We start from the raw sequence: 144,179 nt of genomic DNA on the forward strand, positions 1-144,179 counted from the left end.
TGGATTGACAATATATGAACTTGGTTCTGTCTCACTCGAACTTGAACTCTGCATTCCTACATTGATTACCTATTTTGTTTGTGGTCCGATCAAGGGACGGTGTAGTGGAGACGGGGTTCTATGTGCACACATTGCTATGTTAGCGTAAGCGCTTTAGATGTAAGACGCAATCTTGCCACATTGCTGCTTTTGCACACGACACTGCAGGTAGCTGTTGTTACAAGTAAAACTGCTTGCTCGCTTTTTCTTCACATGGGAACGGTCTGTTGTTCACATCCCTAGGTGTGCACAGCGGATTTAGTCTGAACACTGTGTGCAGAAGCCGTCAAGGTCAAATAACAATGTAGGCTGTTGAATTCAGGCAGATTGGCCCACACTCTAGACACAACACACACACAGCTGTAAATATCTGAAACTCGGGTGCCTTTAATATTGCAATTGCATGCATGATTCAGAGACTTGGAGAAAACCTTTCCAGACACAAAGAGCAGAGCTGATTCTGTGATGTGATTCACCTAAGCTGATCTTTGAGGTATGGGGTTCCCTATTCAAGCCTAGAGACTTTCTATTAGTTTATAAAACTAGTTTACTAGCGAAGGGAGGGTGGTTCACAAAGTATTATAGGACTTGTTTTCCACTATCATTTGCAATACGATTTCTCCCTTCATTTTTTATGGTATTGTAACAATGCTGATGGTTTTATTTTTAATCATTTGCCTGCTTGTATTAGCTAAAGCACTGCACCTTAGAGCACGTAGTTACAAATAAACATTTTAAACTTTACCATGTCTCTGATTACTCTTGTTGTGGACTGATATGAGAATAATAACGAAAAGGTGTTTCTGATTCCCACCATTCCTGAGAGTACGCTAAGTCTCCTGTTCTGTGTTGTCTAATCATTGGTAGCTTTGAGATGATATGGAGAACGAATGAGACACTGATGCTAGTCGGATAGGGGTTCTGGGTACTGAGGTGAGTTTTTTGGTACACCACAATTCACTGAGGTCCTGGTTTCCTGTGCATAGTTTTGTGCATGAGCAGAATCCCTGCAACAACTTGAGATGTCGCAACACAACTATAACAAGAAATTTAGAGACAGTTTTTTTAAACTTGGATTACAGGCCTCATATATCAATTTAGAGTGTTCATAAAGTTAGTGTGCGTTTTATAAATTAGTTCAAATGTGCATCTTTATTTGGTTATTTGACAGCTACTGAATCTATGGACACATGTCAAACACCAACTTCCAGAACCAAGTTTCAGCAGCTAACAGCTAAGGGTGTGTCCACAAAGCAAGCATCTGTTGCAAGTACAAGTAAGACATAATATTATGTTAAAGTTTTTGGATCATCAAATAAGCAATATCTTAACAAACTTAACTTGAAAATGTATTCATTCCTTGTGTAAGAGTGTTCTTTTTTGATTGCTAATGTGGCATACCATGGGAATTCTATTAATATACACAATTTCTAATGTGAAAGTTAATGTGTAAAATGCCCCTTTCCTTTTAATTATATCGGTGCCTGATGATGATGATTTACCATGCACAAGTGGAGAATGGCATGCAATCCCAGGAAAAAACCCTATCCTCTTCAAAGCTGCTATGCCTGATGTCTCCACAGCTGTAGAAAGAGGAGGAGCAAAATGAGGAAATTCTTTGTCCAGCCGACTAAAACATCTTAATGAAGATCTCCAGCCTGGCCAGTAGTCTCCCTCCTAGACAGATTCTAGGGATTGCAAGTTCCCAAGAAACAGCAACTAAAACCTTGATGATTGGACTGGCTACACAGGGCTCCTTTTTCGCATCGCAGCATAAATGTACCCCAGTTTACTCCTCTGCTCCTCCCTTCAGTCTAGGTGAAATTCTGGCATTCTCTTTATCAAGTAGGGAAAATAACGTGCTGGTGAGGAGCATCACGCCCCCATTCATCAATCTTGATACTGCATTCTCCCACGTTCCAACTCTCAAATTAATGGAGATCCAGCTGGTGTTATTAGGGGGCCACAGATGTGAAGATAATGGGCTAATCATCCTCTAGAAGGTCAGTTTTTCCAGCATCAATTCTCTGTGGGAAGGCATATTCAACAAATGGTGGAGATACCCTCACAACATCGAAGATCCCGAGGAAGATGTACCAAATATTGTTGCACTAAAGCCCTAAACATTTTACACAACCCAATATTGACCAATTCGAGCAGTGCCTCTACATGTGTTCCCACCTAAATACAATTGTTATATGAGACAAATGTTGGTATATTGTACTACATACTCTGTATTATTTTACATTTCCCATATTGCAAAATCATCCATCATCAAGCATGCCCATACATTTGGGACAAAGTAGCAACACATCCAAGTTAGATGATAAAATATGCATATAGGTATTTTTGAAATGAAATACCATCTTAAAAACTGTCAACCCTTGGAAATATCAGAAAGGAAAAAAATGTATTCGTTCATGAATCAAAAGTCAACTTAAGGAAGGTGGGCGATGGAAATAACACACACAGAATGTCAAAGGAATCATCTATTAAAGTTCAGAGGGGGCCATAGAATATGCATTTAAATGTCCAACATTAACTATCCAACTAATAGTCAAAACTTCACAAAATAAAGACAGGTTTGATAAGTGAAAGTGAAGTCTGAAGCCCAACAGAAATCTACACTAAATCCCTCTACCTCCATGATGTGTCAGAAAAGATGCGAAATTCCCTTCTAAATGAGGCCCAAATTCTTTTGGACTGATAGCGCCTGATTTCAAAGATGAGTACACTTTCCTTGCTCATGATAGGTTTATACGCCTCCTAGTACCCACTTAGCGGACAAGGGCCATCTTGTTCTTTGTTCCAGACACTTTTTGTTTCTTGGCTATGCCAATACTGCCTGCTAAAATGGAATGTGACAAAGGATAGAATTTATGGCCGCACATGTACAATACTTAATGTAAATTAGAGTATGTTTTAGCAACATTCAACCAAAAATGTGGGAAAGGATAACATTGTCCAGCACAACCTGTCCTTTGGCATGACAGGTTGCTCTTCACAAATTGCACTTTTAAAATTGATTCTCTATGAGAAGGCACTATGCAGCTGAAGCACAAGTTACTTCCCCACAAACATTATCCTTTGTTCATGATTAAAACTAGAAAGCTACACCTTAGCATCAGCCGAGGCCGCTGCAGGTAAGTGGAGCGGTGCTGGATGGGGGGATATTGAGACATGACCACGAAATCCCCCTCATCCGGCCCCACCGCGCTTAGCTGGAGCGGCCGCGGCTGCTAAGCATATGTATATGCATATGGGATCCCTAAAATTCCTAGAACAAAATTCATACATATTTAAATGCATGTCTGATGACAAAGAGGAAATTAGATAAGTTACGGTCAAAGTGTGATTTTTTCTGGACATGTAATGATAGACAAATATAAATGGTCATTGTTTGTGCATCATTTTTTAAGTATAATTGTGTGTGTGCAAATACGTCCTCATGATGAAGATTTGTGTTGTATGTTATCTCAGATCTATATCCAACATTATATAAGCAGAATGTATATATAAGATAAGGACAAATCAAAATATGATGTCACTCATTTTTACTATGGTATCATGTAACAATGGTGATGGTAACTGTTATCAAAATTATTTAACATTTTTAAAAATATATCTTTTAGTACAACTGTTAAACCACATTTCTCAAATTGTTATTCACCTAGAGCTGCCTAAGTAATACTGGTCAATACACATGCAGTGCAATGTAAAATATCAATAAATGTTAACTTAATGTAATCTGTATCAACTTTTTATTTAAATTACTTTAAATAAAATGTTAATTTCCCTCTTACAATATTATGTGTGTTGCATTGTCACAAGTTTGGGTGCAAGCTATTTATCACTTTATTTTAGATTTCAAATATTACTGTGCCTAATAAACAAATTACCATTTAAATGTTTCACTTTACGACTTTGTTTGCAAAAATTAACATTGTTTTAAAAAAGGTTTAACATAAATTGTCATATAGGGAATTCATTATATTTGTTTCCCTATGTTTCAGATTTCTCGCCTGTCTCTACTGATTTCTATGGGAGTCTACTGCAGAACAAGTGGTTGGTCATGTGCAGTGTTTTACTTACTCCAAGGCCGTAGTAGATGTAAACCTGTGTAGGCAATACTACCATAGAAGTATGCTAGGTGTTTATTATGTGAATGGAAACAAGTTTTTGGTGTGTTTTTTGACATGTCCTTCCCTAATCCCCTCCTTTAATATCCCTAATTCCCACCATTTTGTAGCAGTTAATTCCCTTTTTCCAACCACTGCACCTTGCCCTTCCCATATTTACGAAGAACCTATACGTACCTGTGCAGGGATCTCCGACACTAGGGAGAAGAGTTCTGTACATAAAAGATAGGAGAAGTGAAATCAGAGATCAGCAGTCGGAGTTTGTAATTTGCATTTTGAAGTATGAAAAGTGTTATTATTCTATGTATTGTTATGCATTTCAAAATGGCTTTTGTGAAATGTGCCCTCAGATTTCAAAGTGGCTGTCACCAATTACAAGACTTCTGAGAGTTGTTTGGCTCCAAGGGACATGTATTCTTCTTTGACTTAGCGCCTTAATCTGAGATGTGAATCCTCTTTCCATGAGGTGCCCACATTAATAGAATATGGCCAACCCATTCTGCTTCTCAAAGTACAAACATCCAAGCAGTTGAGAATGTTGCACCTTCATACAACCACAGCACAAGAAGGTAAGTGTGGGCCACAGATCTTTGCATAAACTTTCAGGTTTGCTGTCCCAATGTCCTCTGCCAGCATGTCAGTACAAACAAAAAAACAAAGTCACAAGTGTACTTAACAATGCCTTCCATAAATTTCAATCAGTATCATCTGACAACAGAATACATCTGTGAGGCTCTTTTCAAAGTCTCTGACTCACATAGAAAAACCTGGACAGCTTTGCCTCCATGCATGTGATTATGACAACTTCCACCAATGAATTTCATTTGTTGATGCCTTACCATTTACTGTTGAAACAGTATAATCTTATGTAGTCAATCAAATATTCATATGCTTTCATATGCGTCAACTAACATTCCTCTCACTGCACTACCAGATCACTATAACCAAGATCTTCACTATTCATCAGTGCAAGATATATGCCTTCACTGCTGTAGCACAGAGGAGTAATTAGCTCCTGTGATGAGTAAACACACTCAAAAAAGATCAAGGGGTTAATGTCTTCATTTTTGGTGTTTCATTGGGGCTGATCTCCACCATTATGATGAAAAGGAGCAATAAAAGGCAGGGTGAATAAAGTTGCATTTAAAGAGGTCAAAGCTAATGCCTATCACATCCATATGGGGAGTAATGCAGCAGCTTCAGGGTGACACTATTATATTGCATTTCATTACAAATAAACACCTATAAATGGCCCTTTCTTTGAGATGAAAGTATGTGCACCCAATGGCAAAAATATATTTTTCATGGGCAGGTGAAAATCCATGCATAGCTAAAGTGAGGAGGAAACATATTGGATTATTTGGGTGAGACCCGTTTTATTAAACATTCCAGTTATGCTTTGGAAAAGAAAAATGTGTAAAGAAGATACCTGAAATGAATTATTTTGTTAACCATTGAAAGCACGTCTTGAATTTACCTGGTGTGCCTGGGATACTGTAAACATCCTGTTACTTTTGCTGCCATAAGAAATTTGTAATAGTGCCCAGAGCTACTTTTTTGTGTGAGTTTAAGTTTATTAAAACATTTAACAGCAGTTACATAATAATAAAACAAAAAGATAATACCAAAATTGAAAAAAAACACTTAAGAATAAGACAATATGGAAATACATCAAGTAAAACTATTTAAAATATTGATGATATTGAAAATAATATACATTGACTGCTGTGGTGCAAATATAATGAAATATTGCAGCAAGGGATAATATGAAGTAAGGAAAAGGGTGGGGAGAGAGGAAATTGATGGAAATATATTTCCATATAAATTTGTACAGGGAATAACATTCAGCTGTAAACATATTTTTAAAGGTGAAGATTCATTCAATAATTCAATGGTAAACTCTACATATACAGACAGAGAAATATCATACATACTAATTTAAGGTGGTGTCTGTGCCTCAGCAGGAAGTAAGATATTTTTACTAGCAAACGAACAAGATTTGGGCAAAATAATTGTAATTGGAAGTATTAGTAGGTCTCATTTTAGAGCTAAGGAAATTGGATCAACATAATTATTATCAAGTCTATGGTTGAAACATGTAGCGTACCATCAGGATTGGAAAGGAACATTAGGGGATTTTTCCAATTAGATGTTATTAAATGAAAAGCGACAGCTTATAGTAAATCTACCACTATATTCCCTTGAGCTAGTATAGACCATTCTGGGGTGATACTACATAAGAAAATGTTAGAAAATGAAAAAGGTATATTGACTTGTTATTTTGGTGCCATACCTGCATCCAAAATCGGTAGATAGTGGGGCATTCAAATAATATATGCTTTAAATCAGCATTTGAGCAATTGCAAGGCCAACAAGATGAGCCTAAATCCTTAGAGAACTTTTTCAAGCTTATGGGAGTTTAATAAATAATGATAATAAACAAAATAGAGAGTTTGTACAGTATTCACATCTCTAGTAGATTTATGAATTGTATACCAAATTTTGTTCCATAAAATATTAGGCCCATGTTCTGATAAATCTGTTTCCCACACCAGCTCAGATTTAGATTGTTAGTTAGAGTTGTGTAATGATTTTAAAATGGAAGAGGCCTTAGGATTAGTTAATAATAGTGGAAATAACACAGCAGATTTGGTTGTAGAAGTAGTAGGGTGGGGTATGCTTGAAAATAAGGTAGTGAGAGAATTGCAGAGGATCATGTATTGTTTCTGAGATGAGGAGGGTAAGAAAAATCTGTCTTGAAGGTCAGAAAAGGATACACTCTGCCATTATCAAAATTTCTAGCATATAGAGTAGTAATTGATTTGGACATTACAACTATGCCAAATAGATCGCTGTTGAAAATATGTAATAGAAATAGGAGTATGTGGAGTTTTTTAAAAGTGAAAATATAGTGGTAATTCCTGAAAGATTGGAAATTAAGGCTTTGCTCAGATTTGCTTCTTTTTAAGGTTGACAAAGCTATTCAGGAAGGTTTTCCTTTCCAGAGAAATGTAAATAGTATGTAATCTGTTCTTTTAGAATAGAGATCTAGTATGCGAGTTGGGATCATAGAGATGATAAATAATATTATAGGTGACAACATCTTAATTGAGTCAATTCTACCCCACCAAGAAAGGAATGGGGGTTTCATCTTAAAATATGTCATTCAAGGACTTGGTAATGTGATAAAAATGTAATTTGATGGTGTCTTTAATAGTCTTCGTGAACCATAAACCGAGATATTTGATTTTTTCAGGCTGCCAATTCAAGTCTGCACATTGGAAAAGTTGTTTATTACAGTGAATATTCAAAGATAGTATTTCCGATATGTAGGTATTTAACCGATAACCCACAAATTGAGAGAAAATAGAAACATAATTTTTAAGAAAGTTCAAATAGATTTGGTTGGATGAGAGCAGAATAAAAGGATGTAATCAGCATAGCCTGACATTTTAATATGCTGACCTCCAATTTCAAGTCCTGAGAGGCGTGGGTCTTGCCAGATTTTAGTTAAACAGTGTTCTAGTGCAACGATAACTAAAAGAGGGAATACAGGACAACCTTGATCTACTCATGTAGATAAGGAAAAATAATCTGATAGAATACCATTAACAGATATGTCCGCTCTAGGACCAAAATCTGAAATTAAATTACATATTTTAGGAGGTAAACCAATCTATTTTAGTGATGCAAACATAAAGTCCCTTTCAATTCCGTCAAAAACTTTTTCAGCGTCCAAATCAATAGCAGCTAAAGGATAATCTAATGAGGATGAATTACGTAGGAAGTCAAAAAAGAGATGCGCACTGTTGGATCAAGTGACCTTTGACAAAACCAGATTGTTTTTGAGCCAATAAGGGCAGGTAAGATGGGATCGAAACAGAGGGCTAGCAAGTTAACAAAAATCATTTAATCAGTATTTACTAAAAATATGCGACAATTCTCACAGTATCTATGATCCCTACTGCTCTCTTTTGGATTGAAAATATCATCACTTCCTGAGAAGTGCCTTGAGATGCTTCATTTTTGTTGAAAAAGTTAAATAAAAACAAAAGATTAAGACGAAGAATATTTGAAGACCTATTGTAAAATTCAATAGTGAAGCCATGAAGGCCAGGAGCCTCACTTTTCTTTGTGGCAGAGAATGCTTTATTGATCTTGGTTAATGAAATATCCTTTTCCAAAAAGGTAATGTTAATATATTGGGTGGGGGGGTTGGTTCAACAAATTAAAAAAAAGTTAGAAATATCTACTGTGGAAGATCGTGATTCTGGAGTGTATAAACTTAAAAACAAGCTAACAAATTCATTTAATATGTCTTTGTCTCTAAGAAGTATATCACTATTGTTCTTAATCAAAGATCAAATTTTTGTGCCGTCTTCCTTGACTTAAATAATGGGCAGGCAGTGTATCCATCTTGATAAAATCGCGGGCCTCTGCCTTATAGGAATCCCAAATCATTGGAAAAGAATAGTCATTAGTATTTTTAAGGAAAATAATTGTTGAGTAAATTCTTGAAACTGAGATAAAAATGTAGTGTTTAACATTTGGGAATTATCAAAGCACCATCTGCATGAATTTGGTGATTAAGGTATAAGATCTAAGGGCCTTATTACGAGTTTGGTGGTTATCCTGCAGCACTGCCACAGCAGCGCTGGCAGGAGGACCATCAAGCCTGTGGTGCACCTGCCTGCAGGATTCAGAGTTGAATCCAGGGTGGGCAGCTGGTGCTGCAGCTGTGTTAAGCTCCTAGGAGAGCCTTGGCAGCAGAACGCCACAGTGACAGTGCCTGCAGAACATTCCTGCATGGTGTGGCATGCACCATGTTGTGCATGCCACACCACGCAGGGACAGGGTTGCAATTCCAGTGGCGCAACCCCAGGCCCAGAAGATGCAAATACGGCCAGGAATAAACTGTGGGGTGGCACAGCAGTACCACCAGCATATTCAATCAATCAATCAGGGATTTATGAAGCGCACTACTCACCAGAGAGGGTCTCAAGGCACTAGGGGGGTTTGCAGCGGGGGCAGCAGTGGCAGAGGGTAAAGAGAGCGGCGGGAAAAGGAACATGGTCCTGCCCCTTTCCGCAGTGCACGTACTACAGAATACTGGATCCCCACAGACCCAGCAGTCCAACCACCAGACTTGAAATACGACAGGCGTACCCGCGGGGGTGGCGTTGGGCAGACCACCACCACAAGTACAACAGTCCTAGTAATAGGACCCTAAGGGGCATATTTACAAAGAACTATCGCTGAGTTAACGGCACTTTATCGCAGCCAAAGTTGCGATAAATCTATTGCACCATTCACAAGCTGGTGTTAACAGCCCACAGCACCAGTTTACCTGCAATAGCAGCCGCAAAAATCATGGCCACAGAGGACCCCGCAACTATCGCTAATGAGATGTAGAGTAGGCAGTCCCGTGCCAAAAGCCGCAATAACATCACTCCACAACATTCACAACGACCAGACAGAACTGCAATAAGAACATGAAACAGGCGATAAGGCGCGTTAGCAGCAGGAAAATAACACCTGCTCTGACCTGGTGCTAAGTCGGACCACAGCCTGCACCACAAAAGGGAGCACAGCCCACAGCCACGCCTGAAGAACAACAGATGCATCCGGGCAACTGAACATGCAGCTCGGGGGGCCGAAAGGGAAACAACACCCGCCACAACCACCCCCAGGACCTCCCACCTGACTCCCCTCAAACAAAGACATGCCACATCAGCTACACCCAATCACGTACAAAATTATCCGCATGATGTCGCAGAATCACAACTGGTGACATGCAAATGTCGTCACAAAAATTAACATCACACACTCATTTCCGAAGCAACAAATCAAACCTAATTAAAATGAACACAGAAATTAAATGAAGACACATTGCGGCTCCCTTCAGGCCAATCCGTAGGTCACAGCTGCAAGACAAAAATCATGATGAGAAGGTGTGTCATGCGCACATCAAAGGACAGAGAGAGAGCAAAGGAGAGAAACAGGAAGAGGGGGAGAGAGAGAGAGAGAAGAAGAGAGTGGGAGAGAGAGAGAGAAAGGGGGGAGAGAGAAAGAGAAGAAGAGAGAGAGAGAGGAAGAGGGGGAGAGTGAGAAGAAGAAGAGAGTGGGAGAGAGCGAGAGAGAGGAAGAGGGGGAGAAAGAGAGAGAGAGAAGAAGAAAAGAGAGTGGGAGAGAGAGAGAGGAAGAGGGGAGAGAGAGAGAAGAAGAAGAGAGTGGGAGAGAGAGAGAGAGGAAGAGAGGGAGAGAGAGAGAGAGAAGAATAAGAAAGAGGCAGAGGGAGAGAGAGAGAGAGAGCGCTGCCCCTGCGCACCCAGGCCACACTGCTCACCTGCTTCCAACGGTGTGTTTCCACCCACTTCCTGGCATGTATTGCAGTCCATTAGGTCACACATCTGAGACAGACCTGTCATCTGAAACAAAGTCCAGACTCCAGATACATGTTTGGCACAGTACACACAATCGCACAAGACAATATCTTCTGCCCGCACATGCACACCCAGACAGAGGCACCCCAGCCCCTCCGCCGCCCATCGGAGCATGCCCACCCATGCACACCCAGGCCACACGGCCGAGCTTCCACCACCTGCGTGCAGACAGAAGGTCCCACCACATGCCGCTGCAGGCCACAAGCCTGGGGCCCGAACATGGCACACTCCACACCATGCCACCCTGCTCTGCAGGCCACCAGGTCTCACATTTGGTGCTGAGTCTTGATTACTCCATTGCAGAGGACATACCAGGGCACCCGGCCTCATAGCAGGCTGCACACCCACTCATCCCAATAGGTGCCACCAACTCTGTGATCCCGGAAGCGACGCCACGTGGCGGTAGGCCCGCGCTGCCCACTGGCTCTGGCCTACACTACGGTCCAGCAGGGGACACAAAACCTGAGCTGTCTGGACCACTTGGACGGAGCATCATCGCAGGCTGCACACCCGCTCAGCAGCTTAAGGTGCCACTGACTCAGTGCACCCAAAGTCACCGACCCATGGCGGGGTGCCTGTGCTGGCCGCAATGCTCCAGGTGTGACTAACCCTGTGCAAGCCCAGTCAGCGCCACGTGGTGACAGGCCCGTGATGGACGCAAGGCCTTGGGTGCCACTAACCCTGTGTAAGCCCAGTCTGCACCGCGTGGTGGCAGGCCCGTGACGGACGCAAGGCCTCGGGTGCCACTAACCCTGTGCACAACAACTCATGGGCCCTTTATGATTCAGAACCGTGGAGCGTCCAGTCACCACCGGCAGAGGGGAATGTGACGTCGTTGGCCCCTTATGTTAGCGGTGTCACATGGCCTGTGACGCCTGTGCCGGATGGGTGTGGTGTGCGTGCAAACCTACCCTCAGGGAGTGGCTGTGACATGCAGACAACTAGACCAGTGACCTGCACACCACCAGCGAGTACCCCTGTGACGGTTAGCAATGAGGGCCCCCCTCAAAGCGTAAGAGGAGTTGTCTGGCCTGCCGTACCCCAGACCAGCGCAGGGCTTGCAACAATGACACATGGGATCTGGGTGTGGTTCAGTCCATGTCCGGACATGGAAGTGACTGATGCGTGTGTCTGTGTTGTAGTGTTCACGGGACCCGGTACACAATATGCTATGTAGCACCCTCTGAATGGCATCTCACAGGATGAGCATCATTGACGCAAGGGACATCACTGTCCCTACATTCACCCACACATTCATACATGGATTATGAACGACATAACACAGCAGTGCGTCACTGGATGTTTATTGCACGTCCAGTGCAGTCCTGCAGCTGGAGCGGTACAGGGCAATGCCGAGCACTCTACAAAGGGCCAGCCAGAGTCCATCCGGGGATGACAAGTCCTGTGGTAGAGTACAGTCTGCAGTGTGGTCATCGTGTCACTGGTCATCAAACAGGATATGGCAGTCCATGTCGCTGTCCAAGGTGAGTGCATCGGAGTGTATTGGGGGTCAGTGGTAGGTCATGGGGCCATGTGTGGCACCAAGCAGGTACAGGCCAGGTGGTGGAAATGAATACTAGTGCCACCTGATCACAAACCTATCCACGTCATTGTCCCTGGATGTGTGCTCTGCCCCACCTGTGGGTGTTGCAGTACCGGCTAGGGCACTGTGTGCCATTGACACATCAGGGGCCGGAGAAGGGTTGTTAGCCTCACTGTGTGGCAGTGACACATCAGGTGCCAGAGTGGATATGCCTGCCGCACTGTGGGGCACTGAAAATCCAGGGGGCGGAGATGTGGATGGTGTAGGGTCAGCAGCATTCATCAGCACGACGCCTTGTGGCAGCAATGCTATGATGATGGTCTGCAAGGCATTGTAGATCCCAGGTACATTTTGCTGATGTACAGCGGTGGCTGCCATCCTTTCCGCCTCCATCTGCACCATGTCCGCCATGATCCTCTGCATGTGTGCCAGCTCACGGCTGCTATCGCTGTAGTCCCTCTGAGCAGACAGGTGTTCTTCTCTCTGCGTCAGGACTCCAGCGATGTCAGTCAGGGCTCATTGGAGGCCATTGAGCTAGCCTAGACACCCATGGATGGCTTCCAGTTTGGTAGCCATTAGGTCGAACCCCACCAGCACCTGCTCAGCCGTCTCCCTCTGGGCCTCCAGCACACGGCGTTGGAAGGCCATGTGTTGTTCCTGGGGGTCTTGGAAGACTGGCAGGCTGTGGGTGCCTCCTGCTGGGTGGTTTGGGTGGTGGGTAGGGTCTCCTTGATCCAGCTGGTCAGCCCTGATCCTGGAGGTGAGTCACGTATGATGTCAATGATGTCTAGGAGGGCTTGGGTGTCGATGCTGGGGTTGTCCTCCTTGTCATCAGTGAAGAGTGGCTGGGACTGCTCTGCAGGGGGTGTTAACAATGGCCCTGCAAAGTGAAGGGAAGATGGTGTATTGCAATGTGCCCACATGTATGTAGCCGCATGGTACATGTTGACATTCAGACAGCATGGCATTGTGACAGTCTGTGGATCTGGGCAATGACCCAGAGACATTGAGGGTGAGCACTGTGCTGTGCTTGATTGTGCATGTGAGCCATCGAGGCCATCTCCACCCATCCCCCAGTACCTGGTGGTCACTCACTCTGTTGCGGTTGTGTTGTGTCCTGTCGAGCAGTGTCCGGTCCCCCGACTCCGGCCACAGCATCCACACTGATGACTGTCGACACCAGCTCCTCCATGTCATCCAGCTCGTGCTGTTGCGCTGGGCCCCCACCTCCAGTCTGCATTGCTGCCTTCTGGTTGGCTGCGAGTTTCTCCTTGCTCTTCCGTTTGATGTCATTCCATCGCCTCTTGACCTCGTCCATTGTCCTCTTGTGCTCTCCGACCGCATTCACCTTGTCCACAATGTCCTGCCATATTCCAGTTTTGGTGCCCAATGACACGTTGGAGGTGATGAACAGTTGTTGATGGTGTTCCATCACCTCCGTGACTATGATCTTGTTTGCCTGCGGACTGGACTTCGTCTTTTTCTTCTTTGTGTCCTTGCCCTTCCCTGTCCCCGAGGTCCCAGGCTGGTCATACGGGGTGCTTGTGGGGTTGCGCTCATCCTATGCGCCTGCTCCGGCTGCCTCCATGGTGCTTGGGTGTTGGTCAGTTTGTGTTTGGGTGTTTGTTTCTACTTTCATGGAGATTTGTCCCACCGGCCAGGTGTGTGTTGCAGGCCTGGCTGATTTCCTCATCGCGCTTTCCATCGCAGGTTTTTTGGTGTTTTGGTTTGTGTTTTTAACTCCATCGAGGTGGTTGTGTTGTGGACATTGTCCGCGGATTCGGCAGACTATCGCGTGGTACCGCCTTGTTGTGGATTCCACATTGACACAGGGTTATTTTCCTGCGATGGGCTGCGATGTTGAGAGTTGCGTTAAGCTACTCTTGCGGTAGTTATCACACGTTCTTGTGAATATACCCCTAAGTCTTTGCATATTGTGGCATGTTCTGAGATTAAGATAGTTCCTATATCAGAACGGGAAGTATTTTGAAGTACATTTTTACTAAAGAAGAGATAGTCTATATGTGATTGAGAATGCCAAGGTGTGTAATAAAGGGTGTATTCATAGAGATCTGGATGGCATAATCTCCAAACATCTACAAAAGATTTACTTTCAATAATGGATCTGAATTGTGTAGTTATTTTAGAGTGGATACCTTTCACTACCCTGGTTGCAGTCACCCCAATGATAATATAATCATCATTATAATGGTGCAGTTTGTTAGACATTGTAGGCCAAAATATATTATTAACAGCAACTGGCCATAGACAATAAAAATTGTAATGGGAACATTATCGATCACAATTAGAGTATAATCAATTTGCCTTCTTCCTCAAGTTCTTATCGTATGATTGAGATTTGTAGCATCTTATGACTGAGATTTCACACACCATTCCTTTTTACCATAGCAGGGAAAATAAAACCTTGCCAACCCAACATTTGTGTGCTTGATTATAGATATTGATCATCAATGCACTTGACTCTGGAAGATCTGGGAGCCAATTTGGGGATATCTCTCTCTAGTACAGTCAAGTCATGACAACCCACATCTATAACTTGGAATTCGATTTGCTTTTCTCTTTGTGTTAAAATTGGAGGCTAACTAGCCCACCAGGTACCTCCAGTATGCGCCAGAGAGCTGAGTTGCAGACAGGTGTTCAGAGGTAATGCCCCTTTTTACAACACTCTGCAACGCAGCTCTGTGGCGCTTGCTGGAGGTACCTGGTGGGCTAGTTGGCCCCCAGGGACCCTCAGGATTGAAGAGGAATTAATTCCCCAACGTAAAGTGCGCCACAGGGTGTGTTTGCACACATGTCAACACAGGCCCCGCCCCCTCCCTTCACCACTGTGCAAACGCGCCCCGTGGCACGTTTTAAGTTGGGGAATTAACTCCCCTTGAATCCTGAGGGTCCCCGCGGTGCAACTAGCCAACCAGCTACCTCCAGTAAGCGCCACAGAGCTGCATTGCAGAGAGGTGTAAAAAGGGGCATGACCTCAGAACACCTCTCTGCAACGCAGCCCCTTGGCGCATACTGGAGGTTCCTGGTGGGCTAGTTGGTCCCTAGGGACCCCCAGTATTCAAGCGGAATTCTTTCCCCATCTGCAGGGGGTGTGTTTGCAGAGTGCTCAAAGGAGGGGGCGTGGCCTCCGGCGCGATGCCGGTCCTTTTTTTATTTATTTTTTAAGAAGGGGGGCTATGTGGCCCCCCTTCTTTCCCTAATATTCTTGGCCCTGGGGACCCCATCCCCCAGGGCCTGCCCCAAATTTATTTATTTTTTTAAAAAATTGGAAAGGGGGCCGTGTGGCCCCACTCCTGAGGCCTTAATCGGCCCTGGGGACCCCATCCCCCAGGGCATGGCCTTTTAAAAAAATATATATTCTTTTGGAGGAGGGCTGTGTTGCCCCCCTCCTCAGGTCACTTAAGGCCCCGGGGACCCCATCCCCGGGGGCCGGCCTTTGTTTTACATTTTTTTTTTTTATTATTTTAATTTTGGGGAGTGGGCCATGTGGCCCCCCTCCTGGGCCACTTGTAGCCCCAGGGACCCCATTCCCCAGGGCTGGCCCTCTTCGTTGGGGACCGTGGGGGCCCCCCAATCCCCCCACAGTCCCTGCCAGCTCCCTGCGTCCCTCGGGAGCTGGCATTGGTTTCCACATGGGGAGCTGCTAAGATGCAGCTCCCCATGTGGAAAAGCAATTTGGTTTGAATTTTGAAAGAGAGAGCAGGTTTCCTCCTCTCTCTTTCAAAATTCAAACCAAGTTTGCTATGGCAGGGCAGGAGCCGCGAGGCTCCCGCCCTGCCATAGCAAACTACGGTGTCCCAGGGGTGGGCAACCCAGGACACTGCAGGAGCCGGCCTTGGGGGCTGGCGGTCCCCAGGGCCATCACAGGCTCCAGGAGGGGGGGCGCGTGGCCCCCCTCCCCACAATCTACAGAGCCCGGGGGTAGTGGTCCCCCGGGCTGGGGGGTCCATCACAGACCCCCCAATTTAAATATTTAGAGCCCCGGGGAGGTGGCGGACCCCGGGGTGTGTGGGGTGGCTTGAGCCCCCCACACGTGGTATTTTAAAAAAAAATAAAGCCCCAGGGGTGGTGGTCCCCAGGGCCTTGGGTGGCCATGAGCCCCCCCGCCATTTGTTTCCTAAAGCCCCAGGGAGTGGCGGTCCCTGGGGGTGGGGGGGCCTGAGATCCCCCCACAACTAATTTAGAGATGCCCCGGGGGTGATGGTCCCGGGGCTGGGGGGCCTGAGAGCCCCCCACCTAATTTAAAGAAGCCCCGGGCGTGGCGGTCCCCGGGGCTGGGGGGCCTGATAGCCCCCATACCTAATTTAAAGAAGCCCTGGGGGTGGTGGTCCCCCCGCCGATCATTTCTTAAAGCCCCAGGGAGTGGCGGACTCTGGGGCTGGAGTGGCCTGACATCCCCCCACAACTAATTTAAAGAAGCCCTGGGGGGTGACAGTCCCGGGGCTGGGGGGGCCTGAGCACCCCGGCACATAATTAAAAAAAGCCCTGGGGGGTGGTGGTCCCCGGGGCTGGGCACATAATAACTATTGCCCCCGGGATTTGGCCCCCCGGGGCTAATTACCAAAGATGCGCTGGAGCCCGCACTTTTTCTTTTTTTTAATCGGCAGGATCCGTGCACCCAGCGTGGATTTTGCCGATTTAATTTTTTTTTTTTAAATGGGGGGCCTTGGGGGTCCTTGTGGGACCCCCTGAGCAGGCCTAGGGGGTCAGGGGGTTTCTACCCTGCCCCCTTTTTGTATTTTGCGTGTTTTTCCTTCTGTTTTCTTGTGCCTCGGTTCTACCGAGGCACAAGATGGCTGCCAACACTTCCTGGTTTGGAGTGTTGAGAGCCAATTAGCATACAGCTCTTGCTCAGCAGGGTGCACGGATCCACCGCGCCCATAGATATATATGTGATTTTACTTTTGATTTTCTCAGGAACTACTGAACGGATTTACACCATTTAACCAAAAGGCACAACTCTGAACCAAGGGCTACTTTTTTGCCAAATTTGGTGTAATTCCATTAAGCAGTTCAGGCTGTAGCTGCGACTAAAGGTTCCTTTGGAAATATGCATGGGGAAAACATGTTTTGGGACCCCCCTTTTTTCTCGGCCCCTGCTTGATGAATCAATTCGAGACTTTCAGGATAGGAGCGGACCGAAGCTGGCCAAAAGTTTTGGTACTTTCACGAAGATTCGTCAACCGGCGCCAAAGTTATTGAGAATAGAATGTTGCGGATTTCCTATGCAAAATAGGTCCTAACTGTAACTACCTACTGGCGATCGGCAGTAGGTAATACATATATATATATATATGCCAACAACTTCAATTATGTAAGAACAAGATTAGACATACTCAAGAGTACCCGAAAATTAAAACTAAAGAAATTTCACTTACTCAATCCGAAACCTAGCATGAACAACTCTAGCGCAGTCACAAAAACTATAGCTGTAAGAGATGACATTCAATCTGATGACACCTTTCTTAATGAAATGCAGGAACTATGGGACCCTCAACAAAATGAGAATTCATCAATCCCCTCTCAAGATGATCTGAACATTTTCTCTACCAAACTCAACAGCATGCCATTACCAAATAGACACCCTTTAACCCAATTTAAGCCTAAATCTACATTTAACCCTACTATGCTAAAGGATTCAATTGATCTATTTCACGAACAAATAACGGACCAACTGAAGGAGTTAAATACGAGGACATTTGGTGGCAAACCCAAATTTAACAAAAATAAATTTGACTACATAACTCTGATGTCCAAATTGAAAAAGAACAACAAAATAGTAATTCGTGCCTCGGACAAAGGTGGCAATATTGTGTTGATGACCAAAGAAAAGTATATGAAAGAAGCTTACAATCAGCTCAATGATAGAACCTGCTACACTAGATGCAATGGAACTGTTCTAAAAACAATGTACACAATTTTTAATAAGAAGTTATCTACCTGGAAATCTAACAACCTGATTACTGGACAAGAATTCAAATTCTTAAAAAATGACTTTCCTGTGGTGCCTACCATCTACTTTTTACCCAAGATCCACAAAGATTCTGTAAATCCACCTGGAAGACCCATTATCTCGGCAAGAAATGGATGTCTGGAACACACATCACAATATGTGGACTTCTTTTTACAAAGTATGGTGAAGGCCCTGCCTTCGTATGTGAGCGACACAAGTGACTTTTTACGTAAGATCGGAAATGTAATTTGGAAACCCAGTTTTTTATTAATTGCCCTTGATGTAAGCTCACTATATACAAGCATTCAACACGCAGATGGCTTAAGGGCATTGGAATACTTTTTGGATCAATCTATGGGTAACTTGATGGGTCACAAAATGATGTTGATTGAAATGGTTGAGTTCTGTTTGATTAATAACATCTTCATGTTTAACAACCTTCTTTACAGAAAATTAAGAGGAGTTGTGATGGGGGCCAGCTTCTCCCCAAGCTATGCATGTTTACACATGGGCTGGTGGGAGGAGCTGGTCCTCATGACAGAACACACTGAGGTTATGACAGTTAATGTCAAGTTATGGTTGCGCTACATAGACGATCTATTCATTATATGGGATGGCAGTTTAAATAGCGCTCAGGATTTTGTGCAGGCCATCAACAAAAATGATTTAAACTTACAATTCACTGCCAGTATCAGCGCCACCTCGGTGAACTTCCTTGATACGGAGGTCTATGTTAATGACAACAGAATTAAAACCAAACTCCATCGTAAGGAAACTGCTGGAAACTCAACGCTACATGCTAGTAGCTCTCATGTAAAACATCTATTGAACAGCATTCCTTATGGTGAGATGCTCAGACTCAGACGAATCCATAGTGAAGAAAGTGATTTACAAATAGCCCAATTGGAATGTAAACAAAGATTTAAAGAAAGAGGCTATTCTGACAAAATCATAACCAATGCAGTTACAAAATCTATGCGCATGAATAGGGCTGAGCTTCTCAAAAAAACAAAAACAAAAACTATGACCAGCACTACAGCAACCAGAACAGGAACAAACACTGAGAATAATGAAAATAAATTCAGAATCATTATTCAATACAGTCAGCAACATAAAAGGTTGAGTCTATTATAACTCGCAATTGGCCTCTGATTTTAAGTGATCCAGTGATAGGCCCCATTTTGCCTAAAAGGCCCTCTATAACGTATAGCAGAGGTCGTTCAATGAGGGATGAACTGGTTAAAACCAGCCCAGAAACCATAGAATCAACAAACTGGCTACAAACACATACTGGTTTTTTCAATTGCAAAACTTGCAAAGCAAGCAACAGGGTGAAAATAAAATCACATATATCACCCCTCTTGACCAAAAAAAGCATACAATTGACAAACTACCTACATGCAAAACCGAGTATGCGGTCTATGTTTTGTCATGCCCATGCAATCTACTTTATTTAGGAAGTACAAAACTTCAAGTTCACTAAAGAATTTTACAACACCTAAGGGTGATCAACAACCAAGACAACACATACCCAGTAGCTCGTCATTTTAAGGCTAAACATGACTCTAGAAGTAAAGATCTGAAATATTTAGAAATTGATTCTATTCCAGCTAGCAGAAGGGGCGGAAACAGGGAACAAAAACTACGCTCAATGGAAACGAGATACATCCTTGAACTAAATACTAAACAAACTTTTGGCCTCAATATCACTGAAGATCTTTTCACATGTTCATAAAAATGACTTCCGTAATTTACAAATATTGCCATTTGCTCTCATTTCTCAAAAAATACTTTTACACATCTCTTTTTTAGCCTTTTATGTGGGATTTTAAGAAATTGTGAATTTTATCATTATATTTATCAATTACTTTAGAATGATGTAGTGGACTTGTATACATATTTAGTTGATGCATATTTTAATATACAAGCATATATTTATTCTATTATAGATTATATTTTATTTGCTTATTTAATATTTAATATTTATGCAGTCATTCATCTATGTGTGTAAGTCACTGATCCTCTTGAAATTATAAATGTGATATTACAACTTCTTTCAATACATTTTCCACATAGGGTTATCTCCAATATACTCATTTTAAAAATGAACGTGAGACTATGCTCAAAAATCCCCCATCTTTTTTGACTATTACCCAAGTTACTGTCTGACGTCTTGCACTTGCACTTTTCGAAAAATTTAGAAGGGGAATTGCAGGGGCTCCAGCAATTCATTTACCCTTTTATCATATCTTTTTTGAACAAATATTTAAATCTCTACTCCAGTATTAGACTCCATGTATTTTACATCTACACATCTAAAAATGGTATTTGACCAAACTTTAAGTCTTCCCTGATCAGTTGGTGTTATAACATGTCTGGAAAAAAGAATTTCCTTTAATTTTTAAACTCACATTTTGCACTAATTTTGCACGTTCTCTTGTGTGTATGTCATTTACGATGGATTTGGATTTCCAAACGAACGTTATTACTGATGCATTATCTATAGCAATGTTGTACTCCATGCCTTAATAATCATGAAGATTGATCTTGATATATTAGGCTTCTCATAATTTATGTTTGTTTAAAATTAACTTTAAACATTATGGAGTGAGCATAACCGATAGACCTGTAGTTCACTATAAGTCTTTCTTCCATTTCAACTGCTTTTGTATGCCTAAATGCTCCAATGACTACATCTGCAAATCCATGCTATTTAAACCAATGTAGACTCTTATACTGTGTCATGTGATCAAGGCCCGTGGGAAGGGCTGAAACGCATCATGACGACCTCTTCCACCGATTAAATTTCTTGCACCTATTTTGTGGTCCGTATCCGTTTGTCTGCCAGAAGGAGTATGCAATACAAACAGAGCGTCTGAATATATATATATATATATATATATATATATATATATATATATATATATATATATATATATATTTATTTTTTTTCCTCCAAATGCCCAAATGGCATTTGTTTTAATTCAAGTGAATGCTGCAACCATTTTAAACATTGGCATGGAACCCACTATGAGAGATTAATGACTTTCCTAGGACCACAAGTCCCAACATGCACCAGTCAACTCAGCGCAATAAGCGTGGCTCACTGAGGGCCATATAAGGGTGCAAGCAACGAGGAAACTCCTATGCCATGTTTAGCAGCTGCCCAGGAAGAAGAGACTGTCGTCTCGAAACGCGTAGGCACATGCAATAAAGTTTCCTGATATGCCGAGGCTGGTCTCCGTGTTTCAATACCGTAAGGTGAAATCTGCTGGGAGTGAGAGTTCGAAGCTTTTGGGCATTTGGAGGAAAAAATGACTTATACGGCGCCCTGCCGTGGAACTTGCACCATCTTGACAAGTAAGAGGCTGCGCAACATTGAACTGTGTCTCGTTGCGATCAGTGCAACAAATGTGGATTTAAAAGACTTGCCCAGCATTATGGGGCCCACTGAGGGTGTTTTAATTCAAGTGAATGCTGCAACCATTTTAAACATTGGCATGGAACCCACTATGGGAGATTAATGACTTTCCTAGGACCACAAATCCCAACATGCACCAGTCAACTCAGCGCAATAAGCGTGGCTCACTGAGGGCCATATAAGGGTGCAAGCAACGAGGAAACTCCTATGCCATGTTTTAGCAGCTGCCCAGGAAGAAGAGACTGTTGTCTCGAAACGCATAGGCACATGCAATAAAGTTCCCTGATATGCCGAGGCTGGTCTCCGTGTTTCAATACCGTAAGGTGACATCTGCTGGGAGTGCGAGTTCGAAGCTTTTGGGCATTTGGAGGAAAAAATTAATTACACGGCGCCCTGCCGTGGAACTTGCACCATCTTGACAAGTAAGAGGCTGCGCAACATTGAACTGTGTCTCGTTGCGATCAGTGCAGCAAATGTGGATTTAAAAGACTTGCCCTGCATTATGGGGCCCACTGAGGGTGTTTTAATTCAAGTGAATGCTGCAACCATTTTAAACATTGGCATGGAACCCACTATGGGAGATTATTAACTTTCCTAGGACCACAAGTCCCAACATGCACCAGTCAACTCAGCGCAATAAGCGTGGCTCACTGAGGGCCATATAAGGGTGCAAGCAACGAGGAAACTCCTATGCCATGTTTTAGCAGCTGCCCAGGAAGAAGAGACTGTCGTCTCGAAACGCGTAGGCACATGCAATAAAGTTCCCTGATATGCCGAGGCTGGTCTCCGTGTTTCAATACCGTAAGGTGACATCTGCTGGGAGTGAGAGTTCGAAGCTTTTGGGCATTTGGAGGAAAAAATGACTTACACGGTGCCCTGCCGTGGAACTTGCACCATCTTGACAAGTAAGAGGCTGCGCAACATTGAACTGTGTCTCGTTGCGATCAGTGCAGCAAATGTGGATTTAAAAGACTTGCTCGGCATTATGGGGCCCACTGAGGGTGTTTTAATTCAAGTGAATGCTGCAACCATTTTAAACATTGGCATGGAACCCACTATGGGAGATTAATGGCTTTCCTAGGACCACAAGTCCCAACATGCACCAGTCAACTCAGCGCAATAAGCGTGGCTCACTGAGGGCCATATAAGGGTGCAAGCAACGAGGAAACTCCTATGCCATGTTTTAGCAGCTGCCCAGGAAGAAGAGACTGTTGTCTCGAAACGCGTAGGCACATGCAATAAAGTTCCCTGATATGCAGAGGCTGGCCTCCGTGTTTCAATACCGTAAGGTGACATCTGCTGGGAGTGCGAGTTCGAAGCTTTTGGGCATTTGGAGGAAAAAATGACTTACACTGCGCCCTGCCGTGAAACTTGCACCATCTTGACAAGTAAGAGGCTGCGCAACATTGAACTGTGTCTCGTTGCGATCAGTGCAGCAAATGTGGATTTAAAAGACTTGCCCGGCATTATGGGGCCCGCTGAGGGTGTTTTAATTCAAGTGAATGCTGCAACCATTTTAAAAATTGGCATGGAACCCACTATGGGAGATTAATGACTTTCCTAGGACCACAAGTCCCAACATGCACCAGTCAACTCAGCGCAATAAGCGTGGCTCACTGAGGGCCATATAAGGGTGCAAGCAATGAGGAAACTCCTATGCCATGTTTTAGCAGCTGCCCAGGAAGAAGAGACTGTTGTCTCGAAACGCGTAGGCACATGCAATAAAGTTCCCTGATATGCCGAGGCTGGTCTCCGTGTTTCAATACCGTAAGGTGACATCTGCTGGGAGTGCGAGTTCGAAGCTTTTGGGCATTTGGAGGAAACAATGACTTACACGGCGCCCTGCCGTTGAACTTGCACCATCTTGACAAGTAAGAGGCTGCGCAACATTGAACTGTGTCTCGTTGCGATCAGTGCAGCAAATGTGGATTTAAAAGACTTGCCCGGCATTATGGGGCCCACTGAGGGTGTTTTAATTCAAGTGAATGCTGCAACCATTTTAAACATTGGCATGGAACCCACTATGGGAGATTAATGACTTTCCTAGGACCACAAGTCCCAACATGCACCAGTCAACTCAGCGCAATAAGCGTGGCTCACTGAGGGCCGTATAAGGGTGCAAGCAATGAGGAAACTCCTATGCCATGTTTAGCAGCTGCCCAGGATGAAGAGACTGTCGTCTCGAAACGCGTAGGCACATGCAATAAAGTTCCCTGATATGCCGAGGCTGGTCTCCGTGTTTCAATACCGTAAGGTGACATCTGCTGGGAGTGCGAGTTCGAAGCTTTTGGGCATTTGGAGGAAAAAAAATATATATTTATATATATATATATATATATAATACCAACAAAAACTGGAAATTGGGCCATAAACATTCAAACTTGTAATGGGATCTTTATTGATAATCATTGTGGCTATAATCTGTTTGCCTTCTGCATCATGTTCTAGGCTTATGAGTGAGATGTGTAGCTTCGTATGACTCAGAATTAACATACCATTCTTTACCCCATAGCAGGGAAAACAAATACATTGTCAACCCAACATTTTTTCAATTTCCAAACTTCTAATTCAGCTAGATGATATTCTTGAAGAAGTGAAACCTCTGTTTAAAGCTTAGCTAAATTAGATAATACCCTCTGTCGTGTAATAGGGTTACCTAAACCCTTAATATTCCATGGAGAAATGCGGAATATAAGAAAAAAGTGAGAACATTAACAAATTGCATTTCTATAATAACAAATTTGAAAACGGCATTGAAATTTATGAGTACGCAATGATTAAAGTAGCTGAAAAGATAGGAGTTGGTTTGTAAATGGAAATAAAAGTGAAGAAGAAGGAGGATAGGATTAGAAGAAAAGAATGATCATGAAAAGAGAATAAAAAAAGAGGAAAAAGGGACAGTACAAATCATACAAATGATTACTGAGAAACATACCTAAGGATACGAGTAACACAGAGAGGGGTTGGTAACACCAGAAGATGACCGTGATAACGCCTCCACTCCAAAAGACAGGCGAGATAGTTAGGGTGTGCATTGAAGTACCATACAGAATGGGAAATTTCACAAACCTGTATTGGGAAAAAAAGGATATGTAAGTGTAACATATCACATAAGATGAAATGCAGCTAGCATAACAAAGTACATATGAACAAAAAAGTGTTACTCTGCGACAACAGATTTATAAAAGATGAACAATTGTGTAGTTCTTGAGGTCTTTAACAATTCTCCTCCAGGTTGATGAAGAAATTGCTCGAGAGCAGAAGTATCCTCATAAGTAGTAGTTTTATCCATGTAAGTCACTTGAAATAAACAAGGATGGAGAAGAATAAATCTTGCATTTATGGCTTTGAAAGATGGTTGCCAATCCCAAAACTGTCTTCTGATGAGCTGCTGTAACCTTTGCTGCATCGTGGGAGAAATAAAGCCTACATCCTCACCATATTTGTTTTCTGGATTCCGTGCACCCTTTAAATGGTAAATATGGTACTGAATGGCATATGTAGATGTGTGTGAAGAAAGAAAGAAACTAGGCAACTGGATCAGAGCCCTTCAAGACCTCAAGAATACTGTACATTCAGAGATTGTTCCTGCACTTACTATTTTCAAGGTCCTCAGTGTATTTTTCAGCATTGAGATTCCTGATTCCAGGTATGCAATTCGTTAGGGGGTGTCTTTTAGGACATCAATCAATTGTTCAACCATTAAAATTTGTGTATCAATAGAGAACCATTTACCATCTAGATGTTGCAGAGTATTATTAGTTGTTTGCATATTAGGCTTTAAACTAGGAATTTTTATCAAGGATCACTTCCATCGAGATAGGAGTTGATTTAACTGATGAGGGTGGATCCTTCTTAGACCTTTTGTGAGAACCCTGGAGCACTTTAGCTGCAGCCAAGCTCTTTGAAATTGTCACTGAGGCAGTGTCTGATTTTTTTAATGTAGTATCTTCAATGTCTTGTAGAGCGCAGTCTGAATCCAAGAAGGAAAAAGTAGTTTGCAAACCAATAAGTATACATTTCCGTGTTTTTCCCATAGACCATGTAACACTGTTTATTGGAGGAGTGTCCAAAACTTTGCTGTGTGAAACCAGTGTAGAAATTAGGCCTCAAAGTGACTTATCAAAAATGAATAATAATGTTTTTGTCCATTAACTGAAAGTGCAATAAAAGAAATAATCAATCAATCAATCAAGTGTTTAAAAGCGTAGCTACTCACCTGGAGGGTCTCAAGGCGGTGGGTGGAGGAAGGGGGTGGGCAGCTCCTGGATCTTCATGGAGCTCCGTCAAAGAGGCAGGTCTTGAAGTGCTTCAAGAACTTGTGGAGTGAGGGTGTCTGTCGAAGGTGGAGAGGAAGGGAGTTCTATGCCTTGGCAGCGAGGAAGGATAAGGAGCTTCCTCCTGATCTGGTCTTCTTGATGCATGGTACCGTTGCAAGGGAAAGCTGGGCCGAGCGGAGGGATCTTTGCGGTGCGGAGCACATAAGACGGTGGTTCATGTACGCTGTAGGGGTGGGCGGAATTTGCGGAATCGCGTTACGCAAATCTCCGCGAAACGGTAAAAAATCTCCGCGAACACGCAGAAATTCCGCGAACACGCGGAATTGCTTGTTCGCGATACTTTTTTCCTGTTCGCGATCGCTATTTGCGTGCTCGGGGTGAAATATCTCGCGAACACGCATATTGAGAACGCAAACAAGCAAAACATTTCGTGAAGTCGCGGAACGCAGATTTTTGGGCAATTTCGCGTTCTCTGCGGAACGCGAAATTACCCAAATTCCGCAAATTTCGCGAACGGAACGGAATTTACCGCCCAGGCCTAGTACGCTGGACTGGAGCTCTGAAGGGTCTTGTGGGTGTGGGTGAGAAACTTGAAGGTGATTCTCTTCTCGATGGGGAGCCAGTGTTGTGTCTGTAGGTATTGGCTGATGTTGCAGCAGCGCACTAGGTTGAGGACTAGTCTGGCGGCAGTGTTCTGTATGTTCTGAAGTTTGCAAGTGAGGTTCTTGTTGATCCTCGCGTAGAGTGCGTTGCCATAGTCCAGTCTGCTGCTGATGAGGGAGTGGGTGGTGGTTTTCCTGTGTTTGAGGGGAATCCAGTTAAAGGTGTTTCGGAGAAGGCAGAGGGTGTGGTAGCAGGAAGAGGTGAGGTTGTTGATCTGGTGGTCCGTTTTGAGTTCAAAGTCCAGGGTGATTCCAAGGTTCCGTGCGTGGTCCTTGGGAGAGGGAGAGTTCCCGAGGGCGGGGGGCCACCATGTGTTATTCCAGGAGTCAGTATGTGGGCCCATGATGTGCACCTCAGTTTGTCCGTGTTGAGTTGTAGGCAGCTGTTCTTCATCCACCTGAGGACTGCTTCCAATCTATCTTGAAAGTTGTTTTTGGAGATTTTCGGTTTGTTGGATAAGGAGACGATGAGTTGGGTGTTGTCTGAGTATGATACGATGTTGGGTCCATGTGATCTGATGATGGATGCAAGCAGGGACATTTAGTCATTAAACAGGGTCAGACTGATGGAGGATCCTTGGGGCACTCTGCATGTGGTCGTGTGGGTTCCGAGAGGGAAGGAGGGAGTCTGACCCATTGCGTTCTGCCAGAGAGGAATGAGCGGATCAAGTCAAGGGCCATGTTCTGGATTCCTGCGACCTGGATTCTACGGCTAGGGTACGATGAGAGATTGTGTCAAACATTACAGAGAGGTCCAGGAGGATGAGGGCCACAGTCCCTCCTCTGTTGAGGAGGGAGCAGATTTTGTATGTCGCAGTGAGAAGGGGAGTTTCAAAGCTGTGGTTGTTCCTGAAGCATGATTGGGAGGAGTCGAGGATATTGTTTTCTTCTCAGAAGGAGGCAATCTCAAGGGAGCGGTTGATGAGTCGTTGAAGTTCGGTGGCGATGATGTCTGTGGCTCTGTGGCAGATATGGTGAGGGCAGGGGTTTGTGGGGGCCCCAAAGTGTGAGGTCTTCATAGTCTTTAGGGTGTCTTAGATGCTGAGGGCAGTCCAGCTGTCTAGTGTCGGCTGCATAATGTGGGGAACGGTGAGAGACGGTTCCTCATGGAGGTTGTTGTCGTCAAAGTTGTCATAGATGGTCTTGATTTTGTGGTGGAAGAATTTGCTGAGTCTGTCTCAGAGGTTTTGGAAGGGTGGGATGTCGCTAGTACCACTGTTAGGTTGGGTAAAGTCTTTGATGATGCCGAAGTGTTCCTTGCTGTTGTGTGCGTGGGTGGAGATTCTGCCCTGGAGTGCTTTCTTCCTTGAGTATCTGATGAGTTTGTGGTGGGCGGTGGTGGCTACTCTGAAGTTGTTTAGGTCTGCTGGGGTTTTGGAGAGCCTCCATAGCTTTTCGAGGCATCTGCAGGTGCATCTAGATTTCCGGAGTTTGGTAGAGAACCAGCTGGCTTTCTTGGCATGAGGGTTGAAGGCTTTCTTGAGGGGGCGATAATGCTGGCACAGTCGGTGATCCAGTTGTATAGGGTGCCGGCGGTGGTGGTTGGGTCATCGCCTGCATCAGTGGGAGCGAAGCTGCTGAGTTTGACGATCAGCTGGTCGTTGGAGATCTTGTTCCAATTCCTGCGCTGGAGCTGGCGTGGACGTCTGAGGGAAATGTTGGTTTTGAAGGTGAAGTGGACACAGCGGTGGTCAGTCCATGTGAGGTTGGAGGTGTGGCTGAAGGTGATGGAGTTCCCTGCTGTGAAGATGGGTCGAGGGTGTGTCCTGCTGAGTGCGTTGGTTCTGGTATGATGTGTTTGAGTCTGATGTTGTAGAAGTTGTCCAGGAGGGAGGTATAGTTGGGGTCTTGGCGGTTGTCGAGGTGGAATTTGAGGTCTCCCAGCAAGGTATAGTCAGTGGAGGTGATTGCTTATGGGGTGATGATGTCGGTGATGAGGTGTTCCATCAGGTCTGTGGGTCCACAGGTGTAGGTGCTCAGATGAAGGTTGGCCTTGTGGGCGATGGCGATGCCTCCCCCTGGGCAGTTGGGGCAGTCCTTCCGGGTGATTTTCTAACCTTCGGGGATGGTAATGTGTGGTCCCGAGGCAGCATTCGCCCAGTTTTCATTCAGGAAGTTGACGTCAGGGAAGGCCCTATTGAGGAGGTACCAGATTTCCGCTGCGTTTCTGTGGATGGAGCAGATGTTTAGGAGGATGCATTGCAGGGTTTGAGGGGCGATGGAGTTGTTGCATGAGGGTGGCGGTGAGCCCTGAGTCTTGGCGGAGGAAAAGGAGTGGCAGCAGTGTCAGCAGGGGAAGGGTCTGTGGATGTCGAGAGGTGTGGAGAGCATGTAGTTGTTGTTCTTGCTGATGTTGAGTGCGTAGAGAGCCGAGTAGCTGTAGCATTGGCATCGGAGGACCAGGGTTCCTGGTGCTGGTCACGGTTGGGTCAGGTCGGGTACGGTCCAGACAGGCTTGCCTTAGGTGCAGCGTATGCCATTAAGTAGGGGTCGGGGAGGATGGGACAGCTGGGAGGTGGGCACAGGAGCGGGAAACACGCAGTAGTGGGAGGTAGGGGTGGGCGGAATTTGCGAAATTAACTTTCGCAAATTATCGCGAAAATGCAGAAAATCTCCGCAAACACGCCGGAAATATCACGAAGACGCGGAAGTTTTTTTGCCACCTGTTCGCGGTATTTTTTGCATGATCGCGGGTCGCCAACTTACCCATGCGGTTGCTCACGGGCGCAGCCATCTTGTTTTCACTTGTCCCGCCCTCTCGCGATGCTTACTTCCTGTTCCGGGTCACGCAATGCATGTTCGCGCCTGTTCGCGGTCGATATTTCCTGTTCGCGACCGCTTTTACTTGATCGCGTTGCTTTTTGCGTGCTCGGGGAGAAAATATGGCGCGAACTTGCGCACGTGGTCGCAATGGGTGCGGCCATCTTGTTTTTCACTCTATTGCATGGTTCTGGGGCCTGATTTTCAATCCTCCCTAAATCTTTTCAATCCTTTTTTATAGCCACTTTTTTTGGATCTTCATTACTTATTATTTCTCTAACTATTTTCCTGCTTCTATATTTTTTGTTTTTGTCTACTTTTTTTTTGTTTTTTAGCTACTTTTTCTCTTTCTATTGCCTGCTATTTATTTCCTTTACTCCTTTATTTATTTTACCTTTTCTTTCCCGCCCCGTCCCCAGAACCATGTCCAAGGGTAGGGCTGTTCGCCGGCGCAGCCAGAGCCGCGACCGCCTTCCTTGCGGAAGGCGGCGCCCACAAGGGGTGCAGGCACGGGCCTTATTTGGGGAGGTGGAGTTGGCTGCACTAATTTTCTTTGTGCAGCGCCACCTCCCCTCAACCCTGGCAGCAGGTGGCAGGCCTGGGTCCGGGTACGGCCTCCGGGAGCGTCGGCAGCGGTGAGGGAAGGTGCGCCGGGCATTGCCGTCCGCCACGGAAAGGCATGCACACATTGCAGAGTATGCTTGGGGGCCCCCATGGAGGGTACCTACCTATGCTATAGTACCCCCCCGACTTTCAAAGCAAAACGTGACAGGCTCCGTGCGGGGCCCGTCATGTTGTGCTTGGAAAAGCAGCACAACATTTTAGCATTGCTTTCAGCAAAGCCAACCAGAATTTAAATTTAAAAAAACAGGGTGCGCCCGCCACTGTGCCGGGCGCATCATCCTAATTAATTGTCCCCACGGGACCCCCACCCTTTTTAGCAGTCGGATGGCGGGCGGACTTTGTCTATCCGATGTCGTAAGTAAGTATGAGTTGTTGGGGACGTTTGAAGAGTGAACTAGAAGACTAGAATTCCCTTTAATTGGTATAGGACTAGGATCCGGAGTATTGAGTAACCAATGGCCTCATCTATCTGATTTCAACTCCGCTTTGAAAGTTTTATAGAGAAGAGCACCTGGTGCACTGATCAACTAAAAAGTGTAAGACAGGTGGAAGGAAGAAGGACGGGTGACATTTAAAATGTTATGTACTACTGTGCTTTATTTTATAGTGCTACTCTACCATGCCACTATGTGTATAAATAATTACCTTGTCCTACTGTTTTATTAAGACTATATTTTACAATTGTCTTGTTTTTTTCTTTTTGATACACAGCTACTCCGAAAATCAACCGGAAGGAGTTGGCCGCCAAGGCACGGCGCCGGAAGCTGGAGGCAATCCAGCAGGAATACCGGCGGCTGGTTTTCCTAGCCGAGGAGGAGGAGGAGACTGCAGCAGCAATTCAAGCCTCCTCCAGTGCCCCGGGCCCCAGCCTCCGCCCTCCAACGGTACGGCGCCACCGTCTGGCGGCTGCCCGCCGCCACCGTGCCATCTCCGGTGCCCCCCCCCACTGTGGCTGCAACTGCCGCGGCCTTAGACGCCGCCTCGCCCATTTAGAGGACGGGATGCACCAGATGCGTGTCCTCCTCCAGTCCCGCCCCACCAGTTAGTCCCTGTCACTGCCCCTTTTTTAATTCCTGTTCTTGTTCTTTACTCGTTTGGCCGTTAAGACTTTTTTCTACTGTGGACAGTGGTTGGGGTTAGGGAGGGGGGTGGGTCAGCTTTTGTGGGTTTAGTTTATTTTTGTTAGGGTCAATTAAATATATTTTTCTATGTTACATGCAATGTTGTTAATGTAGGTGGGGTAACTGTTTTACATCACACTGTTTCCTTGCTGGAGCATGGCCGCCCATAGCCTGTGTTTGATTTCAATAATTTGCTGACTGTATAAGACACAAACAGATAGATGCGACACACCTCACTCATTGACTGGTCCTTCTAGTACTTTCAGTCTGTCCTCTAGTCTATGCATTCTTTGGAGTGGTGTGTGAAAATGAAATCATTGACAACATGTCCATTATTAATTCTGCCTCCCCAAAACTTCTCTCTTACCGGTGCTTGATGTTTATGTTCAACTGCGGCACAGCACTGGCTTCATGGTGAAGATGGTTTCCTTTTTCATACATGCCATGATTGGGGTGGTAGTATAGTAGTAGTAGTAGACACTGGCAGGGTGGCAGCATTTCCAAAAAAAGAAATGGAGACAGTCAATCGCCTTTGAGAGACTGTTGGAGTAGTTGAATGAAGTACATTACAGAACTTACCGAGCAACAATTATATGCTCAAATATAATTTGACAAAAAAACTGAATGGTGGTTATGAGGATAGCCTACTAGACAGAGTTACAAACTATAGTTGTGTCGACTCGAGTCACTTGACTATGCCTACAGTCTAACAGTTAGTGCTGTATATGAGGAATGACAACAAACAAATCCTATCAATGCCGGCAATTCATGCTGAGGTATATGTTCCTTTGTTAAATAAAATAACCTCTGAAATATCCTACTCATGGGTGGGCAAGCAGAAGAAGATCACCGCTCTGCATTGAAATTGAAGTAGTGTTGCTTTCACCACATCCGCCCCAGCAAGTGTGTGATTAAGTATTGGTGTAAATTTAATTTAGTTACACCTCGACAATAAGTCACACAGCCCGGGGGAAGAGGGTTAGGGTTTGTTGAATGGATGGGAAGGGGGATTTTGGGAAAGGTTTGACATAGAAAAACAGTATGCATACATAGACAAACAAATGACAATCATTTGGGAGAAAAAGGCAATGCATGCATGATGATGAGAGACCCGGATTACATACACTTCTATTTCTTGTTCTGTTCCGGCCTTAATACTTTAACAGATAGCAAATAGAAATTTTAAATATTGGTAGTGAAGAATCGTAAACACAGAGCAAACCTAATGATGATTGATAATAACAACTCCAAGAACACACTGTTGTAAAGATTGTGTACAAGATATTAATCAAATTATTTAAAAGAAGTTAAAAGTGGATACTGTTACTGTATTATCCTGGTCAAAAATGTGGACTGGATTTTTGCATCTCGGCATTCCTCTTGCTCCTCTCGTCCATCAATCTTGGGTGTGTCGCCTCGCCCCTCGCCACTGCCCGGCTGGAAAAAAAGGTGATTGATTGGTAGGGTAATTAATATGCATTGTAATGTTTTACAAAGTTTTGGCCAAGGCCCGGACTGTAATTTTAGATTGAAAAACAAAGGGGATATTGAGAAATCAAGTGAAAACAAATGCACAAGTGATGGTGTAGTGCAACAAGAACACTTTCCGAGGTGGCATGTATGCATATGCATCATCTCTACTCTAGTCTGTTTCCAGCATTGACCTTCAACAGTAACAGGAGAGATCAGGCCCACAGTGCTTACCATTAGCACATCCTACGTTAACACTTTAGAGTCCTTTTTTTTTCTCTCAAAGAGTTGGACAAACGTAAAGCACATTATCCATTCCAAACATAGCATTTTACAGTTTAAGTTAGTAAAATCAATGCACTGCAGTCATCCCACCGCTACACTCTATTCAACTTCTACACAGACATTTGGGTCTGCTGTGGTTGTTGTTGACGTGTTTACCTTTAGGCTTTTCCGTTTTATGCCACTCCTGAAACATCCTCCTCCTGGCTTCATCATCATCTCTGATACTTTTACTGACTGAAGATCGGCCTGCAGTATAAGTATAATTTTTTTGACACAACAATAGTAGAAATATAAATATTACTGACTTGAGTCATTCTTTATTGTGTACAGAAAGATAGATTACTACTAGTACACTTTGACATCATTTTGTGCACAACAAACAAACAACGCAAACACAAAGACCAATAGCTCTGAGTCAGGTGTCCAATGCATGCCATTAATTGTCATCATTCATTACCTGTTCCTTCTCATCTTAAGTTAACGGGCCGTCTCTTTCGCCATCATCATGATGGACGGTGCTGTTAAGTCACAGTCATTTGCATTGCGCAGATTGAGTGAGTCCCCTTCCTGTATTGAATTAAAAGCAATGTATCACCAAGATGCAGGAGAAGTACACATTTCTTGTTTGCAAGAAGGGGAAAATTAGTGTTTTCTGTAGAAAGTTGATTAGTGGCAGTGCACAATTACATCAATTCATGCGCAACACACACAACAAAATCTACATCATTCAGTCTGCGATTCTGCGGCCAATGCATGGCATCAATCATTACCTGTTCCATCTCATCTTGTTAACGCTGCAGGCCGTCTCTTTCGCCATCATCATGAAGGACGGTGCTGTAAGTCACAGTCATTTGCATTGCGCAGATTGAGTGAGTCCCCTTCCTGTATTGAATTAAAAGCAATGTATCACCAAGATGCAGGAGAAGTACACATTTCTTGTTTGCAAGAAGGGGAAAATGAGTGTTTTCTGTAGAAAGTTGATTAGTGGCAGTGCACAATTACATCAATTCATGCGCAACACACACAACAAAATCTACATCATTCAGTCTGCGATTCTGCGGCCAATGCATGACATCAATCATTACCTGTTCCATCTTATTTTCAGTTAATGGCCAGTCTCTCTCGGCTCTGAAAGGAGGATAGCTATAGTAGTCATCTGATTCATGGTCCACTTGTTTTGGAAGGACGAGGAAAGTTTGAATTTGTTGTTACCATCATCCAATCATCATTCATGAGGGAAATGGAATTGAGCAGGAGATTCAGTATGATCGAGCGGAGGAGCTGGATTCTGAGGACTGTAGTGTCAAATGGCAGACACCTGAAACTTGTATCTTAAATTAGAAGAGTAGAAGAAGGTGAGAATGGATTTGTTGCGATTCACAAGTTTATAACCGGAACGACAGACACATAAACAAAGGGGGAAAAAAGGGAGGAAGACAGTAAGTGCGAGCCTAATTGTCAGGGAAGTATAGCTCGTCCTCAAACTCTGGGGGTTCTTCCAGTAGTAGGTAATCATCTGACACAATACTTCCGTCACCTGAGCAGCTGTCCTCATCTTCCTCTGTTTGATTCATGCATTGTGTAATTCGGTGGTATGAAGTGCTGATTCATTTTGATCATTGTTAGCCTCTCCACGTTTTTTGGAGATAGACTGGTCCTTCTCAAGGTTACAATGGAACCAGCAGCACTGAAAACACGTTCGGAAGAGACACTTGCGACAGGGCAAGCCAGATAGCTTATCGCCAGCCTGCTGAGCTGTGGCCATTCAGACCTTTTCCTATACCAATACTGCACTGGGTTTTGATCAATGTACACCTCTGTTGGGTCGTCCAGATAGGCCTGGACCATCCGCTCAATGTTCAGGGTTGCTGCTGGTAAGCTTTTGTGCTGTTTTTTCTGTGCATCAGCACTGTGCTTACAATAGCCCATCTTTACATACCAATCTGATAATGATTGTACTCGGCCTAATGATCCAGTTATTGTTTCTGTAGTCGATGGTGATGGTGAGTGTTGTGATTGTGAGCCAACCGCACTGCCCTCAGCCGACGAAGTTGCACTTGATTCTGCATGGCCTGCTTCAGTATCAGTACTTGTTGTGGGTTGATGTGGCGGGCTTTTAATTAGCAGCCCTTCCTTTTCAAACTTAATGGCTGCTTCAGCTATACAACTTTTGTAGCGGGCAACATCATTGTCGGAAAAAGCAAGGAATCTCTTCACTAGTCCTAATTTTGCATGTGGATCCAGAATTGTGGCACAAATGTAATGTTTTTGTGACAAAATTTTATTTTGTATCCTTACATTTTCAGTTAAGCGCCTGGATAAGCTCTCCACCAAGTCATGGGCTTGCCTTCTGTCCTCTACACCTTTGTAGGATTCAGACACATTATTCAGCTCATGCTCTAGCATTTGCAACAATGGGATAGCTTGGCCCATTGTACAGTCCTCCTTGCTGACTTCACGTGTGAAGACTTCAAAAGGAGACAGCATCTCAGTCAGGCATTTAATTAGGGTCCATTGCTCCCTCTGAAGGGTCATGCCTTTAACACTAGCATCACTGCTTCTGTACCAGACATATTCATGGAGTGACTGCCATTGTCTGTGGCAACAAAACCAATACCAAGCCCTCTGGGCCATTCCAAAACCTTGGTGCGAAACTCTTCCAAAATGTTTTCAGCCGTATGAGATTTCTCCATGGCGAACATGGCTACAGTTGCATGTTTCCGAGTACCTTCAAAAATCGCAGCTGTGTCAACAACACCTCGTGCAGATAGTTGATCTCTAACCCCCACAAAAGAGATCCAGTGTGCAGTGATGCACATGTAATCTGTGGCTTGGCAACTGCTCCACATGTCTGTTGTCAGGTGGATATTGTGCACAGCACTCTGCTGCAAACCTTGACCAACCAATTCCAGCACATCATGATGTAGTGCCGGAACAGCAATTCGTGCAAAATAGGACCGGCTGGGAACCTTCCATTTAGGGCAGATGGCAGACACAAATTCAAGGAAACCCACCCCTTCCACAAATGAAAAAGGAAGAAGGTCCAGCGCTAACATTTTAGCCAGCTTCGCATTGTACAATCGTGCCGTTGGGTGGTTGCGTTGGAACTGCCCCTCCAACCTAAACATGCTCTCAATGGTAGGCTGGCTTACTTTCCTTAGTGGTGCTGTTTTCATTAACCCACTAAGGCTCAACAACACAGATTGTCTCATTGAGGTAGTCGCCGGTCGCCTTGGTGTCTCAGCCTGACTCTGAGTATGGCTCTTACTGCGGTGCCACTCTGATGTTACTGAGGAGGATGTGGGCGTTACCATTGCAGTACTGGGGACAGGCCTAGAAATGCCTCACTCTTCTTCACCTTCCACCACAATAATATCGCTCCCTGATTCACCTTGACCAACTTCAATGGGTTGAGTTTTTCTACTTTCTTTTGACTTAAGTAGGTGAGCCTCCCACACGATATTGTGGTGTATTCTGAGATGACTTGCTTGTCCTCCGGTACCATAGTTTGTACCAAGCTTACCACGCTGAACACCTTGGCGACAAATTGAGCATATAGCAACGTTCTCCTCCTTGGCGCTAACAGAAAAGAAGTCCCAAACTGGGGAGGAGAACTTTCTGGCACTGCTGGATGTGCCACTTTCAACACCAGATGAACTTGAGGGGGTGCTTGAAAATATGTGACCCTGTCCACCTACACTGTGACTTTTACTACCACTACCTACTGAGATGGTTGAGCTGGATGTAGGTCCCTGCCGGGCCTTGCAAAATATGGCAGCTGGAGGTAGTGGTGGTGTAACCTGTGTTGGTGAGATCCGTGCTACATTCCGCTCAGTAGCAGCCTTTCTGGATAGGGTGAGAATGTCGGTCTCCAATCCCTTTGGGGCGGGAGTAATGTGCGTGATGACTGGCTCGTCTTCATCAACATCATCACCCCCCTATTCTACATCTACCTCCATAACTCTAAGTTTTTCTGTGACCTTCCTTTTCACAAGCAATGTCTTGTGGCGTACATCACTCTCAGACTGAGCTGGTGGGACCCAAGTGTCATCACGATCATCAGAAGCGGGGCTTGAAGAAGAAGATGATGGACTAAGCCTCCTTTTCCTTGCTGGTGGTCTGAAAGACAATTGATCTTCTGAAACAGTGGTTTGACTTCGCTCCACTTTGTCTGCAGGAAGCTCGATTTCCTGAAATGCCCCTACGTCAGGAGCAACAACTACTATGGTGGGCTGTTGCGGCGGCTGCTGCTGTTCTGGTTGCGGCGGCTGCTGCTGTTCTGGTTGCGGCGGCTGCTGCTGTTCTGGTTGCGGCGGCTGCTACTGTTCTGGTTGCGGCGGCTGCTGCTGTTCTGGTTGTGGCAGCTGCTGCTGTTCTGGTTGCGGCAGCTGCTGCTGTTCTGGTTGCGGCGGCTTGACACTGATCTGCTGAGTTTGCGCGTGCGTTGAACTTGATTGTGTACTACTTTGCGGTAAGGACATTTCTTGAACATCGCTGCTCGTTCGTAGACTGGCTACCTCTGCGACACTAAAGCCCTTGGGCCTAGGTTGGTGGGTTTTGCCCGCTGTGCTGCTCCCAGCTTGGTTCCCGGACAATGCTTTGGTGCCAAAAAAAACATTGGCCGGCACACCACCAGTCGTGGTTAATGGCACTTCCTTTTTCTGTTCCTTCTTCTCACCGGCAACTTTCTTGGTACTGGACCTGGTACCTTTCTTTGGGGCCATCTTCTTCAGATGTCAGGCAGGAGGCAGATGCACAACAAGTTCTGGTCACACGTGGGTGTGATGCGCAGCAGGACTTCTGTCTGGCTGGCAGTACAACGGGTAGCCAGGTGATGCCGATGACACCTCCTACTCTGTCTTTTGTGCACCTAAAAGCAAAGAAGACAGGAGAAGAACATCAGTGAAATGTTGCATTTGTTGTTGTGTTTCAGTAAACTTAGTACTGTACTAGTGCATACAAAAGATAGTCTAGCCATTTATGACTATTTTTTTTAACTAGAGCTATGTTATACTACTAGTACTGTGTACAGCCACACAGTACACTCTCAGGAAGGATAGTAAAGTTAATAATAAACAACAAAATAAAAATCTAATGGAAGTGGGGTGGACCATTGCATTATTTGAGCATCTCAGCATCCATGGAGCTGCTGCTGGCAAAGGGGGTGGATGGATGGAAGCAGTAAGCCAAACAGCCAATAGGAAAACCATGCAGGCCTATGGTAAAAGCAGGACACTAATACTCACAGTCCAAACACCCAAAAAGGTCACCACCCACATGGACACACACAAATCACAAAGAAGCCGGGGGCCTGGGAAACACCAGGAGCTGACAAAAGGCCTATAAAAGCCAGGTAAAGGATGCCTGCTAAAGCACACTGCTCTGACTTTTTAATGCAACAAAATGTAGGAACATTCACAGGCCCCAAAAAGCTCTGCAGGGTGCATGCATTGCACACCAACACACCAGTGACCAGACACATAAAAAAAGCATGGATTGTCTTTAAGACAACCAACATCAGCAAGGCCACCCCCCAAAAAGCACACTTCCCCAACTCAATCCAATGCCATCCATGCCCTAAATGAAGTCTAAATTCAACAGATCGCATAGAAAACACTTGATCAATAAAGCTGTGGCTACCTGCTCTGATCCTAGCGGATGAAAAAGCAGGTCTGTTGGCAGACAAGGCCAGGCAAGCTTGCAGGCCTAGGCCTCAAAATGGCCACCAGCCACATGGCCAGCCCCAACAACATCAGCAAGGCCTCCCCCAAAAACACACTTCCTAAACTCAATCCAATACCATCCATGCCCTAAATGATGTCTAAATTCAACAGATCACATAGAAAACAGTAGTTTAATAAAGCTGTGGCTACCTGCTCTGGTCCTAGTGGATGAAGGCAGGCCTGTTGGCAGACAAGGCCAGGCAAGCTTGCAGGCCTAGGCCTCAAAATGGCCACCAGCCACATGGCCAGGCCCAACAACATCAGCAAGGCCACCCCCAAAAACACACTTCCCCAACTCAATCCAATGCCATCCATGCCCTAAATGATGTCTAAATTCAACAGATCACATAGAAAACACTTGATCAATAAAGCTGTGGCTACCTGCTCTGGTCCTAGTGGATGAAAGCAGGCCTGTTGGCAGACAAGGCCAGGCAAGCTTGCAGGCCTAGGCCTCAAAATGGCCACCAGCCACATGGCCAGGCCCAACAACATCAGCAAGGCCGCCCCCAAAAACACACTTCCTAAACTCAATCCAATGCCATCCATGCCCTAAATGGTGTCTAAATTCAACAGATCACATAGAAAACAGTAGATTAATAAAGCTGTGGCTACCTGCTCTGGTCCTAGTGGATGAAAGCAGGCCTGTTGGCAGACAAGGCCAGGCAAGCTTGCAGGCCTAGGCCTCAAAATGGCCACCAGCCACATGGCCAGGCCCAACAACATCAGCAAGGCCACCCCCAAAAACACACTTCCTAAACTCAATCCAATGCCATCCATGCCCTAAATGGTGTCTAAATTCAACAGATCACATAGAAAACAGTAGATTAATAAAGCTGTGGCTACCTGCTCTGCTCCTAGTGGATGAAAGCAGGCCTGTTGGCAGACAAGGCCAGGCAAGTTTGCAGGCCTAGGCCTCAAAATGGCCACCAGCCACATGGCCAGGCCCAACAACATCAGCAAGGCCACCCCCAAAAACACACTTCCCCAACTCAATCCAATGCCATCCATGCCCTAAATGATGTCTAAATTCAACAGATCACATAGAAAACACTTGATCAATAAAGCTGTGGCTACCTGCTCTGGTCCTAGTGGATGAAAGCAGGCCTGTTGGCAGACAAGGCCAGGCAAGCTTGCAGGCCTAGGCCTCAAAATGGCCACCAGCCACATGGCCAGGCCCAACAACATCACAAAGGCCACCCCAAAAAACACACTTCCCCAACTCAATCCAATGCCATCCATGCCCTAAATGTGCTTGAAAATGAAATACATTCAAAAAACAAAAGGAACAGTTGCTTCATCATGCACACACACCCATGAGGCCATGCCCATGACTAGCTCGGGCCTACTACTACAACCCACAAAATAAAAAAAAATAAAAAAGAATGATGATAATTAATTAATTATCAAAAATAAATTGTAGTTACAACAGCTGCAATGCCCACAATCAAACACAACAACCAATTACTTGTAAAATATCCTATTCCAAAAATCCTGAAATCCAATTGCAATGATGCAGCAGACAAAAAGAGTGATCTTTCCAGCTCCAAATCCAAAGGCAGAATGAGCAGGAGATGGACAAAGCACTGGGAGGAGCCTGCTGGACAGGAACAGGAAGTTGGAGATTCGGTGTCACTTCCTCCCTCTCTCCACCTTTTAAAAAAATGACTCCTTGCACAAAAAAGGAAAGCCAAATGTCAATGTAAGGAGTTCTTTTCATCCAAAATCAGCATTTGCAGATGGTTTCATGCTGCTAGAGCCGATATTCCTCTCCAAATTGTAAATTTTACGTTGTTGAGTTCTCGAGCTTCACATTACTTCCGCTGGCGTGTCGAAAACGATATGATCGCGTTCTCTTCTTTGTCCCTGTCGCGTTGGATATGACGTGTTCGCGGTCTCTTTCTCCTGTTTGCGTTCGATTACACGTGCCCGCGTCCTCATCCTCTGGCTCGCGATGTAGAATGACATGTTCGAGATCTCAATCTTCTCATACTCGCGCGGTGCATGATCGCGAGAAGAAAGACGTGATCGTGCGACAAATGACGTTATCGCGTGACAAATGACATTAATGCGGCCGCGAACTCTCGTGAGACAGCGCAAAATGGCTACCAAAATCCAACATCTCCTGGAGAACGCAGGGATTCAGGTAAGGCAATCGCGTGCGCGCGAGAATGTATTATTTTACAGCGCGAGCAAGAAACAAATTATCGCTAAGCTGCGGAATGCGGAAATTTTGACATTTTCGCGCTTTCCGCGGAACGCGAAAATGCCAAAATATCACAATTTCCGCGAACGGAACGGAATTTTGGCCCAGGCCTAGTAGGAGGGGCCATGGGGTCGGCAGCGGCAGGAGCAAAAGAAGCACAAAAGAAAGCAGGGAACATTTAAAATAAAGAAAGAAAAATAAAGAACAAGAAGGGGATACTGAATAAGAGATACAAGAGTGAAGAAAACAGAAAACTGGAAACCAGGGTCAGGGAGGAGGTGGTTAGGCATGCAGTAAACCGAGAGGCTTGCTAAAAGCGAGGCAGTCGAAGAGAGAGGTACAGGGCCTTGAAGCGAGGTCCACGGCGGTGCTAAGCAGGGCACTTACGGTGGAGCTGTGCAATGTGAGAGCAAAATCCTGCCCAGAAGGTCAGGGATCTTGTTCACTCTAGTGCGCAGTGGCCGCCATTAAGTAGGGGTCCGGGGGAAGGCAGGACAGCTGAGAGGCGGGTACGGGAAACACGCGGGAGTGGGAGGAGCTGCAGGGCAGCAGCGGCGGGAGCAAAAACTGCACGAAAGACAGCAGGGAAAATTTAAAAATAAAGAAAGAAAAATAAAAGACAAGTAGGGAAAACTGAATAAGGGATACAAGAGTGAGGAAAACAGAAAAATGGAAACCACATACAGAGCGGAGGTGGTCAGACACGCAGGAAGCGAAGCAGTCCAAGAGAGAGGCACAGGGCCTTGAACTGAGGTATGTGATGGTGCTAAGCAGCCACTTACGGTGGAGCTGTGTGCTTTGAGAGCAGAATCTGACAAGAAGGTCAGGGGTCTTGCTCCTGTTCATGTATGGTAGGTAAAAGTATGCAGAAATATATTGATATAGAGTCACTTCATTTCAAAGGAAGACTGCATATATTGTCGCATCCACTGAGATAAATATGCTCTTTATGGTTAGTGGCATGAAAATAGACAAAGTATGCCATGTGAATAAAATAGGTAACCTCAGAGCATCACTTCCATAAGGAGAAGTATAAATTGAAAATGCCTCAAAGAAAAGTGAACACAGTCCCTCATAATTCAGTGAGAAGGAACAAAGAACAAAAGTTCCTGCGGTTGTCAGAGTGTGGAAATAATTTATGAAGAACTCCGCTCTGGAAGACTTTTTTCAGTTAATGTGTGCACAAATGCCATTCAGGATGGCAGGCGCAACTCATTAATAGAGGACTAATCCCCTGGGGACAGCTTTAGAAGAGTATGCGTACATGCAGCAGGTCGTATGTGATCCAAGCAAGTCACTGGCCTCTTCGGAGATGATAGCTGCTGGAAACTACTCTCTGTACCCCTCCCATGAAGTCCAATAATAAAAAAGTGACCCTGCTCCTCACAGAGCATAAGACGGCACCTCCATCTTGAAAGGTGCTGTCTCCACACCCCCACCTGGAGCTACAAATGTTCACAGAATCTCTGTGGAATATTATAATGTTGGGAAATGGCAGTTGGTATTATTAGTCCTTGACCAGACATTTCTGTGATATTTATTGGCCAGCTAAAATTGATTTGCCTTATGATTGGGTTTACCATCAGTCTTTGTACTAGGCCAACAGCATATTAGCAGGAGATATTTAAAGGTGATGGATGGTAAGATATACCCCAAATTACAGGGAGTGAGTGAACAAAGCAATCAAACTTTACTGTCAGAAGGAAGAGCTGCAGGTTCCTTCCCAAGAAATTTGTGAAAAAAGGGGCTAAATATTGCGTGTTACAGCACATTATTTCAAAAGTATTACCAAAAGGCGAAAACCCTGAAATTGCACTGGTGGAATATTTCATCATTCTCATGGTGTGCCAAGTAAACTTGACCCTCCCCAGAAGTGTTGCATGTTTGCCTATACTATCTTACATTTTTATTGTGTTGTGTTGTATTGCATTGTAATTGCATGCATTTACCACTTATAACCCCTGAAGAGGCATTGAAGCACTTTAAGCTGGGCAGCATACTGTTCCAGAACCCCAGGATAGTGGTTAGTTCAATAAGTAACTTAGGGGTATGTTCACAAGAACGTGTGATAACTACCACAAGATTCACTTAACGCCACTCTCAACATCGCAGCCTATCGCAGGAAAATGACGCTGTGCCAACCAAGTATTCACAACGTGGCGGTAACATGCGATAGTCACCAGATAGCCCGTCAAATATCAGTGGGAAAATCAATGCAAAAATGCGAAACGCAAACACAAAAAATCATGCGATGAGGCCAATCGCAGTACAAAAATCAGCGAAAACCAGCCACAGGCCTGCAAATCCCACGCGTCTGGTGGGAAAATGCACTATAAAAGAAAGAAAAACAACACCAAAACCAATACAAACTGCGTAGCACCTTGGATGCGCCCAGACCGAGTGCAGAGGATAAGTAAAACTCTAAAAGCCCCACAGAGGGCCAGCCAGGAACCCTGTGTTCGGGGAAGGGCAAGGAGAAGAGGGGGTTCAGTCCGCAGGAAGACCGGATCATCATCACGGAGGTGATAGAACACCATCAACAACTGTTCGGCACCTTCACTGTGGCACTGGCAACCCAAACGGAAATATGGCAGGCCATCGTCACCAACGTCAATGCATTCGGAGTGTCGAGGACGTCACTGGAGGAGATCAAGAGGCACTGGCATGAAGTGCACAGCCATACCAAACAGAAACTCGCCGCCAACAGGAAGGCAGCAACTGCGACTGGAGGTGGGAGTCCTGCGACACAGGAGGAGCTGGATGTGCTGGAGGAAATGGTGGCCACAGTCAGCAGTGTGGAGACGGTGGCAGGATTTGGGGGCCTGGACACAGCTAGATACAACCTGACCCAACAGCAACAGGGTGAGTGAAGACCAGGGACTGGGAGGACGGAGGGAGATGGGCACAATGGCACACATGCACAATTATGAGTAGCACACTGCACACCCACAAGGATGGTGGAACATGTCCTTGATAGCCTTGGCACACTGGAGCACACATAGGAACACCAAGTAGGCCCCCATCTACAATATGCACAAAGGGGCCCCCCTCCCTATCAGCAATAGCACAACCGACCCATGCATATGTGCTGAATTCAGCAAAGCAGCGACTCTGTGACCCACACTGACTATGCAAGTAACACTGCATGCCTGATAGCATGGCAGCAACCAAAAACATGACATGGCCCACAAATCGACATGGAGGTGGCCCAGTGCAGATCACATCCGTAAAGGAGCAGGTCACACTCTGACATGTCCAAGTGCACCGACAATCCATGCCTAACAATACACGCAGCAGACGAACAATGCACCAGGCCACAAAATCTGTCCAAGAGCACATATGACCCAAGTCAAAAACAATTCAGCCCCGAAAAGCACACAATTCAAAGGCACATAGCTCAAAGGGAGAAGTCTACACAAAACCAAAGCTGCAGGGGCAACTCCCCCACAATGCAGCACACACACATAGCAATCACAGAACATCAGCAATGATGGCAATGTGGTACAAAGTGCAACACCAACACCATAGGACAGGGCTCACAACAGGTTCCACACGTGCGTAGTAACTGTCCACTCACATCTGGCATTGCCTGACACTGTGTGATGATAATGTACAGGTACTACCACACATCCATCATGTAGTCGAAAAACACACTGACTGCCATCACCAGCTCCACCAAAACAGTCACAATGTACATTGGCATGCAGTCTGAATGTAAACAGCTGCAAATCTTCAACATACATGTGTAACTCTGTTAACCTGCATCTCCCCTTTACATGGCAGTGGGACAAACAACACCTCCTGCATAGCACACCACACTTCCCATCATTGATGATGACGAGGACAACCTGCACATATGTCAAGACACCCTCCAACGGATAATGGACAGCCTCCGCACCCCATCCCCGGAGCAGGGCAGGCCAGCTGCCCATAGGTGACCCCAACACCTGCACAGACCACAGGGCAGGAAATACACACCACCACAGCTGTCTCCCAGGACCCCCGACCAATACATGGAGTTCCAACAGCATATGTGGGGTTGCCAGGTGAAGTTGTCTGAAGGGCTGCAGGTAGGTTTCAAGCTCGTGGCAGCCAAACTCGATGCCATATGTGGGTGTCTGAGTCCCATCAGGGACCACATACAGTCCCTATCAGACAACCCCTGTACACACCATGCTCCACCACTGACCTTGGCTGACCTCGCTGGGGCCATTAATCAAATACAAGCACTGTCTGGTCAGACAGGCACCAGCGATGACAGCACAGATTGGCACAGATGCGGAGGTCAATGGAGACCATGGAGCAGATGCAGGCTGGAAGTATGGCTGCCACAGCTGGACACCAGCGAGTAGTAGCTGGGAACTTCAATGCCCTGCAGTTCATCATCTTGCCATTGCTGCCACCGAGCCTGTCCCAGATGACTGAAGCGGGAACATCGACACACACAAATCCGACCCCTGATGCGTCAGTGGCACACAGTGACGCTGCCCCATCACCTTCGCAGTCTGATGTGTCAGTGACACACAGTGATGCAGCCATTACCCCGCCACACACACCAGACACACCTGACACAGAACCTGTATCAGGGGAGTAAGATGGGGATGGTAATTACTGTGTGAGGAAGGAGGCAGTAGCATCCATCACTGCCAAATGGCCTGTCCCTGCCTGGTTCTGCCCTATACATCATGCCCTGGGACAATACCTCCCACTGATCCCCGAAACACTCTGCGACATTCACCCGGACCCCGACACGGACTGCCATATCTTCACTGCTGAACAATTACACAGCAATTATGCTGCGGACTGCACTCTCCCTCTTCCTAATCACTTTTCAATCCCCAAAGAACTCTGGTTGGCCCACCACTGGGCTTCCATGTAATGTGGGCTTGGATGGCCATGTACAGCTCCAGCTCCTTCAATCACCTGAATGTGAACAAAACATTCTAAATCACACTGATGTGTCATGACTATGTTCACTCACGTATGGAAGTATAGCTGGATGTAGGGACAATGATTGCACATGAAGGTACACCCTGGTAACTGACATCTATTCGCATGTGTTTCCCTGAGACACATGGCCAATTGGATGACTGTGTAGATGAGTACTATCTGTGTCCCTATTGCACATCACAAACAATGTCACAACCCCCATGTAGGCACACGTCCATGTATTGAATAGGGCTGTGTGTAGGAATGACCAAATCAGTAGCAGGCCAGGAGTGGTGTCCTACATCACATGTGACAACAGAACTTCACGTTGCATACCTACTCACCCACATCTGTGTGGACACATTCTGTTATGATATATGACATTGCTCCACATGGTCAAAGGTTGGACACCATACTTATATTGCCGAAGTCACGTAAGTGCACATTTCAGTAGCACCTATCCCAAAACAATGTCTGGCTCACAGAGGTGGAGCTTGCATAAGGGAGCCACCCCCATTGCACATGCGTCAATCAGTTCCTCCCTGTGTAGGGACGATGCTCATTTTGGCACACGAGTGGACAATCTGATCAACACACATCACAGTTAGACACCAGTGGAGTGGCATAGACTTTATTGGCATGTGTGTGTCGGTACGGAGGAGGCAACGGCCACAACAGGCAGAGACATGCTTAAGACACTTACATGCAGCATGGGAACATGTCAAGGTTCAGAAAATGGTGAGGCAAAAATGGACAACAATCATCACGGATGGCAACGGTCTCAGCCCACCTTGCCATGCTGGATGAGCCATGTGTTGCTTGGCGTCTGCCCATTGCCCCGTGTGAGGGGGCACGACTCACTGCCCATGGGATCTGCATAGTGCTCTGCCACCAGAGTGTGCCGATTATCTGCTCTACTGACAGTGATCAGATGAAAGGGTCCGACAGGTTCACATGTCATGCTATATTGACATGTGTGTACTCTCACCCCAGCAGTGTGTTCAAATTGGCAACATTGCCAGACAACACTGTGTTGCTCTGACCATGGACCTACATCACCTTGCAAAGGTGTGTGTACACACGCGTAGTTCCACGCACATGCATCCAGAGTCCTGACGAAGGCAGGCATGTCCTCTGTTGTGGTAGGATATGTGAGCATTCCCCACGATGCAACAAGTTGTTGGGACCAGTGCTGTGTGTGACAATCCGATGTGGCTGCAGGAACGTAGTTACTTGTACATGAATGCCCATGCAGCTTCATGTGCAATGTGTTCCAATAGTACATCGTTGTCGTGTTCAAGGAACACCAGGGTGAGGCAATCCATTAACTGATCCGGGCAGGTGTGCTCAGCCCATGAGGTTTCACCAATCCGCAACACAGCCCAATAGGGGAGCACCTCAATGTGTTCACTGCACACGAGGAATTGCACAATCTCCCATGCACAACTGCCAATACATATGCAGTATGTCAAGGCATCCCATGCATGGCTGTCTCGGGTACACTTCTGTTCGTGATCCAATCGGGGGCGCACACACATGTCATAGTCCAATTCATCTAGGGTTGTGTTGGATAGGCAGACATCCATGGGACACTCAAATGTGTATGTTCAGCAGTGGAACCAGGGCTGGACGCAGGTGACATAGGCAACGCGGAAGCTCAGCCGGTAACTGATCCATATCACTGCCAGTAAATGCAGCATAATGTGCACGGTACTGTTCCACGTGATGGGGGTTGTGCATGTGCCCGGGATGGCCTGCCATTGCGTTGGTGCATCTCGTGGAACCGGCACTCTTCTGAACTGCGGCAGTTGTGTGAAGGATATGCCACAGCTCTGAGCAATGATTCTGAATGTGTGTGCAACGTTGGGGAGAATGGGTTGCTGTTTCCATGAGTGTCAAGGGCATCCCATGCAGGGGTACCTCAGTCAGGGGCTTCTGTGTGTGGGGTGTGGATAAGTTGGATAGTTAATTTGCGCAATGTGTGGTGTGAGAGTCGTCCCCATCTCCCATGGCATCTCTCTCAGGGTGTTCCAGCCACGTTCTGGACCAAGGTCAGAGGTGCAGGTGTCCTCCCCCCTTCTGCATTGTAACAATGGAGCTTTCAGCCCTGATGTTTGTCTGACTACTACATGCGTTTTCGGAATGTGATGTGGCTTTGGTGCGGAGGTTCGGACAAGGCCTTGAGCTCATGATGTACGGATGGCGATACACACACACATGTTGGCATGTGGAGACAGGTGCCCGAGAGGCCTTGCGCTGCTTGTACAATCTCACTCCATCTCTCTTCCTCGCTCTCTCCCTCCCTCTCTCCGTTTCTCTTTCCTTTGTTAGGCACATGGCACACCTTCTCTTGGATTTTGTCTTCCAGGCTCTGTCCTACAGATTGTCCACTGAGGACCCGCTAGGACTCATCTGAATGCTTGTTTTGGCTTTTGTTTGAATGTTGTTTTGTGTTGGTGATTGCATTGCTGTATGACTGATTCTCTATTTTCTGGCCACGCATGTATGTTGATTTTCCTGCTCGTGCGACATCAGGCAAAATATTTGTTTTGGGATTCGTGGTGTTGGTGTGCAGTTTCTTTGTCTGGGGTTGGGAGTGGGCCCGGGGGGAATGTTGCAGCCTGGGTGTGGAGTCGGTGGGTGTTGTGGCCCTCTTGGGTGTCCGTGCTGCATGTTCAGATGCCCGGGGGCATCTGTTGTTTTTCATGTGTGGCTAAGGGCTGTGTTCCCTTGTCTGGTGCAGGTTGTTGCCGACTTTGCACCAGGTCTGAGCAGGTGTTAATTTCCTGCTGCTAACTCGCCTTATCACCTGTTCTGTGTTCTTTATCGCAGATCTGTCTGGTCGTTGAGAATGTTGTGGAGTGGTGTTGTTGCTGCTTTTTGCTCGGGAACGCCTACTCTGCAACTCATTAGCGATAGTTGCCGGGGTCATCCGTGGCGATGTTTGTTGCGGATGCTAACACCGGAAAAGTGGTGCTGTAGGCTGTTTGCACTGGATTGTGAATGGGGAGGTAAATTTATCATGACTTTGGCTGCGCAAAAGTGCCGTTAAATTGGAGATAGCTCCTTGAGAACATGGCCCTCATTTATTTAGTGTAATAAAGAAAACCATTCAATGCATTCATTCCAGTTTTTTGTGATAGATTATATTAGTGGTAATTTGGTCCCTTAGTGGGAAGGGAGGCATGTGAGATTGTGCAGCTCTTTAATGTTGTTAATAGATGAGTTAAAGAGATTAGGTATTGTTGGGTTGCAGGGTATGCCTTTAAAAAATGAAGGAGTTGTGATCTTTGAAATTAGTTGCAAGCAATTTGTAGGCATACATTAATAGAGATTAAGGCAGAGATGCATGTGACTGGGTTGTGCTCACAGAAGGGACGCATGCCAGGGATGGAAGGAAAGGAGAGGACAATTTGAGAATAAAAAAAGGAAAGGCGACAACCAAAGCTTTAAATAAATATCAGTTTTTGTGCATGATTTAGAAATATAGAGAATGCATTTTTATATAGTATGAAAATTGAGGACGCAAGACTGTTGAAAGAAACAGCATAATTTGAGTGTGAAGACATAGTAGCTACTTTTGATAGGCAATAGAATAAGGTGAACAGTCTGGCAACTATTAGACCACTGATCCAACAAGGTCAACAGCTCAGCTCAGTGTTTGGAAGGATAACTGAATGGCTTGATGCGTATACTGAAAAATATAAAATATTTTAGGCTCTGCTTGAAGGAAGCAGTAATCTTAAGATCACAGCAATGTGACAAAATATATGGGTAAATAATGCAAACATTGAGAAGGAGATTCTGCAGATACAAGAGTGAATCTTTTGTGATGTTAATCCTCAAGTTTGGTCTACAGTGTTAATTATAAAAGTAAAGTGGGATGCCGTTGGATGCCCCTGGTTGTAGTATGGCACAAACAAGATGGAGGGTGAGGACAGCTTCCCCAGAGCGTGGAAGTATATTCTGTGCATTCCTGTGGCTGGAGGGTGAAGATCCATACAATGAGGTGAGGTTGATGGTGACTGTGCTACCTTCGGTAGCAAGGGGCTACTGGTTAGGCTTCCTGAAGCTCTGCCCTTTCGTAGATGGTAGGAGGAGGAGTGGGACTGCAGAGGCTGTTTGAGCAAAGTGAACTGAACCCATTAAGTAAGGTCATACAACACAACAAGACCTACCCCGAAAAGAAATTCTTATTAAAATGTATATAGTATCTAGGTACTCAGTATCTGTAGTGCCTATCTCACTGTCACTCACTGGTGTTTCTGCCACATAAAAATGAAAAGGTTGCTGTTAAGCACTACCTGCGCATAAATTCACGGGGTGTAACAACAACAACACAACCCTAAGTGTCAAAGTGTTTCCCTACACTGTGGTGCTGTAAAAACCTGCTAGTGATCAGGCCAAAACCGAAAAAGGTAAAAAAGTTGAAAAAGGTGTGATAGGACGACAGCACCTCACGGAAGCAGCCCCAACGAGGTTATTGTAGACAGGTACTCGCCTACTACCTCCTGTTGTCATCATCGGTCACTGCCGCCCAAACAGAAACAGAAAAGTAGGAAAATGATATAGAACGCTGGAACCCTCGTGTTAGTCCTAATGACTGGTGTCTACGGGGCAAACTATATAGTGCAATGTGTCTGGAAATCTAAGGAAAAGAGGAAGTATCGACCCAACTGTTGGTGAACTGAGTCTGATCAGGACTCAAGTCACTCCAATTAAAACCGAGCAGCACTACACTGGCTATATGGTACTTTATTCTAAGCTGTGTCGCTGCTCATTAAAACCGACATGTTTCGTTGCCCGTTCAATTTACCGGCAACTTCATCAGGGCTTGGGTCGACTGGTCTCTCTGCAACGCTAGTGTAAACCAGCGATTACTTTTAGTCAGCACCGTCAAAGTGGCTGTCTTTCAGCATACCTGCACCTTCAGTGTGTAAGTATCTGTAAAGTTTTGCAAAGACCCTTTGGCTGTTTCTTCCAAGGCTGCGGAACTGCGTTTCTTGTTAGCCTGTGCGCCGGGACTTGACTAATAGAGGAGGATTAGTCAAGTCCCGGCGCACAGGCTAACGAGAAACGCAGTTCCACAGCCTTGGAAGAAACAGCCAAAGGGTCTTTGCAAAACTTTACAGATACTTACACACTGAAGGTGCAGGTATGCTGAAAGACAGCCACTTTGACGGTGCTGACTAAAAGTAATCGCTGGTTTACACTAGCGTTGCAGAGAGACCAGTCGACCCAAGCCCTGATGAAGTTGCCGGTAAATTGAACGGGCAACGAAACATGTCGGTTTTAATGAGCAGCGACACAGCTTAGAATAAAGTACCATATAGCCAGTGTAGTGCTGCTCGGTTTTAATTGGAGTGACTTGAGTCCTGATCAGACTCAGTTCACCAACAGTTGGGTTGACACTTCCTCTTTTCCTTAGATTTCCAGACACATTGCACTATATAGTTTGCCCCGTAGACACCAGTCATTAGGACTAACACGAGGGTTCCAGCGTTCTATATCATTTTCCTACTTTTCTGTTTCTGTTTGGGCGGCAGTGACCGATGATGACAACAGGAGGTAGTAGGCGAGTACCTGTCTACAATAACCTCGTTGGGGCTGCTTCCGTGAGGCGCTGTCGTCCTATCACACCTTTTTCAACTTTTTTACCTTTTTCGGTTTTGGCCTGATCACTAGCAGGTTTTTACAGCACCACAGTGTAGGGAAACACTTTGACACTTAGGGTTGTGTTGTTGTTGTTACACCCCGTGAATTTATGCGCAGGTAGTGCTTAACAGCAACCTTTTCATTTTTATGTGGCAGAAACACCCGTGAGTGACAGTGAGATAGGCACTACAGATACTGAGTACCTAGATACTATATAAATTTTAATTAGAATTTCTTTTCGGGGTAGGTCTTGTTGTGTTGTATGGTCTTGAGAGGGGGGCTTCCTACCCTTTAACCCCCTAGGCTCCTTTGTTTGAGGGGGCCCATTAAGTAAGGCCCAGCCTTCTGTCTTTCTTGATCATAGTCAAAAGCAGAAACCACACACATTTTTGTGTGTGCTCTAGTAAACCTCACCTCCTCCTCATTGTGGGTCGCAAGTTTCTGGTGCCTGGGGATGATGTGGGTCTCCTTGTTGTCACATACTGCTTTGTCTGAAGTTCAAACCAGTGTGCATAATGGGGCCTGGTGGTAGAAGATACACTAATGACTATGAAGAGACAGAGTCAGGGAGAGGCAGGCATAGGGGCACTGCTTGCTAGAGTTAAGAGGCATGGAAAAGGCGTGTCCAGAAGAGACAGAGCTAGGGATAGCTAGGTGCACTGTGTAGCATGGAGATGCAGGGTTATGAGAATTGTGAGCTAAAGCTCGGGGTTCCCATGAGCCAGGGAGAGGAAGAGATTGAGATATGAATGCTCAGCTAAGGAGAGGTAGGGTTAGGAGAACATATTGGTAGCAGGGCATAGGGAGAATCAGGACTATAGTCTGCCCTGGAAGGCAGAAAGAGACGTAGCACTGAGTAAAAGAGAAAGGTTGCACTGGTTTCAGTGGGAGCCCGGGAGAGGTAGTGAAAGCTTTGGGAAGTCAGAGGACTGCAAGAGCCCAGCACATGTTGGGTATCGGGAGTCACAATTACATGGGCTGGCATGGTAATGAGATAGCTGGTGAGTGGTCAGGGGCATTGGTTTAGGAGGATTTTCTAATCAGAGAATTGGCAGCATAGCATTGTCACAGGGGTTGTTAAGGTCAAGTGGGTCACAAGTGCAGGTGCCTAGAATAGCTAGCAGGGCTACTGGGGTCAGGGGTTTGGAGGAGAACAACTGTTGGGGTTCCCAAAAGCCCTTCCAGCTGTGACAAGATAATCTTCTGATTTCTCCCCAGCAGAAGGACTGCGCTGCTAGACAGTGTATGCACTTTTCTTATATTTCATTTCCTACCAAAAATACCTCTTAAGCGTGCTATGGTCCCACACTGTGGGCTATGGGTGGCAGTGGTTCCCTCCTACTGCCTCATCCCCACTGGCACAAAATCAGAGGCACTGTTCCCTTGGCATGCCTCCTTCCTTGACAGTTGGCAACGTATCTCAGCTGGTCTACTTTGCACACAGCGCCTTACACTGTCCATTGGAGCGTTGTCCAGGCAGGCCCACAGACACAGCCAGACCACAGCATTGGGGCTCCGTGGAGAGGCAGTGAGACCCTTCCAAATCATACACAGCCCCTTCCCTCATTGGAGGCTGTACACAAAGCCCAACACAAGTTTTCTCGATGAATGGGGTGATCGGTCACCTCCCAGGTCCCTAAGTGCAGCAGCCTCTGTGCTGATGTCCACCTCAACTGCCCCGTAGCATACACTGACCTGAAAAAACAGAGCCAAAATGTTGTATTTTCAGCACATTTTCCTCAAAAGCCCTTGATTAAACATTTCTGGAAACACAATTTTATAGATTCTTTCTATTACCACCAGATGAGTAGACAATTCTGCACTTAATTTCATTCATTTTCCTTTCCTCCTACTACTGAGCAGCTTTTTCACCATGTGTTTGACTGATAATCTTCTTGGAAATGACACGGTAGAAAAATATAAAACACACAGATCTCAAAATTCCATGTGGTACATATAGTTGCAGAGGTAAACAGGTTTTTCAGGCTATCACTTAGGTTACAAAGACACAAACTTACTGATCAGGATTTCAGATAGCAGTACTGATTCTCACTCATATATCTGTTTCAATCATTTATTTGAAAATGCAATAATTTGATCCTGGAACATCAGCTTGTTGGTTTTAGAAAATGCAAACATTTAACCATAAAATGACATTGTCTTCATTTTGGAACAATAAACTTGATTCTTGTAAGAAAAGCTTATAGTTTTCCTGAAAAAATAATTTTGTCCTGAAATACAACCTTTCTATGTGTACTTATTGTATGTGACATGGTCAAGCATTAGACAATAGTCGTGTGCTAGGATTGCCATGTTTTCTAACTCATAATATCAGGACCAAGAAATTCCCATTCTCAAGTACATGCATTGTTTGTGAGTGCAGCAACAGATGAGACATCTATGAGGAAGATGAACTTGTGTGTCTCATCCTACTGTAAGATGGAAGGGAAGTACTTGACTATCCTGCATATAATACAGAATTCAAGCAAGAGCTGACTCCACCTCACCCCATTGAAAATCATTCCTGGAAAAAAAAGCTAGAAAGAGCGCAGAACCATGGGGTTCCAACTTCGAGCCTGAGAGCACCATAGGATATTATGAGAGCCGTTGAATAACTTTGCACATCAGCAAACTAAGTGATAGATAATTAAACTAACTCAATCATGGTGTTAGAAGGCCAGCTACAACCAATTCAATTACAATTTGTAGAGTAGGGATGTATGATCATAAAATATGATTGTGATATATTTGACTTTTGCCCTAAGGTGAATACATGTTGCTTAGCTGTTAATAAATTATAATTCTCTTTATTGTTGTGCACATGATTTGGTGACAAATGGTATATACTTATTAACCATGTAATAAAATGCCAATTAATGTTTGTCTGTACTGATTTCAGGGGAATAGGGCATTGCTCCATAGATACCATCTGTGAATAAGAATTTTATCTGATTCTAGATACTCCCTTTTACTTGAGGATACCTCAGTGGGGATAGAGTGAAAGCGAGTTCACCTATTTGTCTAAAAAGCTGTAGATAACTTCTGGGGCCAAGGGGATCTATAATGTGTGACTCCAATAAAAATTTAATGACAAGGCACCCACTGTGGGGTCCTCCCATGCCTTGCCTTTGAGGGAACCTAAGGGACAGTTATCCCAAAAGTAAGTTGCCCATGCAAAGTTAAGTGTAGACATCCTGAGGTTTTTTATAATACTCCTCAGTACTAAGGAAGGAGGCCACTTACACAGCTGATGTTTGATGAGCTCATGACAAATATGAATGATCTGCCCAAAAGGCTAGTACAGATTCTAACTCTTTTTAAGCAATGGAATGTGAAGTAGAGGAGGTAGAGAGGAAACAGGCATTATACCTCAGAACGTGTCCCTCGCCATTTCTGCCCTCTTGACAACAAGGGTATTCCCATTGACTGGAGGAGAAATCATATCTTTCTCTCACTTGCTCACTATCTCTCTACCTCTCAATCACACACACAAGTTACACTCTCAAGCATGTGCCCATTATTTTAAAGGTTTTATTTAATGTTTTTCTTTTTTGAAGTTTAAAGTTTATTAGGCAATGAAAAATAGTAGAGGAAAAACAGCATGTACAAAAAGTACAATACATCTCAATTAGATTATATATAACGTTATAAAGGGAAAGATAGAACCAAAATACAATTATTATCAAAGAACACACTGTGTGAAGTAAAGGGAATAAGAGAAGGAAGGGGGGGATAAGAAGGAGGGAGAAAAACAAGGGAAGGAGAATGTATCCAAACTTTATATCTCTAAAAACAAAGAGAAATAACATATGCATATAGTCACTGTATGCATAAAAAACATTTGAAGAATAACAAATCATACTGTGATGTGGAATATAACGTAAGTAGTAATAATGATAATATAATGAAGAAATAAAAAAGACAACACATTTCATCATGGAGTTTTACGGACTTCATTGGAAGTGTTGACCGGTATAGCAGTAGAAGAGGCAGTCCAAGTTAGGTAGGTAGTCAAAGGGAGCCACAAAAGAACTCTTTTAATAGATAAAGATATAGGAGTAACATAATTAGTATCAATTCTGTGGTGAAAACAGACGGCGTTCCACCATGCTCTAAAAGTGACTTTGTCCGCCTGTTTCCAATTGGAAGTTATTAAATAAAGGGTCACTGCTAGTAATAAATCTATTAATTTAAAGTTTGATGGTGATTGGGGCCATTGAGGTGATAAGGACCCTAAGAAAATGGTAGAAAGGGAGAAAGAGACATCAGTTTTAAAGATTTTGTTAATTTGAGACAAAACTAATAGCCAAAAACGAGAAATAGAAGGACACTCAAAAAGCACGTGTTTTAAATCAGCATGGGTGCAAGGACAAGACCAGCATGTAGGTGAAGAGTCCGAAGTGAAGGAAGCCAATTTAGCAGGGGTGAATAAAAGGCGTTGGTAAGCAAAATAAAGGGTTTGAGAAGTATTAGCAGCTCGAGAAGTTTTATGAATTTTGAACCATAGTTTATCCCAAATGAGGGTCGACCAACACTCTGTTAGGTCCTTTCCCCAAGCCAAATCAGCCTTCGTTTTGTCCCTTTCTGAGGAGAGAAATAATTGTTTATATAGAGAGGAAGCTAATAGAGAAGAGGTTAACAAGAGAAAAAGAGTGGAGCATCTGGAGGGTGGATTGGGGACAGATGATAAAGAACTAAGATATTGGGTAAGAGAATGGAGTAAATGATTATACTGTGATTTAAAAGAAGACGGTAGTGAACATTTTGTTTGAAGATCATAAAAGGATAAGGGAACTTCATCAAGTAATAGTTGTGAAATCCAAAACAACCCCTTGAGTCTCCAAGATTTGCAGTAAATGGTGCGATTTTTTATACGTAATAAGTTATTATGCCAAATGGGCTGTTCATCCAATGAGGAAGGCGAAGGATAAGAGGAGGGTAAAAGAGGGATGAGAAGTTTATGTGTATGGGAAATAACTGGAGGTCGAAAAGAGGCGATATTGTTGGTAAATGCAAGAGACTGTCAAAAATCAAAAGGGGATATAAAAAACGTTTCTATAGAAATCCAAATATGAGGATGAACATACTGATCAAGGGAAAGCCAACGGGATGATTGTTTTAAAGAGAATGTGTTATGATAAGATTTGAAATCAGGAAATGTAAGACCACCAGAAGATTTGTCTGCTTTCAAAGAAGACAAGGTTATGTGGGGAAATTTACCCTTCCAGAGAAATTTTGTGAACAGAGAATCCATTTTCTTACAATAAAAACCAGGAATATGTATAGGGATCATTGAAAGAATGTATAAAATCAAAGGAGAAAGCATCATTTTGATGGAGTCCAATCTTCCCCACCACAAGAGAAAAAGTGGATGCCAGCGTTCAATAGTGTCAGATAGAGTTTTGATGATGCAGTAGAAATTTAGTTTCAAAGTTTCGGAAATGTTAGAAGAGAACCATAGGTCTACATATTTTGAGGTAAATTTACAAGCCCCTTGTGACACTTTTATGCCGCTGTCGTGTCACTTTTGTGACGCAGCTGCGGCGTAAACCATGCGCCACGTTGCGACCTATTTACAACGTGACGCTTCTAGGCAGATGCGTCACGTTGTAAAGCCCTGTGCCACATGAAACCTGTGTCAGGTTTCATGTGGGCGTTCTGTCGCAGGGTGGGCGTTCCCTCGCAGGAAAGCCCCATAAAACTGACGCAGTGAAATCTACAAGATTTCACTGAGTCAGTTTTACGACGCTGCTGCGTCAAATCCTTACGCCTGCTTGAAGCGGCCCCTGTGCATTGCAGGAGTTGCGCTTGTGACACGACTCCAGCAATGCGCCACCCGTACGCCCCAAGATGCGTCACGCATCTTCCCCTCCTTGCACCATGCTGCCCCACATTGTGAATGCGACACATCCGTGGTGGTGCAAGGGGGGATTACGTGACGCATCTGTTCTGGCGCGTCCCTGCTGATTTACAGAGATGCGCCAGAAGTTGTAAATCTGCCCCTTTGTTTTAGAATTTTGCCAAGAAAGTCCGGTAAGTATAAAGTCATGTTTAAGGCAGGTCATATTAAGAGGTAGGACCTCGCATTTGTCTGGGTTAAGACGATATCCTGATAGTTGAGAAAAATTATCTTCCTGATTGAGAAAGGAGGGAATAGATGTGGCAGGATAGGAGCAATATAAAAGAATGTCATCCGCATATACAGACATTTTGACATGGGTAGTATCAAGTTTCGAACCCAGTAATCTGAGTATCTTGTCTAATGTTGGTAAAAAAGGGTTCTGATGCTCTTATAAATAGGAGAGGTGATAACGGACAACCGTGTTGTACTCCTCTGAAAAGTGGAATGTATTCCAAGGTTTTACCGTTAATGAAAATAGATGCTCTAGGGCCTGAGTATAATAAGGAAATAAGGGAGATTAATTTTGGAGGAAATCCTATCAATTCTAAGGCCTGAAGCATGAAATCCCAACCAATTCTGTCGAAAGCTTTTTCTACGTCTAAAGCTATAGCTGCAATGGGGTAGTCAAGAGAGGAGGCTTTTTTAAGGATCTTAAAAAAGACTCTGGAGTTATTGGATGATAATCGACCTTTTACGAAACCCGACTGTTCAGGACCAATAAGATTGGGTAAAATAGGATCAATTCGGAGAGCTAGAATTTTTGCAATTATCTTATAATCAAGGTTAACTAAAGAAATTGGATGATAATTTTTGCATAGAGAAGGATATTTATTATCCTTAGGGATTAAACATATCATGGCTTCTTGAAAAGTGCCACAAGAAGAACCAGCTGCAATAAAAGAGTTTAAAAGAATTAAAAGATTTGGAAGAAGAAGGTTGGTAAAATGTGCATAAAATTCAATAGTAAGTCCGTCGGGACCAGGAACTTTTCCTCTTTTTAGTTTCGAGACTGCATGCGTAATTTCTGACAGAGTGATATCCTTTTCTAAAGAAGTAAGATTAGCATGTTGAGAGGGAGGGGATTCAATAGATTGAAAATAAGAAGAAATATCATGTGGGATTGGTTGCTGTTCAGGGGTATATAAATTTTTGTAGAGGGAGACAAACTCATTCAAAATATCACTGTCCCTAAATAATGAGGTACCGGCAACGTTCCGTTTGTTTTATCCCCTGATTTAGATAAAATTTGTCTTGCTGAAGTTTTCAAATGGTTAGCGCAGGCCCAACTCAAATGCAATGAGGATAAGTCCGAGGTACTCCCCTATGGATCTTTCCCGCCACATTTTAGGAATGACCATTGGCCCGAGGGCTACCCCATGCCTAAGTCAATGGGGTGCCCAGTAAAACATTTGGCAGTCTGGTTCAGTGAGGACCTCAGATTTCTACCGCAGATTAAAAAATTGTCCAGAGTGTGCTTCGGCATACTAAAACTACTTAAGAAATTTCTGCCACTGCTGCCTAAAGTTGCAAAAGAAATGGTGACCTGCGCTCTCATTTTCTCGTGTTTGCACTATGCTAATCCCCTATACATTGGTCTTCCTGGCTACCAGCTAAAAAAGCTACAGACCATCCAGAATGCAGCTGATAGAGCGCTACTGGGCATCTCTGGTAGGTCTAGTACTAAGCATCTTCTCAAGGGATCTGCATTGGCTTCCGGTGGGTCAGCGTGTTCTGTTTCATTGCTCACAGTGCCTTATATAAATCGGGGCCCATGTATCTCAGGAGACGTTTTGATTTCTATGTGCCTCACAGACCTCTTCGCTCCACTGGGCAATGCCTTGCTGTTATTCCTCGTTACCGCGTCTTGCTAGAACAGGAGGTAGCTCCCTCTCTGTCAAGGTGGCCAAGGCCTGGAATGCCCCCTGCCCTTTGAGCTTCAGAACATCCACGACCTTAGGTTGTTTAAAAAGCAGCTAAAAACCTTGCTTTTTAATTAATCAGCCTGTTTCAGTCTACGCCTCCCTGTCTCCTTTAAACTGGCTTTCGCGGTGGGACACGTCAGAGTATCTGTGCGCGTTATAAATGGCGAATAACATAACATAACATTCTAATTTAGTCCGTTCTCATCTTATTTTCAAGTAATTCGCTAATAAATTCCCAATTTTATTTTGGCCTCCACAGTAACGAGAACTACTTTTTAAGAGATAGGACGATGCAGCTTCTGTGGATAATTTATTGAAGGTGAGTTTTGCGTCGATAAGATTCTTTAAGGATGATTCAGTATTCGAATGATAATAAGTGAGTTCAAGTTGCTTGATCTTAGTAAGCAACTGGGCAGTTTGGGCTTCAAAGGACATCTTTTTCTGTGAAACAAAATTCATTATAAAGCCTCTGGCTGCGGCCTTGAAAGAGCCCCAGACCATTACAGGAGAGGAATTGAGATAGAATTATAAGAAAAGAACTCAGAAACAAAAGCGCTAAATTGGCCTTAAAAATTAGGATCTGATAATAAGGTGTTATTGAAGTGCCATCACCAGCATGAGGTGTAAAGGATATCAAATCAAAATCAACATAAACTGGGGCATGATCTGATATTAAAATAGATCCGATTTTGGAGTGGAGGACTTTTTGGGATAGGGATTTACTGAGAAAAAGGTAGTCAATTCGGGATTGTGATTCATGTGGAGGGGAAGAGAAACTATATTCTCGAAGATCTGGGTTGCAGAGCCTCCAAATGTCAACTAGTGATTTGCAGCATCTGGCAGAAGTTAATTGTGAGTGCATCTTAGTGGTAGCAAATCTAACTGAAGAATACCTGTCTAATACAGGATCAATAACTTGATTACAGTCTCCGCCAAAAACAATATAACCATCATCAAATAAAAGAAGTTTAGCAGAAATATGAGTCCACAAAACATTATCAACATTAACTGCATATACATTAAAAAGAACTAAGGGTATCTGATTAATGAGGAGGTTAACAATTACCCAACGACCATCGGAATCTGATTCTCGATGAATAACTGAGATCTGATATTTCTTGTGGCAGAGAATAGAAACTCAATTTTTCTTGTCTAGAGCTGGGGATAAAAAAACATTGCCAACCCAACATCTTTTCAACTCAGGCCCTTGGGTTTCAGACAAATGGGTTTCTTGAATTAATGCAATGTCTGTTTTTAATTTGGCTAAATGGGTTAATACTCTTTGTCTTTTTATAGGATTATTTACTCCCTTAACATTCCATGCAGTAACTCTAACAATATTCAATAACATTTACATGAACAATCACTATGCAAACAGTGAAATTCTCAAATACACTACTAGGAGAGAGAAAAACGATGAAGGAATAAAGATATAGGTGCAGAATCTGGACTGAAAAAAGCGAAAAGGGAATGATAGGAGAGATGTCATAGAGTATGAAAAAGAATAACAATAAGAAAAAAGAAGGTAAGGAAAAAGTGAGAACAAAGCAAGAAACGAAAAGACAAAACAATTCAGATGTAACAAAAAGACATACCACATGTAGACAATGAGAGCGGGGAGAGTGGAACCACATAGGAAAGGCAGCACACCGGACGGAAGTCTCCGGGAGGAGTAACGGCAAGGAGAACATCCTCCAGGAACAACAAAGGAGACATAAAGCGAAGGACCACATAACCGCATCTAATAAGAAAGAAAAAGAAAATGTTAACAAAGGACATTACGACAGAACAAAATACATCAGGAGTGAGGATAAAGATAACTTATAACAAACAGTTTTGAAGTAATCAAAATATTTATGGCCGAGGAATGTCCATGGACTCATCTCTGCAGGTGTTCAAGAAATGCTGAAAATCGCAGGGTCTTCATAGTTTGTTTCTTTGTTGTTATGAGTCACCTTGAACAAACAAGGATGAAATAAGACAAATCGAGCATTCAGGTTACGAATGGCAGGTCTCATATCCAGGAACTTCTTCAGACGATCCGCAGTTGCCTTAGCATAGTCCTGAGCAAAGAAAAGATTAGAACCATTCCAGGAGATTTTCCCTTTTTGTTTGGGAGCATGGAGGACTTTGAGAAAATCTGTGTATTCTAAGAAGTACAAGATAACTCCTCTAGGTTTCATGGAAGAGGGTGAAGAAGAGGAAAAACGAGGACTCTGCCCCAAGTGATGAGCTTGTTGAATGTTCAATGTAGGTATATAAGGAAAACCAGGAAGTGTTGGCAAAAAGGTTTGAAAAAAGGACAATGGATCAGAACCTTCGAGACCTTCAGCAAGGCCATAAATGCGTAGGTTATTACGCCTGTTGCGATTTTCCAAATTTTCAACTTGCTGTTTAAGCTGCTGTATCTCTCTTTGCATGCAAGGAACTTGATAAGTGACTGCTTGAACAGAATTAACTCGTTTTTCAAGTTCCTCGACTTTTTGCTCAGTATATGACCAGTTATCCTCAAGGCTCTGGAGACGGGAGTTAGTTTCTTCCATGTATGGCTTGAGGGAACGGATTTCTTCAAGTAGAAGTTGCATGGAGATTGAGGAAGAAGAATTAGTAGGAGAAGGTGGATTTGTCTTTATTTGTTTGCCTGATGAAGAAATGGATGCGGAGGGTAGTTTAGAACCTGGCTTAGAACTTGAACGAGGCATGTTAGGTGTTGAGCATCTTGATCCAGCAGAATCATTGACTGCCTCCTCCATATTTTCTTGCAGGACGCTGAAGGGATTATGATCCTCTAATGACGCACAATTTGTATGCTGAATAGTACTGCGGTTGGTACGGGGCATAGCCATAAAAAATATGTGAGAGAAAACTGTAAATGCGGAAAGCACAAAGGCTTAAGATGGTGCCCGAGGATGTAGAAAAATTAGGAATGAGTAAAATGCAAAGACTAAAACAGTAAATTCAGTACAATCAGTCCAGGAGCATATAATACTCGAATGTTTGGTCAGAAGTAGAAAAAAGCGTGGAAAAATAATAATAAACACTCAATTTGAAATCATTTGAGCATTATTCTGTGAGGAAAGCGTTCCAGAGTGGCAGGCGGGAAACGGGGAGAGCAGAAGAAAACAAAATGGCAGCCGCAGCTCCTCATCGAGCCGGCAGCAGAGAACAAATGCAGGAAAACATTGTTTGCGCTCACCCCATAAGTCCGCAAAAGTCGCCAACGATGCAGGAGAGATTTCGACCCATAGGGTTGTGGTCGAAGGGTCCAGAAAGTGAAAAAAGGAGACTGGAGGGATTCCGACGTCCTACGTCTCCACGGAGCTCCTACCAACGGCGGCTATCTCCCTCGGCTCTCCGTTTTTTAAAATGTTTAATTTACCTTTTGGCAACTTCTAGGCACTAGGGCTGGGTTGCACCTATGCTCCCCAGTTGAATTTCCTGCATGTGCAACATCTGGCAGGTCACCGGTATAGTGTAATTAGCAGTGCAGTGCTCAATCAAAATATGTGCTTCCAATCACACTCTTCCTATGAAACTAGGCCTTGTCATTGTATTCTGTTAGAGAGTTGTGAGGCCTACTTGAAGGGCTGCCTCTGCTCAACCAGAGCATTTACCATCAGCACTCTAAGTACACAAACTGCATAAGGCAGCCTGAATAAGGCTTTCACGCTGGCTAAGATGTGAGGTTTGCAGATGTTAGACTGTTAGTCTGCGAGCCTAATGAAGCTTCAGACTCTTGGACTGACAGGAGAAAAAGTGATGGAGATAATGTCAGAACACCCAAATGGGCGAGCCATCGCTGTATATCTGTGTTTCTCATTCAGAAGGGTCTTTCTGCCCTGTAATAAAAAAGCCAGCTTTTTCATTTTCAGAGAACATTAGCTGCATACATTGGTAGATTTTACATTGGCAATGTACAAAAATGTAACATAAGTGATATTGCAATCCTTTGATTTCTTTGACACACTATATCCACATTGCAAGTCCTTGCAAATCATAAACAAGAGTTTGTAATGTAGAGGCGTTCCCGCTTCTGACAGAAATTGACCAAGAATATGTGGAAGCTACTGTAGTTTCAAAGCATCAAAAGGCCATACACTGCTTTTTGCAGTTGGTAACCATTTGCACAGCAGAAGCTATCCAGGAAGGACACCACCTGTGCATTTGAAACTGCTCAAATGGATTTAAACACAAAGGGCCCGATTCACAGAATTAATCTGGGATATAATCCTAACTTTACAATTTTCGGTATTCACAAAAGGCATTTAGGAGTAGTAAAGTTAGGATTTTGTCTTAAATTTGTCTTAAGCTTTGGCCTTAAGACAAAATCCGAATTTAGGTTTAACTTAAGTTTAACTTAAGTCAGGATTTTGTCTTAAAACTAAAACTTAAGACAAACTTAAGACAAAATACTAACTTTACTACTCCTAAATGCCTTTTGTGAATACCGAAAGTCGTAAAGTTAGGATTTTGTCTCAGATTACTTTTGTGAATCGGGCCCTGGATTATGCAGTAAGAATTAATTTGGCAGTGTTTCTTTGAATCCATGGTACCAGACACTTTCTACAAAGAACTGAATAGGTCACATTAAAGACTGTGCAAACAGTGGGCCTTATTACGATGTCAGGCGGACCGCCATGACAGGCCGTTGGTGGCAGTCCGCCCGACCATCTGCCCTTTGGTCTAACCACTGCATTATGATTCAGGCGGTCGGACCCTTGTTGAATGGGGTACAAACTGCTGCCTCCAACAGGATCCACTGATCCCAACAGGGTGGCAGTCAAAATTGCCGTCTCTACTGACATTGGTGATGAGGCAGGAACCGCCTGCGGGATTAAGATGTACCTTTCTGACATCCTTTGGAAAAGGCTGTTGGAAATGGACGTTGGGTGCCCCAAACAGGGCCCCATACCTCGTGGGTCACTGCAAGGTGGCCAAGGGGGCAAATGTAGTGCCCCCAAGCACATTCATGCACCGTGTGCCATGCACCACAAGGTGCATGGCACACCATGCATTGATGTGAACAAAGTGCTTTTTTACATTGCAGCTTGTACTGCAGCCCTTTTCTATGGCCTCAGCACAAGCTGCTGTGTTAAAGGGCACTTTTCAGACTGCCAGCCCTGTGGTCACATCATAATTGGGCAGTCAGACCGGCGCCTGCTTGTCGGTTGGTCTCCTGACCAACGTGATAGAGAGCGGCGGTTCGACCACCCGTTATCGTACTATGGTACATAGTTTTCTTATGTGACCAAGCAATGAAATGATACATTTTTACCCAGATTACCAACATTGTCTCTCATTCAAGCCCTTAATATGGACTTTACTTCCAACACCCACGTAGGAAATGTGGGCTAGGTGCTAGAACTGCTGACTTTGCAACCCATTGAAACAGGTTTGAATATGGGGTGTTCAAAATTTCTGGATTTGCTTCAGCATAATTAGGCAAAATTACGACAAAATTGTGTGAAATTAAGTACCACAATTCAACATGCAAATATATCATTTTTAGTTACATCTTAGTGCGACATATGTCCTTGTTTCAATTTGTGGCACGAGGATGCATTTAAACAAAAGCTGCATGGACAACTGCTGCTCACAATCTCTTGTTCCTGTGCATTGACAAATTTTTACTTCAAACTGGGGGGCAGATTTACAAGGAAAGTGACTCTGTGGGCCGCAAGCCATTTGGCTGCACCGCACTGATTCACTTTCAAAGCGCAGGGATGTGACATATTTACAACAATATGCATCTCTGTGCTACCCCCTGCACTGGCGCACAAACTGCTGCCATGCGCCTGCACCCTTGGACCATAGTGCAAGGATGCCTGCATCGTGGGAAGATTGTTTTTGTGCAGGAAGGGATACCTTCCTGTACATAAACAATCCCCAGATTTGATTTTCTCTTTCTATGTGTGCCTCAGAATGCAGCACGCATAGAAATTGGAAAGAAATGAGGAGAAATTAATACATTTCTCCTCGTTGTGCCTTCCTACGCCTCCCCTGGCATTGAGACACATTTCCAGATTTACGATTTCTCATAAATCTGGAAACGTGTCTGGTTCCATGGGTGTTGCATGGGAAAACCAATAGCAACACCCATTAAACGCCCCTTTCAGGCAAAGTGCTGTGTGCAAAGGTGCCATATTTACAAGGACAGGAAAAGTCACTCAGGTTGGCTTTTCCTGTCCTTGTAAATATGTGGCAGTAGAATGCGCCGCCAGTGCGTCACAAAAAGTGATAAACCAGTGGCGCAAGGGGCTTGTAGTTATGCCCCTGGGCGTTTGCTGTAAATTTTCACTCTGAATGGGGCATTATTAAGTGAAGCGGCATACAAGCGTAATTTTGAGAATTTTTCATAATAAACTATGTGAAACTCCTGAAATTGGTCTAATTTCGTTACAGTCATTTACATTTTTCCCAAGCCTAGTTTGAATTCCGACCTCAGTACTTGGTTGAATAATGTGTGATTCTGGGCAAATCACCCTGCGCATAAACCAGTGAGATGCTTTTGTATAATTCGTCATGTGGGGGCATATTTACAAGCCCCTTGCGCCACCGGTACGTCAGTTTTTATATGGGAAAAAGTGAAGCACTGGGGGCTCAAGAGGCATGTAAATAAGCCCCTTAAGACCTCTCCCTAACTCCTGCCAACATGCAGTGCTGTCGGGCTTAGTACTTACATTTGCGTTATACAAATACCAAAATATACACAACGCCACAGGTTAAATGTAGTCGAGGGTGAGTATTTCACCACAGTCATTTACAGGTCTTTACTAAAACGCTCCCAGATGATGATGAGGCGCTAATTACGATCTCACGTTGTGGGACCAGCGTGTCGCCCTTCACACAGTAATTAGCAGAGATAATTCACACATAGCGTGCTGTAGGAGGCACATGGTACTCGAGGCGCCACTCTTTGTGAATAGGAGTGTTCTCTTATTTGTCTCACAAGTGCCGTCACACTCCACAAAACACAGAGCAACAATGCGAGCAGATGCCCATTATCCGCGAGTGTCCTGAGAGGTACTCCTGGAGACTGCGGTAATGGCAGCCTCCTGTAATGAAAGCCTGTTCGTTTTCTGGATGCGCCCTTTGGGATGACTGAAGATTCGCGGAAACAGATAGAAAACCAGCAGAACGCCCGGTGCTCGGAAATTTCAATTATCACTTTGAAATGCCCGGGACTGCTCGATTTTCAGGTGGTGCTGGCCAATAAAGAGGCACAAAAGGGCCATGCACTCCTGAGGTCAGGAAAGCTCGAACTACCCCAACAGCGTTAAAAATAATATCACCCAAAATGTGAAGCTTGGAAATGCTTTTATAAACGATATTTTATCAAACGCTGTTTACCGTCTGAACGTACCTCATTAAACTATCGGGGCATATTTTAGGTGGGCATGTGCGTTATTTACAATATGAGCAAACTAAAATCTTCTTTAAAAGGGCATCAAGCCAACAGTACAATTGCTAAAAAGTCTAGGAAGGGCACCAAATGTCATAAGAGCACTGAGGGGCAGATTTACAACTCCTGGTGCATCTCTGCAAATCAGCAGGGATGCGCCAGAACAGAAGCGTCACGTAATCCCCCCCTTGCACCACCATGGATGCGTCGCATTTACAATGCGGCGCACCATGGTGCAAGGAGAGGAAGATGCGTGACTCATCTTGGGGCGTATGGGTGGCGCATTGCTGGAGTCTCGTCGCAAGCGCAACGCAACTCCTGCAATGCCCAGGGGCCGCCCATACTTAACATGTTGTGTCACTCCTTACGCCAAGCAGGCGTAAGGATTTGACGCAGCAGCGTCGTAAAACTGACTCAGTGAAATCTTGTAGATTTCACTGCGTCAGTTTTAAGGGACTTTCCTGCGAGGGAACGCCCACCCTGCAACAGAACGCCCACATGAAACCTGACGCAGGTTTCATATGGTGCAGAGCTTTACAACGTGACGCATCTGCCTAGATGCGTCACGTTGTAAATAAGTTGCAACGTGGTGCATGGTTTACGCCGCAGCTGCGTCACAAAAGTGACGCAACGGCGGCGTAAAAGTGTCGCAAGGGGATTGTAAATCTGCCCCTGATTTTTGGGCATTTATATAAAAGAGTTGAATTACTTCTATTTGCTTCCGGGTTACGTGCTTTATGCTTTTTTAAGTTCAATAAAGTTTGTGATAGGAGATGAAGGCACAATATTATTACAAACAGCCAGCAATAAAACAGCTGCAAAAATAAAATCATCAACCAGAATAAAACGATCTATCCCAAAATATGCTACTGTAGAGAACGTCAAACAAATATAACAATTAAGGTGGTTGCAGGAGGAGAAATATGGGAGATAATGCCAAATCTTTAGATGCAAATGGCAAAGTGATCTTCACCACCACCACATGAAAATCAAAAACGACAACAGTGTTGATCAAGAAAAGAGGTCCATGCAAGAGTGCATGTCTACGTACTATTTACTCATCAAGGTTGTTCTGATTACAAATAAAAAGCTTGCCCCAAATGCACATTTGTGAGTTTTTTTTTTAACTGCACAACTTCCTGCTCCACCTCGAGACAGATACAGGCAGATCAACGATGCTTGATCATTCAGTATCAAATACATTTCAACATTGAACAAGCAATAATTGACATAGGACAGAGCTTACACAGGCACTTCTTACAAACGAATAGCAATCAGGGGCATCATCGCAATGCCTTGTGACACCTGCACGCTCGCATGCACCCTTCCCTGGAAATGGAGCATGAATACCATTTTCCACGTCAACTAATGCAGACAAGCGGACTTGCCACTATGCAACACACCTTCCACAAGGAATGGTAGGGGAAGATGTGTCACTTTCATATACAACCACACGCAGTCGCATGTCACAATATCGACCCTAGAAATATAGACTTACTGAGGACGCGACAGGCTCAAATGCAGTGGCTGAGCACACAGACAAGTAACTGCTTTTTGGGCTCAAAGCATCCAACCTTCATACATATAATTCGGAGAAATTCCGACTAATATGCTCATGATAAGGCCCTAGGGATGTACTGGGACCATAATAATAACTCCCAAATTATCATCAGGCAAGTGTAGATTTACTATTACTAGCCCCAGAGTTGACGAGTTAAGTGCTGCAGCAACGGAGAAACAACATGAATAGCCTGCACACACAAGCTGCAGTGAAAGCAGGCCACCAGCACAGGGACAATGAATGGAGTGGCGAATATATATTTCACTTTCTAGAAACAAAACAGAAGCCATGAATAGAGTCTAGGAAATGTACTGAAATCGTTTTAATTCGAGTCATTGTGCCGTGCAAACGCATGCAGTGTGCAAGCGTCTCATCATGGTTTGGTAGCGCTATGTTTGTCAGAGGATGATTATGAGGATCATCACTCTAATCTTATGGGTAGGAAAGTAGGGTCAGCTTCTTATGGTTACTCCCACTTTTTGCTTGATGTTTCACCGTTTTGACTAGTCTAACTGACCTGTGAGCGCGAGCTCTGTCCTGCGAGGTCCTTCCTCTTGGGCTGTTTGTTCTGCTGCTGCACCTCGCGGAACCCGCTCCGCGGGTCCCGCTTCGCCCGTGTGCCTGGGCGCATCGTTGCTGATTCCTGACAGGGGAGCTGCCTGAATCTCGGGGAGCAGGGCTGCGAGCGCCAGGTGAGGATCAGGGACTCCATTGCCCAGGAGTCCCTGTGCTGCCATCATTTCCTGCACCTGGACGCTCTCCCTGCTGGCCACGCCCCCTAAGCACAGCTGAAAAGAGCCTGCTTGTCCCTAGCTCTTTGGGAGACATTGACTGACCTGTGAGCGCGAGCTCTGTCCTGCGAGGTCCTTCCTCTTGGGCTGTTTGTTCTGCTGCTGCACCTCGCGGAACCCGCTCCGCGGGTCCCGCTTCGCCCGTGTGCCTGGGCGCATCGTTGCTGATTCCTGACAGGGGAGCTGCCTGAATCTCGGGGAGCAGGGCTGCGAGCGCCAGGTGAGGATCAGGGACTCCATTGCCCAGGAGTCCCTGTGCTGCCATCATTTCCTGCACCTGGACGCTCTCCCTGCTGGCCACGCCCCCTAAGCACAGCTGAAAAGAGCCTGCTTGTCCCTAGCTCTTTGGGAGACATTGACTGACTTGTGAGCGCGAGCTCTGTCCTGCGAGGTCCTTCCTCTTGGGCTGTTTGTTCTGCTGCTGCACCTCGCGGAACCCGCTCCGCGGGTCCCGCTTCGCCCGTGTGCCTGGGCGCATCGTTGCTGATTCCTGACAGGGGAGCTGCCTGAATCTCGGGGAGCAGGGCTGCGAGCGCCAGGTGAGGATCAGGGACTCCATTGCCCAGGAGTCCCTGTGCTGCCATCATTTCCTGCACCTGGACGCTCTCCCTGCTGGCCACACCCCCTAAGCACCCTCCCCCTATATCAGGTGCAGCTTCTTCCGCGGCGCGGGAGCGCGCGGGAGGGCGCCGGGAGAAGCCCGGGACAAGGGCGGGACCGTCTGTGGCCGTCCGGGGCCGAAGGTGGCCGGGCTGGGCCTACCCTCTTGGATTGTGCTTCCGACCCCTGGTCTCTTACACTCGGTGGAGCCGCCCGCCGAGTTTAATTTATTGTGAACATTATGCCGTCCCCTGCAAGGGAGAGCACCCCACTAAAACCGGGTGGAGCAAAGAATAGGACTCTAGAGAATTATTTCTCCCGGGCAGTGGGGGAGGGGGACAAAGAGTGTAATCTGTCCAGGTTAAGGGCAGAACGGAGACGCTCAATAGATAATATGAAAAACACGCCCCTCGGAGACCAACTTATTTTACCAAGGGAGGAGTTGTCCCGAATTGATGATGTCCCACTATTGCTGAGGGATTGCACTAACATGTCACCAGTTGAAGCCTTGAGTATAGCCCCAGAAATTAGTTCTAGCCCCCCAAGGGTGACCATTGATTTAGTGTCCCAACCCCCTCCGGCCCCTCCAGCCTTGAAGATTGGGAAAACTAAATCTAAGCCAACTAACACACAAGTAGCCTTTGGACCTCCTCCAAATAAACGCAGGAGGAAATCGAGGGGAGTTCAAGGAAAGAGCAAACCCAAGGTTCCACACTCGGATTTTGGGAAGTTTTTAAAAACCCCCACATTAGTAGAGAAACCATTGGTCGATTTACACCCTAAACCCATTGCTCATGAGGATCCAGCTCCTACTATGATAAAAGACACAGGAGTTGGTATTGCTAATATTCCCTTGTCTGTTGTCCCGCTGGGAAACCTAGAATTTTTGCTAAGGTCCCTGTTATTACCGATCAGCGAGAGTATTAAAAAGATTGAGATCAGACTAACCATTTTAGAGGCCACATTGGGCAGTCTGAAAACTCCAGCTGGCAAACAGGGAAGGCAATCAGAGTCCACTCCCTCCACTGTAGCCCCTAAGCAGTCGGCAAATAGTGTCGCCAATCCAGTCCCTCCACAAGCTGTGAATGTGGCACCCTCGCAACAACCCACAAGGCCAAAGCCTGCATCAGCTAAGCCCCCTAACACCAATATGCCCAACCCTCCTTTAGGATCTGTACCCCCGGCACAGCCGGTAGACAAGAGCACCCCGACCCCTTTAATGAAGCTCACCCTGAGACCACGCAGACCCAATTTACCTCCAGAGACCAATGCTTTTACTGTCGTTATGGCAGGTGTCCCCCCACTTGAGGAAGGTGAAACGGAGGACTTTTGTGCCCTAAAAAGTAGGGTAATCAAGTGGTTAAACATAAATAGACCCCTCCCGACACATTTTAATAACGAAATTATAATGGTAAGAAGGGTACCATGGGTGGGAAGAACACAAAAATCCATTAAAGGGGACTGCATACTGGTGAGTTTTAGGGACACAGGAACGGTGTCCCATATATGTCAAGGGAAAAACAGATCTAGGGAATCCACCATCCAAACCCTCCATGTGTCGTTCTTTTTTCCCATCATCCCAGTCCTATCTCAGCAACCCCAAACTCATGACAACTGGGAGAGGGTTGGCAGGAGGGGGAGTCACCAGGCCTTTAACCCTAGGCCGTTTTTTAGCCGACCTGAACAACCCTTTTTTTCCTATAACCGGTTCCATTGCCTAAATGGCCTTGAAGGGGTCGATTGACAGACAGACAATGCCCCCCAGGGTTGTATAGAAATTGGAGGTACGGTAGAAAGACTGGAGGAGCAAAGATCCAAGGCTCAGCAAATCCTGGTGGTTGGTGAGGGGGAACCAAACTGCGTTGTGCCAAAGGAAATAGTTGTAGACAAGACAGGAGGGGGACATGGGCAGGGAATGCAAAGATCAATGTGGGAAAGAAGACCAAGGGCCCAGGGGGGTGCTGAATGGAGTGGAGAGGGTGTGAGACTTATCTCATGGAATATAGCAGGTATAGCGGGCAAATTCAACAATAAGGAATGGGTGGACTTCATTAGAACATTTCACATTATATGTGTACAGGAGACATGGGCTGTGGAGAATAACTACCATCTGCAGGGGTACAAGTGTTTTTTTGTTCCCGCCCGAAAATCTAGCTCAGGGAGAGCAATGGGCGGTTTGTCCATCTATGTAGATTTAGACCTGCCAGGCACCTGGTCCTTTCCAGACTGGTTCTCATATGGGATACAGGCGGTTCGGTTCCAGGGAAAGGGGTTACGTTTCTCTGTTTTTAACATATATAGCACCGAGTTAGAAAATAGCCACACCCCGGTATTAACTGAACTCGACCAAAGGTTAGGAAAAGAAATCACATCCCAGAATAAGGGACCGTCTGGTGGACTGCTTGTGGTGGGGGATTTTAATTGTCACCTTTGTCCGGCACTGGTCAAAAAGAACACAGATTGGGCGCAATGCCCAATTGAGAAGGGACCGCATTTTTCTCACTCGCCTACTGGGTCGGCTCTTAGGTTGCTTCGGCTTAAGTACGACCTAGAGCACACCATTAATATGGTAGACCCACAGTCGGATGGTACACTCCCACCAACTTTTAAGGGTAGGGGCTGCTCGTCTATTATAGATTATATTCTGGTCTCGAGATCCCTGGTTAATAAAGTAGTCAGTGTAGGGATAGACTGGAATACTTTCAGCGACCATAACCCGCTTGTTTTAATGCTCGCATATAGGGCGGGTATTGGCTCCAATGCCCATCGTTCAATCGCGGAGAGGGTCACCGATCAAGGCAGGAGACTGAAATGGTCCAAAATAGATGGGGCAAAGTTCTATAAAATCCTGAGCGATAAGGGTCTGCTGGCCATAAATGAATGTTTGGATCTGGAAGTCCAGGGACCAAGGTTATTAGAAGCATTTAACCACATTGCCAACCTGATAGACGGATTACTAAGGTCCAGTGCGCCCACGCGTAATCTGGTCAATCCCCGGTGGTTTGATAAAGATTGTTCCAAGGCACTGAGGGAACTGAAATGCTCCCTTAAGTCAAAACCACGAGATCCACAAGTAATCAGGGCATGCAGAGAAAAATATAAAAAAGAGACCAAAAGGAGGAAACTCACCCTGCAGGCAGAAGCTTGGGCAGATCTGAGAGAGGCAGGGGAAAGAAGGGATCTAGCGGGGTTCTGGAGAATCATCAATAAACCGACCTTTCAAGAAAATGATTCTCCGGAGATAGGGGCTAACATCCTCCCGGAGCAGTGGGTCACACACTTTAGGAGCCTGTATAACCATGAATCGGGTCCCCACGTAGAGTCATCAGTAACCCCAAGTCAGGCTCCTCCGGTAGTATTTACCCTTAAGGAGATCACGGCAGGGATGGAGAGTCTAACTAAGAATAAAGCTCCGGGCCCAGATGGAATTCCCCCTGACCTTTTTCTTAGTAATATAGATCTTTGGGCCCCACTGATGACCAGGGTCCTAAACACTGCTATCACCTGCGGTCTCCCTCCATCATGGTCTAAAGCGATCATTGTGCCAATCTTTAAAAAGGGCAACAAGGACGACCCCAAGTGTTATCGGCCTATTTCCCTGATTGACGTCTCGGCTAAACTTCTGGGAAGGGCACTCCTGAACAGATTGTCCGAGTGGACCGAAGAGAACAACATCTTCTCGGACACTCAATATGGGTTCAGGTCAGGGAGGTCCACCAGCGACCAATGCCTGAACCTATATATGCTGACTGCCAAATATACTCTGGCCAGTAAGGAACCCATTTATATGGGATTCATGGACCTGGCAGCAGCATTCGATTACGTCAACAGAGGGAAGTTGTGGGACATGATGGCAGGGATGGGGATCGAGAGCGGCCTAATTACCATACTAAGAGAGCTGCATAGCGACACCACGGCTAGAGTTAGATTTAACAGGGAGGGAGGTTTGACAGACTCCTTTCCATGCAAAAGTGGAGTCAGACAAGGTTGTATTCTTGCCCCTTTTTTGTTCTCCCTTTACATTAATAATTTGGAACAGTTTCTTTTGGGCTTAAAGGCAGATTCCCCAAGGGTTGGGACGCGGCAAATCCCTGTCCTGCTTTACGCAGACGACGCGGTCTTGCTGGCGCGTACACCACGAAGCCTACAGATTCTGATAGATGGGTTCGTCAAGTTTATGAGCGATCTGGACTTATCTGTCAACCTAAGCAAATCTTACGTGCTCCTGGCAGGCAAAAAACCTTCCTCAAAATTTTCTTACACAATAGGCTCCCATTGTTTAGAGGAGGTTAAAACGTTCTCCTATCTCGGAGTAACCTTTGATGGTGCTCTTCAATTTAACTCCTTGGTGGAAGAGCGCTGTAACAAAATGATTGCCTCTAACGGGGCAATAGCCGGATATGGCAGGAGGTTGGGCAGATGGAGTCCGGAACAGGTGATGAACCTGTACGGCTCCATAACATGCGCTAAAGTAAGCTATGGGGCAGAAGTTTGGGGCTTCGTGAATACCTCTAGAATTGACCAGGAAGAGAACAAACATCTGAAATCTATCCTGAGGGTACCACCCAGCACTGCTGGACTCATAGCTCACAGGGAGCTAGGGAGGCCATATCTGGTCGATTTGTTAAAACTTAGGCCAATTGTGGCGTGGCTAAAAATCTGGGTAAATCCAGACGCGCATTTAAGTAGAAAAATCTTACTGGACTTCCTAGGTAGGACCCACTGCATGCGCATCCCATGGCTCAAATATGTGAGAAACACTCTTGAGGAACTAGGGTTTGGAAACCTCTTCAAGAACCCCACCACCATTTCAGCACAGCACAAGAAACAAGTAGGGGAAATCTTCCTAGAGCGGAAAACCCAATGCCGTGCTCTGGCTGAAGGGGAAAAAAAGTCAATAAGGGCTCATACCTTGGTGAAGAGTGTGGAGGGTATGGAGCCCTACCTGTATCTTGTACACAATACACAGGACAGATTTCTTATGTGTCGTTTCAGACTGAGCCTACTTCCTTTTATGTTGGCCTCGCCAGCAGGTTTTACCATGTCAATCGAGCAGAAGGGACCCTGCGGCTGCGACAGTCGGTCTCCGCAGGACTCCCTTCATTTTACTTTGCTCTGTCCCTATTATTCAATGCCCAGGCGTAGATTCCTAGTAGACATCCTAAAAAAGGCCCACCTGGAACATGCCAGAGATGCACTAATCTACTTGCAAAAAGCTTCTGACCCGCTAACCTTGTGTTGTGTTATGAATTTTATCAAGGTTGCGGTCCGACTAAGGAAGACGAGGGGAGAGGATTAAAAGACTTGTGACTCCCTGTTTTAAATTTACAGCATTGTATGTTAGTATTTTATTGTTATTTATGCACAAGGATCTTGACTAATATTTAATGCTGTTTTATCTATGTATATGTATGTGTGCTTTTATGGTGTTTTTTAATCACCGAATAAAGATTCTTGAATTGAATTGAAAAATTGAAAATTGACTAGTCTGGCTGGGATCCTGCTAATCAGGACCCCAGTCTATCTGCTTTCTCCCTAAAATGTTATGCCATGTACTTAGGTACACTTCAGATTGGATACTGGGGTACCGTTGTCAGTCCCTAGTACACATGTACCCAGGGCATAGGTACCCCAGAGGCCTCTCATGGGCTGAAGCATGTATTATGCCACCCATGAGTGGCCATGCAAAACAGAACTACAGGCCTGCCATTGCAGTCTGTGTTAGATGGTGCATGAACCATTTACTTTAGATATAGCTTTACTATATCTATAGGTCACTACACTTAAAAGCTATCAGTCACCCCTTGAGCAGGCCTTAACAATCCTGAAGGCAGGGTGCTAGGTTTTACGTGAGAGGGTGCCCCTGCAGCCTTCGGAGACCATTCTCCCGGGTTGTCGGTGACGCAGCCGGACATATAGGTAGAGGTGCATTATATGCTCGCGTAAAATCCTTTCTGGAAAACAGCCGCAACAAAACCTGTCGTGTTTGGTATCAAACACCTTGGAGTCATACTTCCACACTGGTAACCAGAGTGGGAGATATGATTCCACCTTCTGAAGTAAGCTTTGTGGAGTCCCTGGTTTTCCCAGTACCAGCCTTCTCGACCCGGGTAGCACAAAATGGTTGCTGCCAACCAGAGACACATTTCTGCCCTCCTGCTGCTGAGCCAAGCTAGAGCAGGGGAAGGCAGGACAATAGGCATCCTGTCACAGGGAGGTGTGTCCAACTCCCAGACAGGATTTAGTGAATTGGGGCTGGGTGTGTGCACTTCCAAAGTGCCTGAAAGTCTGCGCAAGGGGCACATTTGGGGCCATATTATCAAGAACGGCGCAAACATTATCGCCGCTTTAGCGGCAGGAAACTGCCGCTAAAGCGGCGATAAGCGGCTTGATAATATGCCCTAGAGAATTCCAATAGAAGCCCAGGTTTGATGTCCTTGACACCAGAACCTGGGCTTCTATTGGAATTATCTAGGGCATATTATCAAGCCCCTTATTGCCGCTTTAGCGGCAGTTTCCTGCCACTAAAGCAGCGATAATGTCTGTGCCATTCTTGATAATATGGCCCTTGGTGTTCCTGTGCATAGTCCAGTTCAAACCAGTCTTGGGAGCCATTGGCTCTTGCTCCGGCATGAAACTGGACAAAGGACAGGGGAGTATCCTCCCCACTGTTCTGACCTTCCCCTTCGAGGGTCCCCTGAATCTGTCCAACCCTCTCCTGTGGGTACTCACGGGCTAAGCTGGCTGGAGGACCCCAGATTCGATGTGGACAACATTCTGAACAAGAAACCACTGACCTTCAACCATCTGGACACTCTGGAATTTGCTGGACTTCGACTGGGCCTTACTTCGTCTCCCTCTCCATCCAAAGCATGGTCTGTGCCCGAGCACCATACAGGCTCCATGTAGGACCTGTATGGCATTAAGGACAACTGCAGCTATCTCCCTTGGGGTGAAGGAGTCACTCCCCTGCATTTGCAGGCACCGTAATGCAACTGACTGGTCTGTTGATCATGAGCTCCTGCGGACTCTGAAGGCTCCAGGAACACATGAGGTGAGGTCCTATGTTCTTTGAGGGGGAGCTGCCCTCTTATCAAGTCTGAGGCCAGTATCCCTTGGCTAACACTACTTTTCTTGGGCTCCCCCTGGTTGCTCTTGGCCTGCTCAGATTCATCTTGCTGTGGTGAGTCTCCTAGTCCTTGCTGGGCCAGACCGTAACCTTACTCGACCTTTTTCTTGGGTTGCCGCTGCCAGGGCTTGTTGGTGCTCCCGCTGGACACCGACCTCTCAGCACGCAACATACTTTGTGGGACAGCTCGTATCCGGCTCCTGGTTGTTCTCAATATGTCCTGGTCCCTGTCCTGGTCCTGGTCCCTGTGGCTGCAGAGTCAAGGTCTCCATCATCACACCTGAAGCACCCGACATCGGTGAGCATTCGTCTACAGAGCCCCTGGTCACTCCTGAGTGACCCAGATTCTGTCCCCTCTGCTTTCAGGTTCCTTCCATCAAGAATCCACCTGAGTGTTCCACCAGACACTTTCCTTCTTTCCAGCAGCGGCATTTCTTTGAAGACTCCCATTGAGATCGATGACGGTTTCCGATACCACTTCAGCCTTATGCACCCAGCTTCTCTGGGATAGGTAACTCTGGTACTTGGGTACCCACGGGTGGAGTGGCTGTCCAACCTTTTTTGTTCTAAAGTGTTTCTTCGTAATCCACTGGGAAGGGTCCTTAAACTGTAAAACGGCAACCGCGACTCTCCCTTTGAATTGTACGTAGCACGTGGTCGTGTTCTCACACTGCACCCGTCCTCCGAGGGGTCCCTCCTTAATCACCTTGGGTGATTCGGTGGGGTCCCAACGATTCTAAAACCTCTAGACTCTGTCTTGACTCGAGTCATGGTTCTTATACCACTATTTTAGTATATGGTTTGGTCTTCCCCTGGAGCCCACTGTGTATTAGTGATACTTATGATTGTTTCTGTACTACAGTATTGTGGGCTTTGTGTTTATCTGTGTGTAGAAGATACTGTGAGGTATTTAGAGTGTGTTATAATAATAAATCCATATCTTTATACCTACTGTGTGGGTCTCCTTTCATTTAACCAATACAATAAGGTTGCATTCTGGTAAAACAAGTTGCCTAACATTCCCTCAAGACTAAGCCTGAAGGCTGCTCTCCATAGCTACCACTTGGATAGTTTTATAAGGTTATCTTTGACCTCTTAAATCACTATAAGGGTTGTTTGGACTAGTACAAGGTGCCTACTTTAACTAGTGGACATCATATACCAGGCCAACTTCTCACATTATGTTTCATAGGGTACCCCAATATAGGCCCCAGTATTCTCCTAAATCTTCCCCTAGATTTACCGTAGCATTACACTACATAAAGGGTTTTGATATTGACCTTTTACCTAGTTAAGCGCTGCATAATATTGGGTGGTTTTCCCCGAAAACTAGCCTCATTAAATATGCATGAAAATTCTCAGAATCACAGCAGGATTACCATCTTCTGCATAATAGCTATGAAAAAGGGTCATCCCTTCCGTCATCCTCGCCGAAATGACACAGCAAGGTAGAATCCCCTGAGGGTACCATTTGGGTATACATACATAATATCTTTGCCAATGCAGGCAGAGGATAACGACTTCCAAGCTGATGCACTGACGCGAGACGCTGAGGTTTCTGCACGCAGACACTCCAGCTTGCAGTAGTCTGACATCCCTCGCGGGGGGTCCATCTCGAGACCAAGACAGGGCCCCCCAGGCTCTCCCTTCAGGTAATGGGGTTGACTTCAGCCTAGGGGGATTCTTGGCTCTACACTTACATACATGTTAGGTACACTTGGATACATCTAATTAGGGTTGCATCATTGGAGTACATATTATTATTGTCATGTATTTATATGCTTGCATATATCCATTGTATTAGCACTATGGTAGATATGTACCATCTGTTCATTCTGTTGGTGCTGAATATCGTTTATATCTGTTTCTGTCTTATGGTTGTTTCAGTACACCTATTTTACACTAGATTACACTGGTTCAATAAGTACTTATTGAAAAACGTCCCCACCATTTATTCTGGCAAAGTGAGCACAGTGACTGAGCAAAAAGTACTGTACTGTTTCCACGATCCCTGATGGGACAGAGTTGTCATGTTCGATAGTAGCCAAGACCTATTCTATCCCTGGTAAGAGGGGTGTACAGTGGCAAACATACCCGGTGGGGATGTCTGGAATCAGTCTGTACACCAATACCACAGTTTATGTTGTCTAAACATGCAGATCCTATATACCTTTATAGGAACTACATGACATGACTCTGCCAACGTTGGTTTGGTACTTATTTAGCGGTCGAATATGAGTAGTTCAGTCATGCTCCTCTCAGAGACCCCTCCTCACACTATTCCAGAGACATCTGGAGTGGGAGGGAACAAATTTGCCACAGCTGAGCTGGTATGTTATTAGACTTGGCATCTTTTGGCGTGTTTCCCCTGAGTTTTTGCTTTCTGACCTCCCGCTTTTGACTCTGTTTTTGCTGGTGTAATGATTCTGCACACTTTTCTCACTGCTGATCAGTGGTAAAATGCAAGTGCTACTGTAGTAAAATGTGTTATGTTTTGGTGTTTCCATGATTGGCCTATTTGATTTATGTGTCAGTCCCTAGTAAAGTGCACTGCGAGTTGCAGGGCCCATAAATCAAATGGTGTTGGTGGGCTGCAGCACTGGATTGTGCCACCCAAGCAAACAGCCCGTAAAGTCTAACTCTGGCCAGCCATTGCAGAGCCTGTGTGCAGTCTGGGACCACCGTGTCGACTTGGCAAGTGCACCCACTTGCCAGTCCCTAAACCTTCCCTTTTCTACATGTTGATCACCCCTAAGATAGGCCCAAGGTATCCCTGTGGGCAGGGTGCATTGTATGTGAAAGGTAGGACATGCCCTGGTGTGTGTGGCATGTTCTGATAGTGAAATACAGCCAATGTTGTTTTTCACTATTGCAAGGCTACCTGTTCCCATAGGCAAGAATGGGCAGTTTGATTATAACATCATATAATCCTAACTGACCCAGGGAACATGGTAGAAATTCGAGTTTAGTATGCCTGAACACAGAATGATAAAATACACCTTTTAGTGAAGTTGGTTTTAACATTCTGTGTTTGAAAATACCACTTTTAGAAAGTAGGTATTTTCTTGCCTAACCATCCAGTCTGCCTCTGCTAGGTTGTATATTGTCTGTCTGGTTTGTGAGTGACATGGGCACGGGGAGACTCCAGGAGACAGGGTGTGTCAGCACAGACCTGAATAGACCTATCTACATGTAGATGGGTGGGAGGAGTAGCACCTGGGTCTGAATAGGACTGTGCCTGCCTTCCACAATGCTGGCTCCACCTTCTGTGGTGCGTCTGAGGACCCTGGCCCACACTGACAAAGGAAGAAGGTGCACACTGGCAGAATGCACCCAGAACTTGTTTGAACTAGGTACAGGACCCTCTGCCTGCAGAGGACAAAGGATTTGCTAGTATAAATATTAGGGCCCAGACCCCAAGATTTCAGAACTCTTTTGGATCAAGAAGACTGCCAAGAAGAAGAGCGGGAGAAGCTGTGAGGAGGAACTACCACTTTGCTGTGTGCTTTGCTGTGTTGGCCTGTAGTGGCTGCTTCTGTCTTTGGCAGTGGAAGGACTGGACTGAACTTTCTGCAATCCACTTTTGTGAGTTTCTCCAGGGGCTTGAGGTAGAGCTTGCCCCCTGTTCAAGAAGTCTCAGGAACAGCAAAGACTTCAAGCCTGACGCCGTCTACGACGCCGCTGCCGACTTTGTGTCCTGAAAGCACCGCAGAGGGCTCCGCCACAACGCCGCACCGCGACCCTGGTCTCACCGACGATACCTGCTGATTCCGCAAACCGAGCCGCTGCTCACACCGTGACCTGTGGGCACCGCACTCCGCACCGCCTTGCTTCATGATGACGCCTTTGTATCCCCGACGATGCCGTTCCATGCTGGAATCGACACCGCTGCTTGCACCGTGGTTCGAGGGCACCACTTGTAAAGTTACCCGATGCACCGACCTCATCCCGCACCACAGCCTTGGCCTACCGACGCTGGTGCCATCGACTCCAGTTCGTCCGCCGACGACAGCACTTCAGCAACGATGCCGCCGCTGCTTGCACCGTGACGTGCGAGCACCGTGACGAGGACCGCCTTCATCTCACACGGCGAACCCTGGTCTCACCGACGATGCCATCTGACGCCACCACCATGCTGCTGCTCGCACCGTGACCTGAGGGCACTGCACGCCGCACTTCTGCACTTCGCACCACAGCACCCGACGCCGGCTGACGCCTGCGCTCCTGACTTCAGCAAAGAGGAGTTCGATCTGCAACGTGGGTGACATCGATGGACCGATGACTCCTGCACCAACCTCCGGAACTGACGCCCGCAGACGCCGTGTGTTCAGAAGCTCAACGAGAGGTCATTGACGTCCTGCATTTCTGAAAGGTTTTTGGGTCTTCCCGACGCCGTAGCTGGCCCGCGACACCGCGGTCAGCCACAACCGTTTGGATTTGTTTGCTCATGACGCCGTGATAGCCCAGAACGGAGCTATCAACATCAAGGAACTGTTTTACAAGGTTATTTTGATAACTGAAGATTTTTAGGTACTGTATTGTGGATTTTTATCATTTTGGTCTTGTCTTAAGTATATAAAAATATTGGATATTTTTCTAAACTGGTGTGGTGTCCTTTGGTAGTGCTTACACTGTATTACTGTTGGTTATGTGCAAATACTTTACACACTGCCTCTAAGATAAGCCTGACTGCTCGTGCAGAGCTACCAAGGGGGTGAGCAGGGGTTATTTTAGGAGTGTAACTCCCTTATCCTGACTAGGAAGAAGGGTTCCTATTTGGACAAAGGTGCAAGCCCTTGCCAACTAGAGACCCCCATTTCTAACACATATCCTATGTATTAGCTGTAGGTTTATTCAAGCTTGAAGGACAAATATTTCCTATTGTGCATAAAACCGTATCTCAGTTTCCTTAAAACTCTTTCAACAATGGCTGACGAAGTCATTCCTGTGCCAGCACAACATGGGAATGCAGTGGAGGAAGGAGAACAAAAAGGTGAAATAAACATTTCAGAAAATGTCAGAACTGCCCCTATTTTAAAACTAGCAGACTATGGTGTCACTGTAAGGGGTGGGACAGTAACTTTCGTGATTGAGGCACATGAATCATACAAGACAGAGGTATTCTATTCATGGGTCAAACTGCCACCAGCAGATGCACATATAAACATGTTTAATTTTAACACTGAAGATAAAACACCAGAGGAATACTGTTCATATGAGTACATTGAAGATCTGCTTACCTACCATCAGCCCATAAACTGGTTTAAAGGTGCCCTCCCACACACAAAAGATAAAGTATGGTTCGGTCCGCTGGGCAGAGATGGAGCGACTTGGCTGGTCCTAGCGGCTTACACACCGTATCCTGACATTGACACAATGCCAATAATAAATCTTTACAGAAACCTGACACAGTTTGTTATGAAAATACTCACACTTCAACCAACATGGACTACACCAGCAAGACAAATTCAGGGATCTACAACTAAAATAACTCCACAAATGCTACACACAGTAATGGGTAAAATGCCCACTAGATGTGGGCAAATGCCATTCTGGAGAGCTCAGAAAATCACTTAGTTAGAGGCAGTGTTTCCACACACAAGCCCTCAAGAAAAACACACAAAACTAACAATTTGCTTGCCAATAGGCATAGCTCCCCAGATAGAGGATTGCACCTCCTAGGGTACATTTTTCAGTAATATATATTCTAGAACTCATGGTATCCCTTCAATATCAGTAATACCACATGTATTAAGACAAATACAGAATGAGTATGGAGCAGAACTCGCTCTGAACTTAGAGATGAAATGTTTAGGAAATTTTGCCCAGGTATCAACTATTATATTAGCAAACATAAATGGGGAGGCAGCAACAATATGCCAACGCCTGAAGGATTTCACTCCTTTACAAAAGGAACGTGAGTTACCTAGAATTATCGAAGACACATATGCCAAATTACGTAGATATAGTTTGGGAGCTAGGGGAACAAAACCTCAACTCATGGGTGGTCCTGAAAAGGATAACACCAAGCAAGAACCTAATTCTTCCAAGAAGAAATGGGATAATAAAAAACAAAAAATAGAAAAAATAAGTCACAATCCAATAGTAGTTCTTCTCAACAGGTGCACTCCAAAAGAAGGTACAACCTTGGGAATCATGATGACATTGAAAAACCTGACAGGTATCAGGATACTGATACACATTCCTCTCGTTCCTTTCAGGGTTCATCAAAAAACTCTGAGAGAGAAGGACATTCAGAAGACAGACAAGAAGAACGGACAAAGTCCAGGGACACACAGCGTACTTTGGACTATAATATAAAAAAAGAAGATAAACCAAAATCATAACCTCAATTTAAAAAGAGGAAGGTAGCAGGGCTTAAAGTTAGACATGGCCAGAATTCTGAGGACTTAACTTCTGAATGAGCACTGGATCAGGGGAAACAAATAATTGTCATGACTTTGGTACCGGCCTTAGAGGCTGTTACAAAAGCTAGCATTCTGAACGCAAAAACGCTATATCCGCATTGGATACAATGGGCTAATTCTCTCACTGCAACAGATGTAGTCTGCAAATTAGATTCTACACTAAAACACAAGCATTCCTGCAATATGAACAAGAATAACCTCTCCCAAATGAAATAATGCCTCTAGATCAGAATGAATACATCATTTACACTGATGGTTCTGCTCAGCCTGCAATAGGAAGTAAACAGCAATACAGCGCAGCTTGTGCAATTGTAAAAGGACGTTTGCAGGACTGCAAGTTCCATTCTAGCAGTACAAAGACACAGTCTCTAGGAGATTGCACGGCACAGCTGGCAGAATTAAAAGCATGATTGGAATGTTTTAGGGATGGTAAAACTTTGAACTGTATATGAGTGCTACTTTCTGAAGAGTTTTTTTTTAATGATCTATTATGAAATATTATTATTTTTACAAATTGTAAATATTTTGATTAATCTACAATACGTTTACTTATTTTTTTTGTTGAAGGCTTAGAGCAGTACATTTGTTTGTTAACCCAGTTTCCTGACATTTTTCCCAGTCAAAAGCGCTAGTGCCCTCATTTTAGTTAGGGAGTTATTAATATTTTCTGTAAAGTAAATATCACTATTTACCAAATATTATATTTTTTCATGTTCAGTATAAATATTTTCCTCATAGTATAGCCTCTTGCTACTGGTTTTTATTAGCTCATTTTAACTGGTGGATGCCCAGTAGTTTTGTTTATTTCAACAAATGCAGAGGTATGACATCAGAGGTCAGCCTCAGGTCTGTTTAGATTAGTTGACCAATCTCTAAACATCCAAAAAAAATCTCAAAGTGAACATGCTTAGTGACACCCAATGGGACAGCTAAATCTATACTGTAGCATTTGGAATCATGCACTCTCAGAGGGTTAACACACCTGAGGCTGACCTCTGATGTCATCACGCTTACTTACGCGTACAACACCAGATCCGGAACCTGGCTTGCAATAAGTATTCAGACATGAGAATCAGCCAGGGGCACATCTCTTGGATCCCGTGTCAGGACCAAAGTAGGTATGCAACACAGACGGTGGACCTTGACAAAGTAAGTGGGAACGGGATTAGCCTGATGATTTTTTCACCATAACCCTATGAGACATTGATCGGACAGGGGTCTCTCATCTAATTTTATACCTCTCATTTAGAAAGTGACTACAGGCACAGCCCCCTCATGGGATCCATGTTACTCGGTTCAAATCCAGATTGAGTAAGCTATTAGATTTTCATGACATTTTATTAAATTGTTTTCTGCACATTAGTTCTGACATCTCTGCCATTTTGTCTCTTTGCCAGAAAAAGATTGTTTGCATCTAAGTGATCTCAAAAAATGTTCTTGAATATTCAAGAAGTCATGTGCGATCAAAGCATGGTGACTCACGAATATATGGTAATATTAAGTGCTAAAATTGAGCACATATTTTACAGTGCATGCAAAACTGGAAAAACTTTTGCACGCAAAAAATACAATTACTAACATTTATGCCACTTTTCCAGTGCCTTTTCAGTGAGCAGTGATAAGAAGCCAAACTCACTGGTGCCATGCCCGGATAATTGATCTTTGTGTATGCAGAAGCTTTAACAAGAAAGTGTGATGATGGTTCTACAACACAAACTGCATTATTGAAACATGAATGCTCAGTAATGCTCTATTACTTACCGGTAATCTTCATTACTCCGGGTCCCGTTGTCCTCGTCCCCTTCAATAACAGATTGAAGATTACTATCTCCCGACAGAAAAAAAGAGCAGAAGGCATGCTGGGAACCTAATACTGCCCCTCCCACCGGGAGTACATAAGCAGTACTTACCCAGCATCCCGTCTGTACAACCAAGCCCAGACAGGAAGGCCGGTCGCCCAGGAGGGAGGGAGGGGCGTATGAAGGGGACGAGGACAACGGGACCCGGAGTAATGAAGATTACCGGTAAGTAATAGAGCATTACCCCCAGGTCCCTTATGTCCTCGTCCCCTTCATTAACAGATTGGAGAATACCAAAGCAGAAAAACCGGCCTTCCAAAACCAAAAGCACACCCAGGAAACCACACCAACGCAGCAACCCAAGGGAGCACTGAGAAGGAGGCAAGGGGAGACCGCAGGAAGCAACCGGCCAGCACCAAACCAGGACCGGAGACAATCCATAAAACAACACAAGGCCAGGACCACAAAAATGAGGCCACCAACTAGAGAAACAGGAGACAGGACAACCAGGCCAAACGACACGGCCAAGGACGGACAAGCCCGTCCAGCCCAGAACCACCAGGAAGGCACACAGGACCCGGCAGCCGAACAGACACCGAGCAAATCCCGACCCCCCCGGAGAAGGCCAAAGAAAGAAGGCCAGCCCAGGCAACGAGGCGCAGCCCCAAGCACCCAGACCAACAAAAAAGGAGGAAGGCTCAGGCCAGAAACCGGCCCACCACACCAAACCGAACGACCCGGCCAGACGAAAGCACAGAGAAGAAAGCCAACGAACCCCGCAGAGGAGGCCAGGGCCGGGGATGAACCACAGCAAGAGCCTGTGAGCAGAATAGGAACCAGACCCCAACCAGACCAAAAAGGACCGGGAAGGAGACAGAAACCCAAAAACCCCAGTAGGACAAAGCCCCCACAGGGAAGAAAAACCGCCAACCGAACAGAGTGGCCAAAACCCAGAACAGGCGGAGCAGAAGGAGCAATCCGGAACCGAACCGGAACCTCAAGACAGAGGGCAGAAAAAAACAGAAGCCAAGAATGAGGACGACCGCACAGGCACCCAACACCCAGGCCAAGCACACTGCAAGGGCCAGAGCCATGGAACAAAAAGCCCCAGGGCGCATACCACCCAGACCGGAAAACCACCAGGTCCGACCCCACATAATACCGAAGAGGAGCCAAGAGACAGCAAAAAATGAGGGCAACAAGGGACAAGGAACCAGGAATCCAGGACCGAAACCCAGCAACCCGCAAGGGCAGGAGGACCCACAGGCCCAACCAACCCTGGAAGAAGCCCACGTAGAGCCCAGGGCAAAGAAAAGGCAGGGAGGCCGAACGAGACCCCCAGCAACCCAACGCCGGACCAAACAGAAGGCCGGAAGAAAGAACAAGCACAGGAAACCACCAAAACGGAAACCCGAGGAAGCAGAGAAGCAGAGGGCCAAGCAGCAGAAGAACCCGGACACCCATGAGTCAGGAGGGAGAGCACGACAAGGAGGCCCAGCCAGAGAACACTCAGAACTAGAAGGAAACCCGCAGACCAGGAGCAACAGGAGGCAACCCCGGAGGAGCCAACCCAGAAGCCCCGAAAACCCAGACCCACACAGGGCCGGACTAGGGACCCTCAGTCCAGGAAAAAAGAAGAGGGCGGTCAGCCAGACAGGAGCAACGGGGAACCGAAGCACAACAGCACCCAACCGAACCCCAGGAACCAGGCAGAGACACGGACACCCAACTAGAGGTGAACCAAACCCAGGAAAAAAGCGCCGGCATGAGCAGGCCCAGAAGGACCCACCAGAACACGACACGAAACCAAGAGAGCACCCCGCCAGGATCCACCGAGAGAGCACAGACCAGGAAACTCATCCGAAAAAAGGCGACCACCAGACGCCCAAAACCAGCAGAAACCGGAAACCCCTGCATACCAAAAGAGGGGAAACCAGAGCCAAGTCAAGGACACAGCACCAGCGAAAGAGAGCCAGGCCCCAAACAAACCAGACATGAACGCCAGAGAGCCAAAACGCGAACCGCCACTGGAAACACACCCCAGGGGGGACGCAAAAGGAAAGGGAGAGCAGGGCCCAACCCAAACCGTCGGAGAAGCCGACTGCCACAGGCACCCCCAGGGAGCCACAAGCAGGAAAAAACCTGTTCCGACCCAGCTGAACCACAGAGAGTAGGAGCGCCACAGTCAATAGGAGGGGCGACCAGGACCCACCGAAAGAAGCCAAATACAAGCCCAGAAAACGAGCAGGAGCGCCGCAGCAGCAGAGGAGCACAAGGTCACACCAAGGAACCCCAGAAACCAGGAAACAGCAGTGCCAGAGCCATGAGCAACCAAAAAACAATAGCAACCAGCACGGAAGAAGCCAGAAACAGACGCAAAAAGGAGGCAGCAACAGCAAAAGAAGCCCCCCAGCATATGGCAACACCGAACTCCAGGGAGGGCAGACCCCCGAAGGGAAGGGGACACCGTACCCCAGCGGACAGAGCGAGCAACCCCGAAGAGAGGCAGAAATAACCCACGGCACAGCCAAACACGGCCCACAACCAGCTGAACCGGACGGCAGCAGGGGAACAGAGCCAGCCGCACAGGCAAGGACCCCCGGGGAGGGAAACCAACCTAGGAACCCAGCCCACTCCAGGCCAGACCACAGCACGGGTCCCAACAACACCCAGCATCAGGACGGCGCAGAAAAGCCAAAAAACAGGCAGACCCCGGCATGACCAAGAGAGCAAGAGAGGGCAAGCTCAGGCGGACAAGAGAGGACCAAGACCCCAGACACACAACCCAGGGAGGCCACGTCCCACAGAGGCAAAGCGGCAGCAAGCAAGAAAGCCCACAGACACCCAGTGGAGCAACACAGAAGCCCCGGAGGGAAAAGTGGCAATGGGACAAGGCGGCACAGACCCGCTGCAAACGACAGCGGACGCGCAGCGCCAGCCCAGCAGCCAGGGAGCAGGAAGCCGCAGAGGCAGAGAGCCAAACCGGCGACCCGGCCCCCGAAAGAGAGACAAGGCCATAAAAGACAGCCTACACGGTGAACCAAAACAGCGGCATCACCGCACACCCCAGCACACCATCCCAGCCACCCGGAACACCCAGGAAGCCAAGGACGAGGAACAGCCCAACCAGGCAAGAACCCCAGCCCCGTAGACCACACACGAGGGCGGAAGTGGGGACGCAGAACAGCAGCAGAGAGCAAGCAGCACAAGCAGGAGGCCCTAGGTACAAACCCCGGCAACACCAGGAGCCACCGCCACCCAAACAGGCCAAGGGCAACCCGCCAAAAACGGAACAGGAGCGGGAGGACCGGCACCACTATTAAAACATGGAACGCTTCATGAATCTGCGTGTCATCCTTGCGCAGGGGCCATGCTAATCTTCTCTGTGGAAAGGAGTAACCAGCAGCGCGGGATGAGCAGGAAGCGCCCAAAGACAGAGGCGTCCAGCGGCCAACAGCCCCCGAAAGAAAGGGCCACACAGCAGCCCCAGTGCACATCCAACAGAACCCACGAGAGCACCATGGGAACGGAACACCAACACACACCGGGGACAGGACAGAGAGGGGCGGACACGGGGAAAGAGAAGGAGCACACCAACTCTACGTCGCACCACGCAAACACCCGAAGTGCAGCAGAAAACCGCAAGTCACACAGCCACAGAACGGGAACCCGACGCAAAGGTACCGGAGCGCCCCACAAGAATACCAGGGACGGCACCCAAGGATACATACAAGTGCGCAAGGCGCAGGGAGACCAGGCGAACAGCGCAGAAACACAGTATGCCGAGCCCCCGTCAGGCTCCAATCCGGGACCCTAGCCACAAAAGAGGCAGCCCACGCGGTAAGGCAGCATCCACAACCGGAAGGAAACCAGCACACGCAGAGGCAGCAGCCAGAAGGAGCGTCACACTGCCGCAGGCACAAACTCCGGCAGCAGAAGAATCACTCGGACACAGGGCAAACGGGCAGGAAGGAGGAGCAAGGAGCCACGCACCCCAACACCCCCAAGCAGTCAAGCGACAGCGACATCAAAGAACCAGGACAGCGCCAGCCTAAAGGGAATCCATGGGCGCGCCGGTCGGGATGTAGCTCAGTGGCAGAGCGCATGCTTCGCAAGCATGAGGTCCCGGGTTCAAACCCCGGCATCCCCAAGAGCCCACACCATCCATCACGGACCTGAAAGAAAGAAAGAGCACCAACGCATAGCGAAGAACCACAAAACCGCTATGCGGGACTCACCCAGGGCAGGGGCCGGACACCACCAGCAGCAAGGCCCCCACCCCAAAGGAAAGGTAATCCATGGGCGCGACGGTCGGGAGGGAGCTTAGCGGCAGAGCGCATTACTTTGCAAGCATGAGTTCCTGGGTTCAAACCCCGGCATCCCCAGGAGCCTCCGCCACCCACCACAGACCTGTAATAAAGAAAAGAGCACCACAGCATAGCGTGAACAAAAAAGCACCGCAATGCGGGACTCACCCAGGGCAGGGGCCGGACACCACCAGCAGCAAGGCCCCCACCCCAACAGCGGGAAGGTACGGCACACAGGAAACGCGGCACGCCTCCCAAACGCCCAGCTTCAGGAAGACGTGCACGTGACCCGGAAGTACCCGGGAGCACACCAGCCGCAAAGGACCCGCAGGATCCAGGCAGCACACCGGCCACCACCGTCACGACCCCCAGCAAGCCCGGCAGGCCAGGGGACGGACCAGGAACGCCCCCCCCCCCGCCCGCACAGCCAGGCAGCCGGGCGGGGGGAGGAAGAAAGGAACGCCACACCAGCCCAGCAGGAGTAGCAGAACAGCACACCACGTCCATTCTGTCCAAAGACAGAAAAAAAGAACAGACGGGATGCTGGGTAAGTACTGCTCATGTACTCCCAGTGGGAGGGGCAGTATTAGGGTCCCAGCATGCCTTCTGCTCTTTTTTTCTGTCGGGAGATAGTAATCTCCAATCTGTTAATGAAGGGGACGAGGACATAAGGGACCTGGGGGTAATAATCCTTATAATTGTTATGTCAAAAACATTTTCTCTCTACAGGTATTATGTATGGGGTGAAAACCGTAAGGCTCAGTTTCACCTTAGCAACAGAGGTAATTCCTCCGCACTTGTTTAAACACTCCTTAGCGCGTGTGTTTTCACCACATCAAAGGCCAAATTTCCTTTGCCACTTTCACTATTTGGTCCTGACAAAAGTCAATCCAACTAAACCCTATTTGGTGAAACATGTAGACCAGTTGAAGGGTGCATGAGATCATTCATATCTGAAAAGCATCTGAATTCCCCTTTTAACCCTATCCAAGGCTCCAAATAATTAAATTCTCCTAGTTAGAAGGGGTTCTCTGGAGATAGTTTTAAATTCACATGTATCGCACAAATTGTCACCCATTAAGAAAATGAAATAATCCTGCTCCACTGTAATCAGACTTCACAGCACACTTGGGATGCATTCGGGATCCTATGTGGGAACCCTGTGATAAAGCATGCCACCAGGGTGAGGGTTCTTTTTAAAAACCCATTGGTTTGTTCTTTTCATAATGTTGTTTTATATGTAGTTGATACAGTAGTTTAATTTCACATCTAAGAAAACTACTTTGAATTGTTAATTTTATGGCAAGGCACAGAGTCTAATATTATGTCTTTCTTCCTTTATGTAGTCCACGCAGCAGCAGTAATATACTTAACAACATTCTAAAACAATAAACCTAAAACGCTCGAAAGCATATCCATCTTTCTTCTTTTATTGCTACTCATGTTCCCTACCAGCCCAGTGTGAAAGACTGGATATGGTTTAGTGTCTGGTGGCGAGTGGTTGATTTAAATGTACCTAGTTTGAGTTCTAGACTGAGCTATCCTGTGGCTGGGTGTGAATTTTTCAGAAGGCATGTGTGGGTATGCTCAGAGGCGGAGGAGTAAATTAGCTCTGTTTTCGATTTGCAGCGTGGATGTGTGTTTAGTTTAGGTTGGTTTGTCAAATGATAATGTTTATTGCTTGCGAGAGGGGCCATCTACCATTTGAGTGGGAGGTGCAAGGCTGTATTTTGGTGTGGCAGTGAGAGAAAGAATTCAGCGCTCAACACGAGCGTGGTGATAACCACCTGTCCAGACACTTCTCTGTCTGTTTTAAGTCAAGTGGGAATCATTGTTAGGACGCTGTGTACTTTAGGCAGCACTCACAGCAATTTGGGAAGAGCATTAGCTACTCGATTAGAGTTGTAGTGGTCATATATTGGGTTAAATAAAACATTATTTCGATGGTTTTCAGGACAATGCTGTGAGGAGAAGTTGTGATTTAAGAGATGAAGATGTGCACTACTGTAGGCAAAGTTATCTATTCATAGGTACATAATAGGGATGTTGAGGAAAGGATAGAGCAATCGGTTAATAAAACAGTTAATGCTGTGCCAGAGAAGCTAAGAAAGGAGATGAAGGGGAGATTTAGGAAAGTACTTTCTTTAGCGGAAGGTATTATTCAGAGACCAGTACTAATGCTGGTTTCCTTCAGCGGGATGATGAGAGGTTCTGTTAGCAGGGAATGAGAGTGAGTGGATCTAAGCCTGTTTTCAGTGGTACTACTACAGTAAATGTTTGTATTTTATTAATCGAAATGGTTTTACTAATTTTTGTGAGTGTGTTTCTTTATTGGCATGCCCCTCTATAAACTCCTCCTTTAATTTTCCTAAATCCCACCGCTAATTAATCAGGTTATTAATAGAGCTGGGCAGAACTCACGGAGTTTCACTCAATGGGATTCCGTGGAGTTACATGAAATCTCTGTGGAGGTCCACGAATGGGCTGGCACCACGCAGTGCTCCACAGGGTGCTGCATCATGAGTAGATTTTGCTGCTGCTCAAGTAGATTTTCTTCTCGAGCAGCAGCTTTCTGTCTGCAAACGGTCATGACCGCCCGTGTCCACCCACATTGGAAAAACCTCACAGGGTGCTCTCCTAGTCACCAAAACTCACGCTAGGGGATGCCAAATTTCACTCAGGCTCACCAACTGACCATTATCAAGTTGCATGTGAGGAGAAACTACACCACACGGTGGCTGGTGGAATTTGGCAGAACTCCATATTAGATGTGTAACTCGGAGTGGCCAAAACTCCGCCAACTCCCTCAGCGGAGCAAAATTTATCGGCACCCCTAGGTATTAACTGCCAAAGGTGCTAGTTTTCTCATGTAATAAAACTGCAACTTCCCCTTACTGGGAAATAAGTAGCTCTTTGTCACACTTGACTGCCCAAAACAGAGTATGGGGAAGTGCTGTGGGCAAGTACTTCAGTCTACAGGCATGGGCAAAACAAGTACTTTAATATGCACACACTAGTCAATACTATGTATTAATTCACAAATATATAGAAGTTGGCAGATGGGAATATGTGGGGTGACACCTTTTTTAACAGTACACATCCCCAGCAAGCTGTAAAGCCTATAACCACAATACCCCTACATACACTAAACACAATATAATAGGGTGTAACTGTCAAAGGTCAGTTCTACTGACTTTGTCAGGGAGTCACAACAGAAATAAAGCAGAACTATTTCATAATAAACCCAATGCATATACCACCCAAACCTCTCAAGGTGGTAGCATCCCCCAGTGACACTCATTAATATATGTAATGATTCACTATTACATTTGCCATTGTCAGTAAAGCAGGTCATTAATCAATGAGCCATGCAGCTGCGGCCGGCACAGGTAAACGCAGTGAGGCGATGAGGCAGGGCGGGAGCGGGGTGAGAGGGGAGGCAAGTCGACAGACGACGGAATAGGTATAACTAAATAAATAAATAATACCTATTCCATCAACTGTTGGCTTCCCCTGCTGCACCCTGTCCTGCCCCATGGTGCTTACCTGTGCCGGCCGCTGCAGGAGCCATGTGCAAGAATACTTCCAGTTTTCACATGCTTTAAAGCAGTCTTAACACACAATAGATAAGATCCATGCATCCTTAACCCATAAAGCTTAAAGCTCATTACACAAGTTGTGCCAGAAATCACTGCTCCCAGTGTGATCAATTCTACCCCATGGGACACTTAGCATGGCATTTTAGACAATGTTGGAGGCTTCTGTAGGGTGGGCATAATTCCTGCCAGCCTTAGAATGTGAATAGCAACTCTCCTGATGATGCCACTGCACTCCTCTGGGAACCACCAAATAAATATACAAATTGTCCATTGATTATTTGTTCTCTGCAACAGGATTTTACTGTTCTCGCTCTGATTAGGGACAAATTAGGGGATTCGCTCTGCTGACCTGTTAGCTCCTTACCCAAGACCTGTCTTCTGACTGGATACCTGCCATTTTCCTTGGTCCCAGAGTCTTTCTCAGCAGCCCCACCAAAGCCACAAGACGGAGTGCCCTCCCTGCCTGCACTCCCCAAGGCCCCCATCTTTTTAGCCACTTGTGGGGCACCTTTCTGTTAGTAGAAGTCAGGGCCTCCAATTTTTGGGAGATCACACTCCTGCATGAACACAGAAAATTTAGGGTGTCCATCCATTCCTCTATTGTCCCCAAGAGAGTGTGAGGGGGCAGCACCTTTTGCTCTGGAAAGATAAATCCTGGACCATAGGTGCCCAGTGAAATAAGAAGTCCTAGAGTGTATCTCTGCAGTAGGCATCAGGTGTCTTTTCTCTTCTAACTAGGCATTCCTCATGTGTTACTTCCCCTAGGTCAGGAATGTTCTCAAAAGTCTCCCTTGTTCAGCGGTTTTTAAGTTAGGGTTGAAAGTTCCAGAAGGAAGGCACTTTTGACCAATGCTAGGGTAACACTTCTTAATGCCAACCCTGCCCCAACTCTCTTGAACAGCAGTTCAGGATTTTCCATGGTTACACTTTTAAGAGGTCTATTGAAAGACATTCTTTTGGAGCCTAAGACCGGCCAATATCTGCAGAGGCTGCCTATTTCCTTCTCTCTAAAACGTAAAAGGGGAGAACATCCTGTGACTGTCTCTCGAGATCTGGCTACCCTCCTGCTGACCCTCCTTCTGACCAGGAGAGCAATTAACTTGGCCCAGTACATTCTAATTAAGAACTGATTCAGAGAAAAATTATAAATCTTGAAGTGTCAAACAGAGTAAGAAATACTCTGATCTGCATTCAGGATTCTGATTTAACACACTATTGATGCATCAACATTCTCACTAGGCCGAACTATGGCAAAACTGCAGCTTAGTGCAGATCTTACCAATAGTGTACAATGCAGTGATGTACACACACCTTTCTGTAAACCAGTAATTCAGTACAGATGTACTGCTGTATACTATGAATGCCAATTCTTATTATATGGCCTCCTCAAGTCAGCATCATTCCATGAAGAGTGTCTTTCGCTAGAGGCTACCAGTGCTCAAATACTGAGCTGAGCTGTATGACAGCCTCACTCGCTCAGTCCGCAAACTTGTGCACATTTGTGAGTGCACTTGTTCATATGCAAGCAACCCAAAGCTTCTAACCCCAGCTGCGCAGCATCAGACCTTATCTCAAAAGGCAGACATCATCATTTAGCACTCCCAATCTAGTTCAACCTAGTGTACAGAGAGTTAGATTCACTCAGTAAGAATCCCTCACAGAAGAAGTTCAAAAACCTGGTAGTGCAAAAACCAAAAACTTCACACCACCAATATATGAGAAATGATTCCCCATTTTACTACCGCCTATCCTTGTCCCTCCAGCATTTACTACTAAAATCTATAGCTCTTTGTATGCAGATCTTTGCCCTTGTAGCAGAGATCTCCATACAGAAAAGATAGCAGAGGTGGACGAGGATATCCTCAGATAGAGGTTTGTGAGCTTCAATTTGGAATAAGTGCAATAGTGCTCCTTTATGTAATCCAAAATGGAATTTGTGTATTAGTCCCTTGGTGATGAGTTGGAGCTTCAAAGACACGCTCAGAGTCCTGTACACTGCGTAAGATGCATCTAAAAATGGTGGTACCCAAAACAGAAAGAGGGCGATAAATAGGCTTAAAAACTTTACCGTCAGCAATCAAGTCAAAGATACTTTATTAGACAAATCAATGCCATAAAAGTGAACATGTAGGAGGAAACATTTCATCAAAAACAAAGACATTGCTTTTAAAAATAATAACTAAAATTTAAAGTTTTGTAGACCAAAAGATAAAGTAAAAATTATCGGATAGAGCAGAGGGTTTCATGTAAAGTGCAGAGAGCCAAATTCACATTACTATATACAATAAGGAGACAAGTTAAAATTCCTGACTGAAGCAGATGATAACATATAAAATATCAAATACTAACTGGTGGAGTAAAAAATTCTACATTCACACTATCGTAAACAATTGGACAAATATGAATATTTAAGAAGTGAATTTTAGTGCTCACAGTATAGCAGACACTGCAAATTAAAATTACTAAATAGAACAGGGGGTATCCAGTGACGTGCAAAATGTTGTAGTATAAAGTACAAAGTGCTAAATTTACAGTTTAAATAACAGTAAACATTCGAATAATCATGATTACATAAAAAATTATGATTTGATAGTAATTGTTAAAATGACAGTTTTTTTCTACATCTAATGGCTCCTGATAAAAAACTTGCAACCCCAAAACAAACCATAGACGAAGATAGCATTTGGAGGTATAGCAAAGCGGGCCTAACTTGGAAAAAATGACAATCTTTAAGAAGGGGAACTATAAATCTTTTACGCAGCTGAACATAAATATCACAGAAAAAGATAAAATGTAAAGTATCTTGTTCTGACAAATCGTCACAAGGACAATGTTTATGAGTAACTTGTTTCGCAAAACCTTGTGGGACAGCTATAAACCAAGGGATCAAATGTAATCGAAATCTTGTCAGCAAAAAACGATGAAAAGCATTATTTACAATAAGTAAATATGGTTGAACTTGATCGTACAATGGTAATGTGATATATCTTCTAACCGTTGGTTTTATTAGCTCCTTTTCTTCCCTAAGGGCCTGTTGCTTCTCTAAAAACTGTGATTTAATGGCTCTAATTTTAGATTCGCCTATCGGTTTCGGCCTATTATATAAGTCTGGGCAACCTACCCATTTAGTCAGGTCGATAATATACTTCAACCATGGAATATCCAAGGCTCTATCCAAAGCTATACAATCCATAATTACCAATTGGTTTAATCTTGTGCTGGGGCTAGCCCAAACTCTAAGCCAACGTAGCAAAGGGGCTATCGCTATCTCATCTTCAATATACCCCACCCCAACCTCTTCATGTAAAATAAATGCCGGGGTTGTGGAAGGTACCGCCAATAGTTTGCTCAAAAACATATCTTCGGTTCTTTGAATCTCTTTACCTTCCTTATAGCCCCAAATATCCCAACCATAGGAAGCTATGGGGATACACATTACTTTATAAACTTTCAACAGGGCGGGTAAAGGTTTAGTTCCTAGTCTCTTGGCAAAGTTTAGGGTAGCCCCCATTGCTCTGGTCAAGGTATTCTTTTTTTTGTATAATTTGTGCTCCCCACCACCCACGGTGATTAAAGAGTACCCCCAAATATGGAAATGTTGGGACTTTTGTTAGTTCAACCCCCTTACAATGGAATTTGAACTTCAGGGGTTTTCGGGAGCCAAAAGACATTATATGTGACTTCTTGAAATGTATTGATAGATCTAAAGAATCCATAAACACTATAAAACCATCTAGAAATCTTTGGAGCCCAACAGCTTTTCTTGCAAGTAATACCGTGTCATCTGCATATAACAATGCAGGGATTTTCTTGTCACCAACCCTAGGGATGTCTATACAGCTAGTTGTTAAAAAATGAATGTATACGAGATCCCGCAAACTAAAATCCTGCACACCGTCACTCCGCATTTTTTACAACGCGGGTGCAATTACTCCGCAAACCCATCATTGCACAAACTTTTACCCCGCATATGACACTATCACGCATGCCATTACAACGCAAATGCTTGTGTGGTGAAGTCATATACTTTGCAAAAGTACTTTCCATATATATATATATATATATATATATATATATATATATATTACCTACTGGCGGTCGCCAGTAGGTAGTTATAGTTAGGACCACGTTTCCATAGGAAAACCTCAACATTCTATTTTGAATAACTTTGGCGCCGGTCGACGAATCCTCGCGAATTTCTCAAAATAGGTGGGGCGCTACGCTCCGCTCCTACCCTGAAAGTCTCGGGGGGATCCGTCAAGCGGGGGCTGAGATAAAAGGGGGGTCCCAAAACGCGTTTTTCCCATGCATTTTTCCATAGGACCTTTAGAACGAGCTACAGCCCGAACGGCTGAACAGAATTACTCAAAATTTGGCAGAGAGGTAGTCCCTAGGTCAAGGAAGTGCCTTTTGTAGGTTTGGTGTAAATCTGTTCAGTAGATTCTGAGAAAATAGCCTTTAAATCAATATATATATCTGAGCCCGCTTACGGTACGCTTACCGTACGCTTACCGTAAGCGTACGGTGGCGTGCGCGAGCGCGATTCTGATTGGCTCTTAGATCTTAGTAAACATTCGAATCGGCCGAAACCAGGAAGCGGCGGCCGCCATTTTCTGTGTTTCACTCTGAGAAAAAAAAAGAGTGAAAACAAGAAAAGGGGGCAATGAGGAGAGTTACAGACCCCCTTACATTTGTGAGGGGGTCAAAGAAGGACTGTAAAGTACAAAACAAACATTTATTGATTTTTTAAAAAAATCACGGGGTACGCGTACGGTAAGCTTACGGTAAGCGTACGGAAGAAACATGGCGTGCGCGAAGGAGATTCTGATTGGCCCATAGATCTTAGTAAACATTCGAATCGGCCGAAACCAGGAAGCGGCGGCCGCCATTTTGTGTGTTTCACTCAGAAAAAAAACAGAGAAAACAAGGAAAGGGGGCAATGAGGAGAGTTACAGACCCCCTAACATTTGTAAGGGGGTCAAAGAAGGACAGAAAAGTACAAAAACATTTATTGATTTTAAAAAAAATCACGGGGTACGCGTACCGTAAGCTTACGGTAAGCGTACGGTAAAAAAAATAAAAAAAAATAAATGAAAAGCAGATTTAAGAGTTTAGAAATTAGGGAGCTCTAAAAAGAGCTGTTGTGTTTATGAAGTCATTTTTTAAGTGGTACCTACAAGTAAGTACCGATGCAGAGTCTAAGGTTCAAGAGGAAGACTCTGTTCCCTTCATCATTGAAGTGCACACCATCTCCTCTATAAATGTCTTGCATGTCATAACGCAAGTTGTTGTTGTAAATGGAACCCATACCATAGTCACGGAGGAAAGCAGAAACAGATTTGTTGACGTGCTTTCTTGCTTTGTCAATCTGCGGACAGAAATGATTGGACCAGTTCCATTTTTGCCTTTGGCATATGTTGGAAAACACAAAGGCAGTTTTAGGGAAAAGTGTAAACAGTTGTGCAAAGGTGTCCTTCATAAGCATTTCCAGACCTACCCCAGTCAAAGTGCCTAGGTCATTGCCACCACAGTGCACTATTATGAGGTCAGGGTGTTGGATTTGAATGAAGGATTTCACCAATGGCATCAATTGGTGCCACTTTAACCCTCTCTGACCAATCCATTTAATGTCTACATTTGGCAAAGCAAGGTCTCTCGCCATACCTGTTTTCTCTGCAAACTTTTCACTCCAGAAGACATAGCTGTGCCCTACAATCCACACTGTGAACATCTTCAAAGGAGAACTGGATGCACTCAGGAGGTGTCTTTCAGTAGAATGGCAATATGAAAAGAAAGACAGTTTGGAAATGGAGGCATACATATTTTTTTCAAAACAAAAAGAACTGATTGGCTGTTTCATACCATTCTAGAATAAAAACTAGGCTGTATGTGTAAATTAATAGAAGCATGTTTTGTATTGGTACAGAAAAATGTGTAACCAAAGAACAGTACTATGGATTTGCTGTAAGGTTTGAAAAGTCAAGCACTCTTGCTCTGTGGAATTGAAACATTGTGTGTCGAACTTCTGACCTAACTCCACACAGCAGTGTTCCATGAGCTGTTGCTATGGTAGCAGGCAGAAGTCAAGTTGGGGGAAGGGTACTAGGCAGAAGTCAAGTTGGGGGAAGGGTACTTTTGGAAAAGGGTTGGTTTTCAACCAATAGAAATGTGTGATTACATTTGAAAAAAAGGGGGAAGGACTGAGATTTGAAACTTACATGTATATGTGTGGAAAAATAGAGGGAAAGTTTGCCATTATCTGGTTCTGCTGAGAGGAGAGAGGTGAACAGAACAGAGATCCTGGCTCTGATAATCTGCTGTTTGAGTGCCACATTTCTTTCACAACTAACTAATTTTAAAGGTGAGTTTACAGTTTGAGAGGGGATGTATGTGGTAACTTAAGAAATGAATAATAGAAATGGGAATTGTTTTTGTTGTAGTTACACATGGTGGTTTCATAATGTGTCAGTCTGTAAAAGTGATTTACACTTGCCCCGAAAAAAAAAAGAGCAGTAAGTGTGCTTTCAAATTGGCAAAGAAATTTCGTTTTGGGACTAATTTGAAAACATGACTCTGTGTGCATAGAAGAATTATAGGCAGAGATTTATTGCGTCTTGCTCTGGTGATTTCACAGTTGCATTAGATGGAAAGGGGGAGCGAATTTTTGGGGGAAGAAGCAGAGTCTTAGCACACACCCATGTGCTTGCCATGTATAGTCATGCACAGTATTTAGAAGCGAGTGGGGTTTTCAGGTTTAAGTCTGTAATGCAAATACATTCAGCATCACTAAGGCTGGTTGCCCTTGCTGGAGTGTAGGCAGTCACAGAGAATACACATGGTGGTGGTCTGAAAAAACAGCTTGGACATGTGCATTTAAATAAATCAAAAAAAGTGGTTTCATAATGTGTCAGTCTGTAAAAGTGATTTTCACTTGCCCCGAAAAAAAAAGAGCAGTAAGTGTGCTTTCAAATTGGCAAAGAAATTTCGTTTTGGGACTAATGTGAAAACATGACTCTGTGTGCAGAGAGGATTTATAGGCAGAGATTTATTGCGTATTGCTCTGGTGATTTCACAGTTGCATTAGATGGAAAGGGGGAGCGAATTTTTGGGGGAAGAAGCAGACTCTTAGCACACACCCATGTGCTTGCCATGTATAATCATGCACAGTATTTACAAGCGAGTGGGGTTTTCAGGTTACAGTCTGTAATGCAAATACATTCAGCATCACTAAGGCTGGTTGCCCTTGCTGGAGTGTAGGCAGTCACAGAGAATACACATGGTGGTGGTCTGAAAAAACAGTTTGGACATGTGCATTTAAATAAATCAAAAAAAGTGGTTTCATAATGTGTCAGTCTGTAAAAGTGATTTTCACTTGCCCCGAAAAAAAAAAGAGCAGTAAGTGTGCTTTCAAATTGGCAAAGAAATTTCGTTTTGGGACTAATGTGAAAACATGACTCTGTGTGCAGAGAGGATTTATAGGCAGAGATTTATTGCGTATTGCTCTGGTGATTTCACAGTTGCATTAGATGGAAAGAGGGAGCGAATTTCTGGGGGAAGAAGCAGACTCTTAGCACACACCCATGTGCTTGCCATGTATAATCATGCACAGTATTTACAAGCGAGTGGGGTTTTCAGGTTTAAGTCTGTAATGCAAATACATTCAGCATCACTAAGGCTGGTTGCCCTTGCTGGAGTGTAGGCAGTCACAGAGAATACACATGGTGGTGGTCTGAAAAAACAGCTTGGACAAGTGCATTTAAATAAATCAAAAAAAGTGGTTTTATAATGTGTCAGTCTGTAAAAGTGATTTCCAATTGTAAAAAGTGATTTTCACTTGCCCCGAAAAAAAAAAGAGCAGTAAGTGTGCTTTAAAAATGGCAAAGAAATTTCGTTTTGGGACTAATGTGAAAAAATGACTCTGTGTGCATAGAGGAATTATAGGCAGAGATTTATTGCGTCTTGCTCTGGTGATTTCACAGTTGCATTAGATGGAAAGGGGGAGCGAATTTTTGGGGGAAGAAGCAGACTCTTAGCACACACCCATGTGCTTGCCATGTATAATCATGCACAGTATTTACAAGCGAGTGGGGTTTTCAGGTTACAGTCTGTAATGCAAATACATTCAGCATCACTAAGGCTGGTTGCCCTTGCTGGAGTGTAGGCAGTCACCGAGAATACACATGGTGGTGGTCTGAAAAAACAGTTTGGACATGTGCATTTAAATAAATCAAAAAAAGTGGTTTCATAATGTGTCAGTCTGTAAAAGTGATTTTCACTTGCCCCGAAAAAAAAAAGAGCAGTAAGTGTGCTTTCAAATTGGCAAAGAAATTTCGTTTTGGGACTAATGTGAAAACATGACTCTGTGTGCAGAGAGGATTTATAGGCAGAGATTTATTGCGTATTGCTCTGGTGATTTCACAGTTGCATTAGATGGAAAGGGGGAGCGAATTTTTGGGGGAAGAAGCAGAGTCTTAGCACACACCCATGTGCTTGCCATGTATAGTCATGCACAGTATTTAGAAGCGAGTGGGGTTTTAAGGTTTAAGTCTGTAATGCAAATACATTCAGCATCACTAAGGCTGGTTGCCCTTGCTGGAGTGTAGGCAGTCACCGCGAATACACATGGTGGTGGTCTGAAAAAAACAGCTTGGACAAGTGCAATTAAATAAATTAAAAAAAAAGGTTTCATAATGTGTCAGTCTGTAAAAGTGATTTTCACTTGCCCCGAAAAAAAAAAGAGCAGTAAGTGTGCTTTAAAAATGGCAAAGAAATTTCGTTTTGGGACTAATGTGAAAACATGACTCTGTGTGCATAGAGGAATTATAGGCAGAGATTTATTGCGTCTTGCTCTGGTGATTTCACAGTTGCATTAGATGGAAAGGGGGAGTGAATTTTTGGGGGAAGAAGCAGAGTCTTAGCACACACCCATGTGCTTGCCGTGTATAGTCATGCACAGTATTTAGAAGCGAGTGGGGTTTTCAGGTTTCAGTCTGTAATGCAAATACATTGAGCTTCACTAAGGCTGGTTGCCCTTGCTGGAGTGTAGCACTCTGGACATGGGCTTTTTAAAAAATCTGAAAAGTGGTTTCATAATGTGACAGTTTGTAAAAGAGATTTTCACTTGCCCAAAAAAAAGAGCAGTTTGTGTGCATTCAAATTGGCAAAGAAATTTTGTTTTGTGACTATTGTGAAAAGAAATGTAGTAATATATTTAAATACAATAAAGGATTTTTTTTTAGTTTTTTTCAGGTATTGCTGAAGAACAGTGAACAAAATTTAAGATGCCTACAAAATCTCGAGTTCAAAAAACGCTAAAAAAAAAACTATATTTGAAGACAACTGGAGGACCAAAGTTAGTAGAAGATGCTCATGTTGGGAAAAAGAAAAAATCTTCTGGTAAGCAGAAAAAAGAATTTCTTAAAAAAATATTCAAAACAAAGAAAAATGTACAAAATGTCTGTCCAGGGAAGAATGTAACAAAACGAAGAGAACAGCAAAAAATTGAGAATTTAGTTAATGCAAATATACCTTCTGCAACTGAAAAGTTTTACATAAACAGAAAAACAGCGTTTAAAGAGATACGTAGAAAAATGTTTCAGAGAAGAGTTATGTCCAATTTGATAAAGGATGTGAAGAAATATAAGCAAAAGGCAAAATATTACAAGAGAAAAAAAGAAATTGAAGCCATTGCAGCAAAAGCATTAGAATTAAAAAGGAAACTATTCATATTAATTTTGAATAGGATGCGTACATTAGATAAAATAGTTAATGTACTGAAATCACAAAGCAAAAGCAAAAGAGTAGTGAACAGAACAAACTTTTGTAAAGTGTTTTTAGGAAAGTGGATGCATAGTTCAAGTAGTGAACCTTTTTTTAATGAAGAGAGCTATTTTCAAAGTAATAGTTTGCTGCATGCAGTTGACACCAGAGGTCGTTCATACGAAGTAAAAAATGGTTGCATAATGGAGAAGGAGATAATGGTTCCAAGAGATGAGGTACAAGTGATGGCAGATGAGGCAATGGGGAGACGTCCTAAAGCCCCAGTGTACACTTGGAATTATAGTAGTATTTGCACTGTGCGTCAGGAATCTATTGACAGATTTCGAGAGTTTCTAAGAGAATATAGTAAAAAAAGTGTAAAACAGAAGATTAAGGTGCTTCAAAGTCTGGATCCATGCAGAGTGAGAGAGAATACTGGTTTGCAGGGTCATTCTCTGGCTTGTCTATCTAGAAAAGTGTGCAATAGTGTTTTCCATCATTTTAGGATGCTGGCTGTTCATCATACTGAAATGAGAAAGTTTGTGAGACGGTTGTATTTTGCCAAAAGTCCAGCAATAAAGTTAAATGAATTGAATAGGGCTCTGTTCCGAGGAACGGTATCAGATGTAGAGAAGGTTGTTGATGAAATTCAGTTTTGTTACTTTGGTCCTGAACAAAACAGTGCAGAGAAGGACACAGTAAATGAGGAAGAAGTGGAAGAGAATGTAGAACCTTCTGTAAGTAAGACATTTAATGATCACATAACAAAATTTGCAATAGTCTCTAATGAAAGACCAAATGTTACTTGTATTTGTTGCCGCAGAACTCATTATAGAAAACAAACTAGGAATGTTGATCTCTACAGAAAGAGTGAAAATGAAGATAATTTTAAGTGGATGGATTTTGCCACATATATATTTCTTGAAAATTGTTTTGAATTGGGTGAAGATCAGCGTATTTGTAAATACTGTTACAACAAGTTAGAGGAAAATAGAATGCCGACCAGAGCTGTACATAATAATTTAGAATTGGATGCTATTCCTGCTGAACTTTCTGAATTAAATACATATGAGTCTATACTCATTCAATGTGTTCATCCGTTCCAGACCATAGTACGTATGGAGCCCAAAACTGGTAAATTACCTCCTTCAGATTTACTGAGAGGTTTAAAAGGTAGAGTGGTGTATTTGCCCTTGGATTTGAAAAAAAATATGGAAACTATTGATGCGGATACTTTGGAAACTGAACCATTAATTATTCTGGTTAATGGTGTACCTACAAAGAATAAGAAGATTTGGCAGGAGCTGGTAGATGTGCGGAAAGTACAAAGAGCAAATTTGTATTTGAAAAAAAATAACAAATGGTATGAATCAATTTATATAGAAGAAGAAGAAGAAGACGAAGATTTTCAAGAAGACACAGAAACACCAACTGGACAAATTGAAAAAGTGGACAAGACAAAGGAAGAAGAAATTTATGAACATTTTAGCATACATCCTCTTCATTCAAAAGAAGTTATGGGAGACAATATTGATCTCTTTCAGATGAAGAAAGCAAAAGGAACTCCCGTGAGTGTATGGGAGGAGAGCTTGGAAGCTCGATGTTTTCCCCAGCTGTTTCCTACGGGAAAAGGAGGACGATACGATGAACGTCCAGAACAGATTCCAGCTTCAGAGTATCGGACTACAAGACTATATGCTGAAGATCCCAGATTTCGACAAAGTATTCCTTATTTGTTTCATCTTTTATTTGAAAGCGACTTGTCTGCACTGTCTTATGCAGTAAATCACATTTTAAAAAGTGGAGTACATTTACAAAATGTGTCTGCTAAGGATTTTATGGAGAAAGTGCAGCACCGAGATGATCATTTGGAAACACAACTGATCAATCTGATGGCTTGTCAGCGTGGGACAAATGAATATTGGTACCGACGCCATGGTGAACTAAAATGCATGTTACGCAATTTAGGAACACCAACATGGTTCCTTACCCTAAGCTGTGCCGAGTACGCTTGGGATGATTTACTGGATTTTCTACGAGAGGCCAATTCAAACATTAAAAACATCGAATACAAGACAGCAGGAGAACTGTGCTCATTGGATCCGGTTAATGTTTGCAGATATTTCAATCATAGATTTGAGGCTATGATGTCCTTCATCTGCAATAAAAAAAATCCACCCCTTGGAGAAGTAGTGGATTTCTTTTGGAGAAAAGAGTACCAGGCAAGAGGTGCTCCTCATATTCATATGCTGTTGTGGATCAAGGATGCCCCAAAGTTTGGAACAGATACTGATGAAGCAGTGTTATCTTACATTGAAGAATATGCAACATGTGGTATACCAAAAAGCACAGAAGAGAACAAGTTAAAGGAGCAAGTTTTACGTTTCCAAAGTCATCGGTGTGGAAAATACTGTCGACGGAAATACAAGAGCAAAGAAAAATACTACACTAAATGTCGATTTGGATTTCCTAGACCTGTTCTTTCAAATGGAAGAGTAAACAGTTTTATGTCAGCTGTGAGACATACTATCACAAGAAAATCACCTAAGAATACCTACAACCTTAAAAGAAAAGAAGAATCAAAAAATATAAATGACTACAACCCAGTCATTTTATCCATGTGGAACGCTAACATGGATATACAGTATGTAGCTGACAATTCCATTGCTGTTGCACGATATGTAACGTCTTACATTACGAAATCAGAAAAAACAGAATTGAAGGAAATGTGGGAAGAGATTTCTCACGAGAAGACTGTCAGTAAGAAGCTGTACAGTTTCAGTTTGAAGATGTTATCGCATCGAGAAATTGGATCCTACGAATGTTCAGATAGGTTATCTTCTGCAAGTCTCTACTCGAAGTCAAGAAGAATAATTTGGGCAAGTTTAGGCCTTGCAGCAATGAGAAATCGGGTACTGAAATCTGTTGGAGAAATAGAATATTTGGCCGAGAATGACCCAGAAAGTACAGATATATTGAAAACGAACATGTTGGACACATATTATCCCAAGAGAAGTCATCATCTGGAGAACATGTGTCTCTATGAAGTGTTGCAGAACTACATTTATTCACGGAAAGCTGCAGAAGACATTAATAATGGAAAATATAAAGTTGTTGGTGAAGAAGGATGTTTGGTGAAGCAAACCAAAGGAAGTTTGATAAATCACCGGAAGCTGAGTTGCGACACTACCGACAAGAAAGAATTTTACTACTTGGCTCTTTTACAGTTGTTTAAACCATGGCGTACAGAGGATGAACTACTGGGAGAATTTCAAAGCTATGAGGATTCATTTAATGCTTGCAAAGACAGCATACAATGCAATACATTCACAACTTATCTGCAAATGTTAAATGAAGAAATTGAACAGGAAACTACAATTGCAGCAGAAATAGCTAGAGACAGTTCTCAGGACAGCCAAAGTTCAGGAACACACAGTCAAGATCCCCTAGGACAACCAATCGTTGAAAATGAAGCATCAATAGCCATGAATGAAGTGGAAACAGCTATGAATCAAGCTCAAGAAGAATTTATAGACTTAGAAAATTTGGAAAGACAACTGAATCAAGAGCAGCAACAAATTTATGAAGAGATCAAAAACAAAATTGATCACGGATTTCTACATGTAAAAAAAGAGTGCTCATGCACATCATTTCATCCAATCAGGATGTATGTAAGCGGACAAGCTGGCACTGGAAAAAGTTTCCTAATTAAAGTCATCAGAAGCTACCTAAAGCAAAAAACGGATTCTACTTTGTCTTGTGTGGTTACTGCTCCAACTGGGTTAGCAGCATATAACATAAAAGGAATCACCTTACATCGTTTGCTAATGTTACCAGTGGAGCATGAGAACAAAATACAATTCAACAAGCTAACTGGAGAAGCATCCTTGGAAGTTTCACGAGTATTGAAGAAGATGCAAGTTCTCATTATTGATGAGGTGAGCATGGTATCAAACTTAATGCTTGCCTTTGTGCATTTAAGAATGCAGCAAATTTTGAAGACAGACTATGACGTGTTATTTGGTGGAAAACACGTCATAGTTTTTGGAGATCTTTTGCAACTTACTCCAGTTAAAGGACAACCAGTGTTTAATACTGTGACACATGAAGACACGAAGAAGTCATTGGGAAGTATCGGTAATACAAATATTTGGTCCTTCTTTGAGTACAAGGAACTTACAACTAATATGAGGCAAGCAAACGATGAAGAATATGGAACTATTCTGAAAGATATCAGGATTGGACTACTCACAGAGGCTGGCAAAAAAGCATTACAGACTCGGCTGCTACATAATTTATTTCCAAAGGAAGAAATAGTTGCAGAGAAGATATACAAGAACATTGCAGAAAACAAAAGTGTCATCTGCTTAATGCCTACTCTACGTGAATGCTCAATATTCAATGAGGAGCTTTTGAAATTGGAAAAGGAAGAGATCAGGAAATTGGAAGCAGTGGACAAAATTGAGGATGGAAGAATTACTGTCACAGTAACAGGCAAACTGAAAAATAAATTGGACTCACTAGAGAAGAACATCTCCAAAACAGCTGGATTAGAAAAAAATCTATATGTTTGCATGAACTGTAGAGTGTTTTTAAGGAGAAATTTGGATGTTGAGAAAGGTTTAGTTAATGGAGCGATGGGAAGAGTTGTGGGTTTTATTAATTATCAGAAAAAAGAAGGAATTGAATGTTTAAAAATAAAATTTGATCAGATAGATGAAGTTAAAGATATTTGTCGTTGTACAGTTCGTTTTATGCTTGTGAAAGACTTATATGTACGTAGGAAGCAGTTTCCGTTTTCTCTAGCATATGCTGTAACTATTCACAAGTCTCAAGGATTGACTGTAGATTGTGCATTTGTGAACATTGGTTCAACTGTGTTCAAAGAAGGTATGGCATATGTTGCTTTGTCACGAGTCAAAACATTATCAGGTTTATTCATGATAGACTTTGAAGAATCAAAAGTTAGTGCTGATACAAATTGTGTAAAGGAGTATAATAGATTAAGAAGAAGCTATGCTCCTCATTTAGGTCAGTATCCTGTGTTGGAGAAACGTGTAGTTTCTCGTAAAAGAAAAAATGAGAATATCTGTAGTGAAGATGTAGAGAAGAGGAAAAAAAAGAGGAGTGATGTAATTGCAAGCAAAAAGAAAAAGGAAAATGAAGAACAGGTTGTAGGATGTCATTTTGAAAATAGCTCTGGTGTCAACTGCTACGCAAATGTAGTGCTGAATGTTGCATTTTATCTGGAAAGTTTGCAAGAGCAGATAATAGTAAATCAGGGAAAAAGATTCTGTTCAGAGCTGAGTCTCCTTTTTCAAAAGTTGAGTAAAGATAAAACTCAAATAGAAAGTGCTACTGACATTAGAAAACTTTTAGATGTATGTTCAGGACGAACACAGTTTTCTCAAAATGAACAGCAAGATGCACATGAATTTTTGATGTATTTTCTTCAGGTAGTGGAAGAAGAAGGAGTTCCCATTGACATTTTTTTTGGTCTCTCTTATAAATGGGAACATAGTTGTGATAATTGTTATAATATATGTGGCTCTATTGTTGATAATGAAAGGTTTATTTATTTGACATTGCCAGAGAGTAAAACAGTCACTTTTGCAAAATTAGTTAAAGATGCTAATCATAGCATGAAATGTGGTGAGTGTAATTCTGACATGTTTTCAACATTAATTTTAAAGGAATACGGACAGTATGTAATTTTAATGATGCAACGATGTAGAGCTGATGGTTCAAAATTGGATACTTTAATAAAGAAGTTTACAGGACAGCAATTATCAATTTCAGGAAAAACTTTTGTAACTGTTGCAATAATTTTCCATGATGGACCTACTGTTACTTCTGGACATTACACAGTTTATCTTAAATGTGAAAAAGGCTGGACACTGTGTAATGATTCCCAATTGATTTTCAAACAACGTTTGCCTTTTGATTTAGCAAATTCCTATCTAATCTTCCTGAAACCTAAATTTTAGAGAGACTTGGCAAGATCTGGACAAAATAATTTTACCATTTTACTGGATTACCATTGCAATTTTGTAAAAAAAAGATTTTTAAAATTATCATTTGGCCTAATGGAAAGATAACCAATTGTAATGTGGACTTTTTTAATTTTTAATGCAATTTTGAAAAACCAATAATTTAGAGATTATCGGTAACTTCTGCACATTTTAAATTTTGGAATGTTATTGGACTGCCATTGGAAATTTTTTCAAAAATGATTTAAAAAATTACTATTTGGCCATGTGGAAAAGTAACCAATTCTATTGTGGACTAAATAAATTATTCAAAAAATTTTCGTGAACCAAAATGTTACAGAGAATCGGTGAGATCTGGACAAATTAAACTTTAGAATTTTATTGGATTTCCGTTGGAAATTTATTCCAAAAAAAAAAAAAAAATTACTATTTGGCCTAAAGAAAATGAAATCAGATGTATTTTGGAGTTATTTGAGATATAATATTGTGATTATAGTTCTGAAACAAACATATCAGACGGTATTTTAAAGAAATAAGTATTGGTATTAGATGATATTTTTTTACAATATTATGCATTTCTATAATGTTAAGTTTAATTAAAAAAAGAATCAGGGCTTTTTTAATACAATCTTTGTGATTGGTATTTTTTTTTGCCCGCTGTAAAATGATGAATGCAATTGCTTTCACAATTTATAGTGAAATGCAATATATTCTGAAAACAGCAAAAATAAGGCAAAAAGATTTTTTGGTAAAAAATGTAAATATGTGTACTGTATTATAAAATGTTTAAAAAATATTAATACTTTTTTCTTTTTTTCCAGATAGATATAGAAAATTTTCGAAAACTACAAACATTTTTAAAACTATTTCTTAAAAAAAGAAATGAATAAATATTTTTTCAGTGAGTATGGTAAGTCAATAATAATAATTGTAGTCTCTCAAGGACAATGTAATGTGATAAATGATTTTTAGTGTTTTTTTAAAAAAATAAAAAAAAAGTACGCGCACCGTACGCGTACGGTAAAAAAAAATAAAAAAAAGTTTTTAAAAACATATGTAAAAAAAAGATGAAAGATAAGGTTGGCTCTTAAAAGAACCGTTGTGTTCATGCAGGGACAGAGGAAAGGAAGCATGGGAAAATTATTCAAAGCGACAAATGTGCTGATCTATTTTGTTGTTCACTAGGGAAACACTGGTCTCCCTATGGCAAATTAGATCTTTACAAAATGTGCAATGAATATCAACCTTCCGAAATCGAGGGTTCATTTCCAGAGGGCCAGCAAAAGGAGATTCTCCCCCCACAGATGAAGGGCTCACCTGACCTGCAGAAGAAGGAGTAAGCCCTGCAGGTGATGGTCCAGGCTGAGCTGCTGTGGATGTACTGGCTCGTCTTTCTGAAGAGTTACCTCCAAAAAGAAGATGACCATGTGTCCTTCTGTGTACATCCTGGAGGTGTCTCTTCATGGTGTGATTCCCAAAGGAATACTTCCTGTCAGGATTACCTCTAGAAAGTACACGCTTACACAGCCTGCAAGTAACTAAGGGTGCATTCACCTTTTGCTGGCCTTCTGGAAAAGTAAAATAATCCCAAACATAAGAAGGCTTTTGTTTCCTCGATCTCTGCCTCAAGACAGTGCTGCTAGTGCTAGCCTCACTCTCAGAAGAGCTCTGCTGTTCTGCCATCGTATCCCAAAGACAAACCAGCTCCTTCTCCCAAGGGATCACAAGCAGAAATGAGGGGAATGGGTGTGGTGTAGGAGAGTTCTAGAACTGAAAGTAGTTTCAACCAATCAAAAGTTGTGTTTCAAGATCACATGACCTACCGTACGCTTACGGTACGCTTACGGTACGCTTACGGCAAAAAGTACGCGTGCGCGTAAAAAAGACACGCGCTTGCGCGCATGCGCATAACAGTCATTCCCCGGCACTTCCGCGTAACGTGCGCGTGTGGCGTAAGCGCGCACGCGTCCCACGCGCAGTACGCGTGGCTACGCAAAGTGCGTAACTATACGCAAGCAGCGTAGATAGATTACGGACGTTGCGTAAACCGTACGCTTACCGTGAGCTTACGGTACGCGTACCAAAAAAAAATAAAAAAAAAAAAAAAGAACTGGAAATAAATTTTACATAAATAATATTTAAGGATTTTAAAAATTAAAGCATAGTCTTTATAAAAGGTAAGTAAATTAAATTAAAAATATGTTTGAAAAAATTGAAGATTAAAAAAAAAATTAGCATTTAAAAAACCTTGCAAATTCACTGAAAAAACCATGGGTTTCACACACGTTATAGTTAGGAATTAGCATTTAAAAAACCTTTGAAATTCAGTGAAAAAACCATAGGTTTCACACACGTTATAGTTAGGAATTAGCATTTAAAAAACCTTAGAAATTCAGTGAAAAAACCATAGGTTTCACACATGTTATAGTTAGCTGGACATTTTACTCGTAAAAAACCAATGAAATTGCCCCGTTATAGTTAGTTCAGCTAACTATAACTCGCGCGCCCGCAATGCACTGCTGATGACGTCACATATTACATCACTCATGACATGGTCAGTGACATCACTCATGACATCACTGATGACATCTCAAATGACATCACTGATGACATCACTGATGACATCATCCTTGTGATAGAGTGGCAGACCTCCTCTCACCCTAATATAACCTTTGATACACACATTCAAAAATAGAGACTAAAATTTTCAAAACAATGGACATACCAATACCAGTTACAACAACCTCTTCAGTAATTCTAAGATCCACATACACATCCACTCATTCACCAACAGTCCTATACAGTCACTCATACATGTACTCACTCATCATATGTACTCATACACCTATACATCCTGTTACACAATGCCACTCATCCATAGAGTTACTCACACACATAGTCACTCATGCTAACAAAGAATCAAACATACATTTACTTGCATATACAGTTATACACACACCACCACACTTACTTCTACGGAAACTTACACATACTTAGTCTTTTAAACAATCACTTATAGAAACACATACTTATTCATACAAGAACTCTTTCAATCTCTCACTCTCACATATACTCACATATATACACCAATAGTCACATATACTAGTTTAAAACATATGTAGTTACTCATAAAGACACTATTGAGACAGTCATTCACTCAATAACACATCCATGCACACACTCATCCACCCATACAGTCCTGCACACATGCTGTGTTCAACACATACAAACAGTGAGTCACTCATTCATACACCAATGCACTACGTAATACCCCCCACCGAACCATGCAGACACTCAGACTAATACTCAAAAAACCAACTAATAACCTATATAGACACCCATGTATCTACTCACCAACCCATGCAGCCACTTATACACAAAGTGAGAGACTGATACAGATATATACATATTTAAACATTACTCACTAAAACATGTATTCACTATGATACACTTAATCAGTCAGTTAAACAATCAATTTTTCAAAAACAAATCATCCATTTAGACACTTATATACCCATTTATTCTTCCATTGACCTTGAGATATACATATATAAAACATATTTAATTTTCAGAAAAACCCACATTCACTGGATGATGTCATCAGTGATGTCATCAGTGATGTCATTTGAGATGTCATCAGTGATGTCATGAGTGATGTCACTGACCATGTCATGAGTGATGTAATATGTGACGTCATCAGCAGTGCATTGCGGGCGCGCGAGTTATAGTTAGCTGAACTAACTATAACGGGGCAATTTCATTGGTTTTTTACGAGTAAAATGTCCAGCTAACTATAACATTTGTGAAACCTATGGTTTTTTCACTGAATTTCTAAGGTTTTTTAAATGCTAATTCCTAACTATAACGTGTGTGAAACCTATGGTTTTTTCACTGAATATATATATATATATATATATATATATATATATATATATATATATATATATATATATATATATATTAAGTTCCAAAATGCACCAATGCATTAGATGCACTCCTTCCCAATGAAAGTCCAATCACATTCCAAAGGCTTGAGAGTGGTTTATTTAGCAAAAATCAAGCCACTTAATGTTTACCCACTGGGGTTCTATTGGCCAGCTATCCTTCCACACACATGTATTTTCATACATGAATTGACAGAAATACTCTCATAAGGTACATATGTATTAAGAGTGTTGTGTGGAATTACAATGCTCAATCTTTGCAGCAAAATTTGCAGCAATGTTTGTTGAACGATTATAATTTGACATTTTTAATATGAATTTCAGTATAAGCTGTACTGTGCATTGTGCGTATCAAAATTGTTCGCTTTAGGTCTCCCATTACATCTTATGACAGCATTTTATGTATTAGAAATGCTTAAAATTTGACTTTTGTTTCTTGCGATATACTTGCACTTTATCAGAGGTTAAGCAGTTATAGTGCAGGGATTTATTTAGATTCCTCCACTTTTCTCTTTTTATAACTTTAGCATGGTTTTTTTACTCATAGGCAGCGTTTACTGGCTGTTGCCGTGTGGAAACAATCAATTGTTAATAAAGTTGTGTTGAAATACACAAATAAATGACACTCATTACAGCGCAACAGATAGTACACCCAAGTACATCCAAAGTACGTTCAAGAGAGATCTCGTGCTTGATTACAAAGCATTAACATTTAGACTATTACTCGTGCAAGTAAATATAATATCATATGTTTGGTGTACAGGGTGGCAACAATTGTTGATGTTACGTGTATATGTTTATATTACCCTATTTGTTTATATAAGAATGTATATAAGAGTCACCAACAGGAGAACTTTCATAATTTTGCAGTCTCCAGCATGCAAACCGCACCACTTCAAAATGGCCGACAAACTAGGAACCAAGTATTTAAAGTTCTAATGTATATGTCTTATTTCTGTTTCTATTTTCTTCGTCACGTTTTATGTTTAAAAAACCTGAAATGCACTAAGCGTAAAATTACCCGTGATCAAGGCGGTCACGCCGAAAAGCGTTGGGTACATGTGGCTTGATTTTTGCTGAATAAACCACTCTCAAGCCTTTGGATTGTGTTTGGACTTTCATTGGGAAGGAGTGCATCTAATGCGTTGGTGCATTGTGGAACTTAATCTAAGACAGGGAGTCTCGGACCCTGAGATGGCACCGCGGTACAAGTGTCCCGGTAATTTCTGAGAATGTGGCTTGATGTTCATTTTGATTTACCGGTTGACCGCAGTATGGAACATTGGATTGTAAACCTTATTGGCATGTACGAAGACAAGGGGAACCTTTGAATATTAACTGCATAATATCATTTGGATTTCACGAACTACGACAAGGACGTGGAAGTTTGGATTCTAAGGAATAACCCTCTGAGTGAGTAATCCTTATTAATCCTGGATATTGATTAAGGGTGAATCCCCATTGTTTGTATAGTACATTGACATTGAGATTAATACTTTGTCCCTGCCGCTACCGTCCCCCAATGAGCGATGTCTATATAGACTAACGATTTATGGAGGGGCTCCCAAAGGATTGTGCTCACACTAGGATCCGTCTTAATTTAGACAAGGCTGTCAACAAAGTTTGAACCTAAGCAAGGTGTGGTTTTATAAACAGGTATCGGCATTATTTAATCAGCCACTATGGAAGAAGATATGGAGCAAAGTCCATGTTTACTACAATTAGTGACAAGACACCTGCCCAAGAACTGGGAATGACACCCACCTCCTTATATCAAAAATACCAAAAGTTGGAAAAACGAATGAAAAAGGAAATTTCTAAGTGGTGGGAGGCATTAACATTAGAGAAATATCAAGAAGAAGGCAGAGTCCCAAGAGGTTTCCGCATTCTCATTGCCCCATCCTATGAGGATCAAGATCCAGAGCTTGCAAACGAATGGGCAAGCAACTTAATGGAATTCTCTAATAGAATGCTATTGATAGGGGGCGTGGCTTGAATGCCGAGGGAAGATGGCGGACCCGGCTTGAGCTCCGCGTCATCGCGGGACTCGGAACCAAGTATTGTCGTCTTTCTGGCAGTAGGGCTGCTTTGAGGGACGGCGGAGTGATGAGGACATCGCGGTGAGTCTTTCAACCGCTTCCGCTTCAATTTTCTACGCGCTTTGAGAATTTTACTCGCATCGGCGGTTTCTCCTCATCAGAGATGCGAGCGGCCGCCATTTTGTCCTGTTTTTTGCAGCGCTCGCTCTCTCCTCATCAGTCTTTGTCGACTGCTTAAATGTGGCTATATTACCTTCAACCAGTTCCTTTATGATGCCTGAAGCCCACCTCTGGATGCTTTATTGATATTTTTAACCGTTTTTTTTATTTCTCTTCACCTCTACTTGATACTGCAATGCTCTGGCCCGCCTCCTACTTCAATATGCAGTGTTTCAACCGCTGCTGCTTTTACCAGGTGCTCTCTGTCTATAATTGATGGACTTTGTGCATTCAGTCTTGGGTACACTGTTTTTTATTTCATACATCAGTGCACTGTCCCTGGGGTACCTCGGTCCTGTTCAAGCCTAAGCTCGAGTCCATTTCCAGTCGTCACTCCCTGAGTTGATTCAGTGCACCTGTGTGAGTGGCACACTTACCTCCCTACATTACAGCTCCGTCAAAATTTTGCTGCTTTGATTTCACTTTCTCGTTTTTCTTTTTTGGTTTGACTGGCTGTTGTTTTTGATGATGGCTAGTGAATCCCACTTGTCCAGACCATCGGTCTCTGGCACGAAACCGAAAAGGTACAAAAATGATCCACCTTCACCAATTTTGTCATCGCAAAATCCGATCCTGGATACTATTTTGGATGAGGTTCGTGGCCTTCAGCCATTCATGACTGCCACCAATGACAAGCTTAGGCAAATTGAGGAAAGATGGATTGTTATGGAAAGTAAAGTTCTTGATCCTGAACAACGAGTTAGTGACATTCAAGATATCTCTGCTAAGATTCCTCATCTTGAACAAGAAATTGCGAAACTAAAACTCCACACTGAGGATCTTGAAAATCGCAATCGCAGAAACAACTTACGCCTTTTTGGCCGGCCAGAAAATGTTGAAGGGTCTGACTTGGTTTCATTTTTACAAAAATTTCTTCCAGAACTTTTGGACCTTCAGTCATTGTCTAATCCCCTCAACATACAAAGAGCGCACCGCTTGGGTCGGCTTCAACCATCTGCTAATAAACCTCGTGGTATTATAATGTTGTTCTTGGAATTCACCGAACTCATGCAAGTTTTGAAGGCTGTCAGATTTAAACGTCGCCTTACTTGGTCTGGTCATAACATTTTCATTTCTCAAGATATATCTAATGCTACTAACGCCAGACGCAAAGAATTCCTTGCTCTTCGGCCTCAAATGCGACAGCTCAACATTCAATATGGAATTCTTCATCCATGCCTCTGCAAAATCACTCATGAGGGTCGCTCTCGCTCTTTTGAGGATCCGGATAAACTCAGGCTTTTTCTGCAGAACTTTTCTTCGCATGGCATGGACACTGGCTCCTGACTTCATTTACATTATCGGATTGTTCCTGCTTTAATTGTTTTCTTTGACTTGCCTGTTTTCTTATGTTGACTTCTTGTCCGTCTTTATTCTTGTGAGGCTTATAGCCCATTTCTTATTTTTGTCCTCTGCCACTGCTTTCATTGTGGTCCGCGTCCTTCGGTGTCACCACGTTTCCCTGCTCTTAGATCTTCTTTCTTTTTTCAGATCTGGATGTTCGTCCTTGGTCTGTTTGCTTCTCTCTTCTTCCCCCTTTCTCATCTCCTTCCTCTTTCTCTTCCTCTTTTCTATTTTTCTCTTTTTTTTCGTTTTCCCTCATTTTTACTCTTGTTTTCTAGGTCTGGCTTATTTCATAAGATTTGTCTTCATGTTTTAATGATTGTAACATGTCTTCCCTTTTTTCCTCTTGTCAACCCTGCAGTTTTACGGCCCTATGTTCGTACCTTCCCCTGGTCCCGGAAATAAGGTTAATGTCGTGTCGTGGAATGTTCGTGGTCTGGGTCACCCCGTCAAGCGTCAAAAGGTATTGTCTTATCTAGCTAAACTTAACACCCAGGTTGCTTTTTTACAGGAAACTCATTGCAATGATAAAGAATCACTTAAACTTAAACGTCAATGGGTCAATCAGATTGTTTTCTCTCCTGCTAGTGATCGACATGGTGGTGTCGCTATCTTATTTCATAAATCCATTAATGCACAAATCATATCATCTGAGTGTGATCCGAATGGTCGTTGGGTATTGGCTGAGGTTATCATTAATAAACGACAATTGACTTTTTTCAATATTTATGGACCTGTTAAACCAGATATTGAGTTTTGGAATTCTGTAAAATTGAAATTATTGTCACTTCCTAATTCTAATATTGTGATTGGTGGTGATTTTAATAATTGATTAGACCCGTTCACTGATAGGCAATCCAAATACAAGTTCAAACCTGACAAATCCCACAAATCCTTTCAAACAGCCACTTCCTCTCGCCCGCTATTCGATACTTGGAAAACTTGTAACCCTGATACCTCAGAATTTACTTTATTTTCACCTGTACATCATACTAGATCTCGTATTGATTATATTCTTGTTTCCAAATCACTGCTACCTTGTCTCCAGTCATCTGAGATTGGATCTATTTTTATTTCTGACCATGCTCCTGTCTCCACCCATATTGACTTATCCCTCACCACTTTCAAACAAGGTAGATGGCGTTTCAATAACTTTCTTTTATCAGATCGCACTTTTATTTCAGAGGCGACCGCTTTTATTAAGGATTTTTTTTCTTTTAATAAATCCTTAGATACCTCCCTACACAACAATTGGGATGCTTTTAAAGCATCTTTCAGAGCCTTTACTATTGCCTATTCCTCAAAGAAGAAAAAATTATTGCATGCTAAATATAAAGAAACGTTAACCCACATAAAAGCGTTAGAGCATAAGTATTACTCTTCCAAATCCTCATCATCTCTACAAGAGCTAATCAAAGCCAAATCCACCCTGAATAAGATTGCCACAACGGAGGCCTGTAATATTCTTCTTAAGGTTAAGTCGAAATACCATGGAGGCCAAAATAAAGCCGGGAAAATGTTGGCAAACTACCTAAAAATTAAATCAGAACGAAAAGCCATTGGCCCAATCCATTCAGAATTTGACGACTCTCTCCTCTCATCTGATTCAGATATTATTGACACATTTCAATCGTATTATAGGCTACTCTACACGGAAACCACCAATCCCTCTGAAGATGATTTTGCTACTTTTTTCAAGGATATCCCTAAGCCTCATATTTCCCAAGATATTTTTCAACCCCTTGAAGATGAAGTGTCCTTACAAGAATTGTCTGATGCACTTAAATCTATGAAGAAAGCAAAAGCTCCAGGCCCGGATGGTTTTTCAATTGAGTTACTTTCTGCTTTCTCCTCAATTTTTGCACCCAAATTATTAGAACTTTTTAATTCTTTTATCTCCAATTCCCAAGCCTGTGGTTCTTTTTTGGAAGCTCTTATCATTGTAATCCCCAAACCAGATAAAGATCCCTCTTATTGTAAAATTTTTCGTCCTATTTCATTAATTAATTATGATTGTAAAATCTTTGCAAAAATATTGGCTTCTCGTTTAGAGAAAATTATTCCCCATCTTATTAATCCTGACCAAGTTGGTTTTGTTAAAGGTCGCTTGGCCTCTGACAATGCCGTAATGTTTTCCAATATCCTTGCTCTTAGTACAAAATATCCCTCCCCATTAGCGGCTCTATCCCTGGACGCTGAAAAAGCCTTTGATCGTGTTAATTGGGAATTTCTGTTTCACACCTTACGATGGTTTGGCTTTGGTCCAAAGTTTATTTCTTATGTTAAGTTGTTATACACCAACCCCAAAGCTTGTATTTTTATTAATGGTCTCTTCTCCCCTTATTTTTCCCTTCAAAGAGGTACACGCCAGGGCTGCCCGCTTTCTCCATTACTTTTCCTGTTATGTCTAGAACCATTTCTGGAATGTATCAGAAGTAATTCTCTCATTACTGGTTTCAATCTTAAATCTCAACAAATTAAACTGTCCGCATATGCTGATGATGTGCTTATTTATATGTCTAACCCTGTATCCTCCCTGCCCCCCTTTTTGAAGGAAATTGCAGCGTTCGCTAAGGTTTCAGGTTACAAACTGAACTTCTCTAAAACTGAGATTTTATCCTTAAATCCTTCATGTTACAGATATATGTTTGAATCGTCTAATTTCACTTGGTGTCCCCAGAAAATAAAATACCTTGGTACATGGTTTACCCCCACCATTCGTGATACACTTGCCCAGAATTTCTCTGCCTTAAAACTTAAAATTACTAATTTGTTGAATTTATGGTCTCCATTGTTCCTTTCTTGGTGGGGCAGGCTTGATACAATCAAAATGATGATTGTTCCTCAGATTTTGTTTATATTATCTATGTTACCCTTCAAAATCCCTAAATATTATTTTTCCCAGATTAATTCGCTATGCTCAAAGTTTCTATGGAATAACAAGCATGAACGTATTGCTCTAGCTAAATTGATTCGTCCTAAAAATGAAGGAGGTGTAAGATTCCCTGATTTTAATTTGTATCATAATGCATTCTTAATTCGTCAATTTTTTTGCCTTGTCTAGGGATTATCAAGACTTGCCTAAGCCTGCATGGGTTAATGTTGAATGCTCCTTGCTTAATGAATTTTCAATACGAGATGTTGTACACATGTCTAACTGTACTTTTATTTCTAAGTACCCTATTTTGAAACATTCCCATTTGTTGTTGCACTCACTTTTCTATAAGAACATGAATAACTATGAATCTTTTCTAGCGTCATCTCTTTGGTTTAATAAGTACATTAAATTTCGCCACAAGTCATTCTATTACAAACAATGGAAAGAAAAGGGCCTTCTTTTTGTACATCAGCTAATTGTCAACAATGTAATTCTCTCTTTCCATCAGTTACAAGTTACCTTCAATCTTCCTGATTCCTGTATTCTGCAATATGATACACTATTCCCAATTCTGCAGCAGTGTCTACAGAAATTCTCTTCTCCTCCAACTCCTCCTTCTTCTCCCTCTGACTCTTCATTATTTCACACTTCTTTCGATACTACTCCTAGTGCCTCTTATATCTATAAATCTTTATCTACTTCTATCTGCACACGAGTTAAATCCAAGGTGGAACTAGAGTGGGAACATGACCTTTCCCTGACTCTATGAGTATCACATTGGGATAAGTTCTGGCTGAAACTTTTTAAAACCTCCAAAGCTGCAAATCTCACACAGTCCCTCTTTTTTATTTTTGATAGAGTCATCATTACTCCTCTTTTACTGCATAAATTTAATCACTCTGTCACACCATCTTGTTGGTCTTGCTCTAATGCTGAAGGCTCCTTAGTACATTTATTGTTTTACTGTCCTAAAGGTTATGCCTTTTGGAAGGAGATTTGGTCAAAATGTACTCGGATCTTTTCTAATAATGTACAACTTAATATTCATAATGTATTTTTGGGCACTCTTTCACCAGATTTTGATCTAATCACTCCTTCCTCTCCGTTGTTAGACTTATTCCTTGCTGTGGCCTTTAAAGTCATACTCACTTGCTGGAAAGATAATTCTAAATTATCCTCTCTTCATTGGTGGAACTATATTTGTGATGAACATAGAATTGCCTCTATCCCTCAGTCCTCCATTCATGTACAAATTAAGTCGGACCTACTATGGTTACCCTTTACATCCTTCTTATCGTCATCATCATAGTCTCTATCTATTCTTAACATCTTGTTCTTCTCTCTTTTCTTTTTGTCCTTTCTCTTTCCTATACTTCTCCTTTCTCTCTCCTCCTATCCTTTTTCTTTTTCTCTTTCCTTCTCCCCTTTTTCATAAAAATGTTCACTCGCCTACTTAAATTGTATATCTGCACTATTACGTTTTTTAGGAGTTTTATATCTCTTGGTGATTTATTATGCTTTACCTGTTATTGACTGTTCTTAGCCAATTGTTAAGTTTTTTCACTGTTTATATTGCTTAAACTCTGTTTCCTTCCTCCGTTGTATTAGCTTATTGTATAGACACCCTTTATATCTGCTGACATGTTTTACAATTTACTTACTCCTACTGGCTTAATTTGTATTGCTTACCTTGTGTGCTTTTATCTTTCAATAAAAACTACTCAACTAAAAAAAAAAAAAGAATGCTATCGATACTAATAAAGTATGCTTGGAAAGAACGTGCAACTTTATTGAAATCAATCTCTGATCTCAAGGAAGAAATACTAAAGGAGGAGACTCCGGAAAGATTTACATCTAAATTTGAAGAGATCAACAAAAGGATTGAAAAACATGAGGAAGAAATTATAGCCAAGAAAGAGCAGAAATTCCTCAGAGATAAGATTGACTATCAGTCGGGCAGGATCTTCACTTTTGGACGCAGATTTGATAACATCAAAGGCAAGGACGTGGATGTACCTGAAGAAGACAAAACTGGAGCCAGTGAAAGAGAAGAAAGTGATAAAAGTGATGTGACTGAAAGTGATATATCGGATGACGGAATGACAACTGAGAAAACCTTACCTAAACCAGTAAATTTTTGGGAGGAATTTCGTTTAATGAATCAAACACAGAACCAACAGAACTGGCAAAAAGATCGTGGTCGGGGAAGAGGAAGGGGCTACAGAGGACGAGGCAGAGGAAGAGGAAGAAACGCAGGAGGACAATCGTCAACTGGAAACAAATCAGGCGTGGTGGATGGAGCAAGAACCACAGCATCCCCTATGGGAATGGAAACAAGGGGTCAAAAAAACAAAAAATGATGAACTGCCAAAATGTGGTAAATCTTTCTAATGATTTGTTGAACTGTATTGAGTATGATGTACTACAGTGTGGTTTGTCTTTTTGCCCAACAGCTCCATTCTCGTATTCTAAAGAAAGGGTTGACTTGTACCATTTCACAAGAAAATTGCGACTGCATAAGTGGCATAAATTGAAAGTTAAAAATATTCAACCTCAGAATCACTCTATTAAGATCAGTCCTGTGAAGGACACTATTAATGAGGTTAATACTTTAATTGCCTTAAAAGAACTAGAGTGTGAAGACACTGTCGACCCTGGCCCCATTACTGCCCAATCATTGGGTTTTAAGACAGATCTCAATTGTGTAAATGATTTTGCACCTACATCCAGTTTCAATCCCACTATGCCTCCTAGTGGTATTGATATTTTCGAAACTCTTGTAATCACAGACTTAAAATCCCTGGCTAGAAGAAAGAATAAATGGCACAATGACAACTTGAGTAAACAACAGAGAGCAGCTGTTAAATCCCTACAAGTAGACAAGAACATAGTGATCCGACAATCAGACAAAGGGGGCAACGTTGTTGTTCTTAATACACATGATTACCTTCAGGAAGGGCTGCGACAGCTAGGATCTAAAGAATGCTATGAGGTTTTAGAGAAAACTGTGATTGATGAATCTAACATGCGGTATCACAACATGTTAAAAACTTGGCATACACAAGGGATCTTGGAATGGAATGAATACTCTTTTCTACTCAACCGTACACCAAAAGTGGCTTTATTATATCTTTTGCCCAAACTGCACAAAGACATGTTAAATCCTCCAGGGAGACCTATTGTGTCATCTATAGGCTCCCTGTTGGAGAAAACCTCTAAATACATCGATTATTTCTTACGTGCATATGTAGAATGCTTACCTTCCTACCTGAAAGACAGCAGGGACTTTCTTAATAAAATCAAGAAAGTGTCCTGGCAGAAGGACTACTTGCTTATTACACTAGATGTATGCAGTCTCTACACGGCCATCAAACCCTCAGATGGAATATTAGCATGTAAACATTTCCTCATGTCACGTTCCATTTCATTTTTGCAACACACAGATATGTTGTTGGAGATGATTAGGTATTGTTTAGAGAACAATTTCTTCATCTTCAACGAAGTCTTCTACAGACAGACCCAGGGAACTGCCATGGGCACCTGCTTTGCTCCTAGTTATGCCAACCTTTTTATGGGGCACTGGGAGCAGCAGGTGCCCAAACTGCACAATCTTTATCGTGGCCATGTAAAAACATGGCTACAATATATAGATGATCTTTTCATCATCTGGGAGGGCAGTGAAGAACTTGCCAAAGACTTCATTGATGATCTCAATAGCAATGAGGTCAATTTGAAATTTGAAGGGACCATCAGTAGATCTAGCATTGAGTTTTTAGATTTACAGATTCAGGCAGTCAATGACACATTAACCACTAAATTGTATCGTAAAAAAACATCAGGGAACACGCTATTACACGCGGAAAGTGGACACCCTAAGGCCCTCATCAAGAGCATTCCATTTGGTGAGTTCCTCCGGGCTCGGAGGAACTGTAGTTCTGATTCCGACTTTGAACAGGAATGCAATGTTATGCAAGAAAGATTTCTGGAGAGGGGATACAAACTAAATGGGATTACACAAGCACGCCTGAAAGCAACTGATTTCAAACATGAAGACCTGTTAGTCCCCAAAGATAACCCAGATGATGGTAAAAATCAAGTTGCCAGGTATATAACGACTTACAATTCAGGCTCATATAATGTAAAAATATGTCTTAAGAAGCACTGGGACATCCAAAAAACTGAACCAACATTAGAAGAAGTTGTGAAGGATGGACCCAGTGTAACTTATAGTAAGGCTGATTCTCTGCGCAATAAACTGTAAAAACGAAGTGAGTAGTGTAAGATCAGTATCAACAAATGTTCAGGGTTTTTACACCTGTATGGTGTGTAAAGCCTGCAAATTCAGTTCGAATGTAAAAAAAGTTTATTACCCTATCACAGACGAGGATAGACACATTGAGAAACATTTAACTTGTCTATCTGATTATTGCGTATATGTACTGAGCTGCCCTTGTGCCAAGAGATACGTAGGCAGTACCATGTTTGCTGCCAAGAAACGAATCTTGGAACACATGAGGGCGATTCAGAATAAGGACAAACTCTCCCCAATAGCACGGCATTCTGAGGAATTCCACAAAAGCAACCGCAATTTGTTGAAATTCTTTGTAATAGATCGAATACGAGCAACCATCAGGGGGGGAGATAGAATTCTCAAACTACGGCAACTAGAATCCCATTACATCTTGGAACTTAACACCAAGATTCCAAGTGGTTTGAATTCTGAAGAGGAACTAGCCTGGTTTCTTGGGGAATAGTCAATTTCCTAATCGGGTTATTAGTAATTTGTATATTATGTGAATTTTGACTCTAGACACCTCTTTAAAGACATCCATGTTTTTAACAGTTTTCCACAAAAAAATTGTCTAATTATGATATTGGCCTAATTTATAATTATATCCTATTTTGTTTACATTTCCAGATGGTGCTGACAAATGAAGGTTACTGCTATTCAGATTCTATAGAAACTTTTGGTCTTTAGTTATGATATGATGATTGTGCTTAGGAGATCAATTACCCACTGGGGTTGTATAATGCACTTAGGGTTAGAAAATTGCAAAAATTTAAAAAAATTGGAAAAGAATACAGAATGTCATGAGATTCGTTCAGTCACTTAATGTTTACCCACTGGGGTTCTATTGGGCAGCTATACTTCCACACACATGTATTTTCACACATGAATTGACAGAAATACTCTCATAAGGTACATATGTATTAAGAGTGTTGTGTGGAATTACAATGCTCAATCTTTGCAGCAAAATTTGCAGCAATGTTTGTTGAACGATTATAATTTGACATTTTTAGTAAGAATTTCAGTATAAGCTGTACTGTGCATTGTGCGTATCAAAATTGTTCGCTTTAGGTCTCCCATTACATCTTATGACAGCATTTTATGTATTAGAAATGCTTAAAATTTGACTTTTGTTTCTTGCGATATACTTGCACTTTATCAGAGGTTAAGCAGTTATAGTGCAGGGATTTATTTAGATTCCTCCACTTTTCTCTTTTTATAACTTTAGCATGGTTTTTTTACTCATAGGCAGCGTTTACTGGCTGTTGCCGTTTGGAAACAATCAATTGTTAATAAATTTGTGTTGAAATACACAAATAAATGACACTCATTACAGCGCAACAGATAGTACACCCAAGTACATCCAAAGTACGTTCAAGAGAGATCTCGTGCTTGATTACAAAGCATTAACATTTAGACTATTACTCGTGCAAGTAAATATAATATCATATGTTTGGTGTACAGGGTGGCAACAATTGTTGATGTTACGCGTATATGTTTATATTACCCTATTTGTTTATATAAGAATGTATATAAGAGTCACCAACAGGAGAACTTTCATAATTTTGCAGTCTCCAGCATGCAAACCGCACCACTTCAAAATGGCCGACAAACTAGGAACCATGTTTTTAAAGTTCTAATGTATATGTCTTATTTCTGTTTCTATTTTCTTTGTCACGTTTTATGTTTAAAAAACCTGAAATGCACTAAGTGTAAAATTACCCGTGATCAAGGCGGTCACGCCGAAACGCGTTGGGTACATGTGGCTTGATTTTTGCTGAATAAACCACTCTCAAGCCTTTGGATTGTGTTTGGACTTTCATTGGGAAGGAGTGCATCTAATGCGTTGGTGCATTGTGGAACTTAATCTAAGACAGGGAGTCTCGGACCCTGAGATGGCACCGCGGTACAAGTGTCCCGGTAATTTCTGAGAATGTGGCTTGATATATATATATATATATATATATATTCACTGAAAAAACCATAGGTTTCAGGCACGTTATAGTTAGGAAATAGCATTTAAAAAACCTTAAAAATTCACTGAAAAAACCATAGGTTTCAGGGGCGTTATAGTTAGCTGGACTTTTCACTCATACAAAACCATTGAAATTCCCCCGTTATAGTTAGTTCAGCTAACTATAATTCACGCTCCCGCAATGCACTACTGATGACGTCACATATTACATCACTCATGACATCTCAAATGACATCACTGATGACCGTACCATATTCATTTTAGGAATTGTGGTGTGTTCTAAGGTGATTTTACCATGTGAAAATGCCTTCTGCTGTGATATGAATCATGTTTGAGAGAAAACTATTTTCTCATGCTTTTCCCACAGGGGTTTGGAAGGTGATCTATAAGCTAAACTGAGAGCATATTTTATGTAAATTCACATTATCTTTCTCAGTCATGTGAGAATGAAGTCTGACATTCTCAGTAAAACATGTACATCCAACAAGGGCAGAGACTGTCAGTTGATTCCTTTGTGTTCTGCTGCAGCTTCCAGAGTGTTCTAAAGAACAACTGGAGCACTAACAGTCCTACTTATGACAAACGTATTGCACACCTGAAGCCATCTTGATTGGAATAAAGTGATAACTCTTAAAACATTTAATTTAAAAAGGAACAAAATGAGGGGGTTCATTTTGCCATAGAAAGTATGATTAGTTATGCAGAAAGAAAAATTAGGGCATATTTTGAGTGACTTCTCAAATCCTCTTCTATTTCATTAAAATATTCTGACATGCAGACTGAAACATGCACTTTCAATACCAGCAGCAGACTTCCCTGGTGAGCAGTAGCTTTACTACAGTGATCTAATGAGCAACTAGAGTGCTAACATTCTGAATTTATGGCAAATGTGTAACACATCTGAATGCCTTCTTGATGGAATCAAAGTAAAAACATTAAAGTATTTCCTACTGAGGAGACTGTAGTAAATGAGAAAATTAGGAAACTTCATAACAAATAAGACTCCCAAAATGGCCACCAGAGACAAAAGAGCCCAAATGTAGCCCACATATCACCCAGATGTAGCCCAAGTATAGCCTAATGACAGAATGTCCCAGAGTGTTCTGACGAGCAACTAGAGCGCTAACAGTCTTACTTATGACAAAAGTATGGCACACCTCAAGCCATCTTGATTGGAATAAAGTGGTAACACTTAAAACATTTAATTTACAAAGGAACAAAATGAGGGGGTTCATTTTGCCATAGAAATTATGATTAGTGCTGTAAAAAGAAAAATAAGGGCACATTTTGACTTCTCAAATCCTCTTCCATTTGATAAAAAAATTCTGACATGCAGACTGAAACATGCACTTTCAATACCAGCAGCAGACTTCCCTGGTGAGCAGTAGCTTTACTACAATGATCTAATGAGCAACTAGAGTGCTAACATTCTGAATTTATGGCAAATGTGTAACACATCTGAATGCCTTCTTGATGGAATCAAAGTAAAAACATTAAAGTATTTCCTACTGAGGAGACTGTAGTAAATGAGAAAATTAGGAAACTTCATAACAAATAAGACTCCCAAAATGGCCACCAGAGACAAAAGAGCCCAAATGTAGCCCACATATCACCCAGATGTAGCCCAAGTATAGCCTAATGACAGAATGTCCCAGAGTGTTCTGACGAGCAACTAGAGCGCTAACAGTCTTACTTATGACAAAAGTATGGCACACCTCAAGCCATCTTGATTGGAATAAAGTGGTAACACTTAAAACATTTAATTTACAAAGGAACAAAATGAGGGGGTTCATTTTGCCATAGAAATTATAATTAGTGCTGTAAAAAGAAAAATAAGGGCACATTTTGACTTCTCAAATCCTCTTCCATTTGATAAAAAAATTCTGACATGCAGACTGAAACATGCACTTTAAATACCAGCAGCAGACTTCCCTGGTGAGCAGTAGCTTTACTACAGTGATCTAATGAGCAACTAGAGTGCTAACATTCAGAATTTATGGCAAATGTGTGACACATCTGAATGTGTTCTTGATGGAACCAAAGTAAAAAACTAAAAGTATTTCCTACTGAGGAGACTGCAGTAAATGAGGAAATTAGGAAACTTCATAACAAATAAATCTCCCAAGATGGCCACCAGAGACAAAAGAGCCCAAATGTAGCCCAAATATCACCCAGATGTAGCCCAAGTATAGCCTAATGACAGAATGTCCCAGAGTGTTCTAACGAGCAACTAGAGCACTAACAGTCTTACTTATGACAAAAGTATGGCACACCTGAAGCCATCTTGATTGGAATAAAGTGGTAACACTTAAAACATTTAATTTAAAAAGGAACACAATGAGGGGGTTCATTTTGCCATAGAAATTATTACTAGTGCTGAAGAAAGAAAAATTAGGGCACATTTTGAGTGACTTCTCAAATCCTCTTCTATTTCATTAAACAATTCTGATATGCAGACTGAAACATGCACTTTTAATACCAGCAGCAGACTTCTGTGGTGAGCAGTAGCTTTACTAAAGTGATCTAATGAGCAACTAGAGTGCTAACATTCAGAATTTATGGCAAATGTGTGACATATCTGAATACCTTCTTGATGGAATCAAAGTAAAAAACTGAAAGCATTTCCTACTGAGGAGACTGCAGCAAATGAGGAAATTAGGAAACTTCATAACAAATAAATCTCCCAAGATGGCCACCAGAAACAAAAGAGCCATAATGCAGCACAAATATCACCCAGATGTAGCCCACATGTAGCCCAATGACAGAAGTGTGCAAAACACTTATTTTTTGTGTATTTGCAGTTTTCCATAGTGCAGACTTGTCAGGTATTGGAGTGCTTTACATGAGCATTGGTTACATCACACAAGATCAAATTCATTTTGGTTGTAGACATGGGGAGATTAAGTGATTTGACCAGAATCACAGAATGTTGAGCTGAAGCAGAAACTCCATCCTGGTTCCCCAGTTCCAGAGTCTGCAGCTCTGGAAGTAACACCACATCCTCTCCCCTAAGTGCAACATTTAATCAAGTGGTCAACTGGATAAAAAAAATAAAGATTAGAAATAATTTAAAAGTTCTTTGTTGCTATTTGAAAACTCAGAAAATATGTCCTCATTTTAGTTTTTTAGAGCACTAACCATAATTTTGATGCAAATAGGACCCTCTCATATATGTAATTTCTAAAGGAAATGCTCTAGGTATTACAGTTTTGATTACATCAAGATGACGTCAGGCGTTCCACACTTCTGTAATAAATATAGAATGTTAGCAATCTAGTTGTTCATTGGGATACTGTTGAGAGGCAGAGGCCAGGGGCACGGACTCTGAAAATTGAAGGCAGGTAGGAGAGTGCAGAGGCAACAATTTGACCACACTGGGCAGGCAGAAAGGGCAGTGGCAGCACAACAGACTATGGAGGGCAGTGGAAAGGGGGGCGGGGGCAATAAACCAACAATACAGGACTGGCAAGAGAGGCTGTGGCAATATAATAGACCACTGTGGGCAGAAGGAAGAGGCAGTGGTAGTACAACCGTACATGCCAACAGACCCGTTTCAGCCAGGAAACGTCCAATGTTTTTAAGCTCAAATGGGCTTTATTTGATTTGTCTCTTGTCTACAATCTCCTCTTTTTCATTGTAACTCAAAGGGGAAAATCAATTCCCCAGTCTTTTTTCAAAATCTCCCTCTTACCAAGTTCAAAATGTTCGCAAGTATGGTACATTGGATCATAGTAGGCAGGAGGAATTGGGGTAGGGACATGGACTCGGATAACAGAGGACAGGAGGGACATGGTGAGGTGCACCAAACTGACCTTACAGGGCAGGCACCAGGGTTTGCAGCAGCACAATACACCACACAGGGCATGCGGGACGGGAGTGCAGCACAACAATCCATAGAAAGCAATAGGGAGGGGACAGGACCATGCACATGAACAACAGATAACAGAGGTGAAAGAGGCAATGGTAGCTAGCTGACCATAATGGACAGACAGGAGAGAAAGCTGCAGCATAACAGACCATAACTGGCAGGAGGGACGGATCATGGGCATTACAATGGATCATACAAGCCAGGAGGGAGGTAATAGGGGTCTGCACATGGAAACAGAGGGCTGGGGAGGAAGAAGAAGAGGACATTTGTGACTGTGACTCCGGGCTCACTTGGCAGAAACACTGTGTTTACACAGTGGGGAAGGGAGGGGCCAGGGCCTGAGATGACATGTGCAAACACGCCCTATGGCGCGTTTTAAGTTGGGGAAATAATTCCCCTTCAATCCTGAGGGACCCTGGGGGCCACCTAGCCCACCAAGTGCTTCCAGTAAGCGCCACTGCACTGCGTTGCAGAGAGTTGGTCTAGGCCATGCCCCTTTTTACATCTCTCTGCAATGCAGCTCTGTGGCACTTACTGGAGGTACCTAGTGGTCTAGTTGGACCCTAGGGACTCTCAGGATTCAAGGGGACTTAATCTCCCAACTTAAAACGGCCACAGGGCGTGTTTACACAGTGGGGAAGGGAGTGGACGGGGCCTGAGGTGACGTGTGCAAACACACCCTGTGGCGCATTGTAAGAGGTAGTTTTAATCCCCTGCCCTATTATATACTAGGGGCTTACAGAGGAGGGCATCATATCACAGGGGGACCTCAACGCATAGTGTTCCCTAGTGTATGTAGGTGTTTTCACTGTATTCTGAGTGTCTTTTAACATAGCACTGGCTCTAGGACTGGTTAGTCCGACTCAGTTACCACCAGTATACGTCTGAAAAATTTGTGGGTACAGGATGATTTTGCAACAAGGCTTCTTTCTGCTCTTCTGTTTGTTCTTTCTGCACGTTATCCTTCTTCATGCACTTTTCTTCGTCTTTGAGGACTTCTGTTGCTTCTTTCTGTATTTCTTTTTTTTCTTTCTGTGCGTTTTTTCTTCTTTCTTCACATGTCCTATCTCTGTAGGCATAGTTAGAAATTAGCATTTAAAAAACATTTGAAATTCACTGAAAAAACCATAGGTTTCAGGCACGTTATAGTTAGGAATCAGCATTTAAAAAACCTTAAAAATTCACTGAAAAAACCATAGGTTTCAGGGGCGTTATAGTTAGCTGGACTTTTCACTCGTAAAAATACATTGAAATTCCCCCGTTATAGTTAGTTCAGCTAACTATAACTCGCGCGCCCGCAATGCACTGCTGATGACGTTACATATTACATCACTCATGACATGGTCAGGGACATCACTCATGACATCACTGATGACATCTATAACGGGGGAATTTCAATGGTTTTGTACAAGTGAAAAGTCCAGCTAACTCTAACGCCCCTGAAACCTATGGTTTTTTCAGTGAATATATATATATATATATATATATATATATATATATATATATATATATATATATAAAATTCACTGAAAAAACCATAGGTTTCAGGGGTGTTATAGTTAGCTGGACTTTTCACTTGTTCAAAACCATTGAAATTCCCCTGTTATAGTTAGTTCAGCTAACTATAACTCGCGCGCCCGCAATGCACTGCTGATGACGTCACATATTACATCACTCATGACATGGTCAGTGACATCACTCATGACATCACTGATGACATCTCAAATGACATCACTGATGACATCACTGATGACATCATCCAGTGAACGTGTGCTATTCTGAAAATTAAATATGTTTTATATATGTATATCTCAAGGTCGATGGAAGAATAAATGGGTATATAAGTGTCTAAATGGATGATTTGTTTTTGAAAAATTGATTGTGTAACTGACTGATTAAGTGTATCATAGTGAATACATGGCTTAGTGAGTAATGTTTAAATATGTAAATATCTGTATCAGTCTCTCACTTTGTGTATAAGTGGCTGCATGGGTTGGTGAGTAGCTACATGGGTGTCTATATAGGTTATTAGTTGGTTTTTTGAGTATCAGTCTGAGTGTCTGCATGGTTCGGTGGGGGTATTACGTAGTGCATAGGTGCATGAATGAGTGACTCACTGTTTTTATGTGTTGAACACAGTATGTGTGCAGGACTGTATGGGTGGATGAGTGTGTGTATGGGTGTGTTAGTGAGTGAATGACTGTCTCAATAGTGTCTTTATGAGTAACTACATATGTTTTAAACTAGTATATGTGACTATTGGTGTATATATGTGAGTATATGTGAGAGTGAGAGATTGAAAGAGTTCCTGTATGAATAAGTATGTGTTTCTATAAGTGATTGTTTAAAAGACTAAGTATGTGTAAGTTTCCGTAGAAGTAAGTGTGGTGGTGTGTGTATAACTGTATATGCAAGTAAATGTATGTTTGATTCTTTATTAGCATGAGTGACTATGTGTGTGAGTAACTCTATGGATGAGTGGCATTGTGTAACAGGATGTATAGGTGTATGAGTACATATGATGAGTGAGTACATGTATGAGTGACTGTATTGGACTGTTGGTGAATGAGTGGATGTGGATGTGGATCTTAGAATTACTGAAGAGGTTGTTGTAACTGGTATTGGTATGTCCATTGTTTTGAAAATTTTAGTCTCTATTTTTGAATGTGTGTATCAAAGGTTATATTAGGGTGAGAGGAGGTCTGCCACTCTATCACAAGGATGATGTCATCAGTGATGTCATCAGTGATGTCATTTGAGATGTCATCAGTGATGTCATGAGTGATGTCACTGACCATGTCATGAGTGATGTAATATGTGACGTCATCAGCAGTGCATTGCGGGCGCGCGAGTTATAGTTAGCTGAACTAACTATAACGGGGGAATTTCAATGGTTTTGTACAAGTGAAAAGTCCAGCTAACTATAACACCCCTGAAACCTATGGTTTTTTCAGTGAATTTCTGAGGTTTTTTAAATGCTAATTCCTAACTATAACGTGCCTGAAACCTATGGTTTTTTCTGTTAATTTCAAAGGTTTTTTAAATGCTAATTTCTAACTATGCCTACAGAGATACGACATGTGAAGAAAGAAGAAAAAATGCACAGAAAGAAACAAAAGAAGTGCAGAAAGAAGCAACAGAAGTCCTCAAATACGAAAATAAGTGCAGGAAGAAGGATAACGTGCAGAAAGAACAAAAAGAAGAGCAGAAAGAAGCCTTGTTGCAAAATCATCCTGTACCCTCAACTTTTTCAGACGGATACTGGTGGTAACTGAGTCTGACTAACCAGTCCTAGAGCCAGTGCTATGTTAAAAGACACTTAGAATACAGTGAAAACACCTACATACACTAGGGAACATTATGCGTTGGGGTCCCCCTGTGATTAGCCTTACCTCCTCTATAAGCCCCTAGTATATAAAAGGGCATGGGGATTAAAACTACCTCTTAAAACAGGCCACAGGGCGTTTTTGCACACGTTAACTCAGGCCCCGTCCCCTCCTTTCACCATTGTGTAAACACGCCCTGTGTCCGTTTTTAGTTGGGAGATTAAGTTCATTTGAGTCCTGAGGGTCCCTAGGGTCCAACTAGCCCACTAGGTACCTCCAGTAAGTGCCACAGAGCTGCGTTGCAGAGAGGTGTAAAAAGTGGCACGGCCTGGACCACCTCTCTGCAATGCAGCTCAGTGGCGCTTACTGGAAGCACTTGGTGGGCTAGTTAGCCCCCAGGGGCCCTCAGTATTGAAGGGAAATTATATCCCCAATTTAAAACGTGCCATGGTGCGTGTTTGCACACGTCACCTCAGGCCCCGTCCCCTCCCTTCACCACTGTGTAAACGTGCCCTGTGGCTGTTCTAAGTTGAGAGATTAAGTCCCCTTGAATCCTAAGGGTCCCTAGGGTCACACTAGACCACTAGGTACCTCCAGTAAGCGCCACAGAGCTGCGTTGCAGAGAGGTGTAAAAAGGGGCTTGGCCTCAGAACACCTGTCTGCAGCACAGCTCCCTGGCGCATACTGGAGATGCCTGTTGGGGGCGCGTTTGCAGAGTGCTGCATGGAGGGGGCATGGCCTCCGGCACGATGCCAGTCTTTTATTTATTTTATTTTTTTTAAGAAGGGGGGCTGTGTGGTTCCCCTTCTTATTCTAATTTATTGGCCCTGATGACCCCATCCCCCAGGGCCTGTCTCCTAATTATATTTTTTTGACCCCAATCCCCAGGGCCGGCCACTGTTTTTTATTATTTTTAAAAAATATATATTTATAGACACACCTAGGACATGCTGGACAAGCCGTACGTACCTATCACCATGACGATTTGCGTGATATTCATTAAAAGGCGACTATGCATGCAATTAATCCACGTGGAATGTATTTACACCACTAGTGAAGCTCTGACATGTCTGATGCTCTACCGTGCCTAATCCCGGTAGACACCCTTGTCGTTTGTTTATACAAACATGGGTAGCTATTGACGGGCACATTTAATACACATGCACACCAAGCCATTCAAAGGGGATTCGACAAAAATTCGACCAAAACTATGCAAGAAACCCCCCTCACAGTTAATAAAACACACATCCACTGCCGGATGTGTAATACTTTTTATTTTACTCTCTGGAAAGGGGACGAACATCACTTGCGAGTCACAGCGCGCTCCTGACAGAGCCCAATGCTGTGTTACACCCACCATTGCCTGCCGAGTGCCACACACCTCTGTATTGTATTCCACTAGCTAGTGCATATGCTATGACACTCTCTAGCCCATGTGCACTGTAACACCACCCCGTGAAAATGTCATGCCACACTTGTCTTCGCACGGGTTATATTGCCCCATCTAACGTGCCTTCCTCGATGCCTATGTTATAACGCACAGTGCTATGCCATACATATTACAATTTGGGATCCATATCTTTGTCACAGTGCATATGCAACGTTACACTCCCCAGCACATATTTTATATTACAACTTTAGAGACTAGTTAGGTTACACAACACTGCCCTGTGCATATTACACTCCAAGGCGCATATCGCATAGCACGCGCTAGTGCCTGTGCTATCTCGCGCTCTCCAATGAATCTGTCATTGCGCACAATGTATTGCATATTATATTTCACGCCTGGTTCATCTTATATCACACTTTTTGGTGCATAGTTTATACCATACACTATATCTAGTTTTCATTTTCAATCGTGCTCTCAGGACTATGTTCTATATAACACTGTGTTCACCTACCCTTTTCACGGGCATTACATTTTGCGATAGGGGGTGGAGGGTCAGGGGGTGTTTTTGCCAAGTGAGCCCGGAGTCACAGTCACTAACGTCTTCTTCTTCCTGAATAAAAGTGAGATTATGCTGCATACTTGTTCATATTTTAAGTAGTTTGCACAGACAAAATGTTTTAAAAACAATAAAGTTTCTAATACCCGCCTTCTCTGAACAGTTAGCTTGCTGCCCCATCCCCCTCCTCCCTATCCTCTGTTGTGTGAATCCATGGACTAGCCTCCTCCCTCCTGCCATGCATGGTCTGATGTGCTGCCACTGCCCTCAATTTAGTATGATGTACCAGTCCACTCCTCCTGCCCTCCATTGCCCAATTCTATGCCCCATCATTGACCTCCTGCTTAAACTCTGTGCTTAGCTTGCTGCCCCTATTCTCCTTCCCCCTGCCCTCCGATGTCTTTGTGCATGCCCCTGCTCCATCCTTTTTGCCCACCATGTCCCATGGACCTGCCACTCCTATCTACTCTGAGTGTTCTGTTGAGCTGCCACTCCCCTCCCACCTGCCTAGCATTGTCAGATGACTGTAACCTGTCCCTGCCACCTCCACCCTGCCTGTCCACATGCCATGCCTCTATCCTCTTCCTCCTGTCCTACATGGTCCATTGTACTGCCACACCCTTCTGCCCTCCCTGGTCTGTTGTGCTGCAACTGCTCCTCCTGCCTGCCCCGTGTGGTCTGTTGTGAGGCCCCTTCCCCTGAACTTTCTTGTCTGTGCACAGGTCCTGACCCTCCCTTCTATCCTCCATCGTCCTTTGTGCATGCCCCTGCACCCTCCTTCTTGCCCATCATAGCCATTGTGCTGCCACTAACCCTCCCACTTGCCATGCATGGTCTTCTGTGCTGCCATGGCCCCTCCCACCTTCCCTTTGTGGTCAGTTAGCTGCCCCTGACCCCCTCCCACCTTCCCTCCATGGTCTGTGTGTATGCCATCACAGTCTCACTGTTGCTCTTCATGTTGTGTCTTGCTTCTAGTGCCCATCCTGCCTGACCTCCATGGCCATCTTGCTGCTCCTGCCCTGCCCCCTTGCCCCCAGCCCTCTGTTTACATGTGCAGACCCCTACTCCCTCCCTCCTGGCTTGTCTGTTCCATTGTAATGCCCCTGATCCGTCCCTCCTGCCCTTTATGGTCTGTTTTGCTGCAGCCTTCTCTCCTGTCTGTCCATTATGGTCAGCTAGCTACCATTGCCTCTTGCACCTCTGTTCTCTGTTGTCCATGTGCATGGTCCTGTCCCCTCCCTCTTGCTTTCTATGGATTGTTGTGCTGCACTCCCGTCCTGCATGCCCTGTGTGGTGTATTGTGCTGTGCAAACCCTGATGCCTGCCCTGCAGGGTCAGTTTGGTGCACCTCTCCATGTCTCTCCTGTCCTCTGTTATCCAAGTCCATGTCCCTATCCCATTTCCTTCCATGATCCAATGTACCATACTTGCGAACATTTTGAACTTGGTAAGAGGGAGATTTTGAAAAAAAACTGGGGTATTGATTTTCCCCTTTGAGTTACATTGAAAAAGAGGATATTGTAGACAGGAGACAGATCAAATAAAGCCCATTTGAGCTTAAAAACATTGGACGTTTCCTGGCTGAATCGGGTCTGTTGGCATGTATGGTTGTACTACCATTGCCTCTTCCTTCTGCCCACAATGGTCTATTACATTGCCACAGCCTTGAAGGAGGGTAGATTTTGTATCACAGGGGGCCCCTGGCCCGTTCTGTCCACACCTGAAGTATGAGACCCTTGTCCTTGCCCTGCCAGCCGCATTTGTAGGCCGTATTAAATTGACCAGCGGGTCCTGTGTTGCTATATAATTATCCTGAGACATCCTTACCACTCAGCCAGCATAAAACCCCTGTGTAGGCCCTTCTGTTCAAAATGTAGGCCTCTTTGTTAAATTGACCATAGCTCTGCAATTTTAGTGTATAGCAGTCTGAAGGCAGGTCTGCGAGGCCTTCTGCTCCAAACTAGTAGCCCCCACCCTACCCGAGTGCTCCGTGCTCGGTATCAAAGTTCAACATCCCCCTGAAGCTGTCGACATACAGTAGGCTGCATCCTGGACTGGTACTTGCTTCCTGGGCAGGTTTCCCGCTTTTAAGGAAGTGGCAACCGCAGAGCGTCAAGTTAGGAGAACTGAGGAGATTTTATACATGAATATATTGAATTCCTGTACAATACCCATTATTTTCTGCTTGCTCTATGGAACTTACGATAAGCGATTGGCCTGAGAGACTGACCTTTTCACCCAGTCCATTGTCAGCATTAAGTGGGTAAATGACGAAATGTCTGGTAAAATCTGCAGACGAAGCTTTTGGGTAGCATACGTAGGTAGATGTAGCGTGCAAAGGAGCCCACAAAATGATATAAAAAGGGAGCACCCACAGATATCGACGGACAACCTCGCCGTCTGTATGTAGGTTAACAGGCTGTGCAGGTTTTCCCCAAGAACTGGAAGCTCTTGTCTTCCTTTGCTTAAAATGTCTTGCTCTGCTTTGCTTGAAGTATCTTATTCTATTTTACCTATATGAAATGTCATGTTATGTTTAACCATTGTTCTCTTTACTTTTGCATTTAAAAGATGTTGTATTGTAATTGCAGGAATGCTTGCTCTAAGAGTAAATGTGAGTGTCCCTAGGTAACATTTTCCTTGGTGTAACTTGTTTCTCATGATGCATTTATAGATGTGTTTTCTCTCTCTCTCTGTCAGTCCATTAATTGAGATACAGAGAATATCATGACAGCTGTATGATTATCTGGATTCTGTATTTTGTACTTTATGTCTCTATTCTGCGGTTTCTTTGAAGTTGCATCTTCTCATTAAACTGCCATTGTATTCTGCCTCCAATTCCATGTCTCATATGTCTGTTTTCTTCATTTTTGGAGCAAGCGTTCCTAGGCACCCCGGCTCAAATTAAGGTGCCCCTTTTGTCCCTGACTCACTCTCCTGCTCAGTTCTGTGGTGGCTCCCGGGGCTCTGGGGACCGCCCCTAGCTTCCTTGACCCGTAATAGATCTTCCCTCCAACAGCCTCTCTTGCAAGTCCTGTATTGTTGGTTTGTTGCCCCTGCCCCCCTTTCCACTGCCCTCCATAGTCTGTTGTGCTTCCACGGCCCTTCCTGCCTGCTCAGTGTGGTTAAATTGTTGCCTTTGCACCCTCCTACCTGCCTTCAATTTTCAGAGTCCGTGCCCCTGGCCTCTGCCTCTCAACAGTATCCTAATGAACAACTAGATTGCTAACATTCTATATTTATTACAAAAGTGTGGAACGCCTGACATCATCTTGATGTAATCAAAACTGTAATACCTAGAGCATTCCTTTAGAAATTACATATATGAGAGGGTCTTATTGGCATCAAAATTATGGTTAGTGCTCTAAAAGACTAAAATAAGGACATATTTTCTGAGTTTTCAAATAGCGACAAAGCACTTTTAAATTATTTGTTATCTTTATGTTTTTTTATCTAGTTGACAACTTGATTAAATGTTGCACTTAGGGGAGAGGATGTGGTGTTACTTCCAGAACTGCAGACTTTGCAACTGGGGAACCAGGTTGAAGTTTCTGCTTCAGCTCGACATTCTGTGATTCTGGTCAAATCACTTAGTCTCCCCATGTCTACAACCAAAATGAATTTGTTCTTGTGTGATGTAACCAATGCTCATGTAAAGCACTCCAATACCTGACAAGTCTGCACTATATAACACTGCAAAAACACAAAATAATAAGTGTTTTGCACACTTCTGTCATTGGGCTATATTTGGGCTATATCTGGGTGATTTTGGGCTACATTTGGGCTCTTTTGTCTCCGGTGGCCATCTTGGGAGATTTATTTGTTATGAAGTTTCCTAATTTCCTCATGTACTGCAGTCTCCTCAGTCGGAAATGCTTTCAGTTTTTTACTTTGATTCCATCATGAAGGTATTCAGATATGTCACACATTTGCCATGAATTCTGAATGTTAGCACTCTAGTTGCTCATTAGATCACTGTAGTAAAACTACTGTTCACCATGGAAGTCTGCTCCTGGTATTAAAAGTGCATGTTTCAGTCTGCATGTCAGAATTTTTTAATGAAATAGAAGAGGATTTGAGAAGTCACTCAAAATGTGCCCTCATTTTCTTTCTTCAGCATTAATCATAATTTCTATGGCAAAATGAACCCCCTCATTGTGTTCCTTTTTAAATTAAATGTTTTAAGTGTTACCAGTTTATTCCAATCAAGATGGCTTCAGGTGTGCCATACTTTTGTCATAATGAAGACAGTAAGTGCTCTAGTTGTTTTTAAGAACATTCTTGGACATTCTGTCATTGGGCTATACTTGGGCTACATCTGGGTGATATTTGGGCTACATTTGGGCTCTTTTGTCTCTGGTGGCCATCTTGGGAGACTTATTAGTTATGAAGTTTCCTAATTTCCTCATTTACTGCAGTCTCCTCAGTAGGAAATACTTTCAGTTTTTTACTTTGATTCCATTAAGAAGGCATTCAAATGTGTCACACATTTGCCATAAAATCAGAATGTTAGCACTCTTTTTGCTCATTAGATCACTGTAGTAAATCTACTGCTCACCAGGGAAAACTGCTGCTGGTATTGAAAGTGCATGTTTCAGTCTGCATGCCAGGATTTGAGAAGTCACTCAAAATGTGCCCTAATTTTTCTTTCTGCAGCACTAATCATACTTTTTATGGAAAAATGAACCACCTCATTTTGTTCCTTTTGTAAATTAAATGTTTTAAGAGTTACCACTTTAATCCAAGCAAGATGGCTTCAGGTGTGCCATACATTTATCATAAGTAGGACGGTTAGCTCTCTAGTAGTTCTTTGGAACACTCTGGAAAGCTGCAGTAGAACACAAAGGAATCAACTGACAGTCTCTGCCCTTGTTGGATGTACATGTTTTACTGAGAATGTCAGACTTCATTCTCACATGACTGAGAAAGATAATGTGAATTTACAGAAAATAAGCTCTCAGTTTAGCTTATAGATCACCTTCCAAACCTCTGTGGTAAAAGCATGAGAAAATATTTTTCTCTCAATCATGATATCCCAGCAGAAGGCTTTTTCACATGGTGAAATCACCTTAGAACATACCACAATTCCTAAAATGAGTATGGTACCATCAACAAATGATTTATAATGTAACTAAAGTCTTAAAATCTTCTATTAACTGCAATGCTTTTTAATGAGGTGCTATCATGTATATTGGTCCCAAGATGGCTGCCAACACTTCTTGGATGAAGTGCTGACAGCCAATCAGATCTCAGGATGAGATGTGTGGTTAGGCTCCGCCCACATATATATTTTGATTTAAATGCTATTTTCTCAGGAACTACTGAACAGATTTACACCAGACCTACAAAAGGCACTTCCTTGACCTGAGGACTACCTCTCTGCCAAATTTCAAGTAACTCTGTTCAGCCGTTCGGGCTGTAGCTGTGTCTAAAGGTCCTATGGAAAAATGCATGGGAAAAACGCGTTTTGGGACCCCCCTTTTTTCTCAGCCTCCGCTTGACGAATCCCCCCGAGACTTTCAGGGTAGGAGCGGAGCGTAGCGCCCCACCTATTTTGAAAATTTCGCGAGGATTCATCGACCGGCGCCAAAGTTATTCCAAATAGAATGTTGCGGATATCCTATGGAAACAGGGTCCTAACTATAACTATCTACTGGCGACCGCCAGTAGATAATATATATATATATATTATCTACTGGCGGTCGCCAGTAGATAGTTATAGTTACAACCTAGTTTCCATAGGAAATCTCAAAATTCAATTTTGAATAACTTTGGCGCCGGTTGACGAATCCTCGCGAAATTTTTAAAACTAATGGGGCGCTCCGTTCAGCTCCTACCCTGAAAGTCTCTGAGTGATTCGTCAAGCGGGGGCCGAGAAAAAGGGGGGGTCCCAAAACGCGTTTTCCCCATGCATTTTTTCATAGGACCTTTAGTCGCAGCTACAGCCTGAACGGCTCAATAGAATTACGTGAAATTTGGCAGAGAGGTAGCCATAAGGTCAAGGAAGTGCCTTTCGCAGGTCTGGTGTAAATCTGTTCAGTATTTCCTGAGAAAATAGCATTTAAAAGCATATCAATATCTATACACGCGCACCGTGCGCGCACAGTGCGCCCACCCTGCCTTGCGCGAGCGCAATTCTGATTGGTTGTTAGATTTCGGTAAACATTCGAAGCGGTCGAAACCAGGAAGTGTCGGCCGCCATTTTGTCTCTCGCAGTCTGAGGGGTGAAAAAAAAGGTGGAGAATGTGAAAAGGGGGCAGAGTGGACAGTTCCTGACCCCCTAGCCTTGGTCAGGGGGTCACAGAAGGACCCCCAAGGGCGAAAAAGATAATATATTTTTTTTAAAAATCGCGAGGTGCGCGCACGGTGCGTTCACGGCGAACCATGGGTGCTCGATGCGCGATGCGCACGGTGCGCCCATCGCGCGCGCACAGTGAAAAACCTGAAAAAAAAAATTAATAAATATATAACTTAGCATTTAAAAAACTGTACAAATTCACTGAAAAAACCATAGGTTTCACACACGTTATAGTTTCGAATTAGCATTTAAAAAACCTTGCAAATTCACTTAAAAAACCATAGGTTTCACACATGTTATAGTTAGCTGGACATTTCACTCGTAAAAAAACAATTAAATTCCCCCGTTCTAGTTAGTGCAGGCAACTATAACTCACGCGACCGCAATCCTCTGCTGATGACATCAGATATTACATCACTGATGACATATGTCTTTATGAAAAATAAATATTTGTAATATATGTATTGCTAAAGATTAATCGAAGAAGACATGGGTAAATAAGTGTCTAAATACAGTGTTGTCATATCTGACGTCATCAGCAGAGGATTGCGGTCGCGTGAGTTATAGTTGCCTGTACTAACTATAACGGGGGAATTTCATTGTTTTTTTATGAGTGAAATGTCCAGCTAACTATAACATGTGTGAAACCTATGGTTTTTTAAGTGAATATATATATTTATATATATATATATATATATATATATATATATATATATATAATATGCATATTTATATATATATATTTTTTTTTAAAACAATTTTTTCACATATTTATTTATATATTTTAAATATATATTTATATATATAAATATGTATATATATATATCTATATATATATAATAATTTTTTTAATTTACCCTTTACACCCTAAAAACGAATCCCACCCTGTTCCCTTTAAATACCCCTGCACCCAAAACCCTAACCCACCCTTACTCCTTAAAATGCCCCTGTACCCCAAAACCCAAACCCACGTTTAACCCTAAAAATACACCCTTCACCCCAAAACCCAAACCCATCCTGAACCCTATAAATACACCCTGCACCTCAAAACCTTCCACACACCCTGAACCCTAAAAATAGCTCCTGCACTCCAAAACCTAAATACCCCCTAAACCCTAAAAATAACCAACACCCCAAAACCAACCCTACACTCTAAAAATACCAAACTCTAAAAATACCCTATGCACCCCATAACCCCAACCCACTCTCAACCCTTAAAATACCCCTGACTCCCAAAACCTATACCCCTACATCCCCATATTAAAACCATATACTTACCTTAAACATAAATATTAAAAACATATGCTTTTACCATTCATGCTTTTACAACGAATTTCGTTGTAAAAGCATGCATGGTAAAAGTATATAAGATGTAATGGCATGCGTTATTATAGTATTGCGGAGTAATGGTACTATCGTGTTAATAGTATGCGGAGTGAAGGTATGCGGAATGAAAGTTTCGTTGTGAAGGTGGTTTACCTTAAAGAATATTTAATGAGATCCCGCAAAAAATATATATATATTTTATAAATTATTATTATTAATATTTATATAATACATTTTTAAAAATCCCCCAGCTTGTTTATATAAAGAGTAAAAAGGAGGGGGGCCAGTATACATCCCTGACGTACCCCCCTCTTTACATCCCAAGGGCTTGTCAAGTCACCATTTTTATTATATTTGACTACGGCCGTGTTTTTATCATGAATCTTAAATAAAAAAGCCACTAACTGGGGTTCAAGACCCATATCCCTTAAAATTAGCCATAGTTTGGACCAATTTATGCAATCAAACACTTGTGTCAGATCCATAACAGCCAAATGTAGTACTCCCTTTTTGACAATCGTATACTTTCCTATGACTAAATGTAAATTAAGGCATTGGTCCAGAGTCCCTTTACCCGCCCTAAAACCATATTGTATATGGGAAATAACATTTAAAGGGTCTAACCAAGTCGTCAGGTGCTCTAAAATGACTTTGCCCATAATTTTAACAGCCTAGTCTAAAAGAGAGATCGGCCTATAACTTATAGAGTCGTCTCGTGAACCTTTTTTAAAAATAGGGACAATGACTGCCTTTTCCCAGGATGACGGAAGACTTTGTGAACACGCCACATTAAAAGCATGTGCTAAAATTCTCGCCCAAACACTAGCGTCAGCCTTAAACAGTTCTGCTGGTACCCCATTGGGGCCCGGAGCCTTTCCCCCCGCTGTGGATAAAATTGCATTATAAACTTCCTCTGTGCTAAAAATAAGCCCTGCACTAATATGCTCATCCTCCACGGGCTCTGTAATTTCTTCTATTAAAAATGCGGCTAAAGTGCAGAACCCATTGGTCAGCTGAAATTAAACACTCTTTATTTAAATTTATGGAATCAGAGAGGAAAGGGCTATTGACTATTGACCAGAAATTTGCACTATCTTTCAATACAAATGCTTCGCTCAGGGCTTCCCATGCCTGTTCTTTTAACTGATTCTTTCTGTTTTGAATAGCTGATTTATAAGATGTCCTTTTAGCTCTAATTTCTGCTGTATCTCTAAGGATACGTTTGATGGCCTGTAAAAGCTCCCTATGAGTTTTAGAACAAGAGCTATCAAACCATCTTTCGGCCTTTGAACAGCTGACCTTACTAACAACAGTGAGGTCTGTAGAGATATGTTTTGTTAATGTTTCGAAGGCTTCTAGAATGGTATAATCATCCATGGAAGAATCTAGGCAGAGTTGCATTTCCGAAGCACAAGAAGTATACAGGTTTTCAAGGAAGCTATTTGGGATAATCCTTTCCCATTTTAACCTGCGATTTTGATCTTTGGTTGTAATATCTTTATTTATAATATGGGTAGTTTTCCCCTCAAATTCAATCGCAGAAAGTGCGATTGTAATTATAAGGGGATCATGGTCACTGTAACATGACCAAGAAACTGTTAAGTCGACAATATTTGAAGCTAGTGATGAAGTCAAAAAAATATAGTCAATGGTACTAGACCTTCCGTTCCCTTTATAAGTTGGTACTGACTCCCCGATGTGTTTTTGCCATGGGCAGAGTAAATTATGGGTTGAAAGGGTGTTTTCCCAAAAAAGTACCAGCTGGTGTATGTTCAAAATTATTTAGCGTAGAGGGAAACTCCCCTTGGTTCAGTTCGATAATACAGTTTAGGGTGCACAAATGAATATTAAAATCCCCTAAAATTATTAAATCATAATGTGAAGATTTACCCTCCTCATATAATTTTCAAGAAACTCCTCTAAGGTTAGCAAGTGTTCCAGCTCGTAATCTCTGGAGAAAGAATTATAGAAATTTACTACTAGCAAAGAAACGCTATTTTTCAATGAGAGTTCTACCGCTAGCAAGTGATGAGATTTACATTCAACCATTCGGAATGTACAGGAGAGTTTTAGAGAAAACATTAAAAGTAAGCCCCCTCGTGCTCTACCCATATTGGAGGGAAAAGCATATTTACAAAAAGATTTAAAACCATCTAAATAGAAACAGTCATTTACCTCTCACGTTTCCTGAATGGCAATGATATGATGATCTGCTAAAAAATTTCCCAATTTAAAAGGCTCTATTTGACCTTAGACCCGCTATATTCC

At 43.4% G+C, this 144,179-nt stretch overlaps 1 pseudogene; it reads right to left on the minus strand.

Moving 5' to 3' along the window:
- Positions 1-88,125: 88,125 nt before the first annotated feature.
- Positions 88,126-88,196, minus strand: LOC146862142 (U6 spliceosomal RNA; annotated as a pseudogene).
- Between the last annotated feature and the right edge of the window lie 55,983 nt (positions 88,197-144,179).

The sequence above is a fragment of the Triturus cristatus genome, chromosome 2_2, assembly GCF_964204655.1.
Source record: "Triturus cristatus chromosome 2_2, aTriCri1.1, whole genome shotgun sequence".
Taxonomy (NCBI): domain Eukaryota; kingdom Metazoa; phylum Chordata; class Amphibia; order Caudata; family Salamandridae; genus Triturus; species Triturus cristatus.